The following is a 144,179-nucleotide window of genomic DNA, read 5'->3' on the forward strand; positions in this document are numbered from 1 at the left end:
CACATGAACCAATTATTTAAGTTCACTCTCTCTCTTTCTCTCTCTCTCTCTCTTTCTTTCTCTCTCTCTTTCTCTCCTTATCCCATTGGTTCTGTTTCACTGAAGAATCCTAATATGTTTGCATATATAAGCTAAATATTTTGTTTTCTATCCTCTCTTATTCCTTTGTCATAAAAGATACAAATGATAGCTAACTTTACATTACAGCATTTGAATTACTGAATATCATCAGAGAATAGTGGACATTACTCAAGGTCTTTGCATCATTGCCTCATGTTTTTTAGTTGCACGCAAGATATTCATACTATATTAGGCAGAATTATGACACTGTTATTATCTTTATTTAGAGATTAACGTGGATTAAGAAGATTTTTGCATGGGTGCTAAAGTGAAAAGGGGTAGGATGTGAATGTAAATTTTGTGGATCAAGTTGGTTAGGCTCCAGCCTCACTTATTATTTACCTACTGAGAAGGCATTTTATAGATTTGAATACAGTTCATAATCAGTTGACTTTAAGTAAGAAAGATTAACCTAGCCTTTCTCCATGGGCCTGATTTAATTAGCTCAGAGTCCTTAAGAGCAGAGCTGAGGCTCCCCTCCCCGGGGGAAGAAGAATTTCTGCCTGTGAATATATGCTTTGGCTTGAGCCGGAGAGTTCCATTCTGCCCTCTTGATTACTTACTATATGAATTTTGTACTTGCCTAACTATGCCCTAGGAATAGGAAATATTTCAATAGGAAATATATTTCAATAGGAAATATATATCATTTCCAATGCCCGTAATGATAAACACTGATATGGATGTAAGGTAAGGTGCCAGTCTTCCAAGTGTTCAAAGTATTCTGTAAATCTCAAATCACCCCCATCATTATATTTACAATTTGCTTTCATTCTTTAAGATCTGGGTTTAATTAAAGGGTTTTCCATATTTTTGACCTGTTTATTAATATGTTTTGGTTAGTTAACCAGATACTTCATTAGCAAAAGTGGAATACATGGTAACCTATATTATAAAAATGTCATTGTGAATGGTTAACGTTGATGAAAGAAATTCTATACTTGCAGAGAATACGGTAGCTGAAGAAGTTAGCCTTTAAATTTAAACATGTTGATAAAGTGAGACTAGCAGATATACTTGGGATTCTATCTATCTATCTATCACTATCTATCTATTTATCTATATCTATCTATCTATTTATCTATCCATCAATGAGGCTGAGGAATAGATGAAATGGGGAGGCATTGATCAAAGGGTATAAACTTCAGCTATAAGATGAAAAAGTTCTGGGGATCTCATGTACAGAATAACTATAGTTAATAATGCAGACAGAATTAGTTTTTGCTGGTTGCCAGTTATGCAATTTCTGCCTTCACTTCTCATATTAGCTTGAGATACCTCCTTAGGTACATTTAGTAAGTCCTGACCTGTTCCACCAGAATGGATAGACTTCTATAGAAAAGCTTCTATTTATGAAATCATGAAATTGCAAATTACACATTTTCCCCTTTGTGTTGTCCTAAATTAATTTATATTTTTCTAATGACTCATAATGATGTCAAGCATCTTTTTCTGTGTTTACAGGTCATTTGTATATCATCCATTGTGAAGTGTTTGTTCAAATATTTTGTGTAGTTTTTATTGTATTGTTTTATTATTGAGTAGTAAAGTTCTTTATATATTTTCTACAGAAATTCTTTGTAACTTACACATATTGTTAATATTTTATCCTACTTAGCATTATGTTGTATGATTTTCTTGTATTATCTTTAGAAAAGCAGCTGTTTTTAATTTTGGCATACTCCAGTTTATTATTATATTCTTCTATACTTAGTGACTTTGTATCCTGGTTGAGAAATTATTGCTTTATAATAATTTTCTCCTGAAAATGTTATTGTTTTATGTTTTAATTTAATGTTAATTTTATTCCTAAAAATCTTATCCTAATTCTGTGACTTAATTATAAAGTTTTCGTGAATAATTTTTGAGAATGTTGTAAGGTATGGGTAAGATGCCTTTACTTTTACAAAAAATACATTTCTTCCAGCACCATTTCTAGAAAGACTAAACTTTCCCTATTGATATATAGAACTATTTTCATATGTTCTATTCTGCTTCATCAGAATAGTCTTTTATGTGTATATATATATATATATATATATATATATATATATACACACACATCTAGATATAAAGCTGGATATTCTAATTATATATCTAACTTCAATACTACACTATTAATCAAGCTTGACAAGAACTCTTGAGGTAAGGTATTTTTAGTCTTTGAGCTTGTTCTATTTTTTAAGATTCTATAAGCTATTCTATGTCCTTTAAAATCCTACCTATTTTAGAATCAGTACATCAGTTTCTAAAAACAAAAATTCTGCTGGGCCTTTGATTAAGATGGTGTTGACTCTATAGAGTAATTTGGGAGATTTGCGAGCCTAACATTATTGAGTTTTTAAATTCATTAACATGGTCTTTCTCTCCATTTATGTATAGTTTGGTACAAAAGTAATTGCCATCTTTGCAATTACTTTCAATGGCAAAACTGCAATTACTTTTGCACCAACCCAATACTTCCTTTTAAATGTCTTCCACAATACATGGCAAATTTAACTGTATATCTTCAACATATTTTGTTAAGTTTGTCCCTGGATATTTCATGTTTTTTGATGCTATTTATAAATGGCATTTTACAAATCGATTTTCTAAGTATTTATTTCAAGTTGTAGAAATAATTAATGTTTTATATTTACCTAGATACTGTTACTGCTAAATTCACATATTGCCTAGCAGCTTTTCTGTGGGTTCTTGAGTATTTTGTACATATATATATATATATATAAAAAATATTACTTTGTTTATACTATATCTATTATATATACAGATATATATTTATTTATCTATACTATACATAGATAAATATCTATGTATAGTATACATATATAAAGTCTATATAGTACATATATAATATGACTACATATATCTGTGTATATATAAAAATCTCTGTTATATATATTATTTCTGTACAAGAATAATATATACAGTTAATATAGTTTGGCTGTGTCCCCACCCAAATATCATCTTGACTTGTAGCTCCCACAATTCCCACATGTCATGGGAGGGACCCAGTGTGAGGTAATTGAATAATCATGGGGGCAGGTCTTTCCCATGCTATTCTCATGATAGTGAATAAGTCTCACAAGATCTGATGGTTTTATAAAGGGGAGTTCTCCTAATCAAGCTCTCTTGCCTGCCACCATGTAAGACATGACTTTGCTCCTCCTCCACCTTGCACCATGATTGTGAGGCCTCCCCAGCCATGTGGAACTGTGAGTCCATTAAATCTCTTTTCCTTTATAAATTACCCAGTCTTGGATATGTCTTTATTAGCAGCATGAGAACAGACGAATACAACAGTCATAGTACCTACCAATAGTGGCAGTTTTATTTCTTTCTTTGAAATATGTATTTATTTATTTTACCTTACTGAACTAACTAGGACATTCAATACAATTTTGAGTCAAATCTGTGTAAGCAGAAATCTGTGTCTTGTTCTCAATCTTAGGTGAAAAGCATTCTTTTGAGGATTTTCATAAATAATCTTATCAATATGAATAAATTTCCTTCTCTTAGTATTTTACTAAGAGGTTTGTTTTTTCTTTTTCTGGTCATCAATGAGAGGTGAATTATTACAAGTGTTATTGCTCTACCTATTGAGATGATTATACGATATTTTTCCTTGAATCTGTGATCATGGTTAATCACTTAACATGGTTAATCACTCAACATTTCTAGCTCAACATGTGGCTGTGTTTCAGATGTTAAATCAACCATGAATTCCTGTTATAAAATTCATTTGATCATGAATCTTTTTATAGGGTCCAAGATTAACTTTTCTAATGTTTAGTTCAGGATGTTGTGGCTATACTTATGAGGTATATTATTGGTAGATTTATTGTAATGCCTTTTCTTCTGGTATTCATATCAGGGTAATGCAGGCCTCATAAAATTAGACTTCATTCCTTCCTCTTTCTAAAATTGTTTGTATAAGATCAATATTCATTATAAAAAAATTGATGTAATTAACTAGTGAAACCTGGTGCTTCTTAAATATTAATTCATTTTATGGATAGAGAATTGTAAGACTAAGACTTTTTTTTTCTTGTTTCAGTAGGTAATGTGTGTCTTTGAAGATTTTTTTCTCTTTTATCTAGATAGATTCTATTGTCATAAACTTGTTTGTAATATTCTATTACTTTCCTTTTAATTTCTCTACTATTTGTTATGTCTCCTCTTTTATTTTAGATGCTATATTCAGTTACCTCTTTTTTTAATTGATCAGGGTAGATATTTTTGTCAGGTGTTTAAGTTCTATGTGTTTCATAAACTTCAGAATACACTAATACTCTATTTGTTTTAAGTGACCAATTATATACTAACAATTAAAATTGTAAAAATAAAATTTATATTTACTCACATTTTTGGTATTCTTTATTTCCTTGTATTCCTTTGATATTCTTTCCAGAGTTATTTACCTCAGGCTGTAGAGTTTCCTGTAACATTTCAGGTAGTGCATTACTGCCAGCAATACATTTTTACATCTTTTGTTTGTTGGTAAGTATCATTATTTTGCCTTCACTTTTCAAGGTTATATATAATAGATACGGAATTCTAGGTTGATAGATTTCTTTTCTATTTAGCACTTTATCATGTCATTTCATCATCTTGTTTACATCGCTTATGACGAAAAACCTATGGTGTTCTTTTCTTTGTTCCTCTATTCTATATGTTATATGTCTTTTTATGGCTATTTTTAATTTTTTTTTTATTTCCATGGGTTCTGGGGGAACAGGTGGCAGTTGGTTGCATGAGTACATTTTTAGTGGTGATTTGTGATATTTTCTCACACTCATCACCTGAACAGCATACACTGAACCTAATTTATCCCGTACCTCCCTCCCACCCTTTCCCATGAGTCTCCAAAGTCCATAGAGTGGCATTCTTAATGCCTTTGCATTTTCTTAGCTTAGTTTCCACTTATGGGTGATAAAATATAATGTTTAGTTTTCTATTCCTGAGTTACTTCACTTAGAATAGTAGCGCTAGTTCCATCCAAGTTGCTGCGAATGCCATATATACTACAATTTCTTTATCCACTCGATTGATGGGCATTTGGTTCCATATTTTTGCAACTGCAAATTATGCTTCCATAAACATGTGTGTGCAAGTATCTTTTTTGTGTAATGACTTCTTTTCCTCTGGGTAGATACCCAGTAGTGAGATTGCTGGATCGAAAGGTAGTTCTATTTTTGGCTCTTTAAGGAATCTCCAAGCTGTTTTCCATAGTTGTTGTACTAGTTTAAATTCCCACCAGCAGTGTGGAAGTGTTCCCTTTTCACTATATCCATTTACAGCCAACTGATCTTTGACAAAGCAAACAAAAACGTAAAGTGGGGAAAGGACACCCTATTCAACAAATGGTGCTGGGATAATTGGCAACCCACATGTAGGAGAATGAAACTGGATCCTCATCTCTCACTTTGTACAAAAATCAACTCAAGATGGATCAAAGACTTAAAATCTAAGACCTAGACCTAAAACTATAAAAATTCTAGAAGACAACAACAGGAAAACCCTTCTAGACATTGCTTAGGCAAAGACTTAATGACCGAAAACCCAAAAGCAAATACAACAGAAACAAAGATAAATAGGTGTGACTTAATTAAATTAAAGAGCTTCTGCACAGCAAAAGGAACAGTCAGTAGAGTAAACAGCCCACAGAGTGGGAGAAAATCTTCACAATCTATACATTTGATAAAGGACTAAAATCAAGGATCTGCAAGGAACTCAAACAAATTATCAAGAAAAAAAACAATCCCATCAGAAAATGGGCTAAGGGCATAAATAGATAATGATGCATTCATCATTGACTTTCAGGACTTTGATTATGGTGTGCCTTAGTGGTATGCATGTTTTTTACTTGTTTAGGGTACACTGATCTTCATGGATTTCTGAGTTCAGAGTTTTCATCATATTTGGAAAGTTTTTGGTCATTATTTCTTCAAATAATTTTTTATTCTCATTCTTTTAGGTAGGTGAAGTCACATGTATATTGGACTATTTGATATAATTATAAAGAATATTAAAGCTCTGCTTATTGTTTTTAGGGTTAAAAACATCTTTTTGTTTCAGTTTGGGTAGTTTCTATTTTTCTGGCATTAAGCTCACTGATCTTTTGTTCTGTTAGTTTCCTATCTGTTTCCAGGCCTGTCCAATAAGTTTTTCTTCTCAGATATGTATTTTTTCAGTTGTTGAAATTCTAATATTTTATAGTTCCCACATTTCCATTCATTATGCTAATGTTTTTCTTTAATATCTTAAATATGTTCATGGTAGTTAGCTATGAGTGTCTCTTTCTTTTCTTTTTTTCTATTTGTCTTTTTCCTTCTAATTTTAGATCAAGATTTCTGCTTTCTTGCACTTCTGTTTTAGTCAGTTCGGGCTGTTAAAACAAAACACCATAGACTAGATGGCTTAAACATTTATTTCTCACAGTTCTGGAGGCTGGAAAGTACATCAGGGTGTCAGCATGGTCATGTTCTCCTGTGGCCTTTCTTTCTGGTTTTCTCATGTGGGCACTTTCTTGCTGTTTCATCACATGTCCATAGTGAGAAAAAGACATGCATGCCACATACACACACATACAGAGAGACAGAGAAAAGACAAGCTCTCTTATGTCTCTTCTTAGAAAGGCACTAATCTCATCATGAGAGCTCCACCTTTATGATTCAATTACCTTGCAAATGCTCTACCTACTAATATCATCCCATTGAGGATTAGGGTTTCAACATATAAAGTGGGGGAGGGCACATAGACTTTCAGTTCATAGCACTTGCATGTGATATTGGTTGCTGGACATTGTTTATACTGCAATATTTAATGTTTTGATTTCATTATCTTCTTTTAAAGGATGTGGAATGTTGGTTTTCCTGGCAAGTATTAATTTACTTTTGTATTAGAGCGATGATGATGATGATGATGATGATGATGTGTGTGTGAGTGTCTGGTGTGTGTGTGTGTGTGTGTGCATGCATATTTGCACTAATGGGACAACTCTAAAATAGCTTTCCCCTAAGGAAGATTAGTTCTCTTCTTAGAAGAAAGGAATTTTTGGACTCTCTACTAAATGTCCCAGGTATTTAACAAGGTTTCTCCAATCTGTTTTGTCAGGTCTCTAACATTTTTCAATACTTTGGAAGCTCTAGGAAATGTTGCTAGAGATTCTTGGTAATTGTTTTCTTGATAGTTTCTTTTTCTGAGCACAGAGTCTAGCCTTCATATGTACATTTCCAAATATTGGCCACAAGTCAAGGGAATATCTATGCAGATTTAGTCATTCTTCCACTGTGAATGTACCTTCTGACAAATATTTTGCCGTATATTCTATCTGCTTGAGTTTATCTAAACTCTAGTCTTCATTCCTTCAATTTAGCAAGACCATCACGGTTGTGTGAATTCCCTTCCTGTCTGTGCTTTGAAAAAATCATTCAGGCCATGCGCGGTGACTCACTCCTGCAATCTCAGCACTTTGGGAGGCTGAGGCAGGTGAATCACCTGAAGTCAGGAGTTCGAGACCAGTCTGGCCAACATGGTGAAACCCCGTCTCTACTGAAAATACAAAAAAACAGCTGGGCATGGTGGTGGGTGCCTGTAGTCACAGCTACTTGAGAGGCTGAGGCAGGAGAATTGCTTGAACCCAGGAGGTGGAGATTGAAGGGAACTGAGATTGCACCACTATTCCAGCTTGGGTGACAAGAACAAGACTCTGTCTCAAAAAAAAAAAAAAAAAAAAAAAAAGGAAAAAAGAAAAAATTATTCAATCAAAAAATTGGACAATTGTAGGGTTTACTTTATTTGTTTTTTGCTCTCAGGACTCAAAGTCCTGTGCCGTCTCTTGTCTATTTTTTTTTTTTTTTAATATATACTTTATTTTCTAGAGCAGTTTTAGGTTCACAGAAAAATGCAGCAGAGAGTACAGAGATTCTCCATATACTCCCTGCCCTCCCACATGCATAGCCTCTCCTCGACCCTGCCCCTGTTTGCATTATCTCCCACTACAGTGGACCATTTGCTACAATTGAGGAACCTACAATGAACACATCATTATCATCTCAAGTTCAAAGTCTGTGGCTCACTCTTGGTGTTGTATGTACTGTAGGTTTTGTAAAATGTATCATGGCATGCATCCACCATTAAAGTATCATGCAGAATAGTTTCACTACCCTAAAAATCCTCTGTGCTCTGCCTGTTTACCCTCCCTCCCTTCTAACCCCTGGTAAACACTGGTCTTTTTATTGTCTTCATTTTTTTTTGCCTTTTCCAGAGTGTCATATAGTTAGAATCATATGCTATATAGCATTGGTTTGTTTCTCTTAGTAATATGCATTTAAGTTTCCTGCATATTGTTTTATGGCTTGATAGTTCATTTCCATTTAGTGTGAGTCATATTCCATTGTTTAGATTTACCTAGTTTATCTATCTATTTCCCTATTGAAGGACATGTTTGCTTCTACATTTTAGCAATTATAAACACAGTTGCTGTAAACATCTGTGTGTAGTTTTTTGTCTGGATATGTATTTTCAACTCCTTTGAGTAATTACCAAGTATGATTGCTGAATCATAAGATACGTTTAGTTTTGCTAGAGACTGCCAACCTTCTCTCAAAGTGGCTATACCATTTCAAATTTTCATCAGATTCTGTTGGTTTCACATCCTCCCCAGCGTTTGATGGTGTCAGTGCTCTGGATTTTGGCCATTCTAATAGGCAAGTAGTGGTACCTCATGTCATTTTAATTTACATTTCCATGATAACATATAATGGGGAGCATGTTCTCATAAGCTTTTTATATGCTTATTTGATGAGATATCTGTTCAAGCCCTTGGGCCATTTTTTAAATCAGGTTGTTTGTTTTCTTATTGTTGAGTTTTAACAACTTTTTGTACATTTTGCATAACAATCCTTTACTGACATGACTCTTACAAATATTTTATTCTATTTTGTGACTTTTTAGAAACTCCCTTTACATTGTCTTTATTAGAACAGAAATGTTTAATTTTAGTAAAGTCCAGCTTATTAATTCTGTTTTTCATGTATTATGCCTTTGGTTGTATCTAAACCCTTGGTCATCTAGACTTTGTCCTGTGTTATCTTCTATAAGTTTCATAGTTTTCTGTTTTACATTCAGACCTGTGATCTGTTTTGAGTTAATTTTTGTGAAGTGTGTAAGGTTTGTGTTAAGATTCAAATTTTTGGACGTGAATGTCAGTTATTCCATCACCACTTGTTGAAAAGACTTTCTCTATTATTTCTTCTGCACTTTCTGAGAGACAGGACTAGCTGGATTTCCTAGGCCAACTAAGAATCCCTAAGCCTAGCTGGGAAGGTGACTGCATCCACTTTTAAACTTGGGGCTTGCAACTTAGCCCACACCCGACCAATCAGAGAGCTCACTAAAATGCTAATTAGACAAAAACAGGAGGTGAAGAAATAGCCAATCATCTATTGCCTGAGAGCACAGTGGAGGGATAAAGATCAGGATATAAACCCAGGGATTGGAGCGGGCAATGGCAACCCCCTTTGGGTCCCCTCCTCTTATATGGGAGCTCTGTTTTCACTCTGTTTCACTCTATTAAATCTTGCAACTGCACTCTTCTGGTCGTGTTTTGTTACCACTGGAGCTGAGCTTTCTCTTGCCGTCCAACACTGCTGTTTGCCTTGTCGCAGACCCGCTACTGACTTCCATCTCTCCAGATACCGCAGAGTGTCCGCTGTGCTCCTGATCCAGGGAGGTGCCCATTGCCACTCCCGATTGGGCTAAAGGCCTGCCATTGTTCCTGCATGGCTAAGTGCCAGGGTTCATCCTAATCAAGCTGAATACTAGAACACTAGTCACTGGGTTCCACGGTTCTCTTCTGTGACCCACAGCTTCTAATAGAGCTATATAACACTCACCGTGTGGCCCAAGATTCCATTCCTTGGAATCTGTGAGGCCAAGAACCCCAGGTCAGGGAACATGAGGCTTGCCACCATCTTGGAAGTGGCCCGCTGCCATTTTGGAAGTGGCCCACCACCATCTTGGGAGCTCTGGGAGCCAGGACCCTCCGGTGACACTTCCTTGATATAGTTGATTATGTTTATGGGTGAATATTTCTGGGCAGAGTTTATTTTTCATTTATTTTGTTCAGTTTTCTAGCTCTTTATGAGGCTAGTTCAGTTTTAGTTAATCATTATGGTCAAGAGAGGGAATTCTGAAATAAGATTTTTGAAGGACAGGATAATTTGTTCTAAGTTGCGATTTATAAGGAAATATTATTTTTAAAAAAGATTTAGGGTAGCAAAACAAGAGATGAGTAGTACTGGGTAGACTTTAAAGGTATGTAAGTAATTGAAAGTAAGAATAAAGAAAAAGTGACCAAGGTCATTAAATAATGCTTTATTTGTCACAGTTAGTAAGCATATCCTGTGTTTTTCTCTTCCTCTTTCTCAATGTATTAGCTCAGATTTATTCTATTTTAAAGGTATTAGGACAGAATTTTATGATCTGTAGATGGTGTAGCTATTTTAATCAGCATTAATAGCACAGAGATAGTGCACACTATGTGTTTATTTTGCTCTTGAAATCAGGTGGTGAATTGAGGGCTATTAATAATACTTCCAGTATTAGCAATTCCAGTAATAATGGCAATATCATTTATAAAACAAGTTACGCTTTTCAAACAGATTTTATATATAATGTTGTTATTAGTCTCCTAGGGGTTAAATAACAAAATATTACAGACTGGTGCCTTAAAAACCAGATATTAATTTTCTTACAGTTCTGGAGATCAGAAGTCCTAGATCAAGGTGCCATCAGGGTTGGTTTCTGGCGAGGCTTCTCTTCCTGGATTGCCTTCTCATTGAGTCCTCGCATGGCCTTTTTCTCTTTATGCGGGTGTGGGGGAGATTGAGCACACTCTCTGATGTTTCTTCCTTTTCTTATAAGGAAAACAGTACTATTGCATTAGTGCCCCACAATTTTGACATTGTTGACCTTAATTAAAGTCCCTGTTTCTGAACATAGTCACGTTAAGGGTTAGGCTTTTACATATGAATTTTAAGGGAAGGCAATTCAGTCCATAACAAATATCTTATTTGATGATCACAGTTCATGTTTTATTTTAAAATATGGGTCTATATTTTACATAGCTTTTGTATTATCAAACAAAATAAGTAAGCCATTTTCAAAAATGTTTCATTGTTTGCACACATAATTTCACTTTCAAACTTTTTAATGGTGAAACATGTCATGCAAAAAACACATATGAAGACTCTATGTTATTCTTAAATAAAAATGCTAACGTGAACACTGTTGTTGCCCTGTGAATTAAGAAATAGAACTCTAATTTTTCTTAGATATCAACACCCAAGTCAGTGTATTTTTCCTCCTTCTGCAATCTCGTTACATCTTCTTTCTTCCCAAACATAACTACTGTCTGAAATTTCATAACAATTTCCTTTTTTCTTATAGACTTGTTATATAACTATGTATATCTAAACAATATACTATTTAATATTGCCTATACTTAATTTGTATAAATGAATTAATACTGTGTATATATTCTTAGATTTTGCTTTTTGCCTAACATCCTTTGGAAATTTATTCTTCACATCAAATGTAGCTGTAGTCATTTATTTTCACTGCTATATAATAATCCATTGCTTCTAAATATTACAATTTATTATTTATAATAGTGATAAAGTTTGGGTTGATTTTTCTCTTACTTGTTCAATGAATATACTCCTGTATGTCCTCTAGCATATGTGAAAGGTTTCCCCTAGGTTACTGATATGACTTGGCTGTGTCCCCATCCAAATCTCATCTTAAATTCCCACATGTTATGGGAGGGACTCTGTGGGAGATAATTGTATCATAGGGGCAAGTCTTTCCTGTGCTGTTCTCATGACAGTGAATAAGTCACATGAGATCTGATGGTTTTAAACAGAGGAGTTACCCCGCACAAGCTCTTTCTCTTTGCTTGCTGCCATCCATGTAAGATGTGACTTGCTTCTCCTTGCCTTCCTCCGTGATTGTAAGGCATTCTCAGCCATGGGGAACTGTAAGTCCAATTAAATCTCTTTCTTTTGTCAATTGTCTAGTCTCTGGAATGCCTTTATCAGGAAAGGGAAAATAAATTAATACAGTAAATTGGTATCAGTAAAGTGAGACATTGCTGAATAAATACCAAAATATGTGGAAGCAACTTTGTCACTGGGTAACAGGCAGAGATTGGAACAGTTTGGAGGGCTCAGAAGAAGACATAAAAATGTAGAAAAGTTTAGAACTTCCTAGATACTTGTTGAATGGCTTTGCCCAAAATGTTGATAGTGATATGGATAATAAGGTCCAGGCTGAGGGGCTCTCAGATGGAAATGAGGAACTTATTCGGACCTTGAGCAAATGTAACTCTTGTTATGTTTTAGCAAAGAGACTGGTAGCATTTTGCCCTGCCCTAGAAATTTTTGGAACTTTGAACTTGAGAGAGATGATTTAGGATATCTGGCAGAGGAAATTTCTAAGCAGTAAAGCATTCAAGAAGTGAGTTGGGTGCTGTTAAAGACATTCCGTTTTATAAGGGAAGCAGAACATAAAAGTTTGGAAAATTTGCAGCCTGACAATGCAATAGAAAAGAAATTCCCATTTTCTGAGGATAAATTCAAGCTGGCTGCAGAAAATTACGTACGTAATGAGGAGTCGAATGTTAATCCAAAAGATGATGTGGAAAATGTCTCCAGGGCATGTCTGAGATGTCCATGGCAGCCCCTCTCCTCACAGGCCTAAGGGCCTAGGAGAAAAATGTGATTTCCTGGGCCAGGCCCGGGGTCCTCATGCTGTGTGCAGGCTAGGGACTTGGTGCCCTGCATCCCATGAGCTCCAGCCACAGGTGAAAGGGGCCAATGTAGAGCTAAGACCGTGGCTTCAGAAGGTGCAAGCCCCAAGACTTGGCAGCTTGCACGTGGTGTTGAGCCTGTGAGTGCACAGAAGTCAAGAACTGGGGTTTGGGAACCTCCACCTAGATTTCAGAAGATATGTGAAAACTCCTGGATGTCCAGGCAGAAGTTTGCTGCAGAGGCTTTCATGGAAAACCTCTGCTAGGGCAGTGAGGAAGGAAAATACGGGATCAGAGGCCCCATGCAGAGTCCCTACTGGGGCACTGCCTAATGGAGCTGTGAGAAGAGGGCCACAATCCTCCAGACCCCAGAATGGTAGATTCACTGACAGCTTGCACTGTGCACCTGGAAAAGCTGCAGATACTCTATGCCAGCCTGTGAAAGCAGCTGGGAGGGAGGCTGTACCCTGCAAAGCCACAAGGGCAGAGCTGCCCACGACCATGGGAACCTACCTCTTGCATGAGCCTGACCTGGATGTGAGTCATAGAATCAAAGGAGATTATTTTGGGGTTTTAAGATTTAACTGTCCCACTGGATTTTAGACTTGCATGAGGTCTGTAGCCCCTTTATGTTGGGCAATATCTCCCAGTTGGATTGGCTGTATTTACCCAAAGCTTGTACCCCAACTGTATCTAGGAAGTAACTAACTTGCTTTTGATTTTATGGGCTCATAGGTGGAAGAGATTTCCTTGTCTTGGATGAGGTTTTGCACTGTGGACTTTGAGTTAATGTTGAAATGAGTTAAGTCTTTGGGAGACTGTTGGGAAAACATGATTGGTTTTGAAATATGAGGACAGGAGATGTTGGAGGGGCCGGGGTAGAATGATATGGTTTGGCTGTGTCCCCATCCAAATCTCATCTTGAATTCCCACGTGTTGTATGAGGGACCCAATGGGAGGTAATTGTATTATGAGAGCAGGTCTTTCCCATGCTGTTCTTGTGATAGTGAATAAGTCTCTCAAGATCTGATGGTTTTAAGAAGAGGAGTTCCCCTGCACAAACTCTCTCTCTTTGCCTGCTGTCATCCATGTAAGATGTGACTTGCTCCTCCTTGCTTTCTGCCACGATTGTGAGGCTTCCCTAGCCACATGGACTATAAGTCCAATTAAACCTCTTTCTTTTGTAAATTGCCCAATCTCAAGGATACCTTTATCAGCCATCTGATAACAGACTAATACAGTTATATACCTAGGAGTTGAATTGCTGGAAACCAGTGATGCAAATGTGAAATTTTATAATATGTCAAGTTCCCTCCAAGTAACCAATTTGCACATTAACCAGAATTATATTAAATTTAATATATAAAAAAGTCTTTCTAAATCTCCAATCACATCTATGTTTAAACTTTTCTTTCCATGAATTTTAATGCTTTTATGTGTTCAATTACTGGGCTGCATTCTGGATCAGTTAATCACATCTATCTTTGAATTCACTCATACTTTCTTCACTTATGTTAAACATTCTGAGTAAACCTATATAATAAATTCCTACTACCATATATATACATATGTATACCGTGTGTGTGTATATATATATATTCTATTTGGTTTATTTGGTTCTATTTGAAATCTGATTCCTCATTCACTTTTTCACTATCACTGTGACTCAATTTTATTATCAAAAGCCTTCTTCTGGCTGTTTTATAGGCCTTCATAAGCTTCTTTTGCCCTAAAATAATTTTTAATTCCAAATAATTTGCCTCTTTTCTATTGTCTTTTTTTGCTTTTAGAATGATCCCTTATTAGCATTTTATAGGGTTTTTTTTTCACATAATCGTAAGAGAACAATTTGTATTGTTTTCCCTATGTTAATAATCTTTCTTAGTTGCTTCTAAATATTTTGTCAATATCTCTTCTTCTACAATTTCTCATAAAATTTTTCCCAGCAGTTTATTATGTCAAATATTTCTTATTACATTTTCTCTGACTTTAAAAGCTTTTTTAAAAGTCTTAATCTCCTTTAAACTATCAGTTTCAATTTGGTTAATACAGAACTATAAAAATAGTTGGTGACTCATATATTAAATTTTTAAACTTAGAATCTATTAACCATTTTCTGCATTCCTGATAAAGTGCTAAAGAATTTATAGGCATTACCTCATTTTAAAAATCCTTCCAAAATGTATAATTTTCTTTTATATATTTTGTCTAGAAATAATGCTATACAATACTTTCCCAACCATGTGTAACACTGACAAAGATTTAAAAGATTTGTCCTATCAAATTAAATAAACATGACATGCTGTGAGGCAGGCAAGTGCCCTGCATGTAAAACCATATGAGTAACCAACTATGATGTAATGTGATACTGAATTACCTATGCTCCTTTATTGGAATAAGGAAAATAGTGCCAATGAGAATAACCATAATAGGTATGTGTGTCTGTGTAGATATTTAACAAAAGACTAAATATCAGCATATTGGAGAAGAAAACTAGATATTAAAAAATAACATCTTTAAGGTAAATCATATTAGCATTTGTTTTTCATCTTTGAAAATCATAAAACCTATTACATCACCTGACCTTCATTGTTTTTCAGTCTAACTATGTATCCTATATATAAAAGTAGCATACCCCAATGACACCAAATAAAGTAAGGTATTCTTAATCACATATTCCTGTTTTCAAAGGATCCTACACTACTGAGTATATTTGTTAAAGACTCATGAGGTAATCATCCTTCCATATTTTCACATTTTCTTTGATTAATTGGATCATTAGTATGACAAGTAATTTTATAATATCAGTTATGTTCAAATGCATAACTTAATGTTTTCATGCTCTTATAACATTTTAATATAGTGGAATGCAATTGTCATACTTTTCTAAGCTAAAAACTTTATTCAAATCACATACAATTACATTCATTTTTCTAAACAAAGGCAATAAGAAACAGTCTTCTGTGTTATGACATGTCAGACTACGACTAAAGTTGTTTTACTCTACAATAAGACAAGCAAATTACTTACAAAAATACTTAAAATTACTCTTTATTATTCTCAAATACATGCTTACTGCAAGCATTGATATTTCTGTCTGGAAACATCATATTTTGCCCTTTGACTAAATTATTGTGGACAGTAGAGGTGAAGTACTAACTAATGTTTCATTGTTTCAATAGGCTAATCAGAATTAATTTAGATAACATCAATACTAGGATAATTATTAAATGCTATTTAGCATTTTATACATGTAACCTAGTTGGTTTAATAAAAGTCTGAGAATTAAAATAATTTTGAAAATAAATTTTTCTTTACACATTAAACCTTAATATATTAGGCAATTTCTATGGAAAATTCATATGTTAACAAATATATGAGAGTTTTATTTGCACATGTAGATGCATATTTTAGAACTCTGCCTCATATTTGGATACATTATTATAAGACTGAGCTGCCAGTCTCCACTGGAGTTTCTGGGCTGAACTAGGAGACATTTTGCATGTCGATACTAGACCACTGTGTCATGACCATGGACATGTTTGTATATTGCGAGCCTATGCTATCTGTTTTTGGCACCATTGTGTACAATAAATCTTCACCATCAGAGGCCCTAAAATGTATTATATTGCTTCTCTTTAAAAAAAATACTACCATTGCTTCCTATAAAATAAGCCTGCTTGTAAAACCTAAATGTTTCAGCAACAATAGACTTCCTGCCAAATAATGTGTAACCAAGAAAAAAGTAATTGACTTCACTAGCAATGCAATGAGCCTTAGATGAATTGTATCTTATAATAGCATATGAACCTCTCTCCTATAAACACATTTTAGCAAGTAAATTGTGTTTAAGAAATTCCTTTATTCTGATGAATTGAAATCAGTATTTTGATATTCAAATAGAGTTATCTAATATTAGTATCTAATATATTAAATATTAATATATAATATTTAGAAAGTGAATTTTACTCCATTCTGAACTTTAAAGAAGGCCTTTATTTTGGCACCCTCTGACTGCATAATTATGGAAAGATGTGATTCAGTCTATTAAGAATTTCTGCTCCTTTAAGGTTTAGAAATGTCATGAACATCACTATGATTAGTAATTAGGAAAAGGTCTCCTCTACTCATTCTGAAAATACTATCCTTCTTACTCAATTCTGCGATCCGTGTCTGTCATCAGGTTCACACAAAAAGGGCAATCTTTCATCTAAGTATTTTTACTTCCTTTCTTATTTCTTTTTTATCTGCTATCATCATTGTCCATGTTTGCCATTTAGGGATAACATGTAACTGGCTTAATAACAGATGTGAAACTTTTTCATATGTTCTTCAGTTTCCACAACCAGTAAAGTATTCTGTATTTACAACAGAGCCAAATGAAAAATGAGTTTTTAAAACACAGGCTTCCATCACTAAATGTCTGTGATATTTAGTGTAGATGGCATACAATTATACTTAAGCCTCATTGTGATGCTCTTCTCCAGGTCTGAATCAAGGTTGACTGTAAAAGATAAAATTACTTAGTACTGAGGAAAATTAATAATGATGTGCTTACGATTCTATCCTCTGACCAGTAAATATATGGCAAGTTATAAGCATGTCTTTTGGGGATAGTGATGTAGAATAAAGTTTCTTGAGACATTTTCCAATTATCAGAGAGTGCCGTTTATAAATACTCCTAGTGCCATTTATAAATACTGGAAATGGCTGAAAGTGAATTGAAGAACTGTTTGCCCCTTAAGGGCCAAATTGTAACAATCCCATGACCCAAAGCCATTTTTAGGTACTCAGAAGGGGCATATTGTTGAGGTATTGAAACAGATGTCTTAGATTACATTAAATCAGTGAGTTCATGTAATGGAAGTCAATTACAATAGTACTTCTTTCCACAACAAATGCTGGATTAACAGTTGGTAATATTTCCTAACAGACATTTGAGGGCAAAACGTTAGATGGTTGTGGGCACTTGCAATGCTCAAGATTTTCTTTTCAAGTCAAAGTGATTGACAAGGTTTATTGGACGCCAGTGTTGATTTGAGCTTGAGATTCCCAAATGAAGGCTGCTGCTGACACTCTTTAAGAGAGGGAAATGTGAGAGCAAGGTAGTTGCGATGTAACAAATATTCTTGATGGTTCAGGCATTCATTCTCTTATTAGAGCTAATGGCAACAATTTAGTCAAAACTTTTTATCACTTTTTGACTCAGTTAATTTAGACTTTTTAAATAAAGATGATTATAAGTGTTAATATTCCTGATGAATTCAGAGATAATTTGCTACTGAGAATTATCAGTCACAAGAAGCAATTTAACTTCATTGGATTTGATGATCTTAAATCCACTGGTGCTTCACTAATAATATTTTAACAAAAGCTGGAGAAGTGACCTATACTAATTACAGAGAAATAGTTCAAATGAAAAGATATTAGGGTTCTGGGAAGGAAACATATAACATTACAATATAGTAATTGTTAAATAATTATAAACTGGGGTTGTTTTTAGGAGACCCAAACACAAAGTGTTTTACAAGATTTTTTGTCTCAGTGAAGATGAAAATTGGTACATATTGTTGTCAATGTTTCATTACCTTTTACATTTAGTTGGAAGTTTGGTAGAAAGAGCAAACACTGGAATCACAGTGTTGTCCAGGCTGTGCTTTTCACCTTATTGTAACTTTGAGGAAGCTACTTGTCCATGTTACCTGAATGGTCAGTTTCCTCATCTATAAATATGTCATAATAATGCTTATTTCATTATACAAAGGTTTCAATGCAAGATATGTCAGATATGCTTTTTACACTAGGCTACTAAGTTTTCATTATTTAAATTATTACTACTATTATTCTTTGAGTTGTCAATTTTATACTTTGTTCAATAATGTAACTCAGGCATCCAGGTATTATTGTTATCCCAAAACACTTGTTAGAACCGTACTACTCCTTGCGTATTTTAAAGTTACATCTATTTTTTATTCTTAAGCAAGTATAGATAGTTGAAATTATGATATGTTTAAATAACGACAGAACTTGAGTATAAATACCATGATAATAGATAACATCATTTATTTAAAAACATATGAATGAATTATTACTTTGAGTTGGACATTTTATATCATTTATTTTATCTTCATGAATTTGTATTCCCATTCCAATTTAGCAACATTAATTTGTCCTAATGAAACATAATTTTATGCTTGAAGGCCCCCTATATTGAATATCTTATCCTTCTCTACAAATATTTGTTTTAAAATTTGAGTCCCTGTTACCATAAGGCTCTATGTATCTTCTAGGTAAGTTTTTATTACAATTGTTAGTAGTACATAATTTATTTAAAACAGCAAAATACATTATAAATTCTAATAAATACAATTTTAGAGAAGAAAATGTATTTGAAATGCTTTTTAAATAGCATAAAATGCTATTTAAAAGTAAGAATGCTATGGATTATTAGAAGCAATTGTGAAAATATTATTTTATGTGTTAGTCTGGAGATTTGTATGTATCAGACAACCACTAATGTGAGTTTTGAATCAGTCATATGCTTTTTGTTGACTGTCATTGTTAAAGGGGGTATAGGAAAGGAGAACCTGCAGAGCAAATAACATTTCAGCCTTATTCATTTTAAAATAGATTGTAAATAAAATTTAAAAATATGCTATCTGATTTCCTTAAAGCTATTAATAATTTAATAGCTCCTTTCATTAACCCGGGGCCTTTCAGGAATACAAATTAGAAAACCATTTTCTTAACACTTTTTTCCTCCCTCAAAACATGAAAATTCTCCTGCTCTTTATTAATTCTGAATAGTCAATCATCTTTCTTGTCTATTTTCATCAATTAGCCAGATTGTCTCAGCTGTAATAGAGATGAAATAATATAATTCAAGAGAGGTTAGGCAGACCTAAGTAAATCTAACCAACGTAGAACCCAATCAGATCAACTATGGAGGGAATAATTTTGTGTTTCCAAACTCTGGCCATTCCCTATAACTGAGAGGTTTGTTCGTTTGTTTGTTTAAAGACAGTATCCCACTCTGTTATCCAGGTTGGAGTGCAGTGACAAAATCAGCTCACTGCAGCTTTGAACTTTCAGGACTCATGTGATATTCCTACTTCAGCCTCCCTAGTAGCTGGGACTATAGGCGTATGCCACCATTCCCAGCTTCTTTTTATTTTTACTTTTATTTTTTGCAGAAACAGGGTCTTCGTATATTGCTCAGGCTAGTCTCATACTCCTGCGCTCAAGCAATCCTCTCGCTTTGGCCTCCCAAAGTGCCAGAATTACAGGTGTGAGTCACTGTGTCAGGCCTCAGAGGTTTTCTAGGGCCCCGAAATATGGAGATGTAAAGAGCCACCATTATACATAACAAGAAAATCATATTTATGGAACAGCCCACCATTTGGGTGGCCTGGCAAGGGGCTCTATAACTCTCCAGCATTTAATCAACATAGATGGCTAAATAACTGGTTGGTATAGCATGAGGCCAAAGAGCAGCCTGAGGTAGGGAAATCTGATAACATTGAAGAGGAGGCCTCTGCACTAACTTAAAAGTATGTTAAAGACATGACTGAATTGAGAATCATCTATATCCATTAGAGAATATTCTAGGTTTTTATTTGTTTGCTTGTTTGTCCGTCTTTTGGGTTTTTGTATAGTTCAAGTACAGAACATTTTGAATTCAAGAACTGTCTTCTGTAAGACCTTTGAATTACCCTAATTAAAGGTACATTGTGCTTTCTAGTGGTTATTGATTTATATTCAAAGATTTTTTGGTGACATACAAAGGAATAAATGATCAGCTAGACAAACTTTCATCTAAAAAAGGATAAAACAGTAAACCTGAAATAGTAAATGCCATTTCCAAAATCACACAGCTAATGGCAAAGCTGAGTTTAGAGCCTGCTGTTTCAATTCACTGCTTTTCCCCTCTATCTTAATGCTAGAATCATTCTACAAGTGAGGTCCCCAGGGCAGCAGCATCCAAATCAAGTGGGAACTTGCTGGAAATGGGAATTTTCTGGTTCCACTCCAGGCTGAGTGAATCCGAAATTTTAGGTCTGGGGCTTGACAATCTTTGTTTTAACAAACCTTCCAGTGATTCTGTTAAAGCTAACATATGAGAACCACTGTTTTAGAGGCTACAGATCAAAATTGAAAATAATTTGTAACGATGCTGTTTTACATGCCCTTGGCTTTGGTGCACTGAGGCACTGTCTGTGTCCTGCCTTTGGAAGGCTACTGGGCACCATATTGACACAAAATAGAAGTGGTGCCATATAGTATTAAAACTTTGACCTACGCATTTTTAAAGTCCATCTCTCCTTCATTTTGATTTTTATATTTTTTGGTAGAAAAGGTGACAGACTTTGAATTTTAACCATGATTTTTTTGTTTATTAAAGGTCTGCATGAAGAAGAAATGATGGGAGTGAACAATCAAGAGGCAGGGAAGCTCTGTACCAGCTCCTAACACAGGAAGTGCAACATGTTATCCACTAGATGTGACATAACCAGATTGCCCCTACTGCCAACGTTTCAGGAAGAAACAACCTTATACTCACAAGTAAGAAATATTTCAAAAGGCTATTTGAAAGGTAAAATCTGATGATGTATATTTTCAAATAGGTTATATTTATATTTTTAAAAAGTTAAACGTACATTTGAGAGCAAAGACAGTTGTAATAATTGTTCAAAAGAAAAAAGTTATGAAGGATATTGAAGTTCTACAAAGGGATTCTGATGTTAGAATTAAATATTTGATTTTTGTAATATGTGACACAAAGTGTGATTGATTATGGAGGAGCTGATTTCATTATCAATATTCAAAGAATATGTGTATGCTATAGAGAGAACAGAATTAAATATTTAAGGTATGGACAATTGTTTATGTAAAGTGTCGTAAAATCTATTACTATAACTATAATCAGATATGTAATCAAGCAGAAGACTTAAATTCTTGTTTTCAAATGCTTGTTTAATTTATATAAGTATTCTTGTTGCTCAAAACATGCTCTTATAGCATCATTTCATAAATAAGCATAAAATTAGTATACAATATAAGCAGGCTAACAGCATATTTACAAAGGATATTCTTGAGAATGTTAACATATGACGTTCAAAGGTTTCCTTTTAACCCAAAATACTTTAATGGTTAAATATGTTGTAATTGGCTGAATAAGTTACCTAAAAGTGTCCTTAAGAATTATTATAATTTTTTTCCTAATGAATGAACACATCCACACACCTTTCTCATTCCTATTTATTTTTATGACTCAATAAATTTAAGGACACATAAAGAAAAAATGAATGCTGGCTCCTTAGATATCTTTCCCATATGCTTCCAATATACAATTTGGAAGGAAAAGGAGTGGTTGGTAGCTAAATTGCTGAATATATTTCCTTGCAATAAAAAGAAAAGTGCCTTTGTAGAAATGCTGTGGAATTTTCCTATTAAACATGGTGGAATAATTTCTTGCCATCTGTAGCATTCATTTAAAAATATAAACAGTGGTGTATTTGCCATCTGTTTGAGTGACTTTTTATGATACTTTTTGATTCTGTCATTCAGTGATATCACCAATTTTATCATCTAAGGATGATGGCTTAAACTATGATCAATGGCATTTTTGGTAGCCAAACATACATGCTGTGGAAGTGAATCAGCAAATGGCAATAAAGATGGCCAGTAACAACCATAATAGCTCTGTTAACACCAATAAAACAGTACAGAATTGCTATTTGAAAGCATTTAACATCTTGCTGAAGGTGAAGAGCAAAATATCTGTGGAATGAGTGCTGCATATCAGCTTACATCAGGTAGCTATTAAACAGGTAAATTACAATCCCAGCCCTTCCCACATCCTTGAAAACATTTTTTTAAATGATATTGCCCACAGCAATTTTTACCAGAATTTCTAACCAGCATAATGTTCCAAGAAAACTAGTGAGTTTCTCTACATATTTGAGACTGATTAAAAGTTTACTGAATGAAGTCAGATATAGACATTTATCTTCAAGAGAATGTCAATGGGCCCATTAGTATTTCCTATACTGAGGTGGTATAAACACACAGATGTTCACAGACTTAAATTTCCAAGGATAAGATAATAGTTAGTTCTCATGGAATTAAGACACAATCAGTTTATAAGGTTTGGAATATTTACACAAGAGCAAAACAAAATCATTCCTTTACAACACATTTTTTTAAAACTTTTATTTTAGGTTCGGGGTACATGTACAGGTTTGTTATATAGGTAAACTTGTATCACGGGGGTTTGTTATACAGATTATTTCATCATGCAGGTATTGAGCCTAATACTACTAGTTATTTTTTTCTGGTTCACTCCCTCCTCCCACCCTCTGACCTCCAGCAGGCCCCAGTGTCTGTCGTTCCCCTCTATGTGTTCATGTGTTCTCATTATTTAGCTCCCACATGTGAGTGAAAGCGTGTTTGGTTTTCTGTTCCTGTGTTAGTTTGCTAAGGATAAAGGCTGCCACCTCCATTCATGTCCCTGCAAAGGACATAATCTTGTTCTTTTTTATGGCTGCATAATATTCCATGGTGTATGTGTACCACATTTTCTTTATTCAGTCTGTCATTGACAGGCATTTAGGTTGATTCTATGTCTTTGCTATTATGAATAGTGTTGCAATGAATATATGTGTGTATGTGTCTTTATAATAGAATGATTTATATTCCTTTGGGTATATACTCAGTAATGGGATTGCTGGGTCAAATGGTAGTTCTGTTTTTTGGTCTTTGAGGAATTTCCACACTGCTTTCCACAATGGTTGAACTAATTATGCTATTACTAAAAATGTGTGGAAGCATTCATTTTTCTCTGCAACCTGGCCAGCATCTGTTATTTTTTGACTTTTTAATAGTAGCCATTCTGACTTGTGTGAGATGGTATCTCATTGTGGTTTTGATTTGCATTTCTCTAATAATCAGTGATGTTGAGTTTTTTTTTTTTCATTTGTTGGCTGCATATATGCATTCTTTTGAAAAGTGTCTTTTCTTGTCCTTTGCCCACTTTTTAGTGAGGTTTTGTTTCTCTTATGAATTTAAGTTCCTTATAGATGCTGGATATTTGACCATTGTCAGATGCATAGTATGGACACATTTTCCCTCATTCTATAGGTTGTCTGTTTACTCTGATGATAGTTTCTTTTGCTGTGCAGAAATTCTAGTTTAATTAGATTCCATTTGTCAATGTTTGCTTTTGTTGCAATTTCTTTTTGGCATCTTCATCATGAACTCTTTGCCCATTTATATGTCCAGAATGGTATTGGTTAGCTTGTCTTCCAGGGTTTTATAGTTTTGGGTTTTACATTTAAGTCTTTATCTTGAGTTGATGTTTGTATACGAAGTAAGGAAGGGGTCCAGTTTCAAGCTTCTGCCTGTGGCTAGCCAGTTATACCAGCATCATTTGTCAAATAGGGAGTCCTTTCCCCATTGCTTGTTTTTGTCAACTTTGTTGAAGACCAGATGGTTAGGCATGTGTATTCTTATTTCTGGGCTCTCTGTTCTGTTTCTTTGGTCTATACGTCTGTTTTTGTACCAGTACCATGTTGTTTTGTTTACTGTAGCCCCGTAGTAATTTGAAGATAGATAGTATGATGTCTCCAGCTTTTTTTCTTTTTTTCTTTTTGCTTAGGACTCTCTTGGCTATTTGGGCTCTTTTTTGGTTCCATATAAATTTTAAAATAGTTTTTCTTAGTTTCATGAAGAATGTCATTGGTAGTTCGATAGGAATAGCACTGAATCTATAAATTGCTTTGGGCAATATGGCTGTTTTAATGATATCGATGCTTCCTATCCATGAGCATGGAATGAGTTTTCCATTGTTTGTGTTGTCTCTGATTTCTTTGAGCAGTTATAACACATTTTAAAATAATACATTTTGAGACATTTTCTCTTGAAATTACAAATATGTGCATAATTACTGAGTAATGCCTTGCCACTTATTACCTTTACCCTGGAAAATAGTAGTCTGGCAAAAAAGAAGGTCAGCAAAATTCAGAACAGACACAGAGGATATAAGATCATATTCTTAGTGAGCCTCACTGATGGTGAAGAGAGCTACCTATAGCCTCTCTGATCTTTAAGTTAATGTATATAAAGATTTTGTTTTTTATTCCAGGTTTAGTCATTAAATATTTTTATACAAGTATCTGCTGAAGATATACTTTCGAGATTTGGAGTCAAGGATTGAGGTGTCCTAAAGCACTTAATTGTGCCTAATTAAAGAATAGCATACTAACAATATTTAATGAAGGTTGTATAACACTATAATAGAGAATGATTTTGATATTCAGTTCATTACTGCTAGAAACTTAGTTCAGTTATGATTCATACACAAACACAGAGATAGAAAAAATACAAAGTTAGAAAAACACATACTGACTTTAACTAAAGTAAGTTTTATACATTGTGGCTGCATATTATTTATATTAATAAAATATATATTTAAATAGCCATTTGTGTCTCGTATTATAATCAGTTTTATAGTGGTTCTAACTTCCCTAAACCCAAATAGACTCGTATATTTTCTAGCAAGATATCACTGATGTGAATTTGCCATCTAGGAGAGAATACCCACTGAGAAAGTTTAGCTCTTATAATTGACTAATAAATTTATTTGAATATAGTTTATTTGGGAGCAGACATATGGGAGGTTTACCGGCAATGTAAATGTATTCTTAAAATTCCAGGAAAAGGTATGCCATAATACTTACAGTATAAAGTGTAATACTGTATACCTTTGTTATAGTAAAATAGCTTGATGTAAGATAAATATAAAGAAATTAACAATTTCTCAATACAACAGAAAGGAAGTAGAAATTATTTTTAAACTGTGTATCTATTCACAATCACAACAAAATATATAAAAATCTAGAAATAAGTATAAGAAGAAAAGGTGAAAACTTTACCAAGAGACAAAAATACTTGAACAAAAAGAGAAGTACATTATATATTTGGATGAGTGACAAAATATAACAGATTAAATACACTTTAAAGCTTCTTTGCAAAAAACAAGAAAGGCGATAGTAAGACCATTTGGAAGGACACTCAGGGTATAATAGCTCAGCTGTCATTGAATAGGATGAGATATGAAAGGAATTTGTTCTGTTAGGTACTTAAACATACAATAATTAAAATACTGCAGCTTTGATATAAAACCTGTTGTGTTGGTAGAAAGAATAAAATAAATTAGCCCCAAATGGACATATATATGTAATCTACCTGTATATGTGTATGTTCATATGTAAATTAATTTAATATTTAAATAAAAAGCTAGTTACTCAACTGAGGATGCTGGAAAAATTGCTCTATATTTACGGAAGAAGTAATTAATTAATTACAAGAAACCACAAAAGGAATCCTTTTTTGGATATCTTAAAAAGCTAAATATGAAAGATGAAACCATAAAAGGCCTAGAAGAAAGCTACAAGTAAGCAGTTAAATGACAACTAAGAATTTTCTAAGTATGCAAAAGAAATTATCTGAGAATGTTAAAATGTATTAAATTATGATACATTAAAATATATTAAAAGCTAAATGAAAAACCAATGAGCATATTTGCAAGAAGTATGACAAAGTATTACCTTGCTTCATATAAACAGTGTTTTTAAATAATCAGGAAAATATATCAGTTAGCATGAAAAAATAATTCACACAGGGAAAGGTAAAAAATAAAAACGTGTAATTTTTTTTGGTAATTCAGGAAATAGTGATTAAAACATTAATGAGAAATGACTTTTTTCTTAGTGTCTTTTAAAAGTTTAAGAATTCTTTATATTGCAAAATACTAATTTCACTTGTAGCAATCTTCTTTTAAAAATAAGCTTATCTTCCAAAAATTATTACTTTATTTTTGTAAATAGAGGAAACTTCAGGGCTTTTTAGACATATTTAGAAGAATGAGATTAAAAGTCATGGTACAAACACAAAAAGGAATTCAGCTATTAAAATTATTGTTTTGGCCCTTCTTCTTTTTCTTCCTCTTCCTTTCCTTTCTGAACAATTTGGTCTCAAAATTATTAGGTAGGGCAAAGAAGAGTAGGCATCCATACCCTTGGGGGACACTTGTAGATCCCTGCATTGGATACTAGTGACCAAGTAGGATAGAGGGCACTTGTGCTTGATGTCAGCCTGAGCAGGGTAGGGAGGGTGTCCCCACAAGGGACAGCCTGAAGTAGGAAGCTGTAGCTACAGCAGAGTGGACAGGTGCCCATGTGGTGGGCAGCAGTGTTCATGTCCAAGGTGTCACCCACCTGGAGAGATGGGTGACACACTTCTGGTGTGGGTGGTCAGAGCCTAAATAGTATGAAGGATCTTCATGAAGGAGGAGTACCCTGGCGCAGGGCTCTGTAGCTGAGCAGAGTAAGGTCATCATCTTCACAGGTGAAATAGGACTGTTTTTAAACACAGATAGTGTATCTATGAAGGAAAATGAAAGTGGTTTTCTCACTGAAGGAGAAGGCATTGACAAATTTAGAATGGGATGAAAATAGCATAAACCAGGTGGTATTGGATGATAATTGAAGATACTGGTATGGACTCAGTTTTCAACATGTAGGTATAGGCAAATGTAGAAATATTTGTATCTGGGTAAAAAGAGAAAGTAGGGGGAGAGAGAGAGTTTCATTGCATTTATGCAGAACATTCTGGTTAGTAGGAAGTATATAAGGAAATCAGGAGGTGAGAGGGTCAGCATTTATTTTTAAAAACACAGACAAATATTTTAAAATATTATTTAATATACTGAAAATTCATATAATCATTGTATTGTTTTAAAATTTTTAAAATGTAATTTGGAGTATTATTTAATAGCCTAGATAAAATATTATTCACACATATAAACACTCATATATGTTATGTGAGATTAGAAGTTAAAATGATGGAAGCAGTTTCCCATGTAAATGATCAAAGCTTCAGTTCTATAAACTTAGAAAAATGATGGTATAACCACATGCATTGTTAATAAAACTGTTAGTTTATGAGGATGCTTCACATTTCCCTTCAGTTGTGTGGTAATTACAAATTATTACTCTACTGATCAAACATTAGTGAGAGCTGTAGTTTGACATTTTCACAGTTTGGGTTGATCGATTTACCCATGACTGAAAATAAAGACTTTAAAAATATACATATACGTATACATATATATATATAAAACACACACACACACACACACCCCCCAATAAATTAACTAGTAGCATAATAGAGATCAGGTTAATTGCACAAACTCTGGGGTCACTTAGACTAATTTGAAGTTCCAGTTCCCCCAATTAAAAGCTATTTGGTAAGTTTGAAGAAGTAATCTAATTTCTCATGAGGGGTTAATAAAGCCTGTGTTTTTGGCTTATTGAAAAAATTAAATATGGCAATATATGGTATCTATCATATGATAAGTATCTAGGAAAGTGTCATAAATTATTATGATCTATATATCACTAAGGGAAGGCTAACTGCTGAACCAAACAACCCCAACATTTCAGAGGTTTAGTGAGAAAAACAAATGTTTCTCACTTATTTCACAGTTTCATGCAAGTCAGAAAGGAAATGTCGCTCTGTTCAGCCACTCAGCAACCCACTCTATGTGCCCTTGTCATTTTCTAAGGTCTTGAAGTCCCCTGTGGAATTCTTTGCATCTATCTGTCATACCAATAAAAAACAGCATGTGAAAGGCATACCCATTCTTAATCACTTGGTGAGTGTTGGCATACATTATTTCAGCCCATCATCTATTGATGAGAACAAACCACACTTTTACAAAGGTCTAGGAAATGTAGTCTAAAGATAAGCCCAGGATGAAGAGAAAGAATACATATCTTAAAGCATTTGTGGTCTTTGTTACAATCTTCTGCCATTCTGATCTCCAAATTGTTAACTCCGTTCTTTGCATAGAGAACACATATAACCTTCCCTAATATAGACAACTCCAAGTCGTGCTACATCACTACACCAGTTCAATGTCCAAGACTGTTAGCAAACAATTTTTCATAGGTCTTTTATGTTGCTGCACATCTAGTTTAAGTTTTTGCTTCAGAGTATTAAGAATTTTTTTATATATGAAAAACAAGTTGGGAAGATAGATATAGTTTCACTCCTTAGGGCAGAGGACATATTTGTTTGCTGTCAAGGAATATAAAAATAATGCCTCCCACTTGGGCAAAGGTAGGGAAGGTTGCCAACAACCTCCTTTAAAATATTGGCATTTCCTAAGCTCAGTTTCCTTAGCAGGAATGCAAACTAATGGTGCATATGCAGCATCCACTTGGGACACTCAGCATTGTTCCTTGGGACTTGGGGGCCAGGAGAACCTATGTGAACATGAAGCTTGAGCTGCTTGCTGTCATGGGTAATGAAGGCTTTTGTCTCTGACTTAAGTGTCTCATGTCTTCCGTGAGCATCCATGAAACTGTACAAGTACCTTGTACATTTAAAATTAGGGTGAAATCTTAGACCCTTCACAATACTTGACAAGGATCTCCAGTTAATCTGCAGCCCTTACACTTGGTCATATATGTGACACTACATAGCGCAGCAACCTATGAAATGAAAAAAAAGAAGTAACTTGCTACACTCAAAATCCTATATACATGGTGGAGGGGTAATAACTGCACACACACACACACACACACACACACACGTCCAGAAAATAAAAATATTTTTTAAAAGATGTCACATGGTTGTCACTGGAATTCTGGAAAGATATTTTGAAGATTCTGAAGATTGCCCCTAGGGTAGGAAAAATGTTGTTAAACCCTCAGTATGGTCTCTGAAATGAATTTCCATGTTTATCTGTTCACTGTTGGTTCTACCCTGTAGGACAGATACGAACTTTTTTTGTAAGTATAGCAATCTTTTGGGCTTTGGAATTCATATGATCTCTGTCATAACTATTCACCTCTGCTCTTGTGGCATGAAAGTAGCCATTAACAATATATAAATGAATGGATATGGCCACATTTGTGGCTACAGTTTGCAGACTACTGCTCTAGATGATTAATCCTTGTTTAGGACCCTCTATATCACATCCAAAGGGATGCTAGGAAATATGTCCTCTCAGAGTATTTCTAAGCTTTCATAACTCATTTTCTATTAATGAAGGTTTGGGGTTCTGAAAATTGTCTTGTTTCTTCAACAAAAACCTTTCCTAGCCCTAGCCAGTGATTTCTTTGATTATGGCAACAATTTGGTAGGCTTAGGATATATTTATTTATAGTTAGTTTCATGTGTTAAAAACCACACCCAACATGTAGTTTCAAATTATGCTATACCTACTTTATTGACTTCTTAGTAACTCTGTGACTCCTATTCCTCAATTTGGTGGAAGCTACATTGAAGTCATTTGAAATACACTCAGTCTAATCATTCTTACAAAGCTGAATGACTTTGTTGAGCTGAGTTTTACTCACATGGTAGTCTTCCAGCTCCTTTCAATCTTATCTGGTAACTGCTTGGGACAGGAGCAATTTAACATTTTTTTTCCTTTAGTATTCTGTCTTAATTTGAGTTTTTCCAAATAAAATTCTAAGGAAAGAATTTGAGTTAAAATACAGAAAATTGAGGGATCAAGGAAAACTCTGATGGGAGGTTGGGAACTGGGACTGGGAAGCCAAACAGCCAAATAAATATATGTTATCAAGCTATCTAACACTTTGAGTTACTAAAGCATAATCTTAAGGGGAAAATATGAAAAATACTATAGAAAACTGGCCTCAGATTTTCAAATTCCCTCACTCACAGAGAAGAGCAAGGGTTTTGGGTTACTTACACACCAATCTTCGTCAGTCATTGTTTAAAGACTGTTCCCAATGAGACATTTATTTCCCAGGCATTAATGTAGGGAAGCGGAAAGGGAGTTAGGTAAGATCTTGCTATATATTCCAACTGTCTATACTTTGTCAATTCCTTTACATTTCTTGTGGCAAATTGGAAAAGTACTTGCCTAGTTCATCCCTTTCTTATAGTTCTTTAATGCAGCTAATAACAACTAACAACCATTATTTATGTTTTGTTATCCAATCTTTTCCATAAGAACTAAAAACTTAATAGTTATAGTCTTTCATCCAAACTATGATGGGTGAAATTTAGGCAGACAATACCCCACTGCATAAAATAAAGAAGATGAAAAAGTCAAAACTAAAATGTGCAAAAACTTAGAGAAGTACCTTAAAATAAAATCTAAATGACCAATAAACAAATAAAAAGATTCTCAAATTTATTAGGCTGGGTGCAGTGGCTCATGCCTGTAATCTCAGCACTTTGGGAGGCCAAGCTCAGCAGATCGCCTGAGGTCAGGAGTTCGAGACCAGCCTGGCCAACATGGAGAAACCCCATCTCTACTAAAAATACAAAAAAAAAATTAGCTGGGCGTGGTGACGCGCACCTATAATCCCAGCTACTCAGGAGTCTGAGGCAGGAAAATCACTTGAACACGGGAGACAGAGGTTGCAGTGAGCTGATCTCATGCCACTGCACTCCAGCCTGGACAACAGAGTGAGACTCTGTCTCAAAAAAAAAAAAAAAAAAAAAAAAAAAAAAAAAAAAAGAGTTTCTGGCAATACAGGCAATACAAATAAACTTAAACCCACCAAAAAGACCTATTGAAAAGTATGAGATGAAATGAGACTTTTCATATGATCATATGATGGGTCAGTCAACTTGTAAAAACACTTTATAAAATAATTTGGCTTTATTTTTATAGATTTAAGGGATGCAAGTGCAGTTTTGTTAGATGGATATACTGTGTAGTGGGGAGGTCTGGGCTTTTAGTGTACCTATTACCTGAATAGTGAACACTGTACCCAATAGATACTATTTCATCCTTCACACTACCTCCCTTCCTTCCCTTGTTTTGGAGTCTCCAGTATGTATTTTTCTCTTCTGTATTTCCATTGTATCCACTGTTTAGCTCCCACTTATCAGTGAGAGCATGTGGTATTTGATTTTTTGTTTTTGAATTATTTCACTAATGATAATGGCTTTAAGATCCAACAATATTGCTGTAAAAGACATTTCATTCCTTTTGTGGCTGTGTAGTATTCCATTTGTGTGTGTGTGTGTGTGTGTGTGTGTGTGTGTATCACATACTCTTTATCCAATCTTCTATTTATGAACACTTGTGTTGCTTCCATGACTTCGTTATTGCAAACAGTGCTGCAATAAATATATCAGTGCAGATCTCTTTTTGACATAATGATTTCTTTTCCTTTGGGTAGATACCCACTAATGGAATTGCTGGATTGAAGGGCAGTTCTATTTTAAATTCTTTGAGAAATCTCCATACTGTTTTCCATAAAGGTTGTACTATTTACATTCCCACTAACAGTGTATAAGTATTCCTTTTTCTCCTCATCTTCATCAACAGTTGTTATTTTTTGACATTTTAGTAATAGCCATTCTAACAGGTGTAAGATGGCATCTCGTTGTGGTTTCAATTTGCATCTCTCTGATGATTAGTGAGTTGGCATTTTTTCATGTTTGTTAGACACTTGTATGTCTTCTTTTGAGAAATTTCTGTTCATATAATTTGCTCACTTTTTATTGATATTTGTTTGTTTGTTGCTGGTGCTTCCTGTAGATTCTGCATATTAATCCTTTGTCAGATGCATAGTTTGCAAATACTTTCTCCCATTCTGTAGGTTGTGTTTACTCTGTTGATTATTTCTTAAGCTGTGCAGAAACTGGTCAGCTTAATTAAGTCCCATTTGTCTATTTTCGTTTTTGTTGTGTTTGCTTTTGAGGACTTAGTCATAAACTCTTTGCCTAGGCCAATGTCCAGAAGACGTTTTCTTTTAGAATTATTTTAGTTTCAGGTGTTTCGTTTGAGTCTTTAATTCATCTTAAGTTAATTTTTGTATATGGTAAGAAATATGGGTCCAGTTTTATTATTTTGTATATGGCCATCCAATAATCCCAGCATCATTTATTGAGTAGGGTGTCCTTTCCCAATGTATGTGTTTGTTGGCTGTGTTGAGGATCAGTTGGTTGCAGACATGTAGCTTTACCAAATTACTTTCTAAATAAAGCCACATACCTAGAAAATAATTTGACATTCTGAATTATAGTTGAAGAAGCATACTCTAGAACGCAACAATCTTGCCACCGCACGATAACTCATTGTACTAGTATTTATTTCTGGATAGCCTTTGGGCTGTGTACAGTTTTCCTTATTTTAAGCTAAATAAAGCAAATAGGTGTTTGTTTTATAAGTATTATTTTACCCCATACCTACATATTTATGCACTTTATGCAAGCATGTTACATAATTGTTCCAATATAAAAATATATATATGATCACAAAAGCCTATCAATATACTTTACTATAATCTATTAGTCAAACACAGAAAATTCACATGTTCCTGTTAATGCAGAAAATATATTGACAATATTCAACATTCACTGGTAATAAAATAAAACCTATATGTACACTAGAATTGAAAAAGATCATTCCTAAACCTATTAAAGTTACTGATCAAAATCTTTCAGTAAATCTCGCACTTCAATAAATATTGGAAGCCTTTTCTTTAAAATCAAGAACTGAATGAGACAAAGATATTGACTGTCACTGCTCATATCAATATTATAATAAAGGGTTTAGTTAAGGAAATAAGATTACTAGATAAAAGATGAATTCAGGTCAATTATCTACATTGCTTTATACTAGCAAACAAAAATATGTGCCTTTGATTAAATCTAACGATGTATGTGAATTCATGAAAAAAATGGAATTTTATTTAAACAAATCAAAAACAGTGAAATATCAACAATGTCATACGATTCAACTTAATATATCAATGAAGAAGACACAATATTATAAATCTGACACTTTTCTCATTAAGTTGTATAGTAATTTGTTGTCCAATCAAAACCCAACATAAGGTAACTCTAAAGTCTATATGGTTTCTAGAAAAGACTTCTTATTAAGAAGGTACAAACACACTTACCCTACCAGAAATTAGTATAAAATTATGATATTAACCAAGAAGCAACACTGGTATATGGACAAGCAAATAGTCAATGAGGCAGTATTAGAAGCCTTAGAACTGACTCCTCATTTTTGCCTATCTCAATATAAATCTAAGTTGCCTCTGTAGATCAGTTGGAGGAAAGAATGGACGGTTTAATGAAGAGTAGTTGGACAAGTGGGTATCTATTTAGAAAAATATAAAGTTTGGATCCTTCATGCTGTATACAAAAATCAAATCCAGGTAACAAAATTCTGAAGTTGTGAAAAATAGAGCTTTAAATCTTTTAGAAGTAAATATAAAAGATATTTGTGATGTTAAGGTAGGAAAGGATTTATTAAACAAGATATAAAAAGTGCAACTTACAAAGGAAAAGATTGATAGATTTAAGGTCTTCTATCCATCACAGGCATCATTTAAAAAGTGTAACTAAAAGCCACAGAATTTTAACGTATAAAACTGGTATAAGATTTGTATAGAGAACAAATACTCTTACAAATGAGGAGAGAAAATCAACCAAATTAAATTTTGGGCAAAAATCAAGGCCATGCATTTTACATGAGAAATAAATACATGACATAAAATATAAAAACCTGCTGAACTTAATTTGAATATGAGAAATACAAATAAAAAATATACCAAATTATCATTTTTAGCTAATCACATTGACAGAACTTTAAATATTTTGCTTATAGTTTTGTATGTGGTGCAGTGGGAGCTATCACACAGAGAGGGCAGGAATATAGATTGGGAAATCACTGCAGACAAATTTAAATTCATCCAGTGAAGCTAAAGATGTGAGCCTTATCACCAAGTAAGTTATTTCTAGGTATATACTCTAGAGAAATTCTTGCCTGAATGCTCAAGGAGTCATATATAGAATGTTTATAGCTGTATTTTCTATGATGTCAACAAAACTAGGAAAATTCCAAATGCTCATCATCAGTAATACTTTTCACATAAAGATATCAACATGCAAAACAAAATAGTGTATATTTTAAGAATACACACATGTGAAGTGATTTTTTTAAAAAAACAATTGTATGATAAGTACAAAAACTGGGGTTATGATTATGCCAGAGAGGAGGAGCAAGTGGGTAAGGTCAGTGAGTAGTACACAGACTGTCCTTGGTATTGATAATTCAGTTACTTGATTTATTTTATTATTTATATCTATAAAGATATTAAAATATTCCTATGTATAAGTGAAATGTTTCACAATAAATTTTGAAAGAGAGAGTAAATTGCTGCCCAGAAGGCCCAAATGGGTTGGGAAACAACAGTGTCAAATAACTTGAAATCAATTAATTCAACTTTCTTGGCTCTGAATAATCCAGCCTTTTGTGAACATGATTTAAAATCCAGGCCAGCTCTGTCACTGACATGACACACAAATATACTCATATATCTTTTGCTCCACAACTGTTAGGCTTGCAGGATTCTTTATTTTTATATATATATATATATAAATATTTTTCTTTAGACAGAGTCTCGCTCTGTCGTCCATGCTGGAGTACAGTGGTGCGATTTCAGCTCACTGCAAGCTCTGCCTTCTGGGTTCACGCCATTCTCCTGCCTCAGCCTCCCAAGTAGCTGGGACAACAGGTGCCTGCCACCACGCCTGGCTAATTTTTTTTGTATTTTTAGTAGAGACTGGATTTCACCGTGTTAGCCAGGATGGTCTCCATCTCCTGAACTCATGATCAGCCCCCTCGGGTTCCCAAAGTGCTGGGATTAGCAGGATTCTTAAACTATAATCTTAAGGCAACTCTGTCCCACTTTGCCTCTTTAAAATTAATTCAGTGGTCAACATGATATCTGCAATCTGCCTTAATAAATCCAAATGTGGCACTATATACAGATGAAACTAGCTGGTCATGAGTTGATGACTGTTATGATTGTTGATACATGCTTAGAAGTTCATTATACTATGATCTCTGTTTTTGCACTTTTGAAATTTACAATGAAAAATTTTTTAAAGATATCCAGTGACCAAAATTATTTCTTGCATGTACATAAATATTAAATCAGTTCATTGACTTATAACTTTTTGTAAGTAATATAAATCATATGGTCACTTTAAGTCAGAAATTAATGTACTTTCTTAATTCAGAAATTATAATTGGTAGATCCATATAATGATAAAACTCTTAAATAATCTACCCCCCCCCAGTTAAGAGATTTTTTAGGCAAATGGTCAGCAAATTCAGTAGGATTGTATTGTGGTTCATTTTCCTTTCCCTTCTCATATGTCCATTTGCAAAGAAAATGGATTCTGTTCTCCCTCAGATTGGACTTTTTAGGTAGAGGGGAGAGTAAGAGGACACAAGAGAATTCTTACTTAACTCAGCCTGTGCTTAGATGGCTTTGCAGTCTATAGGCACTGAAGATGTTTAAAGCCTACTTGTTTTTAGGGCACTTTTTTTTTTCATTTATTTATTTATTTTTATTATTATTATACTTTAAGTTCTAGGGTACATGTGCATAACGTGCAGGTTTGTTACATATGTATACTTGTGCCATGTTGCTGTGCTGCACCCATCAACTCGTCAGCACCCAACTACTCGTCATTTACATCAGGTATAACTCCCAATGCAATCCCTCCCGCCCTCCCCCCTCCCCATGATAGGCCCTGGTGTGTGATGTCCCCCTTCCCGAGTCCAAGTGATCTCATTGTTCAGTTCCCACCTATGAGTGAGAACATGCGGTGTTTGGTTTTCTGTTCTTGTGATATGTTCATTATGGCACTGTTCACAATAGCAAAGACTTGGAATCAACCCAAATGTCCATCAGTGACAGACTGGATTAAGAAAATGTGGCACATATACACCATGGAATACTACGCAGCCATAATAAAGGATGAGTTTGTGTCCTTTGTAGGGACATGGATGCAGCTGGAAACCATCATTCTTAGCAAACTATCACAAGAGTAGGGCACTTTTATGGGTTTTACAGAGGTCACATTGAGAATTCTTTCTGCACTGCCCATAAGGCAGGCCATAACACTTTCCTGTCACTTCCACTACTCTCTGAGCAGTTTTGTTGATGGCCTTCTCACTACGCTTAGACGACTTCTACTCTTATTCTACAGGTCTCAAGAGTATGGCTGTATTTAAAAAATTATCTTTATAACCCACCCTTCTTAATGTTAACACCATGAATGATGACCTCAGAATTGTAAAACCTAGTTTTGATTATTTTCAAACTTTCCGTCGTGGTGTGGCACTGAGCTGATATCTGGTCTCTTTCAATTTATTCTTGTGTTAAAAATTACCCCAGGAGCTGAGTGACATGTTGAAACAATATCAGTGCTGGGTTTGATGGTCTTTGAAAGATAATGATGAATGGAAGTTCAACAAATAATGAAGACAGGCAAATATCATGATTAAGAAAAAATAAGCTTTCTGGAAATTAGAGCCAAATGGTAAATTTCATGTTGATTTATAGAATTCTTAGACTGAACTAGGAAACATTTGGTTACTATTCAGGCAATGAAATATTGAAGCCTAGGAGCAAAGTGATTTATTATTAACAAATACTGATGTGTTCATAAGTATTGATTTAAATATAGATATTCCCAATAATAGTAGTTATGTTTATCATGAGATTAGTAAGGCATTTAACAATTTATTTGGCATTCCCAATTTTTAGATTAGGCTTAATATATGGGCTGAGAGATAGAGGTATTAGATATCTAGTTGAATATTATTATGAAAAGAAGTTCATTATTAATTATGCCATTTTTGAAGAAAGTCGCTAATAGAATAATACTCTTTCCTACTCAACATTTTAATTGATGATTTAGGTAAAAATATGTAAAATATATAAGTAACACATTAATGTACTTTTACTTTTGTGTAGTATGTAACTTGCTTGATAATTACTTGTTAAAATTCATTTTTTCGTCTTTTGTCGTTTTGTCTTAGAGCTTTGAAACTTACAACTTAAGATAATACATCACCTTAAACAATGGTTGAATGATTCATTCCACACACATTATTACATGAATAGTCTATAGTAGTAGACAAATGTATTTCTCAGACATTCTGAAAAGTCAAAGTTGTAGCTCAATTATACAGTAACAGTTTTGGATATCTGGGGGTAGAGCAATTAAGGTTAATAAAAATGAGACCTTGAAAATGAGCCAAGGCATTTTAATGAAACGTGTTTCTTTTGGAATTTGAAGCACATGGTACACTGAAATGCCATATGATGATTCTGTCAAGGATATGTCAACAGTAATGGATGATACCTCTCCCTGTTGGTCTGTAAGGTGATTTTTTTCGAAGAGAATCTTATTATAATCAGTTGAAGACCATATGGCATGTAGACTATAATAGCTAGTTTATCTTTGCCTCTCTACTGTGAGCAAGACTCCGCACTTTCTCTGACTCTTTTCCAAGTGGAAGTTCAGACCAACCTTCAGCATTTTTGAAAATGTAAAAAAGGGACTTTATAATGAGTAGAATTTAAGTGCATAAAAAGACCCAAATTTATTTCCTTTTATCTTATCAACTTTGTTTCACCAGTCCATCTATATCTATTTTACAACACTTAAGAAAATAAAAAAGGAATGGACAGATAAAAAGAAACAAGAGAAAAAGAAAGGTAATAGAAAAATAATTTTAAAAGAAAGGATAAGAAAAGAAAAAACATGAAAAGAAAAATGCTCAACTTATTGATAAAAATTACTAGAAATAGAAAAGGAGGCCATTCTTGTGGGAGTGAGGTGATATCTATCACATTGTGGTTTTGGTTTGCATTTCTCTGATCATTAGTGATGTTGAGCACCTTTTCCTATGCTTATTGGCCATAGTAGATGTTGGCATGGATGCAGTGAAAGGGAACACTTCTACATGCTGGTGGGAATGTAAACTGGTACAACCATTATGGAAAACAGTGTGGAGGTTCCTTGAAAAACTAAAAGTAGAGCTACCATTTGATCCAGCAATCCCACTATTGGGTATCTACCCAGAGGAAAAGAAGTCATTATACGAAAAAAAAAAAAAAAACTTTCACATGCATGTTTATAGCAGCACAGTTCACAGTTGCAAAAATGTGGAACCAGCCCAAATGCCCATCAGTCAACAAGTTGATAAAGAAATTGTGAGATGTGTGTGTGTGTGTGTGTGTGTATACCATTGAATACTACTCAGCTATAAAAAGGAATGAATTGATGGCATTTGCAGCAACCTGGATAGGATTAGAGACTATTATTCCAAGTGAGGTAACTCAGGAATGGAAAACCAAACATCATATGTTCTCATTCATAAGTGGGAGCTAAGCTATAAAGGATGCAAAGGCATAAGAAGAATACAATGGACTTTGGGGACTTGGAGGGGAAGGATGGAAAGGGGGTGAAGGATAAAGACTACAAATTGGATATTGGGTTCAGTGTGTACTGCTTGGGTGCTTGGGTGATAAGTGCACCAACAATCTCACAAATCACCACTAAAGAACTTACTCATGTAAGCAAATACCACCTGTTCCACCAAAAGCTATGGAAATAGAAAAAATTTTAAAAAAGAAATATGAAAGGAGGAAAAACAAACAAAATAGAAGTACGTCTTTGCTCTCCCTTTCTCTTCACATCACTCTCAATGCATACACATTGCTTCTAGATGAACAACACTCACTTTGTCACATTACACAGCAATTTATGTTTTTCTTTTAAAAAGTGGTAATTGTACTTTTTAAGGCAGTCGACTATATATTCAGTTAGGTTCTAATCTAAAATGCAGTGTCCAAAACACCTCACATAGCAAATGTTTTCTAAATGGAAGCTTATTATACAGTGAGATCACGGTCCAATTAACATTGCAAAGTGATATCATTTTAATCAACATTTTCTATTTGTCTAAAAAAGATAAGGACGTGAATGTGTGGGTGTATGTGTATAAATATGAGTATATGGTTGACGTCACTTCATTGCATTGCTTAAGCAGGGACAAAAGGCTAAAATCATAAAGATTTCAAAAGTACTCTGGAAAAAAAATGAAATAATTAGGTAATTGGATAAATGCTAACATTCCCTAATACAATACAGAGAAAAATTATATAGTGCTATAGTAAAGGTCAGGATTGGGAGAAAGGGTCAGCATAAGGAGTCATGAGGCCAAACAAGTTCTAAATGTATGTATAGACTGACCAAAATAAAGTTTTAAATTACTTATGCTTAATAATGGGATGTATTATATAATGTGTATTGGTATCTGGGTAAACTAAATAATATTTAAGTACCTTTACCAGATAGACAAAAGCTGTGCTTTGAATTTCTGTCTTGGTGGATTCTAAAGGTTCAAAAAATCTTTCTCTGAGTGTGGAGAACAGTAGGAGAAAGTGAAGAATCCAAGTAAGAATATGAAAAAGACCGATACCATGACTGAGAAGTTCAAGGATTTTATAACAAGACTGTTAGGAAATGTAAATCGATTCTAGGATTGGAGCACAAGTTCTGATTTTCAAGATGAAACTAAATGAAATAACTTTAGTGGTGTAGCTCAGATGAATCAAATGGCTTGGCAGGAAGCAAGAGTGTTAATAAATGGACTTTAAATTTCCCAGTCCTTAAATCCCCTGGAATAAAAGAAAAGAGAGACAGCAAGAGCCTGAGTAAGACCATTAAAATTCATTTCTACATTTAATTTGGTGATGAACTTGGAGGAAAAAAATCTATTACTCTATGTTCTTTAAGTTAAGCTATAATTTAATGTAACCTGTTCAATAACTTTTAGGTTCCCGACTTTCAAACTTTTAAACTTTTTAGACCACATCTAAAATACTACATTTTGCGAAATCTGATCTATATACACTCACACCCATACTACTGATAAAAGCTTTCCTGAAATACTGCTTGCTGTGATAAAGAGTGAAATTCTGCTTTTGATGTTTGACTGCTCACAGATTTCATATCCTACCATTCCCCGCTTTGTCTCTTACCTCACATCTAGGAAAACTAGTAAGAAAGCTAACTCTTTGGGGCTAAGATGGGTGTGGGATTTCAAACTGCCCAAGGCTCAGATAACACGTGGGAATCTTCTCCACTGCTAAGCTCCCTAACCACTGTAAAAGCCTCATCCATTCTTCTTTCATGACTCTCTTAAGTCATTTTTGAACCTGCCTGGGAGCTTTCCTACTTTCCTCAGAAATCCTTTGATGTGGATAATAAATCTTTCACACTGTCTTGGTGCATATGTGCCATCATTAGTGTCCATAAATGACCAAAATTTTTGAGCCATTTCACTTCTTTAAGGTGAATGTGACATTTTCTTGTGTGTGATGAATTTCATATTTTCTACTCCACTTCATTATATTTCATTTAAAATAATACCAATTATTATAAACTGATTTTAAAGCCCATTAATTGGTTGTATATGTCACATGAAAATTCCAGTTCCAAATAAGAAAATCATGTTAAAAATTCTGACCCTTGGTAAATGCATTGCTGTAATTTTTGTGCATCTTTTTTACTCTCTCCACTTATGAAAATGCCTCTTTCTTCTCTTATAGGACACCACTTTCTTCTGGCTCCCCACCTACTTTCACATTCTACTTTTTAAAGTTTTAATTCCCCCAGAATTTTGCCTTTTAACATTTATGACAGTCGTCCCGAGTATTCTGATCGTTCCCATTTATTGCACACCCAGTTTCCTACAATATCTTACATTTGTATGCTACATTGTGTAGTAGATTTGTTATAGTTAATGACCCAATATTGATCTATTATTATTAACTAAAATGTGTACTTTATTCTCATTTCTTAAGTTTTTACCTAATGTTCTTTCTCTCTTTCATGATACCATACAGGGACTGCATTACACTGATTAGGCATATCTTCTTAGGTTTCTCTTGACTGATAGTTTCTCAGGCTTTCCTTGTTTAGATGACCCAGAAAATATTGAGGTATTTTATAGAATGTTACTAATTGAAATTTATCTGGTATTTTGTTCATAATTAGACTTGGAGTTATGGGCTTTTGAGAGGTGAGTGTCACTTTTCACCACATCATATCAAATGTACATAGTATCAAAATAACAATGACTTGTTATTCCTGAGAACCCTAATCACCTGACTAAAGTAGTATTTCTCCTATTTATTCACTGTAAAGCTACTGTTTTCCTCCATTTTCTTTTGGAAGGAAATGCAATCCATACTTCAACAAGAGAACTAACTTTCCACCTCCTTGAGCATGAAGTAGCTACGTAAATTATTTAAAATTATTCTGCACAGAAAATAGGTCTATTCTTACCCATTTGTGTATTGAGTCAATCCTTATATCAGTAGGAATTCATAGATATGTATTTTATACTCTAGATTTCAATCAAATTATGCTTTATTTTGTTGCTCAAATTGTTCCGACTTTGTCCATTTAGAGATCTTTCAGTTATTTCCTGTGGGCTTTTTTTTTTTTACATTAATCAGTTGCTTGTATTTGTATTAGTCTATTCCTAGACTATCTATTCTATACCTATGCTCTATACAGGTTTATTCTTCCAACAAAACAAAATCTCAGTCTTAATTACTATAGCTTTATATTAAGTCTTGAAATTGGGTAATGTGAGTATAGCAACTTTGTTTTTTTATCTTCAATATTATGTTTACTGTTTTATGTCTTTTAACTTTCTGTAGAAACTTTACAGTCAGTTTGTCAATATCTACAAATAACTTGCTATTTTGATTGAGAGTATGCTGATCTATAAATCAAGATGAAAATAATTGAAATCTTAACAGTAATTAGTCTTCAGATTCATAAATACAAAATTTGTCTCCATTTATTTAAATCTTGTTTGGTCAATTCATCAGAGGACTGTAGATTTCTGCATATAGATCCAGTATCTACTTAATTAGATTCACGTGTATTTTATTTTTTGGTGTAACTGTACATGGTACTATGTTTTTAATTTCAAATTTCAATTGTTCATTGCTGGTTTAAAGGAAAGCAATTAATTTTTGCATATTAATTTTGGATCCTGCAACAGTGCTATATTTTTGTCTAGTTCAGGAGATTTGTTGTCAATTCTTGGGTATTTGCTATAGAGTCAACAATGTCATGTGAGAATACTCTTTTCCAGAGTGGTTGTACTAGTTTACATTCCCACCATCAGTGTAAAAGTGTTCCCTTTTCTCCACATCTATGCCCACATATATGATTTTATATATACACACACACACACACACACGCATACATACATACACACACACACACATACATATTGTTGTTTAATTTTTGTTTAATTTTCTTGATTCTTGTTACAGATCATAGTGGGATGGTGCCCAATTACTTGCCATTAAGCATATGACATTAATATAACTACTCCAGCTTTTTTGTGATTAGCATTAGTATGGTATATTTTTCTCTGTCACTTTACTTTTTTTTACTTAAATAGTGTGGTACAGGTGGGTTTTGGTTACTTTGGATAAATTCTTAGGAGTGGTTTCTGAGATTTTGGTGTACTCGTCACCCAGGCAGTGTACACTGTACCCACTGTGTAGTCTTTTATCCTTCACCCCCTCCCAGCATTCCCCCCAAGTCCCTAAAATTTATTATTATCATTCTTATGCCTTTGCATTCTCATAGCTTAGCTCCCATTTATAAGTGAGAACCTGTGATATTTACATTCCACTTCACTTAGAATAACGGCCTCCAGCTCCATACAAGTTGCTACAAAGGCCATTATTTTGTTCCATTTTATGGCTGAGAAGTATTCCGTGGTGTGTATATATAGCACATTTTCTTTACCCACTGGTTTGTTGATGGGCATTTAAGTTGGTTCCATAGTTTTGCAATTGTGAACTGTGCTACTATAAACATGCATGTGCATGTGTCTTTTTCATATAATGACTTTTTTTCCTTTGGGTAGATGCCCCACAGTGGGACTGCTGGATCAAATGGTAGCTCACTTTTAGATCTTTAAGGAATCTTCATACTGTTTTCCACAGTGGTACTAGTTTATATTCCCACCAGCAGGGTAAAAGTTTTCACTTTTCACCACATCCACACCAATGTGTATTATTTTTTAACTTTTTAATTATGGCCATTCTCACATGGTATCTCATTGCGGTTTTAATATGCATTTCGTGATAATTAGTGATGGTGAGCATTTTTTCATATGTTTGTTGACTGTGTATCTTCTGATTATGAGACTGATGTGCTGCCTGCTGTGCTATGGAGGCACTGCTTGTTTGTACATCTTTTTTTGAGAATTTTGTATTCATGTCCTTTGCCCATTTTTTGATGAGAATATTTGTTTTTTTCTTGATGATTGTTTGAGTTACTTTTAGACTCTGGATATTAGCTCTTTGTCAGATGCATAGTTTGAGAATATTTTCTCCAACTCTGTGGGTTGTCTGTTCACTCTGCTGATTATTTCTTTTGCTGTGCAGAAGCTTTTCAGTTTAATTAGGTCCCTGTATTAGTCAGAGTTCTCTAGAGGGACAGAATTAATAGGCTATATTGATATATGAAAGGAAGTTTATAAAGGAGGATTGACTCACATGATCACAAGGTGAAGTCCCTCGATAGGCCATCTGCAAATTGAGGAGCAAGGAAGCCAGTGGTGGACCAGTCCAAGCCCCAAAACCTCAAATGTAAGAAAGCTGATAGCACAGCCATCAGTCCGAAGTCAAAGGCCTGACAGTCCATGGCAAACCACTGGTTTAAGTTCAGGAGTCCAAAAACTGAAGAACTTGGAGTCTGATGTTTGAGGGCAGGAAGCATGCTTCACGGAATAAAGATGAAGGCCAGAAGACTCAGCAAATCTGCTCTTCCATCTTCTCCTACCTGCTTTATTTTAGCCATGCTGGCAGCTGATTAGATGATGATAACCCAGATTGAGGATGAGTCTGCCTCTCTCAGTCCAGACTCAAGTGTTAATCTCCTTTGGCAACACCCTTACAGACACACCCGAGAATAATGCTTTGCATCCTTCAATCCAATCAAGTTCGCACTCAGCATTAACCATCACGGTCCCATTTATTTATTTTTCCTTTTGTGGCATTTGCCTTAGGGTTCTTAGTCATGAATTATTTGCCTAAACCAATGTTCAGAAGAGTTTTGAGATGCTATCTTCTAGAATTTTTATGGGTTTCAGGTGTTAAGATTTAAGTCTTTGATCCATCTGGAGTAGATTTTTGTATAAGGTAAGAGACGAGGATTCAGTTGCATTCTTCAACATGTGGCTTACTAGTTTTTCCAGCACCATTAATTGAATATAGTCTTTCCCAACTTTATGTTTTTGTATGCTTTATTGGAGATCAGTTGTCTGTAAGTATTTGGCTTTATTTCTGGGATCTCTATTCTCTTCTACGGATCAGTGTGCCTAATTTATACAAGCTGTTTTGGTAACAGTAGCCTTGTAGTTTAATATGAATTTGGTGATGTGATGTCTCCAGATTTGTTCTTTTTGCTTAGTATTGCTTTGGCTATTCAATACTTTTTTGGCTCCACAGGAATTTTATAATGTTTTTTCTAGTTATGTGAAAAATGATGATGGTGTTTTGATGCGAATTGTATTGAATCTGTAGATTGCTTTGGGCAGTATGGTCATTTTCACAATATTGATTCTACCCATCCATGAGCATGAGATGTGCTTCCATTTGTTTGTGTCATCTATGATTTCCTTCAGCAGTGTTTTGCAGTTTTCCTTGTAGAGATCTTTCACCTACTTGGTTAAGTGTATTCCTAAGGTATTTTTTTTTTCTTTTCTTTTTTTTTTTCTTATTATACTTTAAGTTCTAGGGTACATGTGCACAATGTGCAGGTTTTTTATATATGTTTACATGTGACATGTAGGTGTGCTGTACCTGTTAACTCATCATTTACATTAGGTATATCTCCTAATGCTATCCCTCCTCTTTCCCCCTACTCCACAACAGGCCCTGGTGTGTGGTGTTCCCTACCCTGTGTCCAAGTGTTCTCATTGTTCAATTCCCACCTATGAGTGAGAACGTGCAGTGTTTGGTTTTCTGCCCTTGTGATATTTTGCTGAGAATGGTGGTTTTCAGCTTCATCCATGTCCCTACAAAGGACATGAACTCACCCTGTTTATGGCTGCATAGAATTCCATGGTGTATATGTGCCACATTTTCTTAATCCAGTCTGTCACTGATGGACATTTGGGTTGATTCCAAATCTTTGCTATTGTGAATAGTGCCACAATAAACATATACGTGCATGTGTCTTCATAGCAGCATGATTTATAATCCTTTGGGTATATGCCCAGTAATGGGATGGCTGTGTCAAATGGTATTTCTAGTTGTAGATCCTTAAGGAATCACCACACTGTCTTCCACAATGGTTGAACTAGTTTACAGTCCTACCAACAGTATAAAAGCATTCCTATTTCTCTACATCCTCTCCAGCACCTGTTGTTTCCTGACTTTTTAATGATTGCCATTCTAACTGGTGTGAGATGGTAGCTATTCTAAAAGAGATTGAGTTCTTGATTTCAATCTCAGCTTGGTTGTTGGTAGTGTATAGTAGTGCTACTGATTTGTGTCCATTGACTTTGTATCCTGAGACTTTACTGGATTCATTTATCATGTCTAGGACCCTTTTGGGTTTTCTAGCTATATGATCATATCATCAGCGAACAGTGATCATTTGAGTTCCTCTTTTCCAATTTGGATGCCATTTATTTCTTTTTCTCTTGTCTAATTGTTCTGGCTAAGACCATGACATGGTTTGGCTGTGTCCCTGCCCAAATCTCATCTTGAATTATAGCTCCCATAATTTCCACGTGTCATGGGAGGGACCTGGTGGTAGGTAATTGAATCACTGGGGCAGGTCTTTCCCATGCTGTTCTCCTGATAGCAAATAAGTCTCACAGGATCTGATGGTTTTTATAAAGGGGAGTTCCCCTACACAAACTCTCTTGCCTGCCACCATGTAAGACAGGACTTTTCTCCTCATTTGCTTTCTGCCATAACTGTGAGGCCTCCCCAGCCATGTGGAATTGTGAGTCCATTAAACCTCCTTCCTTTATAAATTACCCAGTATCAAGTATGTCTTTCTTAGCATCATGAGAACAGACTAATATAGATTGCCAGTACTATGTTGAATAGAAGTGGATAAAGGGGGCATCCTTGTTACTTTTAAACTATCTGAGTCTTTAATTAAAGTTGGCTTCTGAGAAATAAGAAATAGTGGGTCTGTTTCTATATCTACTCTGACAACCTACTTCTTTCAATTTAGACCAGTCACATTTGAAGTGCTTATTAATACAGTTGAATTAATACCTAACGTATTTTCTATTTGTTGCATTTTTAATTTTTTTCTCTTTTCTCTGGTTCTAATTTAGTATTTTATATAATTCAATGTAATATCCTATAGGATTTAAATATTTTTTAAAAAATTTTGTTTTAGTGCTTGCCTTGGAGCTTTCAAAATACAATTTTAACTAATCTGTCTAGCTTCAGATTATATATTATACTGCTTCACATGTAGTACAGTACCTTAGGAAGGAGTTTTCTCAATGTCTTCCTCCTATTATGACATTCCTGTTAATAATGCTCATATTGTACTGGTGCTTAATGCGTGGGGTGCTTACCACTTAAACACCAACATATTAGTAGCATTATTATTAATATTTCAGTTATCCTTTAGATAAATAAAGAATAAGGAAAATAATTTTGACTTCCTTTTTCCTTCTCTGACATTTTTGCTTTTTAAATGTAGGTCAATGTTTCTGAGGTATATCACTTTCATCCTCCCTGAAAAATTGATTTTAATATTTCCTGTTGGACTGGTCTGCTAGCAAATAATTTTTAGTTTTTCTTTCAGGAGGTATTTATTTCTCCTTTATTTCTGAAGGATAAATTTGCTGGATATAAAACTCTAGGTGTTTTTGTTTGTTATTTGCTTTGGTTTGGTTTTTGGTTCTCTCAAATTAAATAATTTAGTCTAAGTTCTTTTTGTCTGCATGAATTCTGATAAGTCTACTGTAAATTTTACTCTTGAATCTTACAGGTAAGCAAATACTTCTTTTACCTATTGCTATATATTTTTAAAGATTTTCTTGTTGTCTTCTATTTTCTGTAGTTTGATTATAATATAACTAGGTGTGTATTTTTTGGTAATTATCCTCTTTGGTGTTCTCTGAGCCTCCTGAATTTGTGACTTCATGCCTCTCATTAAATTCAGCAAATTCTTAGAAAATATTGCTTTGAATATTTCTTCTGCTCCATTTCATGTTTTTTCTCCTTCCGGTATTCCCATTACATGTGTGTTACAACTTTTGGTATTGGCCCTTTTTTTGATGTTCTGTTTTCATTTTTCTTTCAATCTTTTTACATCTCAGTTGGGGCAGTTTATAATGATCTTTCCTCAGACTCAGTGACTCTTTCCTTCTCTATGTCCAGTCTACTAATGAGCTCATCAGGGGCATTCTTTACTTCTGTCATAGTGTTTTCTTTGATTTTTAGCATTTTGTTTTGATTCTTTCTTATAGTTCCCATCACTGCTTACACCCACTTGTTTTTGCATGTTGCCTTTTTTCACTAAAGTCCTAAACATATTAATCATAATTATTTTAAACCCAATGTCTGATAATTCTAACATCTATGTCATGTATCAGTCTGGTTCTGGTCCTTATTAGATATCTTCAGTCTGTGGTTTTTCTTGCCTTTAACATGCCTTGTAAATTTTTTGTTGAATATCAGGTAATAAGATTTGAGGTAAATTGGCTTTTAGTGTGAGATTTTATGTTGATCTGACTAGAAGACAACATTTAGTCTTGCCTCTAGTTATCTCTTTCACCATTTTCTTTTGGCCTTTCCTAGAATCTTTTTTTACAGTCAGTATCTGATAGCTCTTTCAGGCTGCCATCCATTCTCACTATATTGGAGTATTGTTTGGATAGTGGTGAGGTATAAAGGATGGAAAGTGTTCTATAACCTTATAGTTAAATTCAATCTTTTAGTAGTTCTGTGTCCCCAGTCTTTGATCTTCACAGTAGTTCTTTTAGTGGTAGAGCTTGTGTTTTGTTGTTGTCGTTGTTGTTTCTTTTTGATGCTTGAGACAATAAGGCTAGAGAATGCTGGAGTCTGAGAAATATCTTTTCCTCAGGTAGAATAAATCTGTCGTCATGCTTTTTTTCCTCCTATGTTATGGAGACTACCCTAGGGATATTTCACAATGATTACTTTTTCTCTTCCATTGCCAAGATTCTTTCTTCGTTATTCATGGTGATAACTCCTGATGGGGTTCCTGGGGATAAAGCTATGAAAGTGTGGGGGCCCTCTTAAGTAGTTCCTCACTCTCATGCTAATCCACACTTAGCCTCCAATAGTTTGTCAAAATTCTCATTTAGATATTAATTAGTTTATGGCTCCAGAATCTTCTCCTCCAGGTTAGCAGATCTTGGCTATATTTCTTTCGATTCTCCTGTTTCTCCATATTTTAGTGTGTCAACTCGTTCTATCTACAACCTCAGGTCTCATGTGAGTTCAAGAAAGGTTGTTGATTTTTTCACTTACTAGGTATAAGGACAGGAGTGGCAAGTTCTATGTTTTTCTTTTTCCAAATCAGAGCTGAAAGTGGATGATAGATTTGTTTCTTAAATTCAAAATCATTTTAGATTTTTCAAAAAGTTATAGCCAGATTTCTCAAATACTTTAACTAGATTCCCCAAATGTTGACATTTCCCCCATTTGCATTGTCGTTCTTCCTATTTCTCAGTCTGCACATACATATATAATTTCTGAATCATTGGAAGTAAGTTGTAGACAGGATATTCTTTCACCTCTAAGTAGTTTAGTTTATAATTCCTTAAAATCAGACAGTCTCATAAATAAGCAAAATACAATGATTCAATTCAGGAAATTAACATTAAAAAGCATTATTTTGTAATTCACATTCATTGTTAAAATTTCATTGCCCAACTAATGTTCCTTGTGAAAAAGAAACAAATTTTTTGTCCAGGATCAAAGCCAGGATGACATATTGCATTTAGTTGGCATTCTCATTAATCTTCTTTAATCCAGAAGAATTAATTAGCCTTTCTTTTCCTTTCATGTCCTTGATATTTTTGAAGAGTACAGGCCCTTTATTTTAAAAAATAAATTCACATTTTTCTGATGTCATCTTGTAATTTAATTCAAGTTATACATTTTTTTCAGAGACACCAAGAAGATATGTTGTACTTTTGGTTAAGCATTCATGAGGAGGCATGTGATATATATTTGTCATATTACTTGTGAAGTTAACTTTAATCACCTAGTTAAGGTAGTATTTGCCAGGTTTCTACATTGCAGAATTGCTGTTTTGGTGTTTGCAATTAATAAGTACCTTGTCAGGAGGTATAGTAAACATCTTATTTCTCATCAGCTGTTCATCTTCTACATTTAGTAACTATTGATAATTCTTATTTAAACAGCTATTATTATGGTGGTTGCCAAATGGCAATTTTCTAATTTCATATTTCTTTCTGCCTAAGTTGACATTCTATTGTAAGTAGCATTTCAAGATGATAATACAAGAAATCTGAAAAATTGTTTTTAATTTCTTTTTTTCTAATCAATTATGCTGGCCAATCATATGGCAACAGCTTGACTAATAGATAGCACATAAAGTAGATACGGCATTACTATTTCTATAAAATCAATGTCCTAAAGGGCTTTTGAAAAGTCACAGGGTAAAAGTATTCAAAAACAAGAAGAAAAAATAAACAAAACCTTCAGGATAGCTATGCAATGATTTCACAACATTACCCACCTAACTGAGAAAGCCTGACACTTTGTGAAGAAGCAGCTACAGGGCTTAAAATCCATAAAACAGGGTCAGATGCAGGTGGTTCAAGAGTCTGAATCCTTTTACCCAATTACATCCTCCTCCGCACAGAGAAGTCTTCCTTGTCTACAGTGGGAAGGTCATTAGATGTGCCCAGAGCAATATTTTTCTTCTTAACACTAAACTAAGTGCGAATTGGTTTTATCAAATGTGTGTAATTATTTGTGAAATGCCTAGACTTTTATGTCATGCCCCTGGAGTTTTTCAAAGAATAAAATCAGACCCAGCTCCTTGTTGGATGAGAATGATTCACAGTTGGATTGAACGTAAAAGAAAATCTCTCAAAGATATCCCAAAACAACCATTGCCAAAGAGAATATCATCTAAAAGTTATTAGAATGGATATTTGCTCCTTATCATTACTATCATATGCTTTATTGATTTCAAAGGCATTCTCTGTATTTCCTCCAGCAGCTCATATAAAACAGCCACAGAGCTATAACATCTGCTTGCCTGGATTGACATAATACATTTGAAAATCAACTTATCACAGACATTTCATTCTACAGTTGCATTGTTTTTCTTGTTAATGCCCAGTAGCTAATGTAATATGTCATCTGTGAAAAGCCAAGCTCAGATGTTCTGATTAAGTTTGGCACCAAGGAGAATAATGACCTGCATTATCCAAAGATGTTACTGATACATTTACTCATAGACAGAAACCACTATCAACCATGCACTTATTTAGTAAAACACTATTAGATAGGAAACTACTTTTTTGTGTGTGTATATAAAGATTTTAAATATTGGGAACATAAATTTATGGATAATTACTCCCAGATTCCTACTAGGTAAATGACTAGACATGAATATTTTGATGCAGGTTGGCATGAACAAAATGATATTTTTAGGAGAAATCTGTGCGAGGATGCAGATGATATTTCAGTGTTTAACCTCAAACACATATACACAAGCATCCTTAGACACAGATTGCCCCCTTGTGTGAAAGGTAAGCCAATGTATACATCTCAATAACGATTGAGGATATTGCTGCAGGTGTTCATGGTGATGATACAGACTTAGCAATAAAAGATAAAACAGTACTTTTATTTTCTATTCAAGGAGGCAGAGGTTTAAGGTGTATTTAGGGTTTCCTTCAAAATTTAAAAAAAATTAATAGGAAATTTGCTGTAATAAACATCTGAAAATTGGAAACAATAATTTTGTCCAAAAATGGGAATTATTAACTTACAAATTGTAACAGGAATTAAAGGAATTACAGCAAAGTATCAAAAATATTGTTTATGGATCTTCCTTATTTATCTTTATTTTATTTATATTTTCCTAATTTCTGTAGTGATCTTACAGGAGATGGCATCTGAAATTGCTACCATTGATAATTTATTTTGTTAATTTATTAGGAATGGATGTAAAATAGTGGATAAAACAAGGTCATCCTGTGTAATTTTCAGAAAACCTTTGCATGAAGACAGCTATTCCCTAGAACTGCAAGACATAGAAGCATTATAAATAAACCCTATGTATGTTTTGTTAAAACAACCATTGATATTTATTAAAATTCTCAAAAATTTCCATTTTTTAACCCAGTATCTTATGGTTAAAAAGAGTAACCTGGTGATCTCATGTTTAAAATTCTATTCCAGTGCAGAAAAGCATGGACAAAAATTAAAAAAAAAATAGTGGAAACATTGAATGCAGTAAAAATACTGTGAAAATTACCTGAAATTCTAATGACAGTGAAATAATCAAGTACATTCTTCTACTGTCACACAATTAAATATTAATTCTAAAGGAAACAACAGCAATTTTTTTTTCTATATTTTCCAAGATTTGTAAAATCTCTTGGAAATAACATAAAATAAATCCTGGAGATAATATAGATTATTTTTTGTAAAAGAAGGTTAGCCACCATACTATTTGTTGTTACAGTAAAACAAAACAAAACAAAACACCAACATATTTTTCCAATGGGATTTTTCCCCTCAAAAATCTTATAATCATTTGGATTTACTTACTCCCAAATAATAATTTCATTAATTTTTAAGGCTTGTAGCAGGTCAATTTTATACATAGGGAACTTAAGGAACATAAAATAAAATAATGTGGATAATGTTTACAGCAGAGTCCAAGGAAGAATTTAGTTTTCCTGCCTTCGTTCTTTCTTTTATACACAATTAGTCAAGATTTTTGATGATGCTAGTAATGATAAATTAGTTATCATCTGTTTTTGAAACCAGGTGTAGATTTGGATTTTATTATTTAATCAGAAACCAAAATTCCTAAATAACTTTTGGTTTATTCTGAAAAACGTTTCTTGTCTGAAAACCCACCCTTTCCATTGCCATTCTTAGTATATATATTATATATATTTAGTATATATATTCAAATTTATGCCATGAAATTTTATAACTAGCCAAACTAGGGTACGTTTGTAACATAAAAAATCCTCTGCATGGCTATTATTAAGAAGACCAAAAATAACAGATGTTAGAGAGGATACAGAGGAAAGGGAACTTACACACTGTCGGTGAGAATGTAAACTCTCTGGAAAACAGTATGGAGATTTCTCAAATAACTAAAAATAGAGCTACTATATGATCTGGCAATCCCACTACTGGGTATCTACCCAATGGAAAAGAAATCTTGATATCAAATAGTTACCTCCCCTTGTGTGTATCACAGCACTGTTCACAATCTCAAAAACATGGAATCGACTTAAGCATCCATTAAAGGAGAATTGGATAAGGAAAATATGCTATCTATACACAATGGAATACTATTCAACCATAAAAATAAAAAAAATCATGTATTTTGCAGCAACATGGATGGAACTGGGAGCCATTATCTTAAGTGAAACAACTGAGACACAGAAAGATAAATACATGTTCTCACTAATAAGTAGGAGCTAAATAATAAGTACACATGGAAGTAGAGTACGGATTCACAGACAATGGGGACTTGGAGAAGTTGGGGGTTGGGAGGGTGGATAATGAGAGGTTGCTTGGTGGGTACAATATATGTTGTTCCAGTGATGAATATACTGAAGGCCCTGGCTTCATCAAAATGCAATATATCAATGTAGCGAAATTGCACTTGTACTCCATGAATAATACACAAGTTAAAAATAAATAAATACCTTTCATCTTAAAAGAACCTTAGCATTTGGAAATATTTCACTGATCATTACAATCAGCCATAACTAAAATTTATGATAGGGTCAATAGCCGGGAAATCATTCCATTTTTTCTTAAAAATCTGTGTGTGTTCCTTTATGTATGTGTGTGTGTAGCACACACAGACACAGGCACACACTGAGACTTAGGAGGTATCTTTTATTCTTGGCCATTCTTGCTTATCATAACATAAGGAAAAATGTTTCCAACTCATAATACAGAAGGGAAGCTTTCTGGTAGCTACTTTTATTGAACAAGATCTTCCAGATATAATCCCGGAAGACAACTGATCATCTATGTGGCTATCGTCAAATAGAAATTTGCGTGAATGTGGATTCAAAAAATGCATTTTCTCTTCTCATTTTTCCCACATCCAGATCACAGTTAAACTCAATCTCAGGGTAAGTTCACCTGGATTAAATTAATTTAAAAAATAGTTCTATCTAATTCAGTTCAATCAAATGTGAAGCAACATAAAAAAGAGGCTTGTTATTTGTAAAGTTAGCATATGTCTGGTTTCCCAAGACAGAGCACTTAAAACTTCATTTCAAAGCAAAATAAAGGGACTACATTTGACTTGTAATGTAACCAAAATTATCTAGGAACTAATTGCTCATACGTTGTCTGGGAACTATGTTCCTACAAACATACAAAGCTCTGTTACTTTAGCCGAATTTGTACAGTGTCAGTCACAATGTCTTCTCCAGCCCACAGGCTTGAGTTACTGCCCTGTTATGTCTCCCTTTTCTGATGTTCTCAAAGGAGAAGGGAAGGGTACTTTGGCCATTGTAACAACCTCCGTCATACTTTCTCCAATATTATACTTTTGACATAAACAAGGGCTGTGGTTGCAAATCTCAAAATTAGTGAACACTTGCCATTAGACATGAATTTTTTAGAGTTAAATTTTTTACTGGCTAAATTTTTTAGAGTTCTTGGTTTTATTTTACTCTCAGAATCAATGCCAGTTATATTTCTTTTGGGTGTGCTTTTTAAAATAGAAAATATTATTTTTGTTTTATTGTAAAATTACAACCTCTGTTGCATATGAAATAATGCATATAGAGCAAAAAACGTTATGTGGCATTTCATTCTGCTGGGCAGGCTGCTAGGTTTACTCATTAGCTAAATGCGTTCCTCACAACTAACAACAACAAAAAAAGTGTTAAACCTGCAACTGTTGCAAAGGTAGACCAATAATCTGCTAAGATCAATGAGGCAATTATTTTTATTTTTTACAGTGTAATAAATTGGCTTTAGAGTAACTATGTTTCTGAATACATTCCCACCTTTTTGAGTTTTGATCTGCTTTGATGACATTTGGGCCACATACGTCAATAATATTATCCCACCTTTCACATCCAGTATTCTGAATCAGATTCTCAGTTCTCTTGTCCAATATATCACAACGTCCACGAGACAGCACTTAACGCTTCCTTAGTTTTTTATTTATTTCAAATAAAGTTTTATTTATTTAAATATAGAATGTCAGGATTAAACGATTATTATTGATAACATTGTTTATGGAATAAAATATAACTACCTCATCCTGTAGTCAAATTATTTTACATTTATGACCATTTAATTCTTCCCTGCCCAGACTAGTCAAGATGCTTTCTTTTTTTTTCTTCAGAAAACATTTCACAAGCAATTACCCACAAAATTGCCCTTGACAATTTGAAAGGGATTTTAAAAATGTAAATATTGAAACATTACCCAAATTATCTCTTTAAAAAGGAATGGGAGGAGACGATAGGGGAAATCGAACATGTCCCGAAAACCTAACCTCTTGTGTGCTTCATCCTCTTTTGGGGCTTTTAGGCTAATAAAAACCCAACAACACACATAATGGACTAGCTATTATAAGCCCTATTTTGTAAAATCGGAAATGAGGACAAAAAAGCTTAAGTAATTTGCCGAGCCCCTATCCCTTTGCCTCTAACTAAGCTTGCTGTACAGCATGGGCCATAGGCTTCATTTTATAAGTTGAACTTATCTTCAAATTATGTTCTGTTTACATACTGCACTAAAAAAATGTGGCAAGAAAAAGTTACTAGATGCAAACTACCACTTAGATAATTTCTCAGAATGAAAAAGGCAAAAAATAAAAAAATTAAAAGCATATCCAACTTCCACATTATTCAAATGATGCTGCTAAGTATTCCAAATTAATTGGCCTACCTATTAGATGTTTGAAAACGATTAACATTGAAAGCACAGGCCTTTTTAAGTCTTCAATAAAAAGTATTATTACATCCAATTTACATGTTTAAATGCTCATCCATTAGTGATCTTTTGCACCTTAAAAATCAATCATACCTTTAAAAACCCTAATTTCATAGTAGGAATCTCGGTGTTCAAATTCCTATACTTCATTCCATTTATCCTTTCAAAGACAAAGTGAGGTATTGGGGTGGGAAGAATACTGACTAGAATTCAAGACATTTGAATTCTAATTTGAATACGCCTCTAACTACAAAGGGTAAAAAGGGTAGGAAATTTGTTTTCTCACAAGTAAACAGGTAAATGAATGCTACAGTATTTTTAAGATCCCTGTTGGCTGATACATTATTTAAAATTATTGGGGCTAAGTAAATTAACATCTTCTTTATAAACCAACACAATATACTAAAGCTTGTATTTGAAAACGTAGGAGCCAATTTCCTTTTTAACTTATAAAAACATAAACTACAGAGTTTCGTTTAGTGTCAACCTCTGGTAGGGTCTTAGCTTTATTTACAGTCTTTGTAATTTATATACAGATTTTTAATATAAGAGTTAACCAACAAAATGTACTAATTATAATGTCTAATTATAATGACAAATTCTACTTGTTTTCTTTTGACAAAGAAGCTACATTATATGATTGCCAAAATGACAAGGAGGAAAACAGAATAAGAATCTCACATCTTCCTACTATTATCCATGACCTTTATGAATGAAAAAAAGTGACTTATGACATTTTTGCTGAAGACTGCATTTTCCTCTGCTTGGAATATGTTCCATATCTCCAAAATAAAATTCAATTAACAGTCCTATGAAGCCCAGGAAAAGTGGCTAAGGATAATGAATCCAAAAGCAAGGTTGTAAGAATGACTCTACTTGGGAATTATTTTTTTCTAATTTGAAGATGGACATTTCTTCACTGGTTTGCCATTACTAAATTATTTTAGAATTTATTTGGCCTGCAAAGGGGTGGGGGAGTTGGAAACATCAGAAAAGGGTTTCAGGTATAGAATGTGCTGTTACCCGGGGTAGCAGAGAACCAATATTGACCTGAATATTTTTCATGAAAGGAAGCTAATTTTTTGACCACCAATTGCAGGCTATATTAGCCAGAACACAGGTTAGAATATTTAATACAGATGACGGCCCATTCCCACTGCTTAGGCCAAATAAATCAGAAGGATTGGGTTTGCGGTCCAGTAAGAATATACTTGAAAAGGTCTTTAAGTTATTCTTATATGAACTAGAGTTAAGAACTAATAACCTAGAGAAATAGTTCCAAACTTGGCTATGTATTAGATATTCCTGGGGAAATAGAAATAATGCAAAATGCATCCAGGGATTCTGGTTTCTTGGGTATGGCGTAGGAAGCTGAAATTTAGCAAATGCACCAGGTATTTCTGATATAAGTGGACCTCAGTGAGAGACACTGCCCTAAACAGTAGTCCGTATAGTGAGGTCAATTTCTGATAAAGATTGAAAGAGGATGTTCATTGAACAATCTATTCAATCAATAGACAAAGTTACAGGTTTGAATAAAGCTGGGCATGGGGAACTTATCTGTAAAGGACAAAGTGTAGTCCATTGTTAAAATGTAGATTCCTGGAGAATCAATCTTTGAGAGTTTGGGGTCTTGGAATATGTATTTTATAAGCCTCTCATGCTCTGAAAATATGCCCTAGTTGACTAGCGATCTCCAATTCAATGCCACTCTCTGGGCTCTTTAAATGACTTTTCTCGGTAATTGTAAAGCAATGAAGGAGGTGCCTATCCTTTTTGTAGAAGAGTATTTTTATTTATTTATTTATTTATTTATTTATTTATTTATTTTGAGACGGAGTCTCGCTCTGTCCCCCAGGCTGGAGTGCAGTGGCGCGATCTCAGCTCACTGCAAGCTCCGCCTCCCGGGTTTACGCCATTCTCCTGCCTCAGCCTCTGAGTAGCTGGGACTACAGGCGCCCGCCACCTCGCCCGGATAATTTTTTGTATTTTTAGTAGAGACAGAGTTTCACTGTGTTAGCCAGGATGGTCTCGATCTCCTGACCTCGTGATCCGCCCGCCTCGGCCTCCCAAAGTGCTGGGATTACAGGCGTGAGCCACCGCGCCCGGCCAGAAGAGTTTTTTTTTTTTTTTGTTTGTTTGTTTTTTAAAAGGTAATAGGACCAGTTATAAGTCTCATATAAGATCCCTGTTTTAGCAAATAATCGAAATCCTAAAAGTTACTATTATCCAGATGCACTTGTCACTACGTATAGGGGGTCGGTAGACGGGCTTGTGCTTAGGGAGATTTAATAGGATAATCTAAGGACATAAGATGGGATATAAAATTCGAAAACACTCCCAGGTCACATTGCCCCAATCCTCCTGCATGTATTTGGATATTATTAATTTCAAATGGCTTTGTCAAGAGCAGATATTCCCAGGCTACATCATGTGGTCAAGTCTTGCCCTCCTAAAACTTTATTGTATATATGAGTCTCTTGGGCATCTTGTTAGAATGCAGGTTCTGACTCAGTATGTCTGGGATGGGGCCTTAGATTCGGCACTTCTAACGAGCCTCCAGTTATTGCTGAGGATGTTGGTCCAAGGACTGCACTTCGAGTTGCAAGGATTTAGGCAGTGTCCGTAGGTCATGACAGCAGCGTACACTCTCAACCTTTATCATTTTCTTGTGAATGAGATTATTGATTATAGAATAAATTCTCTTGAGAGCATTTAGATGCATCCCTGCCAACTCATTATACCATCCTCTCTTGGATTGGACTCCTTCATATTCTTCACTTTTAGAGCTCCCATTGTTCCAACCTCTTAATAGCTCCTCAAAATATTTAATTCACAAACACTGCCACAGTTTTAATTTACAGAAAACCTGTGAAGTTTATATTATTTTATCAGCTTTATAAAAGAAAAATCGAAGTTGCAGGTAAGTGTCAAAACATGCTTATGGGGATTTCATGGCTTGCCCAAGGCCACAAAGATTCAAATTCAGACTTCTAATTTCAGGTTCAAAATTGTTTTCCCTAACAACACAGTTTCGTGTGTGAACTATGATCTCTCAATTCTCTTTACCTATTGGAATAACATATCAGTAATAGAAACAATCAGGACTCCCATGAATAATTGTATAGGCTTGGATATAAAACTCTACATAAATTTTAACTAAACCTCAACAATACCCATATGAAGTATCATTATTTTCGCATTAGTGTAGAGAGAAATTTAAAAAAAAAAAAAAAAAAAACAGTTTGAAATCACCTAGTTTGCCTGAGGCCAACAGAATATGGAATACAATGCATAATAATTCACTGTGAGTTATCACATTCCGTATTCACACATTTTATAAAAAAGAAGGTCTAATTGGTTCACAGAGGAATACATGTAAAAGCCATTCTATGGGTTACATGGTATGTTAACTTATCTAATGAGCCCCTCACAGAGGGAGCCAGCTATCTCACTGAGTCATGATATCTCTTGTACTTTACTGTATAATACAAGAACTAAAACAAAATTTAATAATTTATAAAAGGCACCACCTGTAATACAATGTCATGTGATTCCTAGTAGCTTCAGAATAAATTGTTTTTAATATTTCAATGTCAATGTAAAGAGAAAAATTTCTCAACATTTTAATTAATATTTCATTTCTAAATTCAATCAAAAGTCTACCATCAGACAAAAGTTTCCCTCTGCAATCCCTGTGACTTATCTTTTGGGGTCTCTAGTACTCTGCTAAAGAACAGAACACACAGAGAGAAAGGGAGGTGATTGAAGACAGAGGGCAAAAATGAACTCAGTAACTCTGTACCAAATTATTATAGAAAATGAGACCTCAATGAAATTTTTCTCACCAGATAACTTAGGTCTTTTCAAAATGCCATCAAGCCAATGATCTGAAGCACAGTCTATGACAACTGTAACATCAATGGTTATTTTTATAGTTCTTGCACTATCATTTTAGTGGCTCTATATGAATGAGATGTAATATACTAACTATAGCATATATTCATGACCAGTCTTCTCAAACAGCATCACATTGTTTGAAGCTTATTGACAAGGACTTCCTCCCATCAGGAAAGTGAGGAAATATTCACTTACCAAGCCTTGGTAGAGACACTTTCAAGTACTTGCCTGCATATGTTGAGTTAAATGATTATCTTAAGTTATTTTTTTAACCTTAATAGTGGACTTACTAGATTTGAAGACTGGAAAACATGAATAATTATGTGAGATAATAAAAAAGGGAAAATATAATATTAGTAGGAGTTAGGATTGCATCAATAGGATTAAACTATTGTGCATCCTTAAATAATTGAAAAAGGAAACTACATATGTATGATATCTGAATAATACATCATATATATCTGATAATATCATCCTTTATTCTTCATTTTTTATTTTTGCTTTTATCTTACTCATTGTATTTTTTGTTTTTTACTAAGACTTGTTTTTCTATCGTATAAAAACAAACTATTAGCTAAAAATTAAAAAAAAAAAAAACCTGTTACATTACATCGTGTAATTCAAACAAATTGCTTAATTAAACTCAAGCTGTTTTATTTCCTAAATCATTTAGGCAAACTTAAGGATGTTAACCCTGCAGAACTGCAGGGTTTACTTATGCTTTAAACACAATTGAAACACATTCACATTATCAAGACTGTGGAAGGGATAATGAATTTTGCTTTGTTATGAGGCATTTTCACTTCCAACTTCCAAGGACAATTACTGTGCACTTTTGTTTATGACGTAGAGTATTGTCTGTGACACTTGGCCACTTAGTACATTGCCTCAAATTGAGTATTGTAAAGTATTTTCTTTTATTTGGAGGAAAGAAAGAGACATTGAAAATAATGTGTAAAGATTTCTAAATAAAATAAGACTTTATGAGTTTGTTTCCTGTGTTCCAAATTTTTACACTTTTCTGCTACTTCATTTTAAAAGAACTCTTCATTTGAAAGAGTCGATTCCATTTTGAAAATGGGTCTCTGGACCCATAAAAAGCAAAACATCTTTTATTACCTGAACATTGGCCAGAAATGAAATAGCTGTGAAGTGTAATTATATAGATGTGCTATAAAATATATTTCTAGATTGTTACTAGTGTAGGGTAAATTCCCCAGATACATTGCCTTCTATATTCTTTAGACTTTTTGATATGTTCCTCACCAATTTTCTATTTGAAGTATGTTTATTAGCTTGAATTGAATGTGTATAAATATACTTTTAGTTTCCAGTGTCATTAGATTGGGTATTAATATGTACTAATGCTATAAGAATTTAGAAAATTGAAGTGATATAAGAAATAAGTGTGATGGTTAATTTTATGTGTCAACCTAACTGGGTTTAGAGATGCCAAAGAGGTGATACAATGTTATTTCTGGGTGTGTTTGTGAAGATTTAAAAATTGAATGGAAACGCACAGATGTCCTATAGGAAAAAACAGTGGACAAATGACATTATCCTGAAATTATAAGAAAAAGTTATTAACATTGCCCTTAAACATATGAAACTATATTCACCTTCACTCAGAATAAGATGAATACAAATAAAATCATGCTGAGTTCCAGAGTTTTCCCAGCATGATTGACAAAAAGCAAAAAGAAAATAAAAGAAAAACAAAATTGAATATATGCTCTGCTAGTAAAGCTATGGAGGAAAGGGAACCTTTTACATGTTACTGGTAACAATACAACATGGTCCATTTATGGAAGGGAATTTGACATATCTTTTGATCCAGAAATATCTTGTCTAGAGATTTACTCTGAAGATTCACCTTGACTATAAAAGTACATTTGCACTAGATAATTTATTCCAGCTTATTTATATTTGCAAAATAGGAATGACCTAAAAGCTCATACTCGGGAGATGAACTGAATTACAAAAGATGCAACAGAGTCCTGTGAAGCTATGGAAAAGACTGAGGAAGAGCTCTATGAAATGGTAAGGAATATACTGCTAAATAATATACTGTATAAAAATACACAGGTTATACTGCTAAATATTTTTTAAAATAAAAAACTTTATATATGCCTACTTTTGTGTAAGAAATAAAAGGAGGAAATAAGAACATACTCATGTATCCACTTATCTAATGTAAAAAGAAATAGAATGAATAAACCAGAAAATAGTATGGTTAATTAAGGACAAGAGTGATGTGAATGGGATGCAATCGATTGGTGGTAGAGTGGCAAGTTTTATCATGTACCTTTTTTATAGATTTTATGTTGGGAACCATGGGACAGTTTACATACTTTAAAGAAGATAAGAAAATCAACAAGATGAGGAAATAAATAATATCTTCACCCTCCAAATAATCCAGAATGAAATACAAACAAAAACATGCGGACCTGAACAGATTTTAAATTGATAATGTAACCATAGTGAAATGGGAGGGGAAAAAAAAAGACAAAATAATTTTTGAAATCACTAATTTTAAGTATATATACTCAATCTAAAAGTGAGAACAATGTAAACAAGTACTGAACTCTAAGCAGAATATGTATTTCCTTAATGGTATGGGTTAATACTTTTGAAAGTACATTTTATGTATAATTTGTAAAAGCAAATGAATTGAATACATTGAGGATGATAGGAGCCAGGTTTCTCTTTACTGGTGAAGGGAGTTACTAATATTAAAAAGGAATTGTCCTGAATCAACTTTGGGGTGTTGAATTGGGATTGGAGAGATCAGTATGAGTTCATGGTTTATGGTTTTAAGAGATGATGATGATGATGGTAGACAGACTAATAGATGTATATACCTTCCAGCTGTCTTCTGAATCTGCCTAGAACCCAAAGCACCATAGTAGCAATGAGCACACAGTCTGCAAATATCAGTTTCTAAATGTCATTTCTTACAAAATAGAATGAGGGCCCTTAAAAAATTGTTGATTCCAGAATTGAGGCAGGAAAATATAAACAATTAGAGGGAAGGTGGAAAGAACAACAGTCACTTAAATATACTATGAATTATCACAAAATAAATAATAAAGCAGCCATTAGAAGATGATGTTTGAATTAGTAATTTAGAAAAGAATACAACACATATCCTAAAATAACTTATTTTTGAAAAGACAATCTACAAGAGAAAATAAGATAATAAAAATCTGGCCCATGAGTTCTCCAACAAGAATGCTAAGAGAAAACAAACAACACCCACAATGTTTTGAATACAAAATATAATGCTCTTAAAGTAAAATAGCCTTTACGTCATTAAAGAGAAAGAAAGACATCTTGTCAAATTCACCTGATCCATTAACACTGGCCATCACATTAACCCTATTAATGACCAAAAGGAATTGCCATTTGGCTGTGTAATTTTGGTTATATAAGCCCCCCATTATTTAATAAAATTTCATGGTATACATTCTGCATAATAACTCATAAAATCTTAAAAGTATAAAGAAAAATTTGAAAACAGCAAGAAAAACCACATATTGGAAAAACAGAGAGGACACTCAATCTGAAGATGAAGTAAATAAATCTTAAAAATTCAGATATTTGAGGCCGGGCGCGGTGGCTCAAGCCTGTAATCCCAGCACTTTGGGAGGCCGAGACGGGCGGATCACGAGGTCAGGAGATTGAGACCATCCTGGCTAACACGGTGAAACCCCGTCTCTACTTAAAAAAAAAAAAAAAAACTAGCCGGGCGAGGTGGCGGGTGCCTGTAGTCCCAGCTACTGGGGAGGCTGAGGCAGGAGAATGGCGGGAACCCGGGAGGCAGAGCGTGCAGTGAGCTGAGATCAGGCCACTGCACTCCAGCCTGGGCAACAGAGTGAGACACTGTCTTAAAAAAAAAAAAATTCAGATATTTGAATGGTTAAGAAGATATCTGGAGTGTATAGATTAAACACAACACACACACAACCAGGTAGAAGAATGTAATAGAGAATCATCTTATAGGAAATGGCAACTAAAAAAAGTTATGTGAGGTCATTTTGATTTTAACAAATGTGTGGAATAATAGAAAACTTTAAAAGTTGACTAAGAAGAGGACTTATATGAAATCATCACTCATCAGTGGAGCTATCTCAAAGCTCATCTGTGGCCCGCATTCATTCTGATTGGTTGCTGGTTCTATTCTGAGAAGGCAGTCTCTAAGCTGTACTCTTTACAACATATGTTAATATTATCCTGACATAGAATTATATGGTAAGACACAAGTAAATGGAAAGATAGAAGGGAAATATTTTCCTGTTTGGATTTCTGCGTAATTTATTCAATAACTGATGATGGGCAATGAGAGGTTGGCTTTTTGAGGAAAAACAAATTGTAAATCTTTTCCTCACAAGGATACTTAATATAAACTCATGTTTCATTATAGAAATATATATATTTTAAAAGACTTCAGGTAAAATTTTAATTTTTGGAGCTGGGCACAGCATTTGTCTTATAAGAAAAGTTTTCTTTTTCATTTTATTAAAATATCTTGAAAAATTATTTGGAAGAGGGTGACTTGAGTGATCAGCAGCAAAGGCAAAAATTGCAGTAGCTACATAGCACTGATGGCCAAGAAATCAGCATTAGGGGAAGACAAAAAAGACAAAGGAGAAGTGAGAAGAGAAAGCCCAAGAGAAGAGGTGGCCCAATGGCATGAGATTGGAGAACTACAAGAAACACCTGCAGTGATCCAGTGGCTAACGGGGCTAAGCACTGCTGGACCAGGCTGGATCTAAGGAGTGGAGGGTAGCATAGAAACAGCAAAGGCCCAGAAATACCAGGAATCATTCTGGGAAAATGCACCTGAGTTGCTATTTAGACTTGTAAACTTTCAGAGGTCTACTAGAGGGATAAAAACTCTAAGAGGACCTATGGGCCTATAATCCTTTATACAGGAAACGAGAAAATAATGATTTTCAGATTCAGCTGCTTATGTGACCTCAAGGTCTGATCAGCCACAAGCTCTGCAGGACTTTGATTTCCAAAGTCTCCATATGCTGATGCTATTATTAATGATAATAATATATTTATTGAATTGCCAAAAAAATGGTAGATGAGATAAAAACTAAACAATGGTGACAATTTTAACAGCTTGCAATTCTCTGACCAGTGAAAAAAGTCTACCTCAACTCAAACTGCACAGAGGAAAGTTAATCACCAGAAAATTGAAGTCCAGCCTACTCATCTGCTCTGATTTTGCCAGCGCTGCACAAGTGTCAACATTATGGCAAGGCGGAGATGTAACAATCAATACAAAAAGTAAACAAGTTAGCTGAATGGACTTAAAGTAAATCATAAATACCTATACCCTCAAGTTAGCAGTGGGTTAGTGAGACAGTGAAGTGGCGTGTGTGTGTGTGTGTGTGTGTGTGTGTATGTATACACTCATGTGCCTGTGCATGTGTGTGCATGTGTGCATCATGCCCATAAATGTCATAAGCCCCGATCAGGCTTGAAAATCCTTAAACACTAAGAGCCATTCATTAAGTGATAATATATTCCTAATTGTCAAAAGTTGCATATACTATATTAGATATAGGGCATTTTGCTTTCTTCATTCAGTCCTATATTCCTTTCACCTTTATAAATAATTCTTAAGAACCTATTATGTGTTATTCTTAAAATAAAAATTAACAATATGAACTCAAGATAAATTAATTAAGCCAATCAGTGTGTCAAGACAAAGTCTGCCCTCACGGGTATTAGGTATTAACAGTGTGAGGTGTGTTCAGTTCCTCAAAAAGATACAAATAGATACACTGTCTTGGAGTGTGAGAGAAATGATGTCTGCCCTCACATAGCCACACTACTATACCTGCACACAGTGAGGTGCTGTGGTTACATAAACACAATCATATTTTTAAACATGGATTAAAATGAAAACTCTTTTGACATTAAGAATATATCAGCAAAATAGCAATATAAGTGTATGTATTTTTCCTTCAAAATTCATGGAAAGCACAGTAAAATTCTCCTTAGGGCATATTAAAATGAATCGATATAAGAAAAGGCACTAAATCTACATTTAACATCTGTAAGTAAATACAGAAACACTTTTCTGCTCCTGTGTGTCTGTGTGTGTGTGTGTGTGTGTGTGTGTGTGTGTGTGTCTATGCACATGCCTATGCATGTTAAAGAGAAAGAAGAGAATACAAGCAACGTACGTTAAACATTTCTATTCCAAGTACTGTGATATGCACTTTCCTGAGAACAGTTATGTGAAATAAAATGTGTTACCTGCATTTTACAGATGAAAGACCACTTAGAGAAGTTAAGACACTGGTGGTTTTACATTGCTAAAATTTGATGCTTGAAAATGACTTCAAAATGCATATTGTTAGGTGGACACTCATCTCCTTTACTAAGTATTATCTTGTCAGCTTATGAAATCTGTTAATTGTAATACTGAAGTTATAGATTGGTATGAATTTGAAGGAAAACAATAAAATTCTGCCTGGCTCAGTTCAGTGTTCTATTTCTTAAAACTTTCACAGGTAGCAAACGCCTGACAATCCATGCAAAGTGAATGATGGGGGGAAGAATTATTGGAAGAATTTGTGAAAATAGTTTCTCCACTTACAAAAAGCAACAAGTTTTTGCCATGTTTTTAGCAAAACAGACCATCACATCCATAGAAATTTGGTGCTGATTTCAAGGATTACCTAACCAAAACCATGAGTTCCATGGTTTTTGAGTACCTTGATACTTGAAAATATCAATCAGAATATTTTGAAAGCTTCTAATTTTTTAACCTAGTTAACATATAGAATTGATTAAGTGAAGTAAATAGTAACCTTGTTCATGCATTGGGGGACTTGGGTTTTTACCCATGTTCACCTAGCAGCAAGGACAGGCTTTGGGAAGTGAGTTACCGGTTTTGGCGAGAAATGGAGATTAGGTTTTGGCGAGAAATGGAGATTAAAAAATGTCTTATCCCCAAACACCACCAGGGAATAATGGCAACCACCAGGATAAAAGACACAAAGAGGCCAAGAAAGGGTTAAGAGAGGTCAAAACTAACAGTCTTCTCCAGGGCAGTATTAGAAGAAAAAAAGGTCAGGGAAAGTATGCTGAACTAAACGAAAAACAAGAATTGTAAGTGGAGGCTGGTTACGGTTTTTGTTTTTTTTTTTTTTTAAATGAACACACAAACAAGCAAAGAAAACATGTTATAGTGGCATTTTTGGAAAAAAAAAAAAACCAATTGGATGTTTTTAACAGCTGAATGTTACAGTATTCACATTTATTGTAAATGAAGAATCTGAAATCAAATACCAGTACCATGCTGTTTTGGTTACAGTAGCCCTGTAGTGTAGTTTGAAGCCAGATAGCGTGATGCCTCCAGCTTTGTTCTTTTTGCTTAGGATTGTCTTGGCTACATGGTTTTGTTTTAGTTTTTTTTTCTTTTTTGGTTCCATATGAAATTTAAAGTAGCTTTTTCTTATTCTGTGAAGAAAGTCAATGGTAGCTTGATGGGGATAGCATTGAATCTATAAATTACTTTGGGCAGTATGGTCATTTTCACAATATTGATTTTTCCTATCCATGAGCATGGAATATTTTTCCATTTGTTTGTGTCTTCTCTTATTTCCTTAAGCAGTGGTTTGTAATTCTCCTTGAAGTGGTCCTCCACATCCCTTGTAAGTTGTATTCCTAGGTATTTTATTATTTTTGTAGCAATTGTGAATGGGAGTTCACTCATGATTAGGCTCTCTGTCTATTATTGATGTATAGAAATGCTTGTGATTTTTGTACATTGATTTTGAATCCTGAGACTTTGCTGAAGTTGCTTATCAGCTTAAGGAGATTTTGTGCTGAGACAGTGGGGTTTTCTAAATGCACAATCATGTCATCTGCAAACAGAGACAATTTGATTTCCTCTCTTCCTATTTGAATACACTTTATTTCTTTTTCTTTCCTGATTGCCCTGGCCAGAACTTCCAATACTGTGTTGAAAAGGAGTGGTGAGAGAGGGCATCCTTGTCTTGTGCTGGTTTTCAAAGGGAATGCTTCCAGTTTTTGCCCATTCAGTATGATATTGCTTGTGAGTTTATCATAAGTAGCTCTTATTATTTTGAGATACGTTCCATCAATACCTAGTTTATTGAGAGTTTTTGGCATGAAGGGGTGTTGAATTTTATCAAAGGCCTTTTCTGTATCTATTGAGATAATCATGTGGTTTTTATCATTGGTTCTGTTTATGTGACAGATTATGTTGATTGTGTGTATTGAACTAGCCTTGGATCCCAGGGATGAAGTGGACTTGATGGTGGTGGATAGCTTTTTGATGCGTTGCTGGATTCTGTTTGCCATTATTTTACTGAGGATTTTTGCATCGATGTTCATCAGAGATATTGGCCTGAAATTTTCTTTTTTTGTTGTGTCTCTGCTAGGTTTTGGTATCAGGATAATGCTGGTCCCAAATCTTCTTTGGTAGAATTTAAAAATTCTTGGAGAATTTTTAAAATGAAAATTAAGGATAATTTTTCATTATCATATGATTGCCTTTGCAAGAAGGTGGGCAATGACAAATTATTTGAGAGTGACTGAAAATTTCTTTCTCATGAACTATTTTAAGAAGGCCCCCTAGCAACCTATTTTACTATTTATTTGCTTACTAAATTTTTCTTTATTGATACTGTAAATGAAATGCTGTATAACCCCTTTCAAAATTATTTTTAAAAATTGAAATCCAAAATAATGAGCTTTTACTATACCACATTTATGACTCAGAATAAAAAGCTTCTTAACTGCTAGAATAAGCAGAAAATTTAATAAACATAATGAGGCTTTGGGTATTCCACTGGGTAATTCATTCTAAAAACACAAAACAAAAAACAAAAACGAAAAAACACTTCCGGCCAGGTGCAGTGGCTCACGCTTGTACTCCCAGCACTTTGAGAGGCCGAGGCAAGCGGATCACGAGGTCAGGAGATCGAGACCATCCTGGATAACATGGTGAAACCCCGTCTCTACTAAAAATACAAAAAAATTAGCTGGGTGTGGTGGCAGGCGCCTGCAGTCTCAGCTACTCGGAAGGCTGAGACAGGAGAATGGCGTGACCCAGGAGGTGCAGCTTGCAGTGAGCCAGGATCGCACCCGGCACTCCAGCCTGGGCTACAGAGTGAGACTCCATCTCAGGAAACAAACAAACAAATAAACAAACAAAAACACTTCCATACTGATTGTCTGGACTATCGCTCTTGCATTGAAATCCACCAGTGAGCTCTTATGGCTGGATTAGTAAATTGAAACATATCCATAACAGCATTTGAGTTCTGCAAGTGCCTTAGGAAGGCAAAGAACAGAGTCTTTTAAAATCATTTCATCTGAATGTGGAGAGTTTTTGAATTCCTTTGTCCATAAGCATGTTCAGGTTTAATTAGAATTTTTTCTTGTAGGAGAATTTTGTATTTCTCAGAAACAGCTACCACAAAACTTATTAACATTACTTACATGATTTCCTCCATCATCCATTTTCCTGCTCTTCCAAACTTTGTGGAGAAAAACAAAATTGATTGTACATTCTTGAGCTGTATTCCCATGGAGACGGTTACCAAAGCAAAGGCAATTCTTCATAGTGTCTGGTTTGATAACAGTAGCCTGCTGCCTCTCTTCTGTTTTTCCACTTGCCTATTTGCTGGTTCCCTGTAGGCTTCCTTTTAGGGAGACCTTTGATTCATTAGAAAATGTCTCTTCTCTGTTGTTCTTGGGTGTGCCCAGTACTCAAGGTCATTTCTTAGTTCCTCCAGGAATCTTAAAAATTCAATACAATATTCCACATAACAGGTTTTTCTCTTCATTGGTACATCTCCCCCCTTCTCCCGATGACTCCTATTTCCAAAGCAAAGACTTGAAAATTTTCTCCTACTTCTAGTAAGGGATTCTTTTCGTCCACAGTCAAATAAAGAATAAGACCTTCCTTCTTTGTAGAATTAAAATATCAGTTAAAGAGATGATTGGATGAAAAAGAAAAAAGGAAAGGAGAATAGTGCTACAGTAAAACCTAATTAAAGATTTCACATCATGAATCTAACTAGAACATAATAGTGAACTTTGGTTCATTTTCTCATGAAAAATTGCATTAGATAAACATAAATATTAAGATTATAACTTTGCAAATATTCTAATAAATTAGGTCATGTACTAATATGTCACAAGGATCAAGTATTGAAAGTCACATTTAAATCAGTGAAGGGTGACAACATAATCTTTAAACTATTTAAATGATAAAATATGTTTCATAAGTCTTATTTTTTTTTCTATAGTCAACTTTTTCCTATGGGAGGGCAGTTCACACAACACTTTGCAGATAATTTACCTCTTTTGCAAAAAGAACAATTTCAATATATGGTTTTTAATTTGCATGACATGACTTTAAATAATGAGATTGCTTTTCACATATACATTATAGAATCAGTTCCTTGCATATGAATGAGATGTGTCTCCAAAAAGATTTTAACATACAAACTATAATTTTCTAAAAACCTTGTGCAATATACATTTAAGAAATCATAACAATTTATATTCAGTGGGTGAGAGAGGAGCAGACAAGTAATCAGGGAAGATGCAGAGCTGCACTGAAAGATAGAGTTTAAAGCCCATGCTCTGGGTTTAAATTCTGTCTGCCATATATGAGTTGAAGGAGTGTGAACATCTGCACTTCAATCTTAATCTTATATACGGACAGAGCCTCCATTTCATGGATTGTCTTCTTTGCTTTCTTTCTTTTTTTTTTTTAATTCTTTAGATATTTTATTATCATTTCAATATGCCTATATTTCACAGTTTTGAGCTGTAGATCCTCAATATACAAAAAAAGAAAGATCTGGCTGGGCATAGTGGCTCACACCTGTAATCTCAGCACTTTGGGAGGCCGAGGCAGGTGGATCACCAGGTCAGGAGATCAAGATCATCCTGGTTAACATGGTGAAACCCTGTCTCTACTAAAAATAGAAAAAAGTTCGCTGGACTTGGTGGCACGCGCCTGTAGTCCCAACTACTCGGGAGGCTGAGTCAGGAGAATCGCTTGAACCCAGGAGGCACAGGTTGCAGTGAGCTGAAATCACGCCACTGCACTCCAGCCTGGGCAACAGAGTGAGACTCTGTTTCAAAAAGTAAAACTAAAAATAAGAAATAAAAAGAAAGATCCTCTATCATGATGCATATCAGACCACTTTGAGGCTGTTAAACAGACATCCCTCCAAGAGGATGAGAAAGCCTCATTTGGGCAATGATGATAGACAGAGAAAAATGAATTAGATGGCTTCAAGTCACTTTCTAATGGCAAAATCAAGTCACTTTCTGTGCGAATCTTTCCCAGATCGTGGTTGGGTTTATTTGTTTCAAAGTAAGTAATGTTTGTTAAATTGAATTGAATTGAAACTTGAAGCTGTTCCCTCAAACTAAACACTTGTCCAGAGGTAAACTTCAAATTCTCATTATTATTTACTTATTTATCTATTTATTTATTTATTTAGCTCCAATTTCTTTCCACCCTTTATGAGTATCTATCTCCAAAGTCCCAGAATGCATATGGAGGCATATCTTTATATGTGGCAGGGGTACTTCAGGTGACAAATGTGCTCTATTTTCTTGTCATTTTCCAAATTTAAATAAAAGCATATGGGAAGGAGTATGGACATCTCTGGAGGGATGAACATCCTTGGACAACAGTTCTATGTTGCTTCTGAGGGAAAAAATTAATTGCTGTTAAGGTACAGATTTTCTAGATTATAAACTATACTCCACTTTTGTTAGAGGTTTATTTACTGTGAAGCTAAGGCAGCTTAAGCTTTAGGCCTCCCTAGTTAGAATGAGCCTCCTCCAAGACTATGCACCTAATCTCTCTTTTGCAATTTTAATTTTTTTTTAAGCAAGGAAACACCCACAGTTGTATAAGCTTAAGGCCTTACCATACCTGAATCTGCCCCAAATATCATATAAATGATTATTTTTTTTAAAAAGACTTCAGAAGGTGCTATTGCTAAAAATGACAAGGGTAATCAGTAATAATAATCTTATTATTAATTCTCATGTGTTTACTGAGGCCCTTTTAAGGCTATTTATAACTACTTTACAAACATTTTGCCCAAACCTTAGTAATAACTGTGCAGTATAAGAAACCAAGGGAGATTTACAGAGATATACAAAGAACTGACTCAATCTATGTTTTGCCTTATTTGGAAATATTTCCTAATTTCTTTACACGACATCATGTCTCAGTATGGTACAGTGGCTATTTTTTAAAAATTCCTTTTACATGTCACTAGGTACTAACTGAAAGTCAATAGAGTAGTGAGTTGGCATATGGCTTTTAAATTGTTTACTTAGTTATAGGTCATGCTATGTCAAATCACCTCTGACTTTAAAACACCAAATAATACATTAACAAGTAAGGTAATAGTCTGTCAAGTCTGCATGCTGGGAACATTAGCGGAAGATAAATTAACCAATCAACAAGGTTGTTAAATGTTAGTAGGTATGAGATCTGAAAGGGTGAATGTTAATTCGAATAATGTTAAATGGTATTCATGGGATGGGTGAACTAGGCCTCACACTTAAAAAATAACTCAAGTATGGAATGGTCCAAAAATGCTTCCTTGAGACTATTTATAGCGACACCACAGTTTTATATTTCTCGGTTGATGTGGCTTTCCATTCAAGACATTACACTTAATATGTATGTGAACATTTTGTGAATCTGGCCAAGAGGAAGGATTTTCTATAAATTTTCAAGTGATTAAAAAGCTCTGAGTGTTTACTAATCTAAGTCTTTCAGGCTCCGAGAGCTCAGTAGGCTATTAGCCTATGCAGAGTGGCTCCATATATCTGGGGTAAACTCACATTTTCTAAGCTGAGAATACTGATAAGTGAAACTAGAATGCAAATTAATTATGTTGTAATGAAAATGTAAGTGCAAATGACTCCTGCAAACTCATGTCCTATAGCCAGGGCTATTTTTTTCTCTAGAAAAACTACATACAAATCAAAACTGTGAACAAAAAGAGAGTAAGTATGGTATCAGATGGTATTTAATAAACATTTTTGTTGAACAAATGAAAGACTAACATACTCTGCCTTTCGGGTTTTTTGTTTGTTTGTTTCATTTGGTTTTACCATATGGCTTTTCCTGCCAAGCAGCCGTGACCATAGACTGTTACTGCAAAGTTGTTCCACACATGCCTTTCTGATTCTTCTCTTCTTGTGCTTAGGACTCACGGATGCCCTTTTTACTGCTGCAGTCTTTCTTTCTACATACACTATTCCTACCTCATCTGTAGTTTTGCTTTCCACAGTTTCAAATACCCATGGTCAACTAGGGTCCTACAATATTAACCAGAAAATTCCAGAACTAAACTCACAAGTTTTAAACTGTGCACCACCATCCTGCTTTTCTCACCAGGGCTGTGAATCATCCCTTTGTCCAATGTATCCATGCTTTCCGCCTGCTGGTTAGTCACTTAGTACCCCTATTGGTTATCAGATGGACTGTCACCTCAGCATTGCAATGCTTGTGCTCAAATCACCCTTATTTTACTTAATTATGGTCCTGAAGTGCAAGGGTAGTGATGCTGCCAACTTGGAAATGCAGAAGAGAAGCCATAAAGTGCTTCTTTTAAGTGAAAAGTTTCTCTAGTTAACAAGGAAATAAAAAATAATTGTATGCTGAAGCTGCTAAGATCTGTTAAGAATAACCCTTTATCTATAAAATTATGAACAAGGAAAAAGAAATGCAAGCTAGTTTTTGCTGTCACATTTCAAACTGCAATAGTTATAGCTATAGTGCGTGGTAAATGAGTGCTGAGTTAAGATGGAAAAGACTTCTTTAAATTTCTGGGTGGAGGATGTGAACAGAAATGTGTTCCAACTTATGACAATCAGGTTCCTTAGTAATTATGGTTCCAGTCATCCAGCGGGGTTCTTGGAACTTATCACATGCACTAAGGAGGGATGTGTTTTACCTTCTCCACCTCAGCATTTCCTCCTGCCCAAAACTGTTACATATTCTCTTTCTTAGTGAGTAGCTCTATTTATGTTCAATGCAAATCTAAGGTTATCGGTTGCTCCTCCTCTCTCGTTTCTTCCATCTAATTTATCCCAAAGTTGTCTGCTTGACTCATACATTTCTGAAGTCTGTTCATTCCTTTCATGGCTATTGTATCCAAATCAAACTATCATCTTCTCTTACCTAAATTATCACACTGGCTTGCTAACTGAATCCTCACAGATAATTTATCCCTCTATTCAGTTCCCACACTGCTACTAGAGTATTTTAATTTTACCCAAAGATAAATGGAACCATCTCAAGTCCTGCCTTTTCCCTGCCCAAACATTTCTTCATTTGCTTTGGGATAAATCAGATATTTAGTACAGCCTGTAACATTTTGCATGGGCTGGCCCCTAATGGATGCTCTCACTTACCTTGCTTCTCCTGACTCCAGCCTCAGTGGACTTCTCCTTTTCTTTCATGGCGGTGTTCTGTTTTATCACAGGGCCTTTACATTCTGCAGAGAACACTCCCTCAACACCCTCACACTCACCTGTACTTAATTACCACACTCCTTTCACATCTAGCTTCCTGTGAGAACCTTCATCTTGACCACCTGGACCAGGTGCAATCTTTCTATTACAATTTCCCATAGCATCAACGGCTGTCTCCTCAGCATTCACTATCACAATTGGGCATTCATTCTGTCAAAGCAAAAATTACACTGTACAAAGTTAAACAGGCAAGGCAGGCTTTATTTAAGGTGACTGCTACAATAGGAGAAAGACATCAGAACTCAGTCTGGGTTCAATTCCACTAAGACAAAGAGTTGGAGAGTTTTTAAGAGTTGGGGTGGGAGATCTTAAGTCATCTGTGTTTACTAATTGACTTTATCTAAACAGAAAGTAAATTTTATCATATCTTCATGGCAGGAGGTAGTTTTATAACTTGGACTGAGGACCTTGCTACAGTTAAGCTCTTACTCTCCCACAGAGTCTGAGAGGTAGGGGCAATATCCTTCTCAATTGCATTTCAAAGGGATGGTTCCTAGGTCCTACGGAATTGCTTTCCTGGGTTGTGATACAGACAAGAGGCTTTTAAAATAGGGTGATGGGTACACTAAAAGCCCGGACTTCAGCACTATGCAACATAAGCATGTAAGAAACGTGCACTTGTAAACCCCTAAATATATTTTAAAAAGAAAAAAAAATATTTACAACTCAAATGGGGGAGAGAGAGAATTTACAATTACAGGATTTTGAAAGTAAATGCTCAAAGAAAAAGGAGGACAGAGGTCTAAAGGCAGAAAGAAACCTGTCTAAAGTTTAGACAAGCTGAAGGCAACATTAAGAATATCTTGGGCCGGGCGCGGTGGCTCAAGCCTGTAATCCCAGCACTTTGGGAGGCCGAGACGGACGGATCACGAGGTCAGGAGATCGAGACCATCCTGGCTAACACAGTGAAACCACGTCTCTACTAAAAAATACAAAAAAAAAATTAGCCGGGCAAGGTGGCAGGCGCCTGTAGTCTCAGCTGCTCAGGAGGTTGAGGCAGGAGAATGGCGTGAACCCGGGAGGCAGAGCTTGCAGCGAGTCCAGATTGCACCACTGCACTCCAGCCTGGGCAACAGAGCGAGACTCCGTCTCAAAAAAAAAAAAGAAAAAAAAAAAAGAATATCTTGGTCAACTTGCTATTCCTCTGATTAAATTGCCCCAATGGCTTCCTATAATACTTAATATTCAAATCAAAATGCTCACTATGCCTATAAGGCCTAGAAAGAGTTTAATCCTTTCTCCATTGCTGTCTTTATCTCCTTCCATTTTCCATTGCTTAAAATGCTGTCATTACATTGCTTTTTGATAATCTCCATAAGTATACTACATGCATTCTCTTCTTGGGCCTTACATACCAGTGCTTCTCTCTTTCTCTGTGGGCTCCATGAAGACAAGGACTTTGCATCATTTTCACTTTTGTACTCTCAGTACTCTCAGCACTCTCAGCAACTACTGAACACATAGAAGGTGCTGAATTAATATTTCTTGGTTGATAAATGGAAGACTGAGTAGCTGAATGAATTGAAGAATGAATTTAAAAATATTATGATTAAAATTTTCTGTTCTTTAAAATGTCTATTCATAACTTTGAATTGTCCTGGCCCTTTTAGTTTTAAGTAAATTTCACAGTTTATTCCTCACATGAAAACTGTTTATCTTCATACCCAAGTTTTTTGATGAAGTCTCACTTTAGCCCCTAAGTACTGAGCACAGTAGCATTAAGAACATTATTTTGAATAAGAACTGTTTATAAGCAAAACAAAAACACAAACAGAAATAAATAAGCATATTCTGCAGCGTGGCATAGCAAACACACATCACAGGGCTTGAAGAGGTTCAATACTGGAAACTCAAGCAACCACGTAGGGTAGAGACAGAGGGTGTCATGGGAATCAAAGAAGTGATGAGGGAGGCACCAGTGGTGTGCCCAGAACACAGATTCAATGGCACAATATGCACTCAAAGTTGTACTCATATTTCATACTCTAAGAATCCTGCCAGATCTATTAGAACATAAAAGCACAGCACCTCTACCTTCAGTAGCATCTTCACCCAGAAAAGCATTTGAGCCTGAGATGTGAATATCTGTGTTGGCATATAAACATCTGATACAATCCTAGTGATGACCTAAGTGAAATAGGTTATTTCTTGGTTCGAAGTGCTGCGTTTATCAACACAAAACCTTCTTGTTATAAACATATTGCACCTATTCAAAAGTTGAAGTGAGAATAAACACTTGAATAATTTGAAGTTAGTAATTCACCCAATAAATCAAAGGCTGATTTAATGTTTGGAATACGGATTTTCTGACTCCTTTAAATATATTATACCAAGAACTAAGGACTGTATTTTGAATTTCTCAAAAAACCTGTTGCTTTCCTGGTCATCTTTGGAGTGAATTGACAATAACAGTAAAAAGAGCCATGAGAAGAATGATGACTGATCACTGAGCATTTTGGTCCTCTCCTGCGAATTTGATATTAGATACTCAGAGAGAATTTTCTATAGAGAACTGCCTAAAACTGTTAAGCCCAGGTCTGTTGGATACCTAACACAGTTAAACCTCATTGGGAAATGATGAATATAAATATTCTTGACATATTCTGAATTACTCAAAGAGGAAAAAATGAGAGTATGATCATTACATATAATAGCAACATTAAATGCTTAGATGACCTAGCAAAAAATGTAGCCAGCATCCCATCCCTCTATGTTTTTAATTTTAGACAACCCATTCAAACACCATGAATGAAAACAGAACAGAAACATGTTCGATATGGAGGAGCTTCTAGGGTTGGCTAGAGTAGACTGTGCATTTCATGGTGTGTTTTTCCTAAAAAGAAGATATGCAGTCTACTTAAAAATATGCATGATGAAGAACTTGAAAGGAAACGTCCTGATGTCAGCAGCTTACTTTGAATCCATCAAAAAAGTAAGGTGGATTAAAGGATGAATAGAAACATAAATAGATAGCTACTTATGTGATAAAGTGCCTATAGTAAAATGTTAATTGTAGAATCTAGGTGGTGGTTATTTAAGTGCCCACGGTGAAAGTTTTTCAAAATTCCTATATGTAGAAAATTTTTTATAATACAATATTTTTTTAAAAGGGCATTGTAGTTACTACTAGAAAGGGCAATGGCTAGAAGGAGAATAGGGAGGTTTGAGGGATGCTGGGAGTCTTCTGTTTCTCAATCTGGGTGATACTTATTGGGAGTGTTACTCTGTGAAAACTTACCAAACAGAATACTTGTGATGTTCGATTGTTTTTGTATGTATGATATATACTTTAATTAAAAGTTCAGAAATAAAACAAAAAAAATACTAGTGTTATTCTGGAGACTTTGATAGCAAGTGAGAGAAACCCATTGTAAGTAGCTTAGGGGGGAACTACAAACTCAAATAATTGGAAAGCCCTAGGGCACAGCTGGGTTAGATGAACTTGGAACATAGGGCATTGCCCAGGATCTATCTGTGTAGCCATGCTTACTTATCTCTGCTTGCTTACTCAGCCCAGGGCCTTACATGTTGCCACTAGGCTATCATGCCAGGACATGGGCCGAACAAATTGGCACACCAGTAGGTTCCCCATAGGAAATAATCTAATTAATATGAAAAAAAGCCAAGAAGAACAAGGAAACACATGCCCATAGACAAACACACACAGATATGTCTACAATAGTCATTATTCATTGTGATGTTGAGATAAACATCTTCAAAGGATGCTGAGCTGGGGCAGAAGAAACTTGAGAGGAAGGAAATATATTTTCTAGGACCCCAAACTCAGACTATAATATCACCACCAAGGGGATATAAAATCTAAAACAAAACAAAGCTTAGGTCATGACTGTAAAATATGTTATATATAAATGTATATGCATACATGTTATATATAATATATACTATATACAGGATACAAAAATGTGTGTTTTTGCATATACTTTTACATATACATGTATGCATATATGTAAATATCCATATATGTATTTATATGTATACACATATACAAAATGTACTGTTTTTATAATTTCTATGCTACCGGAAACTCTGTGCTTTTAACTATGCAGATAAAACTGGGACTTATAGTTTGAGAGAGAAAGATTTTGGCTCTCTTTCAGCTACATATTTTCAGAGTTGTGGGGGAAGGGAGGATATATACCGTCGAAAGTAGGTTCAAACTTAGAAAGGTGGTGCAAGCTGTAGAAGGATTTATAAACCCCAGATGAATAATGGGCCAGACTGCAAGATAGTCCAATTACCTAGAGAAGAAAAACTGGAAATAAAATTAATGTCTGCAGAAAATAAATGATGTGACTTCTTCAAAAGGACAGCAGTACATCCTGGAATTTACCAATTAGACAAGGTTCAGCCAGCTGTGGTGGAGGGGGTAAAACGCTGTTTCCAAATCAATACTATGATGATGGTAATGATTTATTTTTTCATCATATAAAGCCAGTAATATTATCATTCCCAGAAAAAGTCTTATATAAGCCAAAGAAACCCCAAATACTAATGAATCAGTTTCTTTAAATTATTAAATTGCTCCCCTGATCTGTAATTGATATACAAAAGGCATAGAGAAGAGTGTAACAATTACCTGGGTACCCACCCAGGTAAAGAAATCATTAAAACTACTATCAATGCTCCCCAGTATAACACATTAAACATTTATTTCAAGATACCCTAATTATCTTGGTAAAATTAAAAATTTATTTTTACTGTTTTATACATTCATATAAATGGTATAATTATGTTAATCCTTTGGCCATGTATATTGTTATTCAACTTCTAGCTCTGATTAATTTATTTCTGCTGCTATATGGTGCCCCGTTGTCAGAGTGTTCCATAATTTAGTGGTCTTTTATTATATTTATTAATATTTAAGGTGACAGAAAATTTTGTTTGATATTAATAGAACCAACCAAGTTTTAGTTTGGTTTTTATATACGCAGTATATATTCTTCAAAACTTTCAACATCTCCTTCCCATTGTGTTCTAGGTATATATCTGTAAAAACAGTGTTTTTAAACAAATACACTCTGATACATACTGCCATTTAATAGATGATTTTAATTAACCTAATTGTGTCATGTGCACTATGTATTTGGCATAATTTTATAACATATATCTGATTTTTATTTCCCCTGGTTATTTTTATTTGTCCTTTTCTGATTTTCAGTATATTACTTTAGATTAACAGAGGTTTTAATCCTTTTTTTATTTCTGATTTGGAAGTAGTACATAGTGTTTCTAGTCTAATAATTGATTCTGATTAACACCTACCCCATTGTATATTATTTAAATATTTAATTTTCACATTTCTCACCAAATTAGATATATTATTTTATACTGTTCAATGTTTGTTTATATTATTTATGTATATTAAATATAAATATGTATATACATATATTTATATTAAATATATACATATATGTTTATATTAAATATAAATACATATTTATTCATGTATATTTCAGGTTGTTTGTCATTTCATTCCAATTCAGTTATCTTTCTTCACTGTATTTCCTTCTTCTTCAGGAATTCTCTGTAGAAGGTCCTTTATTCAGATTAGCAATAACCTCTCTGAATTTTAGTTATCTGAAAATGTCTTTATTTCTACCTCTTCCGTGAATAAGAGTTTGCTTTGGTAGAACATCATACATTTTCAGTTATTCTTCTCGATTCTTTTATAATACTTTTGTTTTGTTGAAATTCTGTACTCAGTCGAATTGACATTCTTATTTGTGAAGTTCTTTCTCCTTTTCTTTCTGGCTTCTTTCCCCTTACCCTTTCTTTCTCCCTCCCTCTGTCTTCCCCTTCTTTCCTTCCTCCATGCCCCACTTTCTTTCTTTTTGTTGTTGTTGTTATATATAGTACACTAGATCTGTCCGTAGTATTTGAATTCATTAATTGGTATTAATTTAACACTCTTGAGACAGACCAGTCCAAAAAGAAAATTTCTAAATGTGCAAGTGCAATAAATATAAAACTTTCTCATCTAAAAATGTATAAAATATCAGTCATTTCTGGAAACGTCTTAAGGAAATCAGGCAATCACATGCCCATAGGCAGCTGTCTGATGTTGATGGTGCTAATATTAGAAACATATCACCTCAGATCTAGCACAATTATTTTTATGTTTTGTGCCAACACATGTTTACATAAACTAAACAGCCTGGGCTCCTTGGTGGTTGGATGGAAGCCCTTCTTGATACAAGCAGAAAGCCCAGAAGTGCCAGAATTGGTAAGCCTGGAGATGCCATATCTTTATGCTTTGATGAACAGACAATGACAACAGCCTCTGGCAGCATGAACTGATAGGAACGGTGAGCGTGAGGACCAATGCTGGATAATAATTCAGTTTCAGATGAAGGGTTAGCTGTGTTTGGATCCTTCTCAGAGTAAGGAGATCATGCTGATCCTGAACATTAAATAATTCTTTTGCATTCTCCACATCCCAAGAGTCTGGTCCTGAAGATTCCTTTGGCACAATTACATGGGTAATAGTAAGCTAATTATGTGGCAGCTTTCCAGAGAATTCCACAAAGTTCTATACTCTTACTCTATTAGATTCTACCAACAGCAGAAATATGTGACATAGATCTCCCGATAAACTACACATTCCAGTCCTTCAACCATTAAATTCTGAACAGCACTTGGAGTAGGAGCAAACTTTAAGACTCTGTTTATAGGAGAAGACTGGTTAGTGTGATTGTTTGCATCATTTTTATTAGGTTGGTCATACAATAATTCATTAAAGAATTGTTCTGGTGTGTGGAAAGTCAGGACAAAGCATCCCCATTAATCTGATTTGACAGCACTGGGCTAGTTTGTTTTAAGATCTTTGTTTTGTCTTCATTGTTCTACAGAATCAGTACAATATGGTGTAAATGTGTTTGTTAGAATGAAGTATGCAATTGTTTGCTTTTTTTAAAAAAAAGAATTATTTACTTTAGTTTCAAAATGTCTTGGCATGTAAATTTGCTCATTAATTTATGCTGACAATGCTCCTGACATTTTTCTTTATATATCTTTATAATTTGGGATTATACTAAAGCTTGGTGGAGCTTTACATGTCAGAATCCTTATAAGGCATTCATTGAAGGTTAAGTTTCTCCAAATAATATTTAATTTTGTTTATTCCAGATAGCACGGAAGAGTTACTAACTGGTCCAGTTTTTATTTTCATTTATCAGCTTGTCATTTCCATAATAATATAAGTAGTATAAATTTAGATCTCAATCCTGTATAAAGGCAAGCCTGTGGTTATGGTTTTAGTAAATATTTTTTTCCACTCGAGAACTCAGTTTGAAACATAAAAAAATACTTGTTATATTATCCTTGTTTATGAATGACATTTTAATATTCTAATCTAGTTTCTCATTATATGAGGATAGCAATGTTAAGCAGGTTTTTCAGGTCCAACTCTCCAGTTCATGCTGTCCTTTACTGCTCTCTCTGGGTTAGAAACTAATAGTTAACAATGAATTGTCAATATAGAAGCTCCGTTATAACTTATGGTTGCAAATTCATTCAGTATAGTTCACAAAGCATTTTGCTTTTCAGTATTTTTTGGTCAATCCCTGGAAAATTCCTCCTGTCAATATAAGATTAATCATGAATTTAATGTTTGCTCTACTTTATCCAGATTCCTACTTTTGTTTATTTATTTATTTATTTATTTATTTATTTATTTTAGAATGGGTTTATCTGGATATCTAAGATGCTACTTTCAGAAACTCAACTCATTTACTTTCTCCAAGATTCAAGCTTATGACCTGTTCATTAAAATTCTATTTGCTAAAATGATTCAGCCTTATTTCTTGGGTTATGAAACATGATAGTACCCTTCAAGTGAAGTTTTATATTTACAAAATGTTTAAAGTCCTGTTGATTCATGAAACTAATTGTAAAACTAAAATCAAAATACAATGTCAAAAGGTCTACCTTTTTGGGTCATTGGATTACTAGGAGAGGGAAAAAATATTTGAAGATATACTGGATGAATCTATCCAAATTTGATATTGTTTCACAGGTCCTTGTGGTTCATATTGTTCAATATATTTTTTTATCTTCTAAAAGTGGATAATTTATATTAATCTGTCTTCAATTTCTTTGTATCTTTCCTCTGTCATCGCCATTATGCTATTGTGCTTATCTAATAACCTTTTTCAAAATTTCAGGTATTTTATTATTTCCATTTGGTTCTTATTATTGTATCTATTTCTTTTTTGAGAAATACTAACTTTTCATTAATTTACGGTAATTTAACATTACCTCATGGAGCATGATTATAATAGCTACTCTAAAGTCTTTGATGATTCTAACATGGGGGTCCTTTTGGAGTTTTTGTTGATTAACTTTTCCCTTGAGAATAGCTCATATTTTCCTGGCCCTCTGTATGTTGAATAATTTTAGACTGTACCAGAGCCATTTTGTATATTATCTTATGGTACTCTGAGTCATGTGAAAATCTTCTGGAGAAAGTACATTTTGTTTTGCTTTGTTTTATTGGCTAATTGACCTAATTAGGTCAGACTGCAGATCCTGTCTCAACTTCTCTGAGTCCTGGTAAGCTGAATTTTCAGAGCCTTTGCTCTGCTGCTTTAGGCCTCTCATGCATGTATCTCTCAGGGATTAGTGTACAACTAGGATCTCAGTTTATATTAGAGTTCAGCTCTCACAGCCTTTGAGATTAGGCTTTGCGTCTAGTCCTTGCATGTGTTCTTCAGAGAAGAGTCTGGGACTTGTATCATTTCATGTCCAGACTCAGGGAAACCTCTCCTCTAGCTCTCTTCTCTGTAGAATCTCTCACGTACTCAGTAACTTCCTGGGAACCCTTTTGCCTATCTTCTGAATAGAAAGATAGAGTTTCTTGTAGAGTATTAGCTCCTGGCTTTATCGCTTGCTCATTTCTGCATAACTGGGTCTACCCTGGGGCACCACAGCGACAGAAAAAAGAAAGACAAATAATGGGTTTCCCTACCCTATCACTCTTTGGAGTTTATGGTTCTCTTTTCTTAGTTCTTCTTGTCAAAAATACAGGTTTTTCCTTTAGGATTTTAGATCTGCTATCACTGCCACATTGCAGCTGTATGATTGGGGTTGCCCTTGACACAAGACCAAAAGAGAGCAACAACAACAGCATCAACAACAACCATAGTGATCCTACCCCCTACTCCTGGTGGTGGCTTCCTGGGGCTCCTTATCCGAGTTCTCTGGACAGTTTATCTCAGATTTTCTCTGCTCACACCTGCTGTGCAGTTCCATACAGGTAGTATCTTCAGAACAAGTTGAGAGACAAACAAACAAACAAACAAAAGACGACAGATTAAAAAAAAAAAGAAACTCAACCTGGTTATAGATTATTCTTCAAGTTTTGGTCGCTCTCACTAATGTGCCTTCCATTTTTAACTTTTTAGAGTCCTTAACAAGTGACTTTTGCATTTTGTTGTAGTTTCAAACAGTAGAAAAGATAGACTATAATGGGTTGATTTAATTTTTTCAGGCACCAGAAATTTCTTACTTGGCAGTGCAAATTCTTGTCCCAAAAAATATAAGCAGATTACCAAAATGTGTTGATCTTTCAAACCTCAACAGTGCATTTAAGGTCAACCTTCAGTGATCACTATTGATGCAGGCTCAGTGTGCATCTTGTTTAAGACCAATATATTTGTATTTGACACATACTTATACTGGTTTGGATTTACAACCTAATTGGATGCCAGAATTTCTGTAATTCTAATGTTTTCCAAGTGATCATCAGGATTTTTTTTTTTTTACTTAAGATAAATGTTTCCTGTTGTTGAAAAAGCTCAGTCTACAGTAACTCCTGAACACAATGGAACTGATTATAAGATGCAGAACTCCTTTTCAACACTGATGATAAGGATTCTTTCCTAAGTAATTTCTCTAAAATATGGGGAAATATTTTGAGAAGTAGAAACCAGTATTTTCAAATTTTCATTTCTCTCCTTTAGTTTTATTAAAATTGTACTGAACACATTAATTCCAAGCCAGTATCATGCCTACAGTTCAACATGCTTCCTGGTAGCTTGATGAAGAGGCTATAAAGCTTTCACATGTTCCTTTTATTTTCAGCAACTTAATAAAAAGTTAGTGGTATCTGCTTTATGTTAGTTTCTTTGATGTTTTTAAATGTTCACCAAGGAGAGTGTTTCTTTACCTCTTTCTGAGAGATTTGCAAATGAACGTAGAATAGAAAGAAAATAATTAAGATGGCTAGAATACTAAAATCCATGGATACAATTCAGAGGGTGGAAATCCCTATTAATCACTTGGGCAGCTTTTCTCCAGAGGCCTCCCCAGGAATCTATTGAGTTAGAAGTGACAAAAATAATCAGTTAGTCTGCTGTTTTCTTCATTGTCCCAAGTGATACGGTACCTAGTGAATTAAGCAATCAAATCAATCACCTACCTGCTTGACACAAAAGCCATTATTATTCTACTCTGAATATTTCAGATATAAAATAGGATAAATTGTGATTTTCAGTGTATTCTCTTTTTCTTAACATCAAAAAATGAAAAATTAGGGAAAAAAGGATGATTCATCCTGGTTTGGGTACATATTTTCACATCTCCTTTGCAATCTTACATAATTATTCAGGTTGAAGAGAAATTAGTCATTTCATTTAAAAGAAATCTTAATTTTCATCAATCTAAGTCCAACAAAAAAAATTGTAACTATCATCTTTCAAAGAAATCACTTCATTTTTTGCTTTTGCTTTTTTATTTATTTTTTATTTTTTGGTTTTTGAGGCAGGTTATACTTTTTTTTTTTTTTTTTTTTTTTTGACAGCGTCTTGCTGTTTCCCAGGCTGGAGCTCAGTGGCTGTTCACTGCAGCCTCTACCTCCCAGGCTCAAGCCGTCCTCCCACCTCAGCCTCCCAAGTAGCTGGGACTACAAGTGTGTGCCACTAGAACTGTTTTTTTGTAAAATAGGGTCTCCCTATGTTGTCCAGGCTGGTCTCAAACTCCTGGGCTCAAGTGAGTCTCCCATCTCAGCCCTGCGAAGTGCGGAGATTACATGTATGAGCCACCACACCTCGTTTCTAAGCAATCATTTTTGAGTGTCAGCTGGGTTCAAGATATACATTTCTGAAGTAATCAGAGTTATAAAACACATCACCAACACTTAGGATCTTCTGATCTTTTTGGGAAATAATGCTTGTTAGTTTAAAAGTTTAAGTAGCATATAACAAAATTGAAAATTTTTGTGAGTGGCTATGCTATTCCACATTCTCACCACACATGTATGAGAGTTCCGATTGTTCCGTACCCTTGCAAAAATTGTCCTTGTCAGTATTATAGCCATTTCTAATTTTAATTTTAAATTTTACCACCATAATATGTACATAGTAGAATATCACTGTGGCTCTGATTTGAATTTTCCAAGTGGTTAATGATGTTGTACGTATTTTCATGTAAAATAAGTACATGAAAACATGTACTTATTTTTAATCCACATATCCTCCTTTTAAAAATATCTTTTAAATCTTTTGCCTATTTTTAAATTGAATTGTTTGTTTTCTTGCTATTGAGTTCTGAGAGTTTAAAAATACATCTTTCTATATTATGGCCACAAGCCTTGTAAGATACATAGTTTGCACCTGCTTTCTCAGAGTCTACAACCTGTTGATTTGCCCCTTTAGAAATGTGTTTGGACATACAAACTTTTTAATTTTAGGCCAGAAGCGGTGGTTCACGCTTGTAATCCCAGCACTTTGGGAGGTCAAAGTGGGCAGATCACCTGAGTTTAGGAGTTCGAGACCAGCCTGGCCAACATGGTGAAACCCTGCCTCTACTAAAAAATATAAAAATTAGCCCGTCGTGTTGGCACGCACCTCTAATCCCAGCTACTTGAGAGGCTGAGGCTGGAGAATCTCTTGAACCTGGGAGGTGGAAGTCGCAGTGAGCCAATGTAATGCCATCCAGGCTGGCAGGCTGGGCTACAAGAGTGAAACTCCATTAAAAAAAAGTTTTAATTTTAGTAAAGTTCAATTTATTGTTATAAAGCAATGTTTATTTTATGGACTATGTCTAAGAACTCCACAACTAACCTCAGGTCATGAAAATTGTCTTCTATATTTTCTTCTAAAATTATTATAGATTTGTATTTAGACTTATGCTCCATTTTGAGTTAATATCAAGTAAATTGCAATATTTAGGGCAGGTTCTTTTTTTCATTATGTCAATGTCCAATTGTTCAACCTCATTTCTTGAAATAATTATCTCCTCTCCTTTGGATTGCCATTGCCCCTTTGTCAGAAATTGGCAATATTTTTCTTGTTGTATTTTTGGATTTTCTATTCTGTTCTATTGATCTGTGTCTCTGTCTTTTCTCTAACACCACATTACCTCGATTATTGTAACTTTTATAGTAAATCTTAATATCAAATGATATGCTTCCTTTGAATTCATTTTTCTTCAATATTATAAATATGTTATATCCTGTATAAAATAATCTATCCAGTTAATACTATCTCAACTTAAATATCATCAGAGAGATTGTTTGTTTGTTTCTGTAGTTCTTAGGGTGTGATAATGATGATTATGTAGTTTAAAATTACACAGAAGTTCTTGTGGAAAACACACATGGGAGAAGAACTTGCAAAACTCTGGAACAGAAATGCAATGAGAGTAGAATATTACTATAAGCTATTAAAATGTATTATTAAACTATGTTTATGAAAATAGTGTGATACTGGACCACATATTGGCTGACCAATTAATGAAATATAGTCCAGAGCTCGCCCTGGTATAAACATCAAATTTTTGGGGATTTTAGTAAATATAGGACCTGAAATCAATGGGATAAAAGGGAATTCTTAAGTACAGTCATGAAATACATAAGGACATTTTGGTCAGTGATGGACGACACATATAATGATGGTCTCATAATGTTATAGTATTGTATTTTTACTAAATTTTCTACATTTAGATACACAAATACTTAACACTGTGTTAGTATTGCCTATAGTATTCAGTACAGTAACATGTTACAGATTTGCACGAAATAAAATTATCCATTTACACAGTTCTCAGGATGTATTCCTGTTATTAAGTGACACTTGACACATAAATAAAATTCTTAAAATATACTATGGCAAAAAATAGAAACAACGACTAAAGGGCAGAGTTAGAAAAGCAAATACACAGTCTATCATTGATAGGCATTTAAATGTGGCACATAAATAACATGGAATACTATGCAGCAATAAAAAAGAATGAGATCATGTCCTTTGCAGGGACATGGATGAAGCTGGAAGCCATTATTCTCAGAAAACTAACACAGGAACAGAAAACTAGACGCTGCATGTTTTCACTCATAATTGGGAGTTGAACAATGAGAGCACATGGACACCAGGAGGGGAACATCACACATGCAGGCCTGTCGGGGGTGGGAGATAAGGGGAGAGAGAGCATTAGGATGAACACCTGATGCATGTGGGGCTTAAAACCTAGAAGATGGGTTGATAGGTGCAGCAAACCACCATGGCATGTGTATACCTATGTAACAAACCTGCACATTCTGCACACGTATCCCAGAATGTAAAGAAAATTCTTATTAATAAAAATAAGAAAATTTTTAAAAAGAAAAGCAGTTACACATATCAATTGACAAATTACTAATTGCCTTAGCATTTTGCATATTCCCTATTGCTGCTATAATAAAATACCACAAACGTAATGGTTTAAAACACCACAAATGAATTATCTTACACTTCTGGCAGTGGTAAGAACTTACCTTTATATACTACATGAATTTTACAGGAGAAAATCAAGGTCAGCTGGGCTGCATTCCTTCTGGAGATTGTAGGGGGTAAATCTGTTCCTCGCCTTTTCTAGCTTCTTAGAGACTGCCTACATTCCTTGGGTTGCAGTACCCTTCCAGTAATTGCCTCACTCTGCTCCATTATCACATCATCTTCTCTCCCTCTGTTTCTGTCATCACATCTCCTGCTGTGACTGTTGTCTTCCTGCATCTTTCTAATGAAGACTTTGAATTACACTGAGTCCTCCAGATTATCCAGGATAATCTCCCCAGGATACTTAATTTAATAATACCTGCAAAGTCCCTTTTGCTATGGAAGGAAACATATTAACAGATTCTGAGGATTAGGATGGTAGCATCTTTGGAGGTGTGATTATTTAGCATCCCACATAGACAAAGGACTTTTGTATTAATAAGAAAATAACACACAACTGCATATAAATGTATGCAAAAAAAGATGAGAAGCAATCTAGAAAAAGATGCATACAGGATACTGACACCCACTCACATGTGAAAAATTGCATATACTACTTTTTTATCAGATGACAATGCTTTGATATAAAAAGAAAAGGAGGCACACACAAACACCGTAGGGAGAAAGTGTAAGCTCAGCATTTTTGGGAGAGATTTTGGCAAAGAAATATACATGTGCTTTAATTAAGCCATTCAATTATATTTTAAAAAGTAGAATTTTTTTTTTCAGTAGAATAATTTTTTTTTTCAGTAGAATAAATTAGGGGGAAATACTCAATTGCTTATCAATAGAGCACTGGGTTAAGCAAGCTCTATTCAATAATCAATTATTAAGACGCTAAACTGGTAGCGTGCTTGGCCCTCCATATCCATGGTTTCAACATCCTCAGATTCAACCAACTGCAAATTGAAAATAGTTTTTAAAAAACACTAATATAAATGCCAGGCACAGTGGCTCATGCCTATAATCCCAGCACTTTGGGAAGCTGATGCAGGTAGATCCCTTGAGCCCAGGAGTTTGAGACCAGCCTGGGCAACATGGCAAAAGCTTGTCTCCACAAATAATTAAAAAATAAAAAAATAGCTAGGCATGGTATTGTGTGCCTGCAGTCCCAGTTACCTGGAAGGGTGAGGTGGGAGGATCACCTGAGCTGGGGAGGTCAAGGCTGCAATGAGCTATGGTAATACCAGTGCACTCTAGCCTAGGCAAGAGAGTAAGACCTTGTTGCAATAAATAAATAAATAAATAAATACTAATATAAAATAACAATACAACAATAAGAAGAAATAATACAAATAAAAACAATACAGTATAACAACTATTTATATGATATTTATATTGCATTAGTATTATACATAATCTAAAGAAAGGATTTAAAGTATACAGGAGGATATACATAGGTTATATGCAAATATTTACTATAGCATTTTATATCAAGGACTTCTACATCCATGAACTGTGCATGTGAGCCTGTCCTGGAACCAATTCCCCTGTGAATACCAAAAGATAACTGTTAGTACAATTTTTGTCAACCTATTTATGCCAACAAATATTAGAAGCTCGTATTATTTAATTCACACATGATTGGAATGAGAAAGGTAAGTACAGAAGTCACAAATCTCAGTTAGTGATTTATTAAATAAATTGAACAAATGCAAAACCTCTGATGTCACTGGTAAGAAAAATTAAGCACTGATCTGCTTCTTACAAGTAACTTACTAAATGTGGGAACAATAACAACACTTAACCATCAAGTTGCTAATAGGGCCAAATGTGTTAATGTGTATTGAAGTGGTTATAACATTGCTCTAAAAGATACAAAAAAAAGTTTAGTGAATATTTGTATGGGACACACAATAAATTTTAGGTTGAATCTATATCAATTTTGTATAAAGGTAAATTTATATCAGTGTCTGTATACTAACAAGAGCCAAGATCTTTCTAAAGTATTAAAAGTTTGGTTTTAAGTATTCTATTCTTTTTTTTTTTTTTTTTTTTTGAGACGGAGTCTCACGCTGTTGCCCAGGCTGGAGTGCAGTGGAGCGATCTCGGCTCACTGCAAGCTCCGCCTCCTGGGTTCACGCCATTCTCCTGCCTCAGCCTCCTGAGTAGCTAGGACTACAGGCGCCCGCCACCGCGCCCGGCTAATTTTTTGTATTTTTAGTAGAGACGGGGTTTCACTGTGGTCTCGATCTCCTGACCTTGTGATCCGCCCGCCTCGGCCTCCCAAAGTGCTGGGATTACAGGCTTGAGCCACCGCGCCCGGCCCAAGTATTCTATTCTTTACTTAGGAGTATGAGATAGTCAGTCTTTAAAAGTTTAATGTTATTTCCTATGAAATTTTATTATTCATAAAGGGGGTTAGTTTATGTGTGCTTGGTTGGTAGAGAAATGATTTAACTGCTGGTTGTATGAGTTGAATGTGTCCCCTAAAGTTCATGTGTTAGAAACTCAATTCTGCATGAAGCAATGCTGAGAGGTGAGACCTTTAAAAGCTGATTAGGTCACGAGGGCACTAGAGGATTAATGCCATTGTTGCAGATGTGGGTTCGTTATCATGAGAGTGGGTTCCTGATAAAAGTATAATTTTGCCCCCTTTCCCTTCTCTCTCTGTCTCTCTCTTCCACTTTCTCTATGTTTCTAGCATATGTTTTCTTGCCCTTCAACTTCCTGCCATAGAATGATATAGCAAGAAGGCCCTCACCAGATGCAGGTCCGAGGGCCTTGGACTTTCCAGCCTCCAGAACTGTAAGGAAGAAATCCCTGTTCCTTGTAAATTACCCAGTCTCAGGTATTCTCTTAATAACAGCATAAAACAAATTAAAACAATATATGTTTAGAATAAGAAACTATGTTTTTAAAAATATTTTTGAAAAAAGCTAATTACTTGAAATCACAAAATTATGTGGTCACAGGAGGCTGATATTTACCTACCAACATTGTGATAATAAACTCTCTATTATTCCTCTGTCTTTATTCTGGAACCTCAATATTATATCAGTAGTGTCAGGCCTCTGAACCCAAGCTAAGTCATCATATCACCTGTGACCCAAACGTATACATCTGAAGCAAGTGAAGCATGTATACGTTCTGAAGCAAGTGAAGAATCACAAAACAAGTGAAAATGGCCGGTTACTGCCTTAACTGATGACATTCCACCATTGTGATTTGTTTCTGCCCCCACTTAACTGAGCGATTAACCTTGTGAAATTCCTTCTCCTGGTTCAGAAGCTCCCCCACTGAGCACCTTGTGACCCCTGCCCCTGCCTGCAAGAGCACAACCCCCTTTGACTATAATTTTCCACTACCCACCCAAATCCTATAAAATGGCCCAACCCCATCTCCCTTCACTGACTCTCTTTTCGGACTCAGCCCGCCTGCACCCAGGTGATTAAAAAGGTTTATTGCTCACACAAAGCCTGTTTGGTGGTCTCTTCACATGGACGCGCATGACAAGTAGTATGATGTGCTTGTGAGTCGGCATGTGAGAGTTGTTTACTGCGTGGTGACTACAAATGCGCTTTCCAACATATCTCTCTGTATGACTGTAGTAAGGCAAGGAAATATGACCAGTTCCGCCCAGTGTGTGCTGTAAAGGGAAGTAAAGTGTGCTATTTCCTGGCTGAAGCCTGGAAAAGAGGCTACATGTTTTAAATGATACAACTACAAAAAGTGGAATCTTCGTCAGTCGAGGGAGCTGAATGACTTTATTTATGGAACAGAGTTCTTGACTCACTTGCATTATACATATTACCTAAGTGAGAAATAAATCTATTTTATTAATCCATTCAAATTTGAGGTTTAATTTCTTATTGCAACCTGACATAGTCTTAACAGGGCTAATAAAGTTTGAAAAAATAGTATATTTTGTTTTAATATTTCTTAATATTTAGTCACAAACCCATTGATTCTAATATGCAAGTTTCTCATGTGACTATGTAAATATACGTACATGTACACACACATATGCACGCCCTTACAAATGCATAGTGAATTTTTAACAGTGTAGTTAGCCTTCGGGAAAGGGTTAGGATAGGATAAAAAAAAGTTTTTGATGAAGGCATTTTCCTTTTTGCAATGTTTTAAACATTTCTATGTAATTTGCATTTTTATAAAAAGTAGTATGTATGATTGTATAATACAAATAAATAAGGATGTATATTTTCTGAAATTCCCATATCTCCAGTTGAAATTTGTTTCTTCCTTTTAAACAATTTTCTTTTTTATAAAATAATTTTTAAACAAATTTTAATTTTAAATAAATTTTAAAAAAAAATTAACAAGTTTTCTTAGGTTAGGCGCGGTGACTCACGCCTGTAATCCCAGCACTTTGGGAGGCTGAGGCGGGTGGATCACGAGGTCAGAAGATCGAGACCATCCTGGCTAACATGGTGAAATCCCGTCTATACTAAAAATACAGGAAAAATTAGACGGGCGTGATGGCGGGCACCTGTAGTCCCAGCTACTCGGGAGGCTGAGACAGAAGAATCGCTTGAACCCGGGAGGCGGAACTTGCGGTGAGCCGAGATCACGCCACTGCACTCTAGCCAGGGGGACAGAGCAAGACTCCATCTCAAAAAACAACAAAAAAAGTTTTCTTATTAAAAAATATGTTTGTATACCTACTTTGCAGAAGATGATGTCTTTCTTTTTGAACCAAAAATAAAACACAATGCTTTTTTATCTAACCCCCCTTTTAACTATCTCTTCTTCCTTTTGAATGTTTAATTTCCGTGTCATACTGTATCACTCTTGTTCTCAATTTCTTCTTTTTTCACCTTAGTGTATTCAGATCCATTGTATTCTCTTGCTACTCTCTCCTCACCATTGACAACAGCAAATGTAGTGAGTACTTCCATTCACCAGTTGTTAAATTGTCATCGCTTAATTCCAAAAAGAATATATATTGGCCATGGACAATGTGTAAATCTATGAATTTGCCTTCAAAATCTATGTTTTCATCAATGACCTCAGTTTCATCCTTCTGTTCACATTCATTGTCACTTCTTAGGTGCATAATTCTACTTGGTGTGTCTTACCTTAAATTTTCCTTATTTCTAAATTAAATTCATCTCATTTTCCACAAATGCACTCTTCTTCTGACACTTTTGCTCAAGTTACCACTAACGTCCTAATCTCTTTGACTCAAATACTCAGAGTTAAGTTTGAGTTTTCCTTTTTCCTCAACCTTCAATAGGTACAGGACATTTGTTATGCTTTGACCATCCTTTCGTATTTGGGGATTTCTGCTCTTTGAGACCCACCTCAAGGTGAAAGCCTATAACTTTCACCATAGCCTTTCAAAGGCTTGTGACCTCAACTCTGACAATCAGACACAGCCATCAGAGACTTAAGTTTAGAGAGAATAAAGTGAATAAAAACATAACATTTAGAATGGATTAATGGTGGCAGAGTAATTGAGCTTTCAGAAACAGTAGTGGTGGGGGTGCTGGCTGAAGCTTCTGTTCCCATGATTGTTTCAGTGACCTGCAGTGTTTCCCCTCTAAGGTGACAACAGCATCTGCACCTTTTAAAAACTGCTGCTTAATTGAGGCAAATTCAGAGTGAATGTCCTTACAGTGCTCTACAAGCTCCCATGTGATATGGCCCCTGTTTATGCTTCCAATGTTATTCAAGGGCACTCTTGTCTTGCTCACTGTGCTCCAAACACAGTGGCCTCCTAGCTGTCCCTTGAACCTACTTTTCCTCCAGGGCCTTGCTAATTTCCCATTTCCTGCTAGCATTCTCCCCAGGTATCCTTACAGTAGGCTCATTCCCTTCCTTCAGTTTCCTTCTCAAGTCACTTGATCAGAAAGGCCATTCCTGTCTTTGTGAAATAGAAACCCTTTCACTCCCAGCCTAAGGACTTTCATTCCCCTTATCCTCCATTTGTTTTATATTCTTTGCCACAAATATATCATAAGTCTGTTGTTTGTCTTACTCTATAAAAATGTTTAATCCAAGTAGGCCTGTTTTATTCATAGCCATAGTTTAATCCTATCTGTCTGTCCTGCAGAAATCATCAATAACTATTCATCCAATAAATAGGTGAAAGGATGAATGAGTATTTTCCTAGATGTTTGATTTCCAACTCTGATTTGCCTATCTAATAAAGTTCCTTTTACTTTTCTATCAAAAATGAAACTTGATTTTTTCAAAGATTTTTAGCTAATGCACAATCTTTTAATAGAACTAACATATTAACGCCAGAATGTTCCACACCATATCATGTCTCTTCCTTTCTATTCCCTTTTTGAAGTCTAAATTAGGCCCTATTACTTATAGCCTGAATTATAGCAACACACTAAAACTGACCTTCTTCCTGCAATATTATCCTATCCTGATTTATCCCCTGATTATTCTTCCTAAAATACTCTAAGTATTTCTAATACCAAGACAACTTGCCAATACAATGGGAGGGTGATAGAAAATTAAAGTAGATTTTGATTACTGAATGCATTAAAATACTATTTAATTAGTTTATATTTCAAATGGCTACCTTTGAATCAACAATCAAAAGTTATTTGAACAAACATCACAAATGGTTTTTGTTAAAAAAATAGAATGATGATAGAACTATTTTATAACAACATATTCACTGTCCATTTCTAGACATGTGCTTAAAATTTCATTCCTTACTCTTTGTTATGGATTGAAATGTGTCCCCCCAAAAGATATTTTGAAGTCCTAATCCCTATACCTTAGAATCTGACCTTATTTGTTAATAATGTCTGCTATTAACTGAATGTTTGTCTCCTCCAAAACTCATGTGAAAATTGAATTATTTCCATTGTGATGATATTGGGAGGTGGGACTTGTAAGAGCTGTTAAGGTCATGAGGATTCTGCCTTCATGAATGCACTAATGCCATTATTGAGGGAGTGGGTTGAGCCTGTCTTACTCTCTTTCTCTTTGTCCTTTTGCCATGTCATGCCTCTGTCATTGTGATAACTGAGCAAGAAGACATTGGCCAGATGTAAGCATTTTAATAATAGAATTCTCAGCCTCCAGAACTGTGAGGAAATAAATTTTCACTTTTAGTGAATTACCCAGTCTCAAATACTTTGTTATGGCAGCACAAAATGGACTAAGACAGGGTTCTTGCAAATATAATTAGTTAAGTTAAAATTAGGCCATGATGGAGTAGGGTGGATCTCGAATTCAATTTGCCTTGTGTTCTTAGAAGAAAATAACCACATGACAAGAGAGACACACAGGGAGAAGGCCACGTGATGATGAAGGCAAGTATTGGAGTTATGCAGTTGCAAGGCAAGGAAATCCAAAGATTCCTGATGTTGGGGTGCAGAAAACAACACTCCAAAATATCAGGCTTTTGAATGCTGAGTGCTTTTAATTATAGAAAATTAAAACGCTTCAGAAACCAGCTTCAGAACCAAAGTCTCTCTCTGGCTCCCTAACATCCTCTACCCCTCAAACATTCCCCACGCATTCCTGCCACCAACCAATTGTCAATTCTTTTTTTTTTTTTTTTTTTTCCCAAAGCGCTGGAAGAGACTTTACTGGAATTTCCTTATCTGACAAAAACGACTTCTTTCCAAAAGAAATACAATTGTTTTAAGACCCCCTCCCTCCTTAGCTATCTTATCAAATAATCAGCGAAGATTAACCACCAGAGACAAGAACAGACTGGGCATTTTCCTCACACTTAGACAGAATTTTTGTCTATTCTTTTGTGGATAGCTTCAAGAGACTGTCTGGGAGACTTTATCTCCATAATAAGACAACATTTGCTTATAGTGAAGTTCCACCCCTCACCTTACCAACACTTACCCCAGAGCTCAGATAAACAGTCCTAGGTCATTGCTTTTGTGCTTATTACTTTCACCTAAAATGACTTAATCCTACAACTCCCATCTCACCTTCCCCTGTAAAGTAGGGTATATAAGCATCTGGATCTCATCAGGTTATTGGGTAATCATTCTTCTGCAATTCCTTAGTGTTTATGCCATTAAATAAATTTTGTATGTCTTTTTCTCCAATTAAGCTGCCTTTTGTCAGTTCATTTTCAGCAAACCTTCAGAGGTTAAAGGAGAAACTTTCTTTGACTATACACTGGCAAGCCAACAAAGGATAGGTGGAGGCAAGGAAGGAAGGATCTCCCTACAGATTTCAGCTGGAGGATGGCCCTGAAGTCTTATTTCAGACTTCCAGTTACCAGAATTGTAAGCCTAGAAATTTCTGTTGTTTTCAGCCAACCAGTTTTTGGTATTTTTGTTACTATAACCCTAGGAATACAATACAATCTTCAGGTGGGAGAAAAGGGTTTATTTGACATTTTTCAGATGACTTGTGGGAAAAAATGTCTAGTCTTTTATTTGTAGTGCAGTAATATATGGTAAAATATAGTAAGTAACAACCTGCTATTTAATTTTTTTCTGGAAATCGCCTCTATTGTTGAATGTAGTTTTGATGTTGAAGCTTGTAAACAAATCCCACAGAGTGATTCTATACTGGCACACACAAGTATACATTACAGATGCTGATAGACTCTTATTTGCTTATGTTTACAGGGGAAAAAATTCTTAAAGCAATTTATTTCTATGACATTTATTCTCATAAATTGACATTATTAATAGATTAAATTTATTTGGACCTGTGAGCAGGAATTACTAAATTCTAGTCTTTCTATTTCTAGATGAACATCCATTAGAAAAAATTATAACCTAGGTGTGAAGAAACCTGATTTTTCATCTCTGTCTGTAGTTTTACTAATCTAAGTCAGCTCACACAGATAAATATTTAACACAATGTCATAGTCTTACTAGTGCTAATAATAAATTCTTCATCTTGCACTTCAAGCCTATTCTTTGTTCCGCCCTTGATTGTAAACAAGTATATCCAATCATCTCAGAATAAATCCTGTAATAGCAAGTCAAACAGTAAATATTTAGTAAATTGAAAATAGTGCATCTCATATTTGAGTATCACATATACCTACTTCAGTGTGTTGAATACAATTCCAAATATTACACATCATTTTTGTCTAAAATAAAACACAGTGGCATTATGAAATGAGTTAGAGAAATGCATAACTGTATTGGTGATTAGTGATTTCTATTTTTCCTCTCATGTTTAGAAGGAAAATACTAATTCCTTATACTGGTTATATTCTTTCGGCCCCAGGGATCTGCTTTCCACCTTTCCCTGCCCAGCTTTGGGTCATGAGAGGCAGACCTTGGAAACTGCTTCACCTGGACCCCCTGCTGACTGGCTTGCCATGTGATTTTGTCAAAGTAGAGCACCACAGAACATCAGAGGTTAGGAGAAAAGAGAAAACACAAGAGAAATTTAGAGTATTACTGCTCTACTTCTTCCTTGCTGTGGCACCGTCCTGAAGTATTTGTTGAATTTCTAAATAACTCCAGCCCCCATTAGATGCCCTCTTCTCCATGGTTTCAGCCTCAAGTGTTCTGCTGATAAGGTTTACTCTTCTTGCCCATTCAACCATAGATGTAGTAAGGACTTCAGAATGTTGTCAGTTATGGATACAGTGCTCTTGTTTTTGTTGGTGTTTGTTTTTTATTTTTTTCTTAACCCTGTAAGGAGGACTATCTTTAAAATTTCTTCCTTCAAACCCTTTCTTTCCTGTCAAATTCTAACCAAATAGCCTTCGCTGAAGTGGCTTTGTTAGATAAAATGAATTACACATTATAATAACATGTCTCAGATGCATTTCCTAGGTTAACCTCCGTTACTCACCTTGGTCATATTTTTCTTGCCTTTCACATCCTACCATGAAGCCTATAAATGGTTATACTTGGTCAAAACAGCAAGCAGCTGTGATTGTTGAGATGGAGTCAGCATCATTTTCATTACAAGTTTCACTGAGAGTAGTTGAAGGAATTTGTATGTCACATTCCACATAAGTGGAATTTGTTGTAACTTGGCTCTGGTTAAGCAGGACTTCAAATTGGCCAATTTCAACAGATATCCTTCAGCCCTTCTAACTTGATGTCTTTACAGAATTTCATGCTGTCTACCCCTTCCTCTAGTTAAAACTGTTTCTTATCTAGGTTTCCATGTTATTATCTAGCATATTCTAATATGAAAGGAATGAGCCTTAACTGCAATCAATCTTGGTTCCATGCCTATATTCACTAATTAGTATCTTTGGGTTATATAGTTCCTGGTGATCCTTTTTTTTTTTTTTTTTTTTTTTTTTTTTTTTTAATTTTTAGAGTTTTCCTTAAGGAGTAGAATATTATTGTGAATATTTTCTATTGATCTGGAATAGTACCTCCAGCTGGCAGTCTAAGGGTTCCAATATGACTTTCCATATGAATATTTTTGGAGGCCAGAGAGTTATCTTTGGTACCGAAAAATGAATTGGCTATCAATCTTTATTATTTGGGAGGTTTCACAGAAAATCCTCATACTCTATTTCAGTAAAAAATTGAATTCCAATCTATAAGTGGGTCTTCATAAAAATTTATTCATGGCTACAATGAACTGGAGCTGATTAGAGAGTGTCCCATTTAGATAATCATGTACTCACTGGTTCCCAGAAGGCCATTTTCGTTCCTACATACTATTAGTCTGGTTCCTGCTTGCATTTAAATATGCAATCTTTGATTTTGACAATGCACACCATCTAATTCCAGCACACAAATCTCCTTGATTCATCTAACTGTAGAAATTCAAAATAAGGACTCTTTCTTTTTCTATTTATAGTATTTGTTTAGGCATCGGTGGCATCAGAAAAAGTTCTGATCAATTAGTGTTTAAAGTAGATATTCAGGCAACAATCTTTTGGATAAGTGGATATTTCCTATGCCTTAAAGTCTGCAGAACACTAAAAATTGCATAACACATTATTTCTGGTTCTGGACCTCAAGTTCTCCTTAGGGAGGATACTTACATATTCAACACTCAATTTTAAAAAATCTTTCGTTCTACCCAATATGTACCTTGGTCTGTTGAGTAAAGCTCCTTCTTATTGGAGGGTTTCATCCTTTAAGAATACCCACCTAAGCTGGAGGCAAATGTTTTCATTGTAAAACCCCATTACTATTCATACCACTTTTGCAAAAACAAACCTTGTTTTGATATTTAATTAGCAGATATTTTAATTGAATAAAATGAAAAAGAAAACAAAAGTGTTTATTCTGTCTTCTAATGTAGCATTGGATTATTCTCCCATCCCAAATATTTCTTTTTTAAAAAATGTAGGGGTCCCTTGTTTAGATAACATTTTTAAAAGAGTAGTAATAATTTCTATTCAACTATAAATTATTTTATATATCTCACTTATTTCATGAGGCACTCATGAAATAATTACTAATCATAATAGTGCTCTCTTATAAGGTAAAGGATATGAAAAATTTTTTAAAAAGTATAGTGGTTGCCTATGGGGGTGTGGGCTAGGGAGATTGACTGGAAAAGGGCATAGGGGAACTTTCTAGGGTGATAGAAGTCTATACCTTTATTGGAGTGATGCTTGCGCAGGTATGTGCATTTGTCAGGACTCAACAATCTATATTTGAGATTTCCATACTTTACTATAATTTTACCACAATACAATAACAGAAAATAGTATTTTTTATTTTCTCCCCACAGATAAGAACCATGCCTTTAAGCTGTATAAGTCATACTATCATCATTGACAATAACGTGGGCATTATATGAGTTATGTTTTACATGTGATATCTAAGTTAATTATTCATTTTTGTAGGTTTCTTTCACCTAGTTTCCTCTATATGAACAAAATCTAAGATAAGAAAACCAATGTCAAGTTTGAATGCATATAACCAAGTCAAGCATAAGGCAAAGGATGTGTTTTTATCCAAACACAATTAAGAAATGGCTTCCACTAATCTATTTAAGAAGTCAATATAAAATAGCTCCATAATTTATCATACCTTTTACATATAATTTTCACTGCAGATAACATGTTCATAATAAGCCTTAGTGAGAAAAAATAGGACTGTTGGAAGACAGAATATTTTATTCTGCTTTCATTAAATCTCTTTTGTTAATATGCTAGTCCAATGAGTTATAGTCAATTTTTCTAGAGAAGTAAAATGTTCACAATTTACTGACTAGTTTTTTGAACTGTGAGATGTTAAATTTTATAGGATTGACTTAAACTGCTCTACCTGGCTTATCAGATTCAAATATTTTCTTTTCAAACCAACACAAGGTGGTGAGTTACATCATTCCTTAGGAGACACTTACTTTCATGTTACACTTCCCATGTTTCCCAAGACTTGTTGCATGTACTGTTTTCCTTTCCCGCCAAGATCATAATGAACAATGAAACCAACACATCATTAAGAAAAGAAAAACTTATTTCTCTAGGATTTGCATTATATCTTGGAGGCATACAGAAAAATCTCTTGAATTGTGATAGATTTGCTTCTCAAATTTTCAGCAATCCAGAGTACACAATGGCTGTTGTCTTTCTAGCTCACTACTCTCTGAAGTAAAAATAATTTTAAGCTGCACCAATGATGCTTGTAGGAAGAACTTTCAAAAGATGCTTCTTTTCCCCCTACATTTCCCCAGTATCATTTCCTGAGTCTCTTGGGGTTTTCTTACAATATCCTATCACTGTAGCCACTCCCACATTAAATGAACATGGATTTTTTTTCCTGTTTATTGTTTACAGTTGCATTAAAATTGTATGCCCAGGCCTTAATCAAGTATTTTTTATACAATGTTTATATTGTATGCATAAATGTTAAATAAATGGAATAATGAGTTAATGAATGAATGAACATATGGAGTTCTATATAATATCCATGTTAATCCATTGATAGCCAGGAACTTAAACAAATTCAAGTAACCCAACCCATGCCTCTTACCTATTACAGAAGTCTATATAATGCTTATGCAAAAATGTTCTGTTTTATAATTCCCAACGTTTTATAAATAGAAAGATAGTAAAGCAATATAGATGGTATTGAATATATTACCTTTAGGCCATTATTTTTCAAGGCATATAACTTGAAAATGCGTTCATTTCAGAAAGCTACTTTGTGGTAATTAGTATTATTATTTTTAATGTAAGTTCCTTGAGGGCAGTAGGAATTTCTTATTCATCTTTATTTGCTACCTTTACATAATATAGTGTCTTGTAAATAATAGGCAATTGTCAACTGAATGACATAAAATTAAACATAATTTCTCTACTGTTGGTACCCTTAATATTTATAAACAATATATTACATTTCTGATCATTTATCATTTTCAAAGCACTTTTGCATTTGTCATTTGATTCATCCATTAATTGATTGGTTTAAAAAATTATTGCATCACAATTACATACATGGTTACAACAAGCTTACATTCCAGAGAAGAAAAAGGACATACAGTAGATTATTATAATACTGTATAGTATAGTATGGGACATGTGAAAAGGACATAAAATTAAGTCTCAAAGGTAAGGAAACCACCCCCCCCACCCCCGAATAGAGATGACTACAGAATGAATAAGACTAAAGTTTTAACACTCTGTAAAGTTTTAGCTTTACTCATGACGAGAAAGAGGACAGGAAAATGGAGGTTTCATGAAAAAGAAATAGCATACACAGGGCCTTTTAAGATGATAAGCTGTTCTAAGAACATGCAATGGGCTTTCTGTACTTCAATGCCTTTATTTGTAAAATGGACATAAAAAAACAGTAGTCAGAAAACATTGTAACAGTGAGGATTAAAAAAGTTTATACATGGAACAGTGCCTCCTGTAAGTGTTAAAAATTAATCTGTTACATATATCTTGTTTCTTTTAATTGCTGAGTAATATTCATTTTATGGGTGTACCAGAGTTAGTTTATCCATTCATCCATCACAGGACAATGTATAGCTGGAGTTGAAGATATAGGAGAAGACAGAGATGAGGTAATGAGATGCCAGATAACAAAAGAGTAATCCAGTAGAGATAATACTGGTTGTAAATATGAGTGAAGAAATGGGATTGAGAAAATACATCAATAAGTTGGACTGCTATCCAGGAGATAGAGATGATATTTGGTAATAGAATGTTTAATATAGAGTGAGAGATAAGGAGGAATGAGAATGATCTACAGATACAGACTTGGGAAACAAAACCCTTTTTAACCATTCCCTATTCATTTCTCCAGATTTTTTCTGTGCTAGTCTCCCTCTGGCTTTCATTATACTCATTACAATAGACTAATATCAATTCCTGGAAATGCCCGTGCTTCTTTCTTCCTTCCTCTGAACTTTTCCATATGTGGTTTCCCATTCTATACACCTTGTCCTAACTTATCTAACTTTCATTTACCTTTATTATCTCAGCTTATTTATCACCTCCTCTGAGAGATCTTCCAGATTTATCTTCTCTTCTAGTTATAGTCTCTTTAAAAGGACAATGGCTAATGTATTCAATTTTATAGTTTTTTTTATGGTTGCTTTCCCTCCTAGATTATAAACTGCATGAGGGAATGGAACATGTTGTTAAAATACCATCAGCACTATATCAGTAGTATCTAGCACAGTGCCTGGAAATAACATATACTAATACTTTTCTGTTGAGTAACTAATTACTTATGATAGAGAATATGGCCAGGAGGATTGGGGATAGAGGCTGAAAAAGTTTTATTTGGATATATAAATTTGAAAAAGACCTTTGGAAAACCAGTGGAGATAACTGGTAGGAAACTATGTATTCAAGTGTAGGGATCTGAATAAAGATGGGAGTATATGATTAACATAGTTGGTTCTCATTATTCATGGTATCTTATTAACTAAATATTGTACATGTAGGAAATGTGTCCTTACTTTGCGTGGTTTTATGGTAACTGCACAAAGCAAAGACATGGTTCCAATATGCCATTCCAAAGGTTCCAATATGCCGTTCCAAAGGTTCCAAAAATTTTCAGTTAACATGGTGCCACGCAAAGCAAGAAACTATCTGTAGTTTATACGTAACAGGCATTAATGCAGATAAGATTGTCCAAGGAGAGTATATGATGAAATCTATCTATTTGAAGATTTAGTCAATAAGAAGATCATATACTTTTTTTTTTAAAAAAAGGTAAATCAAGAAGAAAAAAGGGTTGAAGGAAAACCAAAACTTTGTTTTCATGGAAGGCTAATAAAGCTTTTTGTTGTTGTTGTTGATCAAACTCTGAACAGAAACTGCGGATGTATGTGAGTGAAAGTTAGGTTTCAGTGTATGTGTGGGAATGAATTGAAAGAAAGAAAATAGAAAGTGACTGCAAACATTCAAGAAGTTAGATTATTAAGAAAAGGGGCAGAGAATAATCTCTGAAGAAGAGTTTTTGTAGGGACATTTTGTTTTGTGATTTTTTTTTTGTCTGTTTTAAAGATTGATGAGATTTGAAAGTACTTAAATATATGACTATTTACTTCTCCAGGAAGAAGTAAAACAGTGAAAATAAAGAGGATGGCACTGAAAACAAATGTATTGTCAAGCCATGAAAAGAAATGGAGTTTTGTGCCCACCCAAGGATACCTAAATAAATAGACAAATACATAAATAAAATGGAAGAATCTGAAATACATTTTACTAAGTGAAAGAAACCAATCTGTAAAGGCTATATACTGTACGATTCCAACTATATGACATTCTGGAAAAGGCAAAACCATAGATAGTAAAAAGAGTGGTGGCCAAGGTCTAAGGAGTGGAGGGATGAATAGGCAGAGCACAGAGGAATTTTAGGGCAGTGAAACTACCATTTGATACCTTAAATGGTGGATACATGTCATTACACTTTGGTCAAAATTCATAGAACGTACAACATCAAAGAGTGAACCCTCGTGCCAACTATGGACGTTGGGTGATAATGATGTGTCAATGTAGGTTCATCAATGGTAACAAATGTACCACTCTGGTGACAATGACAGTGGAGGAGGTTGTGCTTGTGTGAGGAAAGGAGATATATGGGAAAATCTCTGTACTTTCTGTTCAGTTTTGCTGTGAACTTAAAGCTGCACTTAAAAATAAATTCTATTTTTTAAAATAAGGAAGATGAAAATAGAAAATAGAAAAGGTAATCTGCAGGCTTAGATTGTTGAAGAAGCAGAGATGAGGACATTGGTAGCACTGGTTACTTTTTATATTTGTGAAGTCATCTTTTCTACTACATCAGTTTAAAGTGGGGGGAACAGATGAATTAAAATTCTGTTAGGATTACAATTACCTGGAAGTCATTGTATAGTTGCAAAACTCTGGTGATATCTTGTGTGGCGTTCCTGTTTTTCTGCTAAGAAAGAGACAAACATCTATAATGAAGGGGTTGAGTATTTGAGAAGAGTGGACGTGGTTTGAAAATGCCACTGGATAATACCCTACCCGGAAAAAAAGGAATTACTGGACAGTCTTGGAGTCTAGCTGAGGTCGGAGGACATGGATTTATCACAGCACTAATGTTTAAATGTGTGTTATTTTTCTTCAGCAAGACTCCATAGTCACAGTTGAAGAAAGAAGAAAGGTAATAACTGAATTGATCCAGCACTGGGGTTTTCACATTTAGTATGAACAGCAGATTCAGAGGACAAGGGAACTAAGGAAACTTTCAAAATAATGAAGTAATGAATCATAGGGAGATGTAAGGGAGAGAATAAAAAGTAAAGAGCAATAGAACGGGAGAAAGAAGGGGAATCAGAAAACTATTTCTCCGGCTGATGTGACATCCCTAAATAGCCACATTTTGTTCCTTGAAATAACCCTGTGAAGTAGGAAAATATATATAATGGCCATTGTACTGAGGATGAAATTGAGGAACAAAGAAGATATAATTTGCCTTTACAATCTCACACAATGTTCACTAGCCTCATATGTGTTATACTTAGGACTGAGAACCAGACCTTCTGCCTCTAGGCCTGGGGCTTTCAATTTCCCTGCACTGCATCTCACAATTTATGGGACTGCACTCACCTGACACATGGCAAGTGTGTTTCTCATTCTTCTCTGGAGTCAGAGAAGTCATTCTCATGGGTGTTACTTTCATCCTTCAGGCCATTATCTGTGCACTCGGACTGAAAATGTACTCTGCAGGGCATGAAGCTATACATTCAATTCCGAAAACATTTACTTCATTTTTTCGGTGATATTGCACTCTCAAAATGTCAAATTATTCGAAAAGAAGGAAACTTTCATGAAGCAGAGTTCAAAAGGATGTGACAATTGATTACATACTAAATTCCCAATTTCAAGGGTATCTCTAATCAATAAAGCCTTTAAATGGAAAACTCAGTATATGGGAAAAGTACTCCAAGAGCCAACTCCAAATTTTCTTGGAACTAATGAAGAAGAAAGGCAGCTGCAGAAGCTGACAGAAGGAAAGTGTGGAGGACAGGACGGGATAGGTTATGTCCTTGAAACTAGATCTACATTGTCCGGTGAAAAGAGGGATGGTAATTACACCAGAAATTTCTAATCAATAAAATGGCTCAGTAAGAACCAAATAATGGTTTCCATCACCTCAGGCTTCCCTGGAGATAAAATCATGAAGCTCTCTTTTTGTGACTAAGTTGGTCATTAATCTTATTGAGGGGTTTAAAGTCTGAGTTTAAAGGTTGAATGGTACATGTAAAAGGAATATTTCACATTCTATCATAAGTGGCCAGAACTCCTCTCAAAATTTAAAAATAACATTTTAATTGTTTTTAAGCATTATAATTTTGCTGTTATCCACTTCTATATATGTTAAGGCCTACGGGTTTTAACTAATTTTGAAAATAGTCTGGTACCCAAAGAGAGAAAATTGTGTTAAATGTGGCATTTGCCATGACTCAGCCCAAAAGGGTGACTTATATTCATATAGATGAAAGCATACACTGGAAAATGCTTTTAAAGTCTGTATTAAAGATTATATATCATGAAATGTCTTTTCACAAAATGTTAATAGATATTAAGCAATAATCAAGAACGTAAAACAAAGGATAAATGTTATTTTCAATGGTTAATAATTTTGAGCAACAATGAGTTAAATGGAATTATGCAGGACATTCTACTTCAGGCTTGCTCAGATTCGGCAATAGTTGAATGTAATATGTGAATTACCAAGAGAGGAATGTAGTTTGATAGTTTGCAATGTTTCTCAGGCTTACTTTCCAACAGACTATTTTTCTTCAAGGAACATCTCAGAGGACTAGGTCTCTGAGGAACACACAGTAAAAAATGCTGCCAGTGTACTTATTTTTCTTTCCTTGAGAGAAGACTTTTCTGTACTTTCTGTTCAAATAAGACTAAATTGGATGTAATATGAACATGAGACTATACATGTTTTTAGAGACAACATAATCATAAATTTTGGTCAGTGTGCAGAGAACTAGCAGCAGTGCAGAAATTCAGGCCCACGATGATCCTTCCTAATATTCTATCGAAATCTTGCTCCTCCCATCCCTGGTCTGAGGAGTCCTGGCCTGACCTTCTAGCATGTTGCTTTCCTTTAATTTCCTTCTTCAGACTCCAGTGAGAATTGTCACCATTTTCCATTCCAGCTTTATCTCCCATAATTCTTTCTATACCCCTTATATTCTAGAAAGCATTGATATAGTGATAGAGGTAGAAGTAGCAGCTAGCACTTTTATGGTACTCATTAAAAATTTTACATGTATCATCCCAAATTATTGTCACAAAAGTTCTATGAAGTACTATTATTATTTCTTTTTCTTTTTTTAGATAAAAGGAACTGAAATAGCTGGAGTTTCACTGACTTAAGGATTTTCACTCTTATCCATTCTGCTCTAAGACTTCTCTAAGTTCAGGAGAGGCTTATAAAGTCAGATCTAAACTGAGTTCTGAAGACAGAAACCCAGAAAGTAGTTCCAAAAACAGAAAAAGCATGCAAATCAGAAGCAAAAGCATGATTTATTTGGACTGCTGACCTGCCTGGGAGACTGTAGGCTCTGGGAAACAGATGGGGAAAAATGACAAGAGATGAGACTGAAGAAGACTGGAGATCAAATGATGAAGAGCACTTTATAGCAACACAAGGTTTTGAAATTTATCATGTGGCCAATTGGAAGCCAGTCAAGGGGAAGGGGTCATCGTAACGTAACTAAGCAAATGAATAAATAAATGAATATATACATAAGTGGTTCTACGTGGTAGGAGAATAAGAATATTTATCTTTTTGTGACTTTTCAATCTGATGATTTTGTGAACTAACCAAAAATTTTATTTAAATGTTTTCAAGGACACTTACTTTATCAGCCACATAATCTTTTGTTTATATGATATAGCCACATCAACTTGATTTACATGTCTACCTAAAGAAAAGAAGCTGAGGCAAAATTAACGTAAGTAGAGAGTTTATTTGGGCCAGCTTTGAGGACTGCAACCTGGGAGACATAGATTCAAGTTACCCTAAATATATGCCCTTATTAACAACAGATACAGTGGGTTTTTAAACAAAGAAAAAAAGGGGCAGGGGCAGATCTTAAGTTGTTTACCAAGAATTTACCTTGGTTCATTAAAGTGACATAAGCCAGTGGTCCCCAACCTTTTTGACATTAGAGACTAGCTTCGTGGAAGATACATTTTTTTCACAGATTGGGGTGTGGGAGGGATTTTTTTCTTTTTTAGACAGTCTTGCTCTTCTTGCCCAGGCTGGAGTGCAGTGGTGCCATCTTGGATCACTGAAGTTTCCATCTCCTGGACTCAAGCAATTCTCCTGCCCCAGCCTCCTGAGTAGCTGGGATTACAGGCGTGCGCTGCCATGCCCAGCTAATTTTTGTATTTTTAGCAGAGATGGGGTTTCATCATGTTGGCCAGGCTGGTCTCAAACTCCTGACCTTGGAAGATCCGCCCACCTCAGTCTCCCAAAGTGCTTGGGGGGGGGACTACAGGTGTGAGCCACTGTGCCCGGCTGAGGGATTGTTTTGAGATGAAACTCTTCCACCTCAGATCATCAGGCATTAGATTCTGATGATCTGAGGTGGAGCACACAACCCAGATTCCTCCCATGTACAGTTCACAATTGTGTTCTTGCTCCCATGAGAATCTAATGCCACTGCTGATCTGACAGGAGGCAGAGCTTAGGCATTAATGCTCATTGGGCTATAGCTCTCCTCCTGCCATGTGGCCCTGTTCCTAACAGGCCATGGACCCTTACTGTTCCACAGCTTAGGGATTGTGGACTCCTGATACAAGCTATAGATTGTCTATACATTGTTCTTACTATCACAGATTCCCAGAACATGAAGATAATGGGTGAAGGTCACATTGTGCAATTTATTGTAACATTTAAGGTAATTTATCAGCTAGCCTGGAAATCACAGGGAAGGAAAAAATAAAATAAAATGCCTTTAAACAATTAACCCTGGGCATCAGTATTAGGGCTGATAAATTTTGCATACCTTATATTCTTCAGACTGCTCTGAGCTACTTCGGTCATGGAATTATTACTATTATTGTATAAAAATTTATTTAAACACTACCTGAGATATTGTTACTCTTTGGTCTTTTTGCTGAGTTTCCTTCAAAATTTGCTTTATGCATTATAAAAGGGGAAAATGTTTAATGCTGCTAATTAAAAACAACATGTACATTTACATTTAAATTATTGTTTTGTAATTTTATTGTTCACTGGAGAAGATCCCACTTTGGTAACCTTTGCATATCCACTTCCAATATCAGGAGAAATGGTTCATGAATCATTTGCTTTGTTCATGACATCCTTCAGATCAGTGAAACATTATGCTTACTTTTGTTGTTAAAAAAATAAGAGTTGAGACTTGCCTTCAAAAATGGTGGAGTAAGAACCTCTGAAAATCTACTCCATGAAATCAATAAAAACACTGGAAAAAAAAATGTCAAAGTCAACTTTTTCAGAACACTAGAGATTAAGTAAAGAATTGCAACAATGTCGAGTTTTACTAAGAAGAAAAAAGCTGAATTTCAGTAAGATTAGTGAGTACCGTTGCATTTTAACTTGCTGAAATCACACCCTCCCCTCCCCAGCTCCATGGCACCCTGGGAAATAAGCACATAACCATGGTAGCTGTGAAAAACAGCCACCTAGTAGCCACTGGATGGAGCAGAATGTGTTGGGAGAAAAGCTGAGGGTTGGGAAGAAAGCTGAGACAGGGCTTGCATAATGTCCTCTGGAATGTGTCTAGATTTGCTGGCTCCTTGCTTCTAGCCCTCCTAGGCTCCTGTTCCCTTTATCTCAAGTAGCAGAACATGTTCCTTATAAGTGCTAAAGCATCACAGCTGTAGATCATGCATCTGCCCTTTTGACGTCCACATTCTCACCACCTGTTTCTCTGTTGGATTACCAATGAATAGTGTGGGCTCCCAGAGCTCAGGGCCTTTGCAGCCTCCACAATCGTGATGGCCCCCCCGGTGTCCCACCTTTCTCTCTCAAACTGTCTTTTTCTCAATCCTTTGACTCTGCTGGACTTTGTCACCCCCATGACCTGGTGTTGGGTCTGGCCACCCCAACAGAATGGGCTTGGAGTTCCCAGAAGTCTCATCCCTAGAGAACTGTCACTATTTGACAGTTTCAGAAAGCGCTCTGTTTGGGAGCTTCCAACCTTTGAAGAGTTCCATTTTCAGGGCTTCTCTTTAATTAAACTTACTCAGGTCACAAACTATGTGAACAGCCTTAACCACAGTGTATTGGTCAAAGAAAAAAAAAAATCCACAGCAACTAGCATTGCAGTAGTATTGTCTGAGGCAGTACTGCTAATCAGAACAAGAGACTTAACAAAAAAACCCTTAAAATATTGGAAAATGAGATGTCCATAGGGTTGAAAATCTCTGACAATCCTGGGCATCTATGAAGCTATGCATTTGCACAAGACTTTGTACATGACCATGGCAAACCTAAACTCTTAAATCATCAACTCCGGCTGACTGACGTTCTGCACAAACAGGAAGCAGGATAAGGTAGAATTGTAAACTACCTATGAGAGTTTGAAAACTTGCCCCAACATATGCGCTTAGCTTCTTAACAAAGGCTGAATGACTTACTATCCTAAGGACCACTAAGCTAATGGAGCATAGACTTTAGAGGTGGGACATATCAAAACACAAGCCTTAAAGTGTTAATCCAGGAAAGTCACTAAACAACAGATGGCAGAAACAAGAGCAACAAATGACAAAATGACAAACCTTGTATGAAATGGAGTGACAAATCTGATTTCCAGAGTTGGCATATTGTAAAAGAATAAGTTAATATATACAAAATAATATTTTAATTTTTAATATTATATTACTAAAATGTCCAGTTTTGAATAAAAACTTGTGAGACACACAAAAATCAGGAAAGTATGGTCCATCCAGAGAGAGAGGAAAAAAAAGGTAGCAATAGAAACTGTTCCTTGGAACATTAGATGTTGGACTTACCAGACAAATATTTTATCAGCTATTCTGAATAGGTTTAAAGAACTAAAGGAAACCGTGTCTTAAGAACTAAGAGAAAGCCGTGAATGATGTCTCCACGTAGGGAATAGTTAACGAAGAAATAAAAAAATATATAAATAAAAACAAAGCCAAAAAATCCTGGAGTTGGGAATTACAATAACTTAAATGCAAACTTCACAAGAAAGGGGATTTTAACTGGTAAAAGAAAGAGTCAGTGACCTTAAAGAAAGTCAATTGGGATTTTTCCAACTGAGGGATAAAAAGAAAAAAATAAAGAATAACAAACAGAGCCTCAGATACATTTTGGACTCTATGAAACACACTAACATATGCATAATGAGAACCCCACAGGAGAAGTAACAGAGAAAAAAAAAATTTTAAGAATTAGCAAAGATTTGAATAGACAGTTCTCCAAAGAAGATATACTAGTGGCTAATAAGCACATGAAAAGATACTCAGAATCATCTGTCCTTTGGGAAAGGCAAATTAAAACAAACAATAAAATAGCACTTAACATCCAGTATGATGGCTGTAATAAAAAGCCAACCAATACGTGTTGCCAAGATAGGGAAAAAATGGAACACTCATATTGCTTGTGGGCATATAAAATGGTGCAGCTGCTTTGGAAAATATACTAGTTTGTACTTCGTCAAAATGTTAAACATAATATTACCATGTGACGCAGTATCTGCACTCTTAGGTATATACCTCAAAGAATCAAAGACATATGTTCACACAAAAACTTTTACATGAATGTCTACAGAGTCATTATAAATGACAGACATAAAGTGGAAATCAGCCAAATGCCCATCAACTGATGATTGAATAAACATGATGTGGTGTATACATACAGTGGAATACTATTTGGCTATAAAAAGCAATGAAGTTACTGTATATGCTATACCATGGATAAACCTTGAAAACCTTATGCAATGTGAAAGATGGCAGACTAGAAAAATCTCAGGTCATTTGATTCTATCTCTCAGCAAACTATTGCAAGGACAAAAAACCAAACACTCCATTTTCTCACTCACAGGTGGGAATTGAACAATGAGAACACTTGGACAAGGAAGGGGAATATCACACACCAGGGCCTGTCATGGGGTGGGGGAGGGGGGAGGGATAGCATTAGGAGATATACCTAATGTAAAGGACAAGTTAGTGGGTACAGCACACCAACATGACACATGTATACATATGTAACCTGCACATTGTGCACATGTACACTAGAACTTAAAGTATAATAATAAAAAAGAAAGAAAAAGAAAGAGAAAGAAAGAAAGAAAGAAAGAAAGAAAGAAAAGAAAAGAAAAGAAAAGAAAAGAAAAGAAAAGAAAAGAAAAGAAAAGAAAAGAAAAGAAAAGAAAGGAAACTAAAAATGTTTGGTGAAGTCTTGTTTTATGTTCAAGACAAATAAAAAAGAAAATTTCAATGATGAAGACTTCAAAAGCAAATGAGACAAAACCAAAAATAGACAAATGGGACTTAATTAAAGTAAAACACTTCTGACAGTAAAAGAAATAATCAAGAGTGAAGAGACAACTCACAGAATCGGAGAAAATATTTGCAGACTACACATTTGATAAAGGACTAATATATTCGAAATCTATAAGAAACTAAAACAATTCAACAACAGCAACAAAATAACAACAAAATAGACCCATTAAAAAGTGGGCAAAGCACATGAACAGATATTTCTCAAAAGAGGATATACAAATGGCCAAAAAGCACATGAAAAAATGCTGAACTATGTTAATCATCAGAGAAATGCAAATCAAAAACACACTGAGATACCATCTTATACCAGCACTTGTATCCCCTAAATCTATACACATTAAAATTAAATTAAAAAAAAAACAAAAAAGAAATGTTAATAACAGGCAAATCTCCAGAAACTAAATTAGATTATTGGTTGTTAGGGGATGAGGGTAGGGCAGCATGTTGTGTGACTGTTAATGAGTATGGAATTTTGTTGCTATCATATAAAATTTGAAATCTTTAATTTTTTATTTTAAAAAATTGCTTTTAGACAGAAACCTAACATTTTAACATGTTTCACCACATTGATTTTGTCTTAAGAAAAGAAACTGCAAATAATCTCGAAATTTTTCTGTTAGAAAGTTGTACAATATCCCTACTTACTTTCAGGCCACCTTAATCATGAATCTGGCATGTATTTATAGTACATTTATAAAATTGTTTCATATGTTACTGAGTAATAGGTAGTATTCTGTGTGTAGTTTTAATTTATATAAATGTAATTATATTATGTTTTTTCAAAAGCTTTTTTACTCATGTTCCAGAGATAATCATGTTCTGATTCTAATATTCATACTTTTAAAACTGTTGTGTAGCTGTCTTATGACATCAGCACAATTTATTTGCGATAACTTGAAATTTCTGCTTTTGTACTCAGTTCATTTTTGAGGTAGAATGTTCATAAACAAATAGCAGCCTAGAAAAAATATGGTCTTTTGTTCTTGTGCAGGTTATTACCAAACTTACATAATGATAAAACATCTGGTTTAAATTAAAAGTTTTAACTAGATATTTTGCTACATGATGACAAATATCAGTACTTACTGGGTATTTGGACATTTGAAATTAGGTAAACAAAATATCTACTTATTTTTCAACATTTAGATGTCTGATATTTTGCTTAGAACTATTAAAAATAGTATTTTTCTAACTTTATTTTATAGGTTTGATCTATTTTAATGCAAATAACTTAGAGAATTATTTTGTTTACTTCAAGCAAACAAAAATAGCATTATAAATACATTTAGATAATTGTGACAATGATACAAATCTTCATTTGTCTGGTAAATTGTAATAATATCATACTTCTTTTCATTAAGAAGATCCTCTGGTACCTAACTATGTGGCTTTAGGTAAGATACTTTGTGTCTCAGTTTACTCAATTCTAAATTGTAGAGTGCAACTAAAGATAGTAGCTACTTTTTTCATTTCTGTAAAGATTAAATAAGTTAATTTATGTAAACTTTGCTCTTTGCCAGATAGTGCTTGGCATAGAGAAAACGTACAATAAATATTAGGGTTTTTTTATTCTTTTACCTTTTAAGACAGTTCATTTTTCTCTTCCTATTTTCATGTATTTTTTGTCATTTTGTTATTTGTGTTTGTTTGTTTGTTTGTTTGTTTTTTGAGATGGAGTCTTGCTCTGTCGCCCAGGCTGGAGTACAGTGGTGTGATCTCGGCTCACCACAGCCTCCGTCCCCTGGGTTAAAGTGATTCTTGTCCCTCAGGCTCCTGAGTAGCCGGGACTACAGCCACACACCACCATACCCAGCTAATTTTTGCATTTTTGTAGAGATAAACTTTTGCTGTGTTGGCCAGGCTGGTCTTGAACTCCTTACCTCAAGTGATTCACCTGCCTAGGCCTCCCAAAGTGCTCAGATTACAGGAATGAGCCACCACACCTGGCCCCCATGTATTATATTTTTAAATGCATATTTATTTTAAATGCATTCTTATTGCTTTTTTCCTGTTTCCTGTGGGCAAATATTTGTTTAAATATTCCCCCAGAAATCTCCTAAAATTCTGTAAATATGTCAGTCACTAAATCTTGTGTCAAGATTAGCATGAACCTCAAATTTCATAAATTTTTTTCTAGTCTGGGATTCTTTTTAAGTTCAAATCCATATATATTCTGTTCCAAAAGGTAATAATACCAGTGGTACCTAGCACAAATAAGACAAGGATAAAAGGAAAAATAAAATGATGTTCATAGAAGTTAAGCTTAATGAAGGATCAAATCAACAAGAGAAATAAGCTTTATTGGTGTTTCAAATCCTAGGTTAAGTAAATGGAAATAATTATTAAGTGGAGTGCCTAGGCTTATAGATACCTGTGCTCTATTGCTACCACAGAAAGGCATAGAAAATGAAAAACTGAGGGACACATAAATAAAATGGTGTCTGTGATTAAAATTTACTAGTTTCAGGTCCTACATGGGAAATCAGGAGTTGGCTCTATGTTAGGACTTTCAAGGGCAATGGCTTCAGTGTCAGAGCTTCCTAAGGATCAGGATAGTTGATCATTGCAAAACATAACCAGATTGAGAATCAGAATCACTGTAGAAAGCCATCGAGACTACTGTGGCCTGAAACTGGGTAAAGAGCAGAGCCTAGAGAAAAGCAGGGAGTCTGGTAACTTGGACAAAATGTGACTAACAAGACAATAAACTAAAATTGAGGATTCAGTCTACTGAAGAAAAATTCATCACAGAACCCACTGTTTATACAATATCCTGTGATAGTGATATGAGATGTTAAAAACCATGTTAGGTTTAATCAGTACATATACTGTATAAATGGTAATTTCAAAAATTCAGAAACACAAACATTGTGATATATGCCTTGGGGAGCAATTCAGGTGGAAGTAATTTTGATTCCTGATCCTGATTTTTAAAGGTAAACTACTAACAAAGATTCAATAAATAAATCTGCCTTAACTTAAATATTTAGAACATTTTAACCACTGTGCTATGACACGAGTATACATAAAATACACAGTTCTTGAACTCAAGAAGTTCAGGCCCCTTTGAAAAATAAAACTCACAAATAATTTTAAAAATCAATACAGTGGAATAAACAGGACTATGATGGAGAATATAGACAGATGATTATCTTGATATAACTTTTGGTTTGGGAAGATCACTATGGAGAATATTTTACAATATTGAGGATATTTTTTTTCTTCCTATAATTAGTCTGGTCCACCAGAAAGGGAAGAATGCAAATTTTCTGCTTGATCAATGGGGTAGACAGTAAGGGTGTTTACTGATACACAGAAGACAAATTGAAAGGGAAGCATGTAAGTAGTGGGATGATTTGGGTAGGAAAATGAATCAAGAGTTCCACTTTGGATTATTTGCATTTGAGAGGTCTGTAATACATCAAAGTGGATATGTCAAATAGTCACTTGAAGATGTGAATCTGGAATTTAGAAGACAGACTTTATATAAACAAAGGAGTTATTATCATAAGGTTGGCATATAAATGCATAAGAATAGATAGGACCACCAGTGATATAATGTAGAAAAAAATACCCAAGGATTAGAATTGAGATTTTATGGTTAACAGTAAAAATGTAAACAGAGTTTTTAAAAGAAATTGCAATATTAATGTATGATAAAATATCAATGGTATCCCATGTTCATGGGTTGAAATAATACTCTTAAAATGTCATACTACTCAAGTGATCTACAGATTAAATGCAATCCCTACCAAAATTCCAATGGCATTTTTCACGTAAATATAATAAACAATCCTAAAATTCATATGGAATCACAAATGACTAAAGCAATCTTGAGCTAAAAGAACAAAGTTGTAGGCATCACACTATCCGATTTTAAAATATACTGCAAAGCTACAGTAACCAAAGCAACTTGATACCAATATAGAAACAGGTATATAGACCAATGGAATAGAATAGAGAATCCAGAAATAAATCCACATATTTACAGTCAAGCGATTGAAACCAACCCCATAGTCCCATAAACTGTTCTTTCGAATAAACATGGAAATTGACCTTTCTGGTCTTAGAGCTTGAAATTTAATATTTGTTTTACCTGAGTTCCTTCCTCAGGAAAATACCTACAGGCATTTCAAAAAAAAAACAAAAACAAACAAACAAACAAAAACAAAAACAAAAACAAAAACCCAAGTATCATAAAACTGAAACTCACCAGACCACCACATCCAGTCAATGAGACACCAAACCCCTCATTCATCATTATTGCTTCCTTGCCCTCCCTAGCTCCTACTTTCTTACACATGGTCACATTTCTTCCATGCTGTTTAAAAGCCTGGTTTTAGTCACTCAGGGAATGAATGTGAGGCTGAGCTCCCATCTCCTAGGCTGCAACACCGATTAAAGCCTTCTTCCTTGTCAATACTTGCCATCTCAGTGATTGGCTTTCTGTTTTGCAAGCAGCAGGACCTAGACCAAATCCTTGGTGTTTCGGTAACATAATATTCAACAAAAGTGCCAAGAACAAAGAGTGAAATTGGACTCTTATCTCACACCACGTACAAAGGTCAAATCAAAATGGATTAAAAACTTAAGACCTGAGACTGTACAGGGAAAGACACTTATTGACGTTGGTCTGGGCAAATTTTTTTTTTTTTTTTTTTTTTTTTTTTCTTTGAGACGGAGTCTCGCTGTTTCCCAGGCTGAAGTGCAGTGGCGCGATCTCGGCTCACTGCAAGCTCCGCCTCCCGGGTTCGCGCCATTCTCCTGCCTCAGTCTCCCGAGTAGGTGGGACTACAGGCCCCCGCCACCACGCCCAGCTAATTGTTTTGTATTGTTAGTAGAGACGGGGTTTCACTGTGTTAGCCAGGATGGTCTCGATCTCCTGACCTCCTGATCCGCCCACCTCGGCCTCACAAAGTGCTCGGATTACAGGCGTGAGCCACCGCACTCCGCCGGCAATAATTTTTTGAATATGACCCCCAAAACACTGGCAAACACAAACTCAAAGTAGGTTAATGTGATTACATCAAACTAAAATCTCCACAGCAAAGGAAAAAAGAAATGAAGAGACAGCCTATGAAATGGGAGAAAATATTTGCAAGGAATAAATCTGATATCCAAAATACATACAAAACTCAAACAATTCAATAATGAGAAAACAACCCAATTAAAAATTGACAGAGGATCAGACATTTCTCAAAAGAAGACATACAAGTGGCCACCAGGTACATGAAAAAATGTTCAACATTACTAATTATCAGGGAAATGCATAGTACAGAAAACAATCAACAAAGTGAATAGACAACCTACAGAAAGGGAGAAATATTTACCAACTGTCCATCCAACAAGGGATTAATAACCAGAATACTCAAGGAACTCAAGCAAGTCACTAACAAAAAACAAAAAAACTGATTTAAAAATGGGCAAAATGACTGAATAGACATTTTTCATAAGAAGACATACATATGGCTAACAGGTGTACAAAAAAATGCTCAACATCAACAGTCAGCAGGGAAATACAAATCAACACCATGCTGAGATATTATTTCACCCGTTAGAATGGCTATTATCAAAAGGAAAATAAAATAATAAATGCTGGTGAAGATGCAGAGAAAAGGGAAGGCTCACACACTGTTGGTGGGAATGTAAATTAGTACAGCCACAATGGAAAACAGTATGGAGGGTCCTCAAAAAACTAAAAACAGAACTGCCATGTAATCATGTGATGCAGTAATCCCACTGCTGTGGATGTTTGTGTATGCATATATATATATCTTCAATATATTAATTTCCTTTATATACATTGTATATAATAATTATATATAAATTATGTACAATATATAATTTATATTGTATATATAATATAAAATATAACAATTTAATATATAAAATATATAATATACAATTACATATATTAATTATATTACATATTATATTACATATTATATTATATATAATATATTATACATATATTATATAGTGCATTATATATTATATATAATGTGTTATATATTATATGTGTTATATATATTATATATAAAGGAAATTAATATATTGAAGAGATGCCAGCACTTCCATGTTGAGTGCAGCATTTCTGACAGTAGCCAAGACATAGAATCAACCTAAGTGTCCATCAACAGATGAATGGATAGAAATAATGTGGTATATATATACAATGGAATACTAATCAGCCCTAAAAAAAAATGAAATTCCATCATTTGTGGCAATGTGCCTGGAACTAAATGTCACTATGCTATGTGAAATAAGCTAGGCATAGAAAGACAAATATTGCATGTTCTCACACATATGTGCAAGCTGAAGCAGTGAATCTCATGGAGGTGGCTACCAGAGGCTGGGAAAGGAAGCAGAGGAAGAGAAACATGAAAGTGTTGGTTAATGGGTACATTCAAATGGAAGGAATAAGTTATAATATTTAATAGTACAGTTGGAAAATTATAATTAACTATAATTTATTGTATATTATAAAGTAATTAGGAGAAAATAATTACAATGTTTTCAATGCAAAAAAAGATAAATATTTTAGTGATGCATATCCCAGTTACTTTGATTTGATTGTTACACATTATATTTGAGTCTTAATATGTATAACTATTATATATTAGTAGAAACATTTAAAATAATAAAAATATAATCAGAAACATTGCTTAAGAAACATTGCTTAAGAAAATAAGACCAAAAACATTTCAATATTAGCACTACATTTTCTGTCGTTCTTTCTGAATGGACCCTTGTCCTTGCCCTCCACTCTGAGGCAGGAACTTCCTGTCATGTCTTCTGCAAGTCTTTCTATGCCTATCCCTGAAAACTCTCATTTTCTAATGGGAATTCTATTCCAATCCTGCTACTTCGCCCACTTTTTTTTTTCCCTCACATATTTTTGTTTGTTTGCAGCAGGGATTTGAAATCTCTGACTGGACAGAAATGACTTTAGAATTTGCGGTAGTAGATCGAAGAAGAGTGCTGTATTCTGCCCACTACACTATGCATCCAAAAAATGGAGACAGAGGACATTGTATTGCTGGGCTCAGGGTTTCTCAATCAAGAATCTCAGTTGATGGTGGCTGAGGGAGTAGCATGGAGCAAGGGGTGAGGCCTGGAGGTGGGAGGTAGTTGCTTGTTATACAACAATCTTGTTTTCTTCCTATCTCTATTTCATCTTAGTCTCATCTCTACTTCATGAAGTGAAACCAGGTAGGTCTTTCACAGGACTTTGTCACATAGTTTTCTTACTACTCCCAATCCCTTCAAAACAAAACAAAACAAAAGAAAACTCTATTTTTCAACTGTCTTACAATCAGAGAAAGTGCCACTAATTTTCTAGCACTTGGGTTTTATTTTGTCAGTTTTTATCTCTGACCTTTTAAAATCTTGTTCTATGCTTTCATTATATTTTAGTGAGAAGTTGAGACAGCTTTCCTATGTGCCATTTTGATCTAATAATCTTTCTTGAGTTGTGAAAATTGTATCATGTACAGAGAAGGTCATTCTAGGGAAGCACAAGTAAAAAGTTTTTGTAGTATCTGAGACCATGGAATTTTCAGAAAACTCTGATAAATAGGATTTGGCTTGGGACATGATGTGGGTGTCAGTAAATGAGTGAAAATGTGGCTGAAAATAGGTGGGCCACCTGTTGATTCTTTACAATCTGTGAAAGCACATTTTCTGTTTGCAAAAAGAACACCAACTAAAAAGTAGTGTCCATATTGCACTATTGAGGAACCATAACTGATTGTTTTATCATTTCAGCCATATTTCTAAAGCAGTAATTGATGCTCTGGTTTGAATAGAGTAGTCTCTATGTGAACAATTTATGAGGATGTAGGATCTATCTAGATTCTCTTGGTATAAACTGGTTCACGAATTGCTGAAACTAAACCAAGCTGCTGGCTAAAAGAATAGTTTATAAAATATTGTGCTCTGAGGTTTTCTTGTAAAGAGCCTAGTTCTGGACTATCATGTTCCACAGAAATAGGTACCCTTATAGCCAACTACGCACTCAACTATTTCACCTCAGAACATGCCAGACTAAAGGGAAAGACAAATGTGGAATCCACCCATTGCCACTGCTACTTGTTTTAAAGTCTGATTTCTTGGGGAATGGACAGAACTGATTTCTCAAATTCTTTATTGGATCTCTATGTACCCCAGTTTCGTGCCACATTTATTATACTTTCCCCAACGCATTCCTTAACCAAAGGATCATTCTACAACATTTTCTGAGCTATTACCATGCATTAGACATCGTTTATGCCCAGCCCTTAAAAGAGTACCTAGTTTTATAGTATAATCATTTTGCTTAAGAGGAACTAAAGGTAAGCCATGTCAGCTTAGTTATTAAATGACTAAGATTTATGCTTCAGTAAATGTCATCTGAATTGGAATGAAAAGGGGTGATGCTACAATAGCATTGTTAAGATCATAAAGTCTTACCAATCTGTCTAAAGAAACCTGAATAAGTAAAACATTTGAAGGCAAAGTCTATGCCAGTTCTTTTCCAATGTATGTTTTAGGGAAACTCCTCTACTCCTACATACACAATGAAATAAATAAATAGATAATATATTTTATCATCATAAAAGTTACTTTGATAGGAAAACCATACTATAATAACTTCATATATTTTTCTTAAATCAAAGGTTCTTTAAAGACCCCACTGAAAATATTAATTTGTAAATCCTCTATGACCTAAAATATTATAGCATCAACATTATCAGTCAAGTAGTTTGTTCAAAAGTTTATAAATAGGGTAAAACTCAAGCTACCATTAACTTTAACTCACCACATTACACTATACATCTTAATTATGATTTCATTAATGGTTATATACTTTCTTGAACTATCAGTATCTATTTTGCTCATAGCACATCTTGTTTTACCTTCATATATTTCAAATACAAGTGATTTGTCTTTATATTAGTGATATTAAGGGAAGTACCATTTAGAAACCCTGATGTCTGGGCAAAAGTCATTTTGGAGGTTTTCAAAATGTAATTTGTAAGAAGACTTTATCAAAATGTTTTAGAGTGTTGACTTCGGTTTCAAACTACCCAAAGTATCAGTAACAGAATGGGTTTCTACCAGTGTCAAACCACTGCCCCCTAGTAGTTCAGCTACTGTGTGCTAGTGATTAGGGTCTTGAACTTTCCATTTCCATATTTACAACGTGGAGATCATGTAGTACAGCCTCAGGTCTGTGGTAATATTGGAAAAAGATAAATCAACTAAAGTGCTTGTAAGATTCCCTGGCACATAGTATTTAATAAATGGTAGGTATTAAAGTGTAAGGACGTATGATAAATAATAAATATTAGTTTAATCATTTATCTTGTGTAATGTGACTCCTTAAAGCACTGGTCTTGCTGTAATATTGTCCAAATAATAAACCTTTAAATATGGACCACTGAAAACTTGGTATAGCTAACTTTGTCACTAAATAGGGATGCATTCCCACATGAACTGAAAATAATTTCATCATGAGAGGAGAAAACATGAAACTTGCAATCTTTCTTGTCTTTAGTCTTTCTTTATCTTAAATTAAATTAAAGAAATATCCCCCAAGCTTTTGAGAAACCAGGTTAGTATCCAATGAGCATACAAGGGCAAATAAGACATGTCCCTGTCCTTAAATAATTTTACAGACTAGTGCCATTTAGACACATATAGAAAAAATGAAGAAGTAGTCTACTGTGACCCTTTATGTGCTGAAAGTGTAAATAAGGAGATCCAGAAATGAAGGAGATGGAGGATGCCTGGAATAGATGGCATTAGAGCTAGGTCACTCCATGAATAGGTATATGTACCAAAGCAGAAAAATGAGGAGTGATGTGTCTTTCCAACAGAGGAAACATAGGGCCCAAAGGCAGAGAAGCCAACAGGAAAGTTCAAGAAGAGTTCTGGCACATTTGTATCAATTTGTAGTGCATATAATTGTAATGGGTATATTTGAAAACACAACATTTAATATTAGTACCTTGACTTAAGAATAGATGCTGGCTGGCACATTGGCTCATGCCTGTAATCTCAGCACTTTAGAAGATCAAGGTAGGAGGATTGCTTGTAGTCAGGAGTTCAAGACCAACCTGACTGGTTGGTCTTGCAATAAAACAAGACCCCCATTGCTACAAAAAAAAAAAAAAAAAAATTAAAACATTTGCTGGACATAGTGGCGTGTGCCTATGGCCCCAGCTACTTGGGAGGCTGAGGCAGGAGAATCACTTGAGCCCAGGAATTGGCCCAGTGAGCTATGATTGTGGCCACTCTACTCCAGCCTGAGCAATAGAGAGAGAGACCCTGTCTCCAGACAAAAACAAAAACAAAAACAAAAAAACAGAATAACGAAAAAAAAAAAAAACACGAATAGATGACAATAAATTAAGGCACAATTTCATTTTTCTGAATAAAATTTAATTTTATTACTTAAACATTTGCTTAACCAAAAGAGTTCAAACTATTAGTACTATTTTACTATTAGTACAGCTCCTGTGTTTTTCAAAAATATTTATTATCTGCCAATGATAAAAGACTTCCTAGCCTTTGAAATGTAATTATTTTAGACAAAATTTAGATATTCACAATCCAGAAGCATCAAAATACATATCTTTTTTCCTATTTCAGATTTCCCAGTAGGAATTGTAGCTGTTTTCTATTTTATGGCCTAATGCCAAAAGGAATTTTATTAGTCAAATGAAGTTAACACATTTTCATTTCTAACTGAGGGTAATTTACTTCCTGCTGGTCATTTACAGTTTCCTCTCTTAATGACTGACTTAGTAAAAGTGAAAGACAGCCTCAGGCTGCTTCTCAACAGGTCATTAACAAGTTGTAAATGAGAGGAACATTCAGACTATCACTTCAATCATACCTCTGTATCGAAATTTAAAAATTACTAACTTGTTTTAGATCATGAGGAGCTCTTATCTGAAATACTCATTCTATTCCCAGCCTCATGGTGCCCTGTAGTGTGAATTACCTAAAGGATATTTTGGCAAGAAGTAAGGCTTAAGCTTGTGTATTTTTTGTTAAATTTATTTGTATTCAATGCATTATCACAAAACGAATTCCATGTAATCATAATTCATACCAAGACAAAGAATAGTAAATAGTACCCTTCCAAAACCCACTTTCACCTTGTTCTAGCCAAACCTCTTTCCACTTCCTTCCCATCCAAAGTTAACCAATATCTTTGCTTCTATGGAAATCCTTCCTGGCTTTTCTTTATAAAGGAAGTTTGTTCTTTAGACACCAATTAAATGTGCATATAAACACTATATATAAGTACTATATAGGGTATTGAGACTACTATACTAGAGTGTATTAAGAATACTATACTTGTGTTTCTTCTTTTTTGAACTTTAAATATTTAGAATCATACAGCATTTGCATTTTTAGTTTGGCTTCTTTGGTTCAACATTGGCTTTATGAGATTTAATTATGTTATTTACTGTAGGAATACTTGATTATTCATTTTCACCGCTGAATACTTTTTTTTACTTCTACAAAGAAACACAATCTGTTTATTCATTTAATGCCAATTGAAAATTCAATTTATGCCTGTTATGTGTATTGCTGTTATGGAACATTCTGTTACACATCTCTTAGTGCACATGTGCATGAATTGCTGTTGGGTATATATCTGGATGTATGATTTTGGTTCTTAAAACCTATGCAGCTTCAACTACCATCTATAGTTCTCAATTTTTCTCACATATCAGTAGTTTATGTGAGCTCCCAAAGCTATATATTCTCATCACCACTTGGTATTCCTCAGAATTTTTAAATTGCATTCATTCTGGTGAGTGTTATAGAGGTTACCTCATTAAAGTTTCAACTTTCATTTTCCTTTCTACTAATGATTTTGAACTACTTTTCATATGTTTATTGAACATTTTGATATCTTTTCTTTTTGAGACCAGCCTGGCCAACATGGCAAAACCCCGTCTATACTAAAAATGCAAAAATTAGCTGGGCGTGGTGGCAGGTGCCTGTAATCCCAGCTACTTAGGAGGCTGAGGCAGGAGAATTACTTGAACTCAGGAGGCACATGTTGCAGCGAGCCCAGATTACGCCATTGCACTGGATGACAGGAGCTAGACTCCTCCGTCTCAAAAAACAAACAAACAAACAAAAAACAAAAATCATTACTTCAGTTACCAATTTTTCTGTTCCTTGCAATAGAAAAGTAGTAGTGATATCATGGATGCATGTGTTGTAAATACATTTTTTCCATTTCTTGGCTTATTTCCCCATTTCTTCAATAGAGTTTTATAAAGCAAATAAATTCTTAATTTCAATTTTAACTCATCCACTTTTTTTTTTTTAAATATCTGGCAAGAGTTTTCTAAATTTTACTTTAAGGAGTCATTTCATGACTTCGAGGTCAGAAAAATAATCTCCAATATTATGTTATAGAATCTTTATAGCTTTGCTTTTGCATTTAGATCACCTTCCTCCCCCAACTTTATGTGATCTTATATTCAGTATCCAATAAAGATCAAAATTCTTTTTCACAGAAATATCAAACTGCCAGCACTATGTAATGATGGTATTACTCATGCTGTTTAGTCTGCAATAAAACCCCCTTGTCGTAAATCAAGTTTCCATATGTTTGCAAGACTCTTTCAGTGTTCTTTTTTCTGCTACCATATTTATCAATATTATATAATTAATCCTTTTTCTTCTTCAAGAATGTCTTCGCATATTTGGCCCTTTGAGTTTCTGCATATATTGTATTAGCTTTTCAATTTACACACATACCTGCATATAAAACCTGGAGAGATTTTTATTGGGTTTATATCATGGTTTCTATGATTCAACTTATGGAAACCAGCATCTTTACAATATTATTTTCTAGTTTATGTACAAGAAATCTTCCTTCATTTACTTTGTTATTTAACATTTCTTTATGTTTGTTGATGATTTGCAGGCTATAGATGAGTTTTATATATTGATTGGTACCTAGCAACTGTTTTCAGAATCACTATAATCCTATTAACTGATTTTCATTTTATTTAAAAGTTTTATGAACATAATTATATTCTCTAAAACTACTGACATTTATTTCTTGCATGAAAATCCTTATAATATTTAGTTATGTATATTGCATTTCTCTAAAGGCAAGAAGTCAAATATCATAAATAATTGGTACTAGCAGGTATCTTTGTCTCATTTCAAAATGAAAGGCAAAGTTCTCTCCTTCTGTGTTTATTCTGCTAAGGTTTTTTCCCTGAGAATGGATAACAAAATGTTTCTACTGGTATCTTCTAATAGTTTTTCTTCATTTTGCTGAAATGTAAATTTGGTTTCACAAAATATTAAGACAATTGTATATTCCTACTATCAGCCCAACTTTTCTATGATATTTTATCCCATTCATATACTGGTGAATGTGGTTTCTTAATGTTTTTATTTAGAATTTTTGTATCTAGTGTTTTCATGACTTTGGCTTGTAATTTAACTTCCTTGTATAATTCTTTTCAATTTTCGGCATACAGGTAATGTTGACATAAAGAAATAGTTGAAGACTGTTCCCTCTTTTCCAATTTTCTGGAAGAGTTCATGTTAACTTACTTTAATTTCTTCCTTAAATATTTGATAGAATTCATTGATGAATCCATCTTGGCCTGGTGCTTTCTTTGCATCAAGTTTTATAATTATGGATTATTCTTAACGCATGACTTTACCTATGCCTACAAGTTTTGATGTAAAATATTTTTTATCATTTTCAGTTTAAATATTTTCTAATTTTTATTATGGTTTCTTCTTTTCCCTAATCCATAAATTATGTAAAAGTAATCTAGTTAATTTATACAATATGCGGAGGTTTATCATTGGTTGCTGACCCAATAATCTCTCAGTTTTTTCTATTTGATTTTTGTTTCTTTTTTATTGTTTTCTTTCTGTTTGTTTTGCTAAGAAAAATCTTTATATCTTCTTTACTCTTGATTGTCATCACTCCATTTTCCTTGGTGTCCACTATTTCTATTGTGGAGTTAACTGTCTAACTATTGTTCCTTAAAATTAGCCTGCCTTTTTCTCTGGCTAGTTTTAAGGCTTCTCTTTGTTCTTAGTCCTCATTAATTTTCCTGTGAGATGCCTGGATATAACTTCATTTTACTTATTCTCATGGCTATGCTGAGTTTCCTGTGTATGAGACATGATGTTTTTCAGTAGTTTGAAGCTATAAAAGTTCCTCAATATTTCGTCCCTTTAATTTCCATGTCAGAAGTTTGTTTCCTCAGGAATCAGATATTGAGATGGAGTTTAGCACACAGGACACTTATTAAGGCATACTCTTGTGGTCAATGTCTGTGGAATGAAGGGAAACAATGCAAAAATACCCAGTTGAGGGAGAAGTTGAGCTGTGATGCAGACCCAAAGCCTGCTTTAGCTGACCCCCAAGGAGATAAGGTGCTATAATGGCTTCTTGGGTTTTCCCAGGTCGGGCCAAGGAAGCCAGCTGTTTCAATAAATATAAACGTCAGTCAATATATATAAACATCTGCAATGCTCTGGACAGAATATTTGCGGTCCCCCCAATTCCTTTGCTGAATTGCTTTAACACCTGATGTGATAGTGTTTGAAGACGAGGACTTTGATGGTAATTAGGTTTAGATGTGCTCATTAGAGTGGAGCCTTCGTGATGTGATTAGTGCCCTTATAAAAAGAAAGAGACCAGAGACTTCTCTCTGTGCCATGTGAGGATATAGTAATAAGGTCATCATCTACAAACCAGAAAGATGATCCTTCCTAACCAGACACTGAATCTGCTAGCACTTCTTCAAAGCAGAAGAAAACTAACACTGTAGTGAGAATTACTGAACCAAGATCCAGGAAAATACGGAGGCTCAAGTATGTGAGCATTTCTTCCTAAAATCTATCTCCTTTGCTTCTTTTCTTGCTAAAATTTGAGCCATAAACTATTTACTGAATTTTCTGAGAGCATTATAGCCTCTTCTACTATAATGAATTGCCAAACCATTCCCCTAATCATATTCTAATAGTTTCCTTCCACTCTTTTAAGGTCTTTGAAGAGTAACTTCTTTGGCTTTAGTAACATTCACTTGGGATCCTACATTCAGATAAAATGTTACCCTAAGGCATCAATTTCATTTCATTTTACAGATGAAGGATTCTAGAGCTAAAGACGTTAACCCTGAATTCCAATCACAAACATTTTTAAATGTCTATTTTTTTTTAATTTTGAAATATTTCTTTATGTCATGAACTTACTTGTCCTTGAACATTTAGCTTGTCCATGAAAGAGAGAAGAGCAGCACCCAAATATCTGGTTTCAGTCCTGTGCTCTTTTCTAAACTTTCCAATAACCACACATCATTTTTTCCTCTTTGACCTCGAATATTTAAATCTGCATTATTTACACAATGGGAGCTGCCTGTATTTTTCTTTATATCACAATCTTAGGAATTTTAATAAGATTTATAAAACTTTTCATAAAATTATATGTTCTTAAGTCATAAAATTATAAGCTCTTCATATCAGGATTTCCAATTACATATGTGTCTACTCATACCATGATTTTAATTATACTTCTAGATTTAGTTTTCACTTGGAGAGTATTGAACAAAATTAATTTTAACATAAGTTGTATTTTAACTCAATTTTAAGAAGAAAAAGCTAGGAGAGTTCTAATATAATCTGAATCTTGACATTTATTCTTTGAAAAGTGCAATTATAAGGAACAGTTTTTAAAAAGTAAGAACAAAAACAATCTGTTCATTAGATAACTCATAAACTTCGAAAATAATTGTCTAAAAAAATTTTCCTCTATACATAGAGGAAAAAGCAGTTCCACAAGAGGGAAAACAAAATACCGATAGTATTGGTGCTGGGTAGGTAAAAATAACCCAACTTCTATGTTTCATTTTACAAATGTGCATTTCTATAGTATGGTTTAGCTAGCAACATCACTCTATTCAAGAAAGGAAGACATATATTGATATTTCTCTCTCACCTTCCAATTATATGTCACTTTTTTTTTTCCCGAGAATCCCCGAAGTTCCCAATCATTTCCCACCTCCAATCATACTGGCTTAACAGAAACTAATAGGGTGAATATAAATTGTTTTTGCTGTTTTAAAGTGATTGATTCTTATTTAGATATAGTAGTTTATAAATTTACCCATATAATTTCCCAGGCAATGTCAATTTTTAAAACTAAACACTATTTTTTAAAACCCAATCATTCCATAATAAACTCATTTATTCAATCATTAGGCTAATGGCTAATAATGCAGGTTTTATGGTCTATATAGTGATAGAAATTGTCCCTTTAGAAAGTTTGCATATTTGTTTGCTATCTCCTTATTCCAGTATTTTCTTATGATCTGTGTCAAAATATTGAAAAATGAGTAACAGATGCATCATTGAAACTTCTTTAAATAAAAAACAAACAAATACATTTAAATCACATTTAACTTTTTTATTATGCAATTGTGAATTAGGTCCTTTCTTTTATTGGTAATTAGAGTGTGGAACAGATGGTGTAGACTTTGGCAAAAAGTGATAATCTCTCCAAAGTAACATGTTGTCAACTGATTATTCACAAAATAAAGATCTATTCCCTTGATCAAGAGTCTGTTTTAAAGGTTAGAAAAGAAGAAATGTGTTTCAACTACAAAGATATGGGATTTTACAAATAGAGAACAGCATTCCGATGCTATGAGTCTTGGGCACATTTTGTTACTTGCCATTCATCTGAAAACAGCTTCATTAAGTTTTTGACATGATCATTTGGAGAAATTTCTCCATTATTGTCTATCCAATAATTCTGACAAATTATTAGTAAGCACTGGAAGAAACAATCCTGATTTCACCATGCATCTCCCCTAAACTACACTTCCACTGTGTTCTCCAGAGGGATCTCCACAAGGGTACCCAGGAACTCTGAGAGCTATAAACAATTTACCAGGAGCCAGAACACCTCATCTTGATGTACGCTTGACTCGTTCTAGGTGCAAAAGTAGCAGACAACCCAAGCGAGCAGAAGGTCCAGGGACTCCAGGTTAAGGATGTCCAGTGTAATGCTCAGAATTCATCTCTCGATGGATTGAAAAAATAAATAATTAAGTGAAAGACTAAAGGGGACAACTTGCCTCTGCTGATTCTTAGAACTAACCCCACAGATCTAGTATGCTAGAGCTTTGTTTGCCCTGATTATTACCTCATCACTCCTGTACCCATGCCATTTTACCATTTGTGGCCTATATGCTTCTGGCTATTAGAAAACCAAATCCTCATAATTCCTTTTGTATCCTGGTCTTTCCAACTCATCCAGATTTCTCTGTTATACAGAGAGATGGAGATAAAAAGTAAGGCAATTTATGAACATTCAGGCATTTCTGCAGGGCAAGTGAATGCATGTTCAGGTTAAGGAGCAAGTATATAAATGGGTATCAAACAGAGAGGTGGAATGTGTGTTAGTTGTCACAGAACTGGCAGTTTCTTTGAAGCAAAGCAAGCAGTAAGAATCATTCCTCCACCTTCATATTTAGAGCAGCTAAAATCTTTATGTCTAGAAAATTTTCCGGAAAACTAAAAGTTCTAGTCTTAATGAAATGAACGTATTAAATGAAGAAGAGCAAAGGTACATTCAGGAAAACAAATCTCACTTGTATAGTCATTGCCTTACTGTAATAATTTATGGGCCATCTGGCAAGAGTATTATTGCTATTTTGTATATCCAAATTAATTGTAAACTTCAATGTGTTTAGAACCATGTATTACCATTTAAAGTTTTCTTCAAACTTTAGAGTTAAGGTGGTAGCTAGCCAGCATTAACCAATATGACATCCCCCAACTTCTCATCAAATTACCAATAGAAAAATAGATAAAATGTAAAATTGTATGGAGAAATTAGAAATATTAAGCAGCAATCTGTTAGACATCAAAAGGAATTCCCATTAATAAAAGAGCAAATTAAATTCTATTGCAAAACAGAGGCCAATTAGAAAACAAATGGAATTTTCACCCACTCTTAGTGAGCAGTGCTACTTTAGAGACCTAGAATATTCATTATTTAAGGGAAGGAAAACATATGTCAGAAATGCATGAAGAGCTCTGCCAGAGGTGATCAGGGCAATTTACTTTCATTTTAATTCCATCATTAAGATTTCTCTATTTCATAGTTATTTGGAACTTTATAATTCTCAAAACTGTAATGTGACTTTGGTTAGAATTTGATAGCTATTGGTACATTGAATAACTGGATATAAACTAGATACTTGAAAATAGGGGAAAGTCTTGGAAGCAGTTAATTTTAACAATTTTATATTTATTTCATCTTCCTGCTATGCTAAAATTTACAGACTTTGGAAATGTTTCAACCTATAAACCAAGTACTTAAACATTTTCATAAATATTATCGTTGAAAATTATAAAGTTCTGAATTATTTTGATAAGTATACTTATTAAAATTATAAAACACAATACTTGCTACTGCCATTTGTGATGGTGAAAGAGTTGATCATTTTGCTCTTTCTCTGGCTATTATAGAATTTATAGGCATCTGGAGGCCGATTAAAAGTGATATCAGGTACATCTGAAGAAAAATATTCCATAATATATCAGATTATTAGACAGAGAAAGCAATCCAGTCGTTCTCAGTTTAGTAAAGGCACATTAGATAAATGCTTGACATTGTAACTTTTAAAAGAAATTTTTGTGTCATTAAACACTGAAACCTAGTTCTGAAAGGAGGATATGAACAGCAGCTTTATCGTTGGTTAGTGAGAACGAGGGGTAAATAATCACCAAAGACTGTTTAGATTGCTGCTTATTCAATGAGCAGTTCATAAGCAACTCTTACATGGTCCCATTAAATAGATTACAATGTCATTGACTATGATAGTCCTTTAAAGGTGCACAGACAAAATATATTTTTGATAAAGATTTACTGTTGAAAAGAAAGTTAAATTTTATAAATAAATTTACCTTGTCTTCTTAGGAAATTTTAAAAAATGAATGACAAGAGAGTCAAAATGTTATGAAGTTATAATGAACTGAGATGATTTTTAACAGTTGACTGATAAGAATAGGTTATTATAAAATTAAAATTAAAATCACAAAGTTATATTTGCCCAGAAGCAATAATTCACAGAAGCAATAAAGCAGGCACCGTAATCATTGGTATGAAACTCAATATTCAGTATTATTCTTGGTATAGACAGAAAAGACCAAAGATAATTTTTCTTGGTATGCAGACAAGATGGACATCAAACTAGCCTCAGATTCCTCCATGATAATAAATATTGAAGGGGCATCTAGTATCTATAAAGCTTTGGGAAAAATAGCAATGGATTTAACTAGGTGGTAATTCAGTTATGAAAAAATATTCAGATATCCTAAGATTTATAAACAGAAGTATATCACAAACTTGCCCTTTCCGAAGATGTAAGAAACTAAGCAATAATTTATCTGACCAACGCATAAAGCAAAATGAGTAACTCAAGAAATACGATGTCAATGCATGTATCAAAATATCACATGTACCCCCAAAATATGTACAATGATTACATACAGATTAAAAAACTTAACTTATAAAAAACTGAATGTTAGAGAATTTTAAAAAGACATATCTAACGTTCAAAACGCTTTAAAAATGTCCAGAAATTGCTATAAATATAAAAAATACAAACATCAAAATAATTTATAAAATCAAAGTATGTAACATTAAAGATGATGTTTCTAATCTGGGTCTAAAATTTCCAAGTACACATGTAAAATTTAAAAAAATGATGTGGGAAAAATGAAGCAGAAGCATGTAAATTTATAATCTTTACATTATCTTACCTGTGAAATATGAAATAAGCACTTTTTTATTCCTGATAAAAAATGTATTTTTTAACTTAAAGGCAATTAATAGTAACAATAAATAAATAGATGTTATTTATGCCTTTAAACTATTTCAAGAATCTATAATATATACTTCATGTTAATTAAAAGAGTAAAAATACAAAACGTAAAGTAGAGGTAGACAACCAAAATAATATTTATGACAATCAATAAATGGCTTATATTTTTCTATTAAAATCGAAAGACTGAATGAATTGAGAATACAACTTCATACTTCTTTAGAAGTGGTAAACCTAAAGCTATGGGAAAAAATGGATTAAAAAATAAATAACTTTACATATGTGTGTCTGTGTGTGTGTGTGTGTCTGTAATATATATAATACCAGTCAATTGCAGTTACTTATATATGTAATACCAGTCAAATGCAGTTACTTATAATATGTATACTTAAATTTTATATCCTATAGGAACTGAAACTTTTTAATTTCTGATTTTATTTTTCAAGAATCACATTATTTACCAAGCTATTATTAATAACTTGCCCAGTGCAGAAATTATTACATCCATGTACAAAAACAATGTAAGACATTATCCATAAATATTTATCAATAAAAGTCAAAAATATTGAGTGTGGTAAACACATTAACAACATGTGTTTATCTTCTCTCTAGTAAATGCTAAAATTTAGTTATAGAAGGAAAAAAAAAGGATTTACCCCAAGGAAAAGACAGAAAAACAAATTTTAATCAAATTTTGAATGACTGAAATGAAAAAGAGTTTGGTTTCCGGAATAACCAAACAAGAAAACTCTGAATTTAAGACCACCAAGGAAGATAGCAGAGTGAGGCATACAACTTAAGAAAGGAGATTCAATGAAAGCCTATTTTCTAAATGAAGAACTTTTCAGCAGTCTCCTGTTTCCTTCCAGAAAGGCTGGCCCTAACATTCCTGTCTGAACATCTCTTTCATCTTGAATATTATCTCCACCCCAGGTAAGTTAACCCCATATGCTTCACATACAGGCAGATCGAGATTTCCTTCAAACTGATCAAACTGAAGCACCACTCACACAAATGGAGGAATCAATCACATTTTTAAAGCTTTACTTAAAATTTTGAACAGATATCAAAGAAAATTAGACATGAAATAAGATGAGACAAATGCAAATAAAATCAGAATTCAGTGCAGGGGAGAACAGATGTAGTACAGAGAGCAAAAGACAGACTTTATAAACTACAATTTATATTGTAGGGAGTTATAAAAATAAATTGTGCAACCATAATCAAAAGAGGATATAATAAAGAAGAAAATTAGAATACAAGAAGGTTTAGGAAGATTAAAAATTCATCTCTTTTTTAAAAATACGTTTAGTATTATTTTGGAGATAAATTTGAGGACTCTCCCAGGAAGTATAACAAAAATGGAATTAAACCAAAAAAAAAAAAAAAAAAAAAGGAGAGAGAGAATGAAACCGTAATCTGCTATATCTGATGAGTTGAAATTTTGCAAATGGAAAGAAAACACAGGAAGAAGAAAAATTGTAAAAAAAAAGTTCCATAAAAAATACATTCTGGTATTTCTTCTAACTTGTAAAGAATTTGCAAGCTGTCATTTTGTGCATACATCAAGAAAAAAAACTGGACAAACTGAAAATTATTTACTTTTCTTTGATCCAGGCAAACAACCACCCAGAAATCTGGAAAGACAGGAACATTTAGAGAGATGGAGTCATCAGTGACTTCCCTGGAGCAGAAGTGGCTGGAGTTGCAAACTGGTAGGAAAATTTAAATGGCAAGTTTTAACAAATTGCTGGAGGCTGAGCATGGATCAACATGAGAGTAAAACATTCTCGGAGGTGGAACTCTTACACTTACATGGGTTTTACCTCCAGAAATCCAAGAGTTTGTACCAAGAAAGATCCCATCATGACTCTGGCAGGGGAAGAGTTTATTACAAAATTAACCAGCACCATACCATTTGTTCTACCAATCCTGCTCCTAGGTGTTTACCCAACTGATTTGAAAATGTATATCCACACATAAACTTGCATTTGAATGTTTATGGCAACTTTATTAATAATCACCAAAATCTTGAAACAGTTAAGAAATCCATCAACAGGTGAACTCTGAGACAACAGCAAACTCTGAGACATCCACACGATTGAATACTATTCAGGATGAAAAGGAATGAATTACCAGTGTTGCAAATACATAAAAGAATTATAAATACATAATATCAAATGCATGATGCCAGTCACAGAGGACTACTGTGTGATTCCATTTATGTGACATTCTGGAAAAGGCAAAAATATATAGGTGGTAAAGAAGCCAGTCAATACTATGGGTTCAAAGGGGAGGGTTGAATATGTGAAAGTACAGAAGATATTTTAAGGTGGTAAATCTTGTCTGAATAATACTATTATAGTGGATACCTGACACTGTACATCTTGAAAATCCACAGACCTTTACAGCACAAAGAATGAAACTTAATGTATTAAATAGTAAGTTTTAAAAAAGAACCACTATGGAGATTGGAGGTTCCCAAAATGAAATGTGACAAATATATATACAGCTCTATCTATTAAAATTAATGGCAAAAACTGCAATTACTTTTGCACCAACTTAATGTCTATCTATCATCTATCTATCTATCTATCTATCTATCTATCTATCTATCTTACTATCTATATTACATATGTATGTAACAACCTCAATGAGGGGAGAAAGGTCCTGACCTAAGTGGTTTTGGAAATAAATTGGGTCTTCAAGAATAAAACAACCACGGATAAGTACTGTACTTTAGTTGATAACTTTGTTTCCCAAAGAGGTAAAGGTTGACAATTCTGAAACCACTATACTGTATATCCTGACTGAACAAATAAGTAAATTAATGAGATGGTGAGGACCAGAGGTCTCACTGGTTATAGATTTGTTTTGTCTCAAACTTTACACATGAAAAATAAAACAGATTCAGAGTAACCACTTTACATTCTCATCCTAAGGAAAAATGGTGGAGTCTTGAGGCAATGGAAGTAAAATAAGTAGAGAATGATAGGTAAAGAGTCTTTTGAAGCTGTTATCCATTTCTAATATACTGCGTTGCAAAGTAATTTTGAGGAAGGAATGAAAAGTGTTGTGAGTAGGCAAAGGGGAACCTGGGTCTTAGCTCTTAAAAGGATTTAAATGAAGAATTGAGGTGTGATGCGAATGACATAGTTTGTAAATCCACATCATGAAATTATAAAACCAGAGGATCCAATATGAGCAGAACAGCCATCAATTTAGCTGCATTTCAGAATTTATATTTATTAAAGTGTTTAAAAGGGGATGTACTATTTTTAATCAGCATCCTGAACTACAGTATAACACTGAATCATTTGTTTAGTGCTCTTACAAGCTTTAAATAATAGTTGAATAAAAGAGACAGATTGTTTTTTAAAAAAAATGCTGATTGTATGATGGGTGCTGTAGGTAGTGTTGGCATTTCCAAATAATAAGAATAAACTAATTTATGAAATAGTAATATTTATTTTTAGAAAGGTATATAGTTTATTAGATTTATCTTAGTATTTCCTATTAGAGTTAATTAAAACCATTAATATTGTAAGAATAATGTCAAAAATTAATACATCATATATAAATTCATATTGATTGTCAAATTAAAATTAAAACATCTATTGCTACTTTAAAACATTTTAGAAAGATAATTTGAGCCATTTTCAAAAACCACTATGTGAACAATATTTTACTGACTAAATAAAAGTTTTTCAGTATGGTACTCTTGAACAAGGCGGCTTGTCCGTCTATGTTTGTAGCAGTATCATTTCAGTGACTGAGGGAGCACCCTTCATCTTCCTCTCCAATAAATATGTATATCAAAACTACATTTTTATTGTTGCATTTTCTTCTCTGTAACATCTGTGCCTTTCCCTCAAAATATCCCATAGGAATGATTTTAGCATGATAACAACCAACATCCTGCTGCGTGTATTACTTTCTTACACTAATTACAACACAAGCTGCAAGATTTACTTTGTCTCAAACTTTACACATGAAAAATAAAACAGATTCAGAGTAACCACTTTAAATTCTCATCCTAAGGAAAAACGGAGGTGTCTGAGGCATTGGAAGTAAAATAAGCAGAGATTACTAGGAAAAGAGTCTTTTGAAGCTGTTATCCTTTTGTTTTGTTTTGTCTTTGTTTTTTGTTTTTTTTTTGGTTTTTTTTGAGACGAAGTCTCCCTCTGTCTCCAGGTTGGAGTGCAGTGGCGCGATCTCGACTCACTGCAACCTCCGCCTCCCGGGTTCAAGCGATTCTCTTGCCTCAGTCTCCCTAGTAGCTGGGACTACAGGCGTGTGCCACCACGCCAGGCTAATTTTTGTATTTTTTTTAGTAGAGACGGGGTTTCACCATGTTGGCCAGGATGGTCTCGATCTCTTGACCTCGTGATCCACCTGCCTCAGCCTCCCAAAGTGCAGAGATTACAGGCGTGAGTCACAGCGCCTGGCCGTGTATCCATTTCTAATACACTGTGTTGCAAAGGAATTTTGAGGAAGGAGTGAAAAGTGTTTTGTGTAGGCAAAGGGGAACCTTGGTCTTATCTCTTAAAAGAGATTTAAAAGGAAAATTGAGGTGTGAGGCGAATGACATAGTTTGTAAATCCATAAAAGCTCAGGTGTGGCAGATTTTCTAAGTATTTGCATTTTTCTTTGATAATGTTTTCAGAATATTTGTATTTCATATAAAAATAATAAATGAAATATTTTGCTTTCATGATAAAGCACTTCTTTATCTCGTTCAGATTACTATCATCATTTCATTTAAAGACAATTTAAAAAGTTCTCCCACATTATGAAGCACATTAAATTATACTATGTATTCATTCCATTAACTATTCCTTGAGGTAACACTTGAAAATTGTATTTATTTTTTCTGATTCATAAGCTTCACTATGTTTTCTGGAATTATCAATTTTGTATCTTTAACTGTGCCTTAAAATTATGTTTTCTGAGAGGAAATTTTATCTGGAATAGCATATAAAAATATATTTTTTTTTATTATTGGATTGTTTTATATGCCCTTTAAATAACAATACAGTAATTCTGTTTCCATTATTTTGCTGACCTTGGGTAATAGGATGTTTCATTATAGTAAAATATTTTCAATGTAAATAATAAATGTTTTTATTAAGGCCCAAGTAAGAAATAACATTTTCAGATTTTGATACAGATTTAGAAATACAAATTGTAATCAGTAGAATGGGTAAGACTATAGTAGTAAATGTACACATTTAGAGTATAAAATATTGTTCATTCTATAATAATTCACTGTTGGCACTTTTACACACGATTACTAACACATTATTTATGCAATAATTTGCACACTAATTTGTGAAAAGTCCTATTGTTGGATTTCTGTCTAAGATAGTTAATAGAAATTCTCTGAATGTAGATAGCAAGGAACATGTGACTGCCCATAGCATCTTAAAAATTGCTATCAGTCTAACTCATATATATTGGCACTCTCCAAGAGAATATGTAACATGAAAATAAAATGAGCAGAAAAAACTATTCACACATGTGAAAAGAAAATGTTCTTAGCAATGACCATGAGACAGGCTTTATAAGGGGAATGAATGAAACTCAGACTTGTGGATATTGCTAACCCTTCTTTCATTAGAATTTAAAAAGCATTGGAGTTTTTTTTGGTGTGTAGTCTTTTTGTTAGCTCTCTTTTCTTTGAGTTATTTTCCCAGTAAAGTCTTTTTAAAGTTTTTTGAAAATTTCTCCCTATTTTTACTAAGCTAAGGGGGAAAAGGAGGTAGATATTTGTATTCATGCCTAAGCATATAAAGCAAAGGGAAGAATTTGCCATAAAGGTCAGAGGTCAGGGTCATGAAGATCCTAATATTTGAAGAGTCTTAAGAGAGTGGCAGAAACACAGGGACTTGATGGTGAGGATCACTGCTTTTCCATAAGTTCTTTCCACCATTTCATTTGCAGATATCTGAGGGATGTGCAAGTTTGAAAATTCATGATTTCTTCATTCTTTCCTGGGGTTTTGGTGACTCTGATCTGGACTCTGGTGACAATATTTACTAAGTCCAGGCACAATCTTTAAGTTTTTACATTCATAATTTTATTCTCACATCAAAACAACTTAAAACATCATATGTATATTATCCACATTGTGTTTATTAAAAAATTTCTGATAGAGATGCAAAATTAACTTGTAAAAGATAATAAAGCATGCTGGAGTATGCTTGTCTTCAAGGGAATATGCTGGTCTATTTCAAATCATTGTATTGATTAAAAAATGTCCTATAGTTCATATTTTTTAACTCCTACTGCTATTAATCAAGTGTTTCATCTAAGTGCACTTTTACTACTTCCAAGATGCCTAGAATAGTAACATTTAATATATACAATTCAGAATAACTCTGTACATAACCTTGTAATTAACTGTGAAAAATAATTTTAGTTTAAGGATTAAATTTTAAATGAATGGCAAAATAAACAATCTATGTGTCAAAGCTTCTAGAATATTGTTTTTTGCAGAATGTATTTTTTGTAAGTTAACTCAAAAATAATTTTCCCTTTTCAAAATTCTTGTCAACAGCTCAGTGAAATAATTTCCTGAATAAAAATTATTCCTACAATTGTCCCAAATAATTTCTAGTCATTAAGTCAATAATTTTACAAAAATTTAAGGATTATACTTCTAAAAGCAAGTTAAGCTTCTACAATATTCTATAAAACATTCTAAGGAATTGGCATTACCAGTGTACCATTTATACAACCAGTGTGTGTACAGGTTTGTTACATGAATATATTGCATGATGCAGAGGTTCAGGATAGAGATTCCATAATCCAGGTAGTGAGCACAATATGTAATAAGTAGTTTTTCAATCCATATCCCACTTGTTTCTTCCCACACTAGTAGTCCATAATATCTATTGTTCCGATGTTTATCTTCGTGGTTGCTCAATGTTTAGCTTCCACTTATAGCTGAAAACATGCAGTATTTGGGTTTTGTTTCTGTGTTAACTTACTTAGGATTATGGCCTCCAGCTGCATCCATGTTGCAGCAAACGATGTGATTTTTTATTTCTTTTATAGCTGCGTAGTATTCTGTGCAGTTTATGTACCACGGTTTATTTATTCAATCCAAAAATGATGGGCACGTAGGTTGATTCCATGTCTTTGCTCTTGTAAGTAGAACAGTGATGAATATGTGAGTGCATATGTCTTTTTGGTAGTATGATTTCTTTTCCTTTGGATGCATACCAGTAAATGGCATTACTGGGTTATATGATAGCTCTGTTTTAAGTTCTTTGAGAAATCTCCACACTCTAAATTGGCTGAACTAATTTACATTTCCACAAATAGTGTATAAATGTTCCCTTTTCTCTGTAACCTTGCCAGCATCTGTTATTTTTTTGACTTTTTAATAATAGCCATCCTGACTGGTGTGACATGGTATCTTACTGTGGTTTTGATTTGCATTTCTCTGATGATTAGTGAAGGAAGCTGAGCATTTTTTCATGTGTTTGTTAGTCATCCATATGTCTTCTTTTGAGAAGGGTCTATTCATGTCCTTTGCCCAGTTTTTAGTGAGGTAATAATTTCATTACAAATTTTTATTTTTTATTATTTGGCCGGGCATGGTGGCTCACACCTATAATCCTAGCACTTTAGGAAACCGAGAAGGGCAGATCACTTGAGGTCAGGAGTTCGAGGCTAGCCTGGTCAGCATGGTGAAACCCCGCCCCTACTAAAATACAAAAATTAGCATGGCGTGGGGGCACATGCCTGTAGTCCCAGCTACTTGGGAGGCAGAGGTGAGAAAATCGCTTTAACCCAGGAGGCGGATGATGCAGTGAGCCTAGATCACTCCATTGCACTCCAGCCTGGGCAGCAGAGTGAGACTAGGTTTCGAAAAGAAAAAAAATCGTTTTCTGATTTCCTTAATTATAGATTCTGGATATGAGACTTTGTCAGATATGTACTTGGCAAATATTTTCTCCCATTCTGTAGATTATCTGTTTACTCTGTTGATAGTTTACTTTGTTATGCAGAAGTTCTTTGTTTAACTATATCTCACTAGTCAAATTTTAGTTTTGTTGCAGTTGCTTTTGGGGACTTAGCCAAATATTCTTTTCTAATGCCAACATTTAGAAAGGTATTAGCTAGGTTTTCTTCTAGGCTTTTGTAATTCAAGCTCTTACATTTAAATTGCTAACGGATCTTGAGTTAATTTTTGTATATGGTGAAAGGTAGCAGTCTAGATTTTTTCTTCTACATGTGGCTAGCCAATTATCCTAGCACCATCTATTAAATAGATAGTCCTTTATCTATTGCTTGTTTTTCTCAACTTTGTTGAAGATCAGATGGTTGTAGGTGTACAGGTTAATTTTTGAGATTTTTATTCTGTTCCATTAGTCTATCTGTCTACATTTGTAACAGTACCATGCTGTTTTTATTACTGTAGCCTGATAGTATATTTTAAAGTTGGGTAGTGTAATGCCTCTGGCTTTGTTCTTTTTGCTTAGGATTACTTTTGCTATTCAGATTCTTTTTGGTCTCATACAAATTTTAGAATAGTTTTGACTAATTCTGTAAACAAACAAACAAACAAACAAACAAAAACATTGTTAGTTTGATAGGAATAGCATTGAAATCATAGATTGCTTTGGGCAGTATGACCATTTTAATCATATTCATTCTTTCAACCCATGAGCATGGAATGCTTTTCTATTTATTTATGTCATCTCTGATTTCTTTTAGTAGTTTTCCTTGTAGAGATATTTTTCCTCCTTGGTTGGCTGTATTCTTAGGTATTTCATTTTCTTTATGACTATTGTAAAGAGAATTGTGTTCTTCATTGGACTCTCAGCAGGGATGTCATCTGGTATAAAGATGTCACTGATTTTTGTACATTAATTTTGCGTCCTGAAACTTTACTAAAGATGTTTATCAGTTGTAGGAGCTTTTTGTCAGAATTTAGGGTTTTCTAGGTATAAAGTCATATCATCAGTAAAAAAGATAATTTGACTTATTCTTTTCTTATGTGGATGCCTTTTCTTTCTTTCTTTCTCTTGCCTGGTTACTGGTTACTCACCCAGGAGTTATTCAGGAGCAAGTTGTTTAATTTCCACGTTTTTGTGTAGTTTTGAGAGATCTTCTTGATAACGATTTCTGTTTTTATTGCACTGTCATCTCAGAATGTGCTTGGTATGACTTTGATTTTTTTTAATTTATTGAGACTTGCTTTATGAACAAACGTGGTCAATTTTAGAATATAATCAGGGTGCAGATTAGAAGAACGTACATTCTGTGCTGTTGAGTGGAATGTTCTTTAGATGTCTGTTAGTACTGGAGGCTAGGACCTCCAGTACTATATTGAATAAGGGGTGGTGAGAGTGGGCATCCTTGTATTGTTCCAGTTCTCATAGGGAATAGTTCCAGCTTTTGTTCATTCAGTTTTATGTTAGCTGTGCATTTATCATAGATGGCTCTTATTATTTTGAAGTATAATCCTTCAGTGCTGACTATGTTGAGGGTTTTTATCATGAAGAAATGTTGGACTTCCTCAAAAGCTTGAGTCTTTTGAGATGATCATATGGTTTTTATTTTTAATTCTGTGTATATGATGAATCATATTTATAATTTTCATATGTTGAACTAACTTTGCATCCCTTAAATGAAGCCTACTTAATCATGGTGAATTAACTTTTTGATGTGCCACTGGATTTGGTTTGCTAGTATTTTGTAAAGATTTTTAGATCTATGTCCATCAGGAATATTGGCCTGAAGTTTTCTTTTTTCATTGTGTCTCTGCCAGATTTTGATATTAGGCTGATGTTGGCTTCATAGAATGAGTTACAGAGGAACCCCTTCTACTCAATATTTTGGAACAGTTTCAGTAGGATTGGTATCAGTTCTTTGCATGTCTGGAATAATTTAGTTGTGAATCCCTTTGGTCCAGGGATTTTTTTTTTCTGGTCAGTTTTTTATTATTGATTCAATTTCAAAACTCAATATTGGTCTATTCAGGGTTTCAATCTTTTCCTGATTCAATCTTGTGGCATTGTGTGTTTCCAGAAATTTTTCCATTTTCTCTAGATTTTCTTATCTGTGTTCATCAAATTGTTCATTGTAGTCTCAGAGGACCTTTGTATTTCTGTGAAATCAGTTGTAATATCAACTTTGTCATTTCTGATTGTTCTTATGTGGATCTCTGTTTTTTTTTTTAATCAAATTAGTAGTTTATCAATCTTGTTTTTCTTTCAAATAACACATTCCTGATTTCATTGATCTTTTGCACGGATTTTTGCAGCTCAATTTCATTCATTTCTTTTCTAAGTTTAGTTATTTCTTTTCTTCTGCTAGCTTTGGAGTTGGTCTTTTCTTGTTCTTCTAGTTCCTTTTGATGTAAGGTTAGATTGTTAATTTGAGACTTTTCTAATTTATTGATGAAGGCATTTAGGGCTATAAACTTTTCTTTTAACACTGCTTTAGCTGCAGCTCAGAGATTTTGGCAAGTTGTGTTTCTATTTTGCTAATTTCAAAGAATAATTTGATCTCTCCCTTAATTTCGATGTTCACCCAGGAGTTATTCAGGAGCAAGTTGTTTAATTTCCACGTTTTTGTGTAGTTTTGAGAGATCTTCTTGATAACGATTTCTGTTTTTATTGCACTGTCGTCTCAGAATGTGCTTGGTATGACTTTGATTTTTTTAAATTTATTGAGACTTGCTTTATGAACAAACGTGGTCAATTTTAGAATATAATCAGGGTGCAGATTAGAAGAACGTACATTCTGTGCTGTTGAGTGGAATGTTCTTTAGATGTCTGTTAGGTCAAATTGGTCAGGTGTTTAGTTTAAGTCCAGAGTTTCTTTCTTAGTTTTCTGCCTTGATGATCTGTCTAATGCTGTGAGTGGGGTGTTGACTTTTTCCCACAATTATTGTGTGGCTCTCTAAGTCCTTTAATAGATTAAGAAGAACTTGTTTTATGAATCTGGTTGTACCAATGTTGGGTGCATATATATTTATAATAGGTCTTTTTATTGGATTGTACCCTGAATCATTATGTAATATCTTCTTTGTCCTTCTCACTTTTTATTGGTTTAAAGTCTATTTTATCTGATATGGGAGTAGCAACTGCTCTGTTTGTTGTTTCCCATTTGAATGGTAGATCTTTCTTCCTCCCTTTACCTTGAGTCTGTAGGTGTTGTTACATGTGAGATGGGTCTCTTGAAGAGAGCAGACAGTTGGATCTTGTCTTTTTTTATTCAGCTTGCCATTCTGTGTCTTTTTAATGGGGCGTTTAGCCCATTTACATTCAAGATTAGTATTGATATGTGAGATTTTGATAGTGTCATTGTGTTGTTAGTTGATTATTATGTAGACAGGGAGATAGGCTACACCCTTTTCAATCTGGTCCTGTGAAGGGAGGCACACACATCTCCTGTGCTAGCCTACAGACCAAACAAGTCACCCCTCTCAGTGCTCTGAGATATGGGCTCAACCCCAGCTTGAGTGCTGGCCATTGATCATGGCTTGGCACTCCAAAGCTGTGTGCTGAAGTCCTGGGGCACAGGGACCAACTGTTGACCCTGTCCTCTAGACTCTTGGGTTCCTGGTGTGCTGAGAGATCTGAAGTTCTCCCAGGCTGCTAGAAATATACTCAAGTGGATCAAAACACCCAAGCTGGGCAGTAGAGACTGTGCTGTGCTCACGCTTCTGTGGGGAGTCAGGCAGGGGACCTGAGGGAGGGGCTGATGGACAGGAGGACCTGTAGAACAAACATGCCCCAGTCTTGTGGGGAAACCAGTTCAGCTTTCTCCTGGCCCAGCTTTCTCCTGGCCCAGTTCCAATGGCCAGACTCCACTGGAACTGCCCAGTGCACAAAGGCCTCTGGCTCAACACTGGCTGAAGCCCATCTCTGCCTACTCCATACGTGGCAGATCTCCCTAACATGCAAATGTCCATGGGAGATATGGGGTCCCCTATTGCTAGGATCCCAGGGGTCCATGGCAAGAGTGGGCAGTCCCACAGTCTCTTCACTCATTCATTCCCCAAGAGCCATTTGGAACCAGGAACTAGCCTCAGTATTAGGGTATCCCACACCGGGCTCCCAGCTTCCTTCCTTTTTAGCCTGTGTCTGTGTTGCATCTCCATTCACCCTCGGTGTTTTCTCTCTGAAGAGCTAT

The 144,179-nt window shown here is 34.5% G+C and overlaps 1 long non-coding RNA gene across 4 annotated transcripts; it reads left to right on the plus strand.

The window, feature by feature from the left end:
- Positions 1-10,093: 10,093 nt before the first annotated feature.
- LOC126951217 (uncharacterized) lies at positions 10,094-107,324 on the plus strand. 4 transcript variants are annotated; one of them, XR_007724395.1, is made up of 4 exons: positions 10,094-10,171; positions 21,336-21,496; positions 61,899-62,001; positions 106,948-107,324. It is a non-coding gene; the product is annotated as an uncharacterized LOC126951217 (long non-coding RNA). The 4 variants fall into 4 exon arrangements; XR_007724394.1 differs by having other exon boundaries at positions 10,100-10,207; positions 21,336-21,527; XR_007724393.1 differs by having other exon boundaries at positions 10,100-10,207.
- Positions 107,325-144,179: the final 36,855 nt, after the last annotated feature.

Source organism: Macaca thibetana, chromosome 3 (genome assembly GCF_024542745.1).
Source record: "Macaca thibetana thibetana isolate TM-01 chromosome 3, ASM2454274v1, whole genome shotgun sequence".
Classification (NCBI taxonomy): domain Eukaryota; kingdom Metazoa; phylum Chordata; class Mammalia; order Primates; family Cercopithecidae; genus Macaca; species Macaca thibetana.